The sequence below is a fragment of the Falco peregrinus genome, chromosome 3, assembly GCF_023634155.1.
Source record: "Falco peregrinus isolate bFalPer1 chromosome 3, bFalPer1.pri, whole genome shotgun sequence".
Lineage (NCBI taxonomy): Eukaryota > Metazoa > Chordata > Aves > Falconiformes > Falconidae > Falco > Falco peregrinus.
Window position 1 is genome coordinate 39,793,363 of NC_073723.1, and position 144,179 is coordinate 39,937,541.

Below are 144,179 nucleotides of genomic sequence, written 5' to 3' on the forward strand. Positions count from 1 at the left end.
TGATCAAATTGAAGAGAAACATGAACATCAGCCAGATGAAACAGTAACCAGGGCATTTCAGAGAGATGTTGGAAAAAAAGAACTCAATGGGAAAGGGAGTATAAAATAAGCATGAAAATCTGTGACAGTGGGGAGAGATAGTGGAGGAGACAGCAGCAGTCAAGACCTTGCCAGAAGTGGTCCCATAACCCCCTACCATGGGTGCTGCCAGCAGCCACGTGCAGCTCCCTCACAGCTAGTATAGGTGCACCCTGGAGATCTGCACCTTGTATGCATTCCTTAGCGGCTGCCGCCTCTGGGGTAACAGGGCTGGCACAGGGCTCTTGCACTGCAGGGTTGGGCTCAGATGAAGGGGTCTGTAGCCTCCAACATCTACAGTGGAGAGGTGTGTATCTGTGTGTTTGCGTGTGCATGTGTCCATGCACAATTAGAGCTTTCTGGGATTAGTTATAGAAGTGTTTCAAAATTTGCAGGTATTTATTAACTTTTTATAAGTGATGTGGTTTATCCATTACTGTGCCAATATTGACTGACTACATAGTTCACTGATTGCTAGGTAATTATATGTTACTAAAAAATTAATAAATCACTGCAATTCTGATTTGGTTTAAACTGTGTAGTTTTTCCCTGGAGCAGTAAGTCTTCACTTTCATCTGAAAAAAATCATAAGCAAATGAATCAAACTTCAGTTGTCTGGCAATTTCTAGACTATTATTAAGCACTCCTGCAGCCAAAAATAGGAAAAACAAAAAAGAAAGAAAGAAGAAAGTATCTCTATTCTTCCTATTATTTTCCCTGATGGAAAATTATGTGATATTTTGGCTAATTCAGGAAAAGGAGGTACCTAAAATACAACAGTACTGAATATTTATAATCTTTATAAGGTTGGTAATGTTCAATGAATCCATATGAAGTATCAACTAACTTTATAATTCTATTGTGTATTTGTATTAATGCATAATGAAAAGGCTTGCTTATCCAAGCAGCAACAACATCCCTGCAAGTAACAGCTAATAATGCACCTTGGGGCATAGACTAATGTTAAGAATACAAAATTCATTTTTAGACACTTTCAGGAAAGTAGAGATTTTAGATATATCAGTACTATTTTCTGTAAAAAGATACTAAGTAGTAAAATGTGAAAAAAAGATTAAATATCCCTCATCTAGAAGATTCTTAGCAACAAAGCCTTAAATATCAGTAGTGATTACACATGCAATGCTGTTGCAGTGAAACCTATTCATATTTTCTTTTGAGTAACGTGGTGCATAGATTTCATGTATGCTTCTAAAAATTATGAAAGACCTAATGTCAGAGGACTTAAATCCACATCATTTGGAAACTTTTTACTGAAGTGAAGACTGGTGAAAAATATTGAGAACTGTAGCTGAATATTTACAAAATATACAAGGAAAATACAAATGTAAATTGTCATCCATATACATAAGCTCATCCTGGGTTTCACTGATACAATGATAAAAATTATTTATTTACATTGGAAGACCTTTTCTTTGTGTTTGTCCACAGTAACTATACCAGCGCTTTCCTCGAAAGTCTTGGATTTCCCTGTAGTTTGACAAGGCGTCAGTCACAACACATGTAGATACAGTGGTAAATGTTATAAAAATCTTAACAAAGGTAGATAGGCAGCAATTCAAAATGTAATGTAGGTCAGATCTTTCCACTTGTTTGAACCATGATTTGGAAAAGGGAATTAAATTCCCATATCTCACTGACTTGCACTGGGATTTGGGAACCAGAAACTTCCTTAAAACCCCTAGCTTTTATTGAAAATTCTCACGGTCACTTTGAGAACCATCCTCTTGTGTGTCAGGTGCACTTTAACTGAATTTGAAGGCAGTTACTCCTCCCCTCACTGGACTCAGAGATACTCCTTTGTGAGCTGTAATGTGGGCTCTTCAATACATTTAGTTCTATGAATAATTAATGTGTCTCCTGCTCTCACCACTTGATTTCCAGTTATTTGTGTTGCATGCAATATGCTGAGCCAGTTTCATAGCTCCTAGACTCAAATGCAGGTTTCCAATCTCATTAAGTGTAATGGGATATCAAAAGAAAAAAAAAAAAAAAAAAAAAAGGAGCTGTAAACCTGTCTCATATTCCTTAAAAATACTTTAAGTCTTCAGGAAAGAAAATATTGGTGTTGCCTACAGAAGAAGTAGATGAATCTACACAGAAATTCAGTGATATTAGGCAGGGAGTTTTGTTTGGCTTTTTTGTGTCATTCATGGGGTTTGGGGTTTGGTTGGGTTTTCTTTTTAGTTCAGTTATATATGTGAAAAAACATTTCAAATACCATCTTTGTTCTGTTTTTCATTCATTTGCTAAACATAGCTTGATAGAGTTTGTGAAAGCAAACTTGTCATTCAATCTAGTCACTATACTTCATGGATGGCTGAATAAAAATGCGTTCTTCAAGAGGTAACCAAAAGTACTGCCACAGTGAATCCATATGTGCTTATATATATTGGATACAGAAGAAAAAATTAGTTAGATGTCCTTCTAAGACAAAGTAGATCAAACTCATTGGTTCCATAAGATATAAGATGAATCTGAACAGACTGGATAATTTCCAGAAGCAGTTATATCAGAGCAGATATAATAAAAAACGACTAGCTGCAAGTAAACAGACTTGAAGGTAAATACAATGGAAAACCTCCAAGCCATTCTGGAAGCAAGGAGAAAATTCCAGGAACTTTTTATTACTGAGGTACTGAATTAAAATAGTAGTTCTGAAAACTGTTAACAAATGTTGAAAGATTATATAAGTTTTCATTTACTGATTTTAGAAATATTTCTTCAGTTTCATGGAACCAGCAATCTGCAGCAAGTTCTTTTCTGTAAGTGATGTGATGAAAAGTACTAATTTAATATATTTGTTACAGTTTAACTGATGAACTTGAGCTAATTAAAAATTATTTTATGAAGAAGAGAAAATATCTGATTCTGTTCCTAAAGCAATGTAAACCTTGAGTGATTGCTCTGGTTTCACTGAGTTTCAGTTTAGATTCTAATTTTCGTTTCATTTTTCTGCACATTTTTCATTAGAGACTTCAAATTACTGCAATAACTAATTACCGTCATATTCATGTACTGGTCCTGTTACTAAACCAACAAAATTTACGTACTAAATGTAAAATTAATCAAAACAGAATTAGCAAATTAGATCAGAAAAAAAAAGTACAAGACATTTTTATTATTTGCAGCAAAAGTAATTTTTAATTCCTTAGCATGGTATTCTTATTTACTTTTTATTCTTTATTTTCATTCTTTTTGGATTCTTAAGCATCATTCAGTTTGCTTTCTCCAAAAGCCTTGATCAAGGACTGCAATCTTATCCTTTCAACTTAAAGCCTAAAAAGCTTGACCTTACTGCTGTTCACTGGTTTAAATTTCCAGGTTCATACCTCAGACATGTATGGGGAGTTTGTAGTTTTGCAGGTGGGTGGAAGTAATATGTCTGTCTCAAGAGCTGAAAAAAAGGATGGAGAAAACAGTGGGTGTACAATAACTTCTTTTCCCTACAGTGAGCTCTGACATCTTTGATTGTCTCATCTCAATCTGTTTGGGCAAGACAGGGCAAAGCAGCATTAATCCTAAGAGTGTTCTTAAAAGGTTGAACCTAAGCCCCACCCAGCCCATTGTCCCATCTCCAGCAGTGATTGACAGCAGCCGATCACCACAGTTAGTGTGTAGGGCTGTTCTCCCAGAACACTTTCACAAACTCCATTGACACGCAACACAGAAAATCTCGTCATGCTAGCTATCTAAGGGACAGGTTATAGATATACGAAGTAGCCAAACACTAGAACAATACTCATAACAGAAATATCTGGAAGTATTCAGCTGTTTGAATACAGTCCACCTTTATGTGATGTGGTGACTACATACAAAAATATAAATGGCTTCCAGACAAAAATATGAATCAACTTACATTTATTCTGAAATACAGGAAAAACATTTCATTACCTATAAGTGAATTAAAATTCAGGATGTACAATGGACATTTAACCCTACATGTAAACTTGTATACAAGTACCCTATATATTCTTTTTTTTTGAAAACTTATATGCTTCCTAGTCCACCCTCAGTTCTGTAAATATAGGTATCAATAAAAAAAATTGCTTGATACAAATTATACTTAGCTTTTTTTTTCCTTGCTTGTCAATACAGGATGGAGTCTAGGCTTATCCAAGCCCAAGAAGGTTTTAGAGAGCAAGATAAAATACTCTCCAGTTTCATTATAAAACACAGTATAATCCTAACACAGCACAATAGATGTCAACTGAACTACTCATGAGAGCAGATGGGGCAGGTTTCATTTCATATTTTGTTTAAAATCTTCTGTAAAAATAATAAGGATTTACATTTCCTTCTTAAAAAGTGAAGTTCAGACATATTCTGTGCCGTATATGGATCGAGTGTCCAGCAGTAACAGTGTTACTGGAAAAGTATCTCACCGCTTTACGCCAGAAGGGATACTGACATCTTTTATGCTGCACTGTGTTGTAATGGCGGTTAAGTTACAAGGTCTGTGCAGCAGGAGGCTGTGGGAATGACAGGAGCAGGAGGAAGCCATGGATCACCCTGTGCCAGCCATAGCCAGTCCCCAATGGCTCCAGCACTGGCTGAGTGCCCCAGAGCGCCCCAGAACTCTGAGTCGCTGGAGGAGCCCATGGGCCCCTCAGCAGATGTATTTAGGGGTGGGGTGGGGATGGAGGGTGCGTACATACACCCCTGAGGGACTGTGGCTGCAGGCCACCCATGCTGGGGCAGGAGCCTTCTTAAGGGACTGGTGGCCATGGGTGACACACACTGGGGCAGGGACATCCCTGAGGGACTGTGGCTGCCTCACCCTCCTCTCATTGTCCCACCACCTCACCAGAGGAGCTTTCATCAACTGAGTGTAACCCTTGATGAATACAAGGGCAATTAACAATGGAGAAGGGGAGAATATATGAGTTTGACTCATTGTTTGTATTCTTGTTCTCCCCAATACCCAAGTCAGTGATCAAAAGCTTGCTTTTATTGGCAATAAATTACGTACAGTTCTCTGACTCACAAATGTTTTGCCTGCAACAAGTTTTTTGCCGGTTTACAAGGCCTACCACACTCATTTCCAGTGTGCGCTCTGCTGATGTGTAATTAAAGACTTGGCTCTTTGAGACGTGCATTTACATGAAAAGGGCCCTAGAGGTGCAAGTCATTTCTGTTAATGAACAACCGAAGAAACAGAACATTTTAAGATTTCTGGTCTTTGGATGATTTTATTTCTTTTTGTGCTGGTATTTTCCTCCCTAACCTTTCTAAGAAATTAATACCAGCCTAAATGTATAACTTAAACTGAAATTACAAAGATTTAATTGGTTTTGCTCTCATCTAGAGTTATACGCATCCCTTTAGGAATACAGAGATGCTTCAAGTATTTCCACATTGAAAACACTCCTTAATTTTGGTTGTGTTGGTTTTTTTTCTAGCTAATTACTGTAATATCAATGTATACAATTTTTGATTCTGTACTAGGAGACAAAATACGTTTTAATGTTTTATGAAATCCTTCACTTCAAAAGTAAAAACAAAGGATTTCTATAATTGTTGTCTACAATGTATTAAGTTATATATACTCATTAATCAGAAAAAATGTCTACACAAAAAACAAGAGTAAATTTTGGAATGTAAATTCAGGCCAATACAAATAGGAAGAGCTTAATTATCTCCACAGTAATACATAGAGATTTTAAGAAAGTGTCATTTAATTAAATCTTTAGCTTTTGTAATGCCATTATGCATATGCTCTTGTGGGACTGCATTCTGCCACTGCTGTATGTCTGGTAGATTTTAAAACCAAGAGGGCTTTAGGACACCTTTGAATGCAGGACAGAATATCATTACAAACTGAAACCTCTTAAACTTGTATTTCAAATTCCTAAAAGTTCAAATTCCACCAAGGTTTTCAAGTATATATGTATTTCATATATGTGTAGGTGCTTTTCAGCATTAATGCTGGAAAGCTAATAATTTTTGGACTTAAAATCAAACCTTTCGTGCTTTTTTTTTTTTTTTTTTTAAGAAGCTAGTATGAAATGTCTTTAAAGCCAAAAAAATCATTATTTTAAAATTTTTACATAACATTATTAGAATTTACATATAATTTCAAATGGGATGAGTAAGGCATAAAATCAGTTTTTTAATTATTTCCATAGCTGGTGTGTTTCTACTACTTTCTCTTCCAAGTTGTGTTTTACACAGTCTGTTCCATACTCAAGCATGAAGTATATTTTGTACAAGTGAATTGACCAAATGTTTCTCATAATTTTGATTATATTCACAATAAGAAACAACTTCTACCAATATATTGAAATAATCCAGGAAGGGAGAAGGAAGGATTAAGAGATTACTAGGGGGGAAAAAACAAAACAAAACAAAAAAACCCACACAACAAAAAACCCACTTTATCCCTTTCCCCCCATTTTTAAATTCTTCAGGTGTGCATTTGAATATATTTATAAATTGTTCTAAAATTTTTCACAAGTTCAATTCCTTTTAAGTTATGAGGGTAAAGACATCTTTCTCGTGTTGTTTATCTAGCCTTACAAGGATAACACTGGAGAGTGAATCTTCCACAAAATTTACATCCTTTAGCCTCCACCATTTATAAGTTTTACATGTAGCATATCATGTCTGATCTCTGTATTTTTCAACCTCATGTACAACAGCTTAATTTTCTTACTTTGTTTTAGAGTATTTGATACATTTAAGAACTATTTTCTCAGTGTGTGCAGAAATGCTTTGGTTTTGGTGGGGTTTTTTTCCTTATTCTTTTGGGGTTTTGCTTTTTTTTTTTTTTTAATCTTCCCTAGAGCATCAGTTCTGGATTATTTTATTCACTTATCTTTAAAAATGCCTTTGTTCTTCCTGTGTATTTGTGTCTCTTTGCTTGTGACATTCCTTCTAAGTATAAGTTTCTCTTAATTGGCAGGTTTGCATTTGAGTTTCCTACGTGGAATGACCCCTTGTTCCTTGTTCTGCAGTGTCAGGAAACAGAAATGTCATTGCTGATTAGGGGCCTGAACCCTCTGCTCCTCCTTCTCATACAGTAGGCAATCTTGTTCTGTACACACTCTAGCTGCAGGGTCAGCCTTAGGGGAACTCTAAACAAGTGTCCACATGGGATACCAAAGTGGAAGGGGCACTGATAGGGGCAAGTATTCTTTGAGCTCATTTGTCTACCACAGAAAGTCACTTCTGTCCCTTTAAATGTAAAATGTCCACTGGCATTGCCCAAGTGTGTACATTTTAACCACACAGAAGCATTTTTGTGCCTCTGGCTTACTACACATGTACATCAGTGATGTTAATAACATCTCTGCCTAACAATGTGACACTGAGATGTACTTCTAATGGTTGTCTTTCCTCTGAACTGAGATACAAAAGCTTTCATTTTTGGTTCTGAAACCCTCTGTTAAACCAACTCTGACCTCATCCCAGGGCACGATTACCTAGTCTTGCTTGGGGCACCTGAAGCTGTAAAGATGGCCCTGTGTAGCTGTGGTTCTGTGGTTGAAAATCTCTCTGCTCAGTGTACAGAGTGCATCCTGTCTTACAGCTGAGTGGAAACCCCTGCTTTTTCCACTTTTGCTCCTCACCTAGGGAAGTGGAACAAGCCAGGAGAGGGAGGAAGAGAAACTACACAGAAAAGAACAGAAGGTAGTGCCTTCAAGTGGCAAGGAGCATGCATAAAACCAAAACTTCTCCCTAAGCGAAAGGATACTGCAAAACAGAGAAACTAAAAAGAGGGGTGAGGGAATAACACTTTACTTCCTACCATATTTATAGCCTGAAGGAAGTCTATGGACATTCTACAAAGATGAGGGAATGGAAATGAAACATAAAGGACTAAATATGGATCCCTTTTGCAACAACTGAGAAAACTGATGTTGCTTAGAGTATTTCAGGGTTAAAGGAATAGCTTTCCCCCCTTGTGCAGGCCACAAGAGCAGTTGTATAGTCACAAGCGTAACTTGCTATCATCTACAGCAACTCCATATGCAAAACAAAACTATTCATCTGCCACATGAGGTCATAAGCTACAGCATATGAATCTAATTTCCATTTTATCTAACTAGAATTACAAATAAAATATTTTTACACATATCAAAAAATCACAAACCCATTTTTTTTAAAATTGAATTTCAATGTGTCTGTTTTGTCAGATAGGTATATAGGTCTATTATTACACAAGGTTTTTGCTAATGTATACTTATAATTAACATATTAAATAAATAGCTATATTTTAATGAATTTATAGAGACAGATAGATAAATTGAAAGATCATTAGTTGTTCATTTTCTAAAACTACTATATATAATTTAGAGGTGCCAGTAAGCCATGTTTTGGCTTTCAGTAAGAGTAAATAAAACCTTTTACCAGTTTCATAAAACTGTCTTTGGAAGAGATATAAAATTCAGCCCTTCTTGACTGGCTTGTCATTAAAAATCCCATGATGCTTTTTCACAAAAGAAGGGCTATTTACTATAATACTCTGGCCAAAGTCCAATCACTTTGTGGCTACCAAATCCCCAGCTGGAAAAATTATTCTGCACTTTCTTCTAAACCTTACTGTGTAGAGCATCAGGTTTTATCTAACAGTATCATTTTGAGAATGTTTGTATGATCTTTATTATGGCTTTTTTTTTATCAATAAAGTGATTATTTGAAATAAAAGTTAAGATAATAGCAATATTACAAATACACAACAGCATTAAAAAATAATCAGAGATTTGAAAACAGATTATTTTGTTATTGTCATATCCTTCTTTTATGACTTTTCTTTCCCCCCTCAGCAATTTTCAGGTGTAAGCTTCTACGTAATGCAGTAATATTTTTTACCCAGTATATATCATCTTTATCTGGAAAACATGGGCAGGTAATTAATCAAGTAATCACTTCTAGAATTTTGAGTTTTTCCCTTTTATTAGGTGATTCTTTTAGATACTTCAGCTGAAAAAAAAAATATTTGCATTTAGTATGATTTGTTTAGATGAGGTGTTCTGAGAACATATGATTATTAAAAATGTTATCCTTGCTACTGCAAAGCAAAGTGTAAATTCTATCCCAGGTTAATTGTGAGGGTTGAAACAGTGGTTTCTTCTATTTTATACCGGCTGAAGGAATGTATTGTGACCCATGATATTTAGTGTTGTGTCTCCATGACATGTTGATGACACTGGTTCAGGACAAGCCTATGAGTGTTGTCTCAACCAAGACAAATCCAGAATACCCAGCCCATGATGCTTTCCATATGTTTTCATCCACACAATTAGCCCCTCACTTTCCTGAACACTAAATGTATCTAGAAATTATTTGAATACATCTCTTAAAGTTTGCCGCCTAACAATGTTACTTAATACAGTACACTTTCATCAGGGTAAATTGAAATTAAATGGGCTTAGAATAGGCTGACATTTTGGTAAGTAGCAGGCAGTGAGGAATCCTAATCAACTGAGGCCGCTCCTAAGAGTTACTGTAGGGGTTCATATTAGGCTTGACACCCTTCAATATTTATCAATTGTTTGAGAAGCAAAGATAAAGTCAGAGCTGAGAAAATTTATGGGATGACACAAAGATTGGCACAGTGGTAAATAATGAAGACAGGCAGTCATGGGAAGTGATCTGTATCACTTGATGACTGAACCAATTCAAATAATGTATGTTTTAATGCAGTCAAAGTCACATCTATGTTTTTTGCAAGAATGAGGAACTGCAATTAGACCAGACATTAGAAAAATTAAAGTTGGTTGTTCCTGTTTGGTGCATAGTGTATGTCCTGTTAAATATGGGTACATATATTTTTATGCAAGAGCAGAAAAGTTCACTTCTCTCTTTTGTCCTGACTCTTCCAACTTTCTTCTAAGAAAGGAATAGATTTTGAATCTTTTATTTACATGTGCATCTTTTATTTACATTCATGGTTCTAAGTTTTCTGTTGTTAGGGGAAGGAGAAAGGTGAATACAGTTCCAGCTAAAGACTTCACAAAGTTTGGATCCCATTTCTAGAGTATCATAAACTTCTCATAAACCATTGACAAGTAATTCAATATAAGACTCCAGTTAAATGCTATGGTAAAAAGAAGGCAGTCTGATCCTGATCTGTTCATATGTAAAGGGAAAATATTGACTAAGATCAGAGACACAATTTTCTTTTGTCTGCATTTTAAAAAGATCAAAAGATGACTGAAAACTTTGAAAGGGTACAGATAAAAATGATTCAAGGTCTGGAGGAAAAGCTCAAGCATAAGACTTAAATAATTGTTGGCTTAGATCGGGGAGGGGGGGTGGAGGGGAGAAAAAAGCAAACAAGGATACTTTATCATTGCATGGAAATGCCTTGGTGGGGAGAAAGACCAGGCTCCTAAAGGATCTGCAATCTGGTAATGAAAGGCTAAGAATGAATGTTTAGAGGCTGAACAAAGACAAATTGAAAAAAAAAAAAAAAGCATGAATAGTTGTCAGTGGGGTTGAGGGAAGTATCTTCATCTCTTGTATTTAGGTGTAGATAGGACACTTTGCTGGAAAATATATTTCAGTTATTGGATTCAGTGCAGCAATAAGGAGCTAAAAATCTGTTACTTACTCTACATATGGGATCAGACTACAGATCTTATGGTCCCTTTTTTTTGGCCCTAAATAGTACAGAAAATCTATATCAAATCCAGTTAATGGCCCTGATAATTCTGTTTTCGCTTTTTGCCATTTCAAATCTCACCAGTCTTGAGACTTCACTAGGGCAAGTAGCTAAACCTTTGCAAGAAATCCCTGACTCAGGGTATACTTGATTTTAAAATAACAGGAAACATAAAGCAATACCAGATGTGAAATTTCCAAGAGGAGTGTGAAAGGACAGTGTCAATGCAAGCATGAAACCTGAAAAAAGACATAGTCAGTTTTGGGGGGAGGAGGAGGTAAGATGTGGAAGAGGAAAGAGAGAGACCTCCAAGGATTAGTTTGGATAAATCTGAGATTAGTATCCAAACTTCTTGGTACTTCTCCAAAGTAAACTTCTAACCCTTCAGAGCTTCATCCACCCATCATAATTCTAGCTGCTCTTGAAGACTCAAGCTGCCAAGGTCATGGCTGTTAAGGGGCAGAGGAGGAGGCTATTAAAAAAAACCTCAAAGCTTTTAAATAGTAATTTATGCTAATTATGTTTGTGAAATAATTTGTCCTGCATGTCCTAACATGGAATGTCTCCATAGCCTCCATCTGTTTATCATCTAAGATGTGTTAGCAAGATGTGACTGCTCATCATGCAGCTCTCCCACAGCATGTTACAGTCACTGTAACAACATGTACAATAGAAATAAACTACTTGATCCCTCATTAGAAAATAAATTATACTGCCCTCATACATTTACTTTACTTGTAAAACATTAGAATAGAGCTCATGAAAACATTTACCCACAAGAAAATCACATAGTTAAATATGATCCAATACATACATTGCTACCTAAGGCTCCTTGGAATAATTCCTTCAGCCTGTAGATAGGTTTATAAATCCATCTCTGGCATTTTTCCAGTAGTGTTATTAAGCTCTTGGAATCTCCCCTTTCCTGTGGTTCCTTTATGTGTTTCTTGTCATTCCAGTATCTCCAAGTTCCTCAATTTTCACTCTATAAACAGATACTGGCACAATGCTGATCAACTATTACATAACAGAATTTATCATGTATTAAGTTAACATTCTTCTTGAGTTTTTTTTAACCTCTCTGCTTTAACTTAAGTTTTATTTCATAATACTATGGTAGACAACATTTCTGGCAATTTATATTTTCTTTCAGATCTCTTTTCTTCCAACATCTTAGCATATGACCTTTATAATGGCATTGTCGCCATAATTCTGGATCTCAAAATTATGACCATTTTTTATTATCAGGAATGGAACCTTAATTCAAGAATTTGTAAAGGAAAAAAAAAAAAGAACAAGTAGTCTCAAGATTATGGTGCTTCACTGCTCTATGACAACACAATTACTTCTTGAGTTATGTGAGGCAAATATACGTTCATTTGGAAGTGGCAGTGATAGTGTCCAAATAACCTTTTGCAGCAGCATATTAATTTTGTTAGAAGATGGTTATTGATATTCATACTTATGCAAAAGCTACTAATCAAACACTTTAAGTTATAAAAATTCCAAGGGAAAGTCTGGCATTTAGGATCCAAGGCCTGTCACAGTCACAGACAATTTCATATTAAGATCTTTTCTCTTCTTCCTTCCTCACTGCATTTTGAAACCATGTTCCCCTCTGTTGGGGATGGGGGGGGGGGAAACCACCCCAAACCTAAGATCTTTAATCTTTATGTAAGTAAAAATGCTGATGTAAATAAAGAGCTTAATGTAAATGAAGATCTTAATGTAAATAGTCTTAATGTAAATAATGTAAGTCACATTGCCATGAATATGAATAAAGACTGACCAAAGGTGGATCTCAAGAATTTGGTCATTGACTTCAAGATGTTATTTTCTATTTCTAGCTCTTGATATTTAAAAACAGACTCCTCAATGTATATCATTCAGTCAGTCAGCAGCCCAAAATACTGCAGAATTAAGAAGAGAGGTGTAAATGTTTTCCACTGATTTTAATGAGGTGTTAACTTTAACATGTTAACTTTGAAGCTTAATTACACCTACCTTAAATACAAATAACAGCTAACCAATTCACTGCCAGATGATTAATATATTCAGCTAAATCTGTCCAACATCTAAATTTTCTGGCAGGAATCAACTATCCATTCATTTTAATAGAAACTGCATGGAACTATGAACAACTGATGCCATAACAGATACGTGAGGCACGGTAAATGAACCTTCTGTTCTATTTCAAAAAAATCATCTAAATAGATACACATTGAAAATACAATACATTTCTACAGAATTAAGTAAAAAAGCATTCTTTCTTTTTTTATACTACCTTTAGACAGTTTCATTTTAATATATAATTTAAATTCTCTGCCTACAATTAAAAATTCCTATAAGAATTAGAATATATTTTTCAGAAAATGAAAAAACCCCAAACCACACACCTTTCTACTGAAGTTAATTTGTGCCAGCCTCCAGAGGAAAAATTAAAAATTTGACAACACAAATCTTTTTCATTTGGGTCCTATCCATAGCTTTTCAATTTCAATAAGATTTAGATAAGACCTGGGAAATCATAACTCACTTCCCAAATAATTCATTTAAATCATGCATTCAGTATTAAGTAGTAGTAGTGTTAAGGGAAATCAGTAAATTGCAAAAAGCAAAAGAATGAAAAATCCCATAACCTGAAGTAAAAATATAATATGAAAGTGACAATAATAATACAAATGTATTTTCTCACAAGTTTTAAATTACTTTTAATACTGGTTTATCGGGTAAGATTATTTTTTCATAACTTTTTTTTTCATAAATCGTTTTTCACAAGAACTTGCAAGCTTTCTGAAATTATTTCAGTACTTGCATGGAAGAATAGTAATGCTTTAACTTTTTACAGGAGTATTACATGCAGTTTGATGTTTCATCCAATTAAAACCAAAGGAGAGGTTAAATAGACAAAATATAATTTCCCAGAATAGAAAATAGTGTTTGATAGAAGTACCAGGACTAGCACAACAGAACTTTATAAGTGGGAAAGAAAGCATCAAATGTATTGATTCCTTTAGTGATTTCAGAAACTAACAGCAATAGTAGATACTGTATATATCCCATAGATATTTTTTTTTTCTTCACTTGTGGCACTTCTTAAATATTTTCTAGAAATAGCTATTGGATGCATTGCAAAACTAAAATTTTCTGAACGTCTTATTCAACTACTATTATTTGATATTCTCTAGGTAATAGTAGTCTGAGAACTTTAACTGTAGGTACTGGTCTGGAGCTTGATATCTGACTTTTGTGAGGTGTAAGGCACAGACAGAAAGATAATGGAATGATCACATACATATGTATCTGTGTATTCATGTATACCACATTGAAGATACTAATAAGATGATGCAGGTGTATCTAGGCAACCCAACATTAGAGGAAGTAAATGCTGTAAGACTGTAAAAACTAAAAAATACTGATATTTGTGAGACAAACAGGTAAGACCATATATATATTCCTTGTACAACAGCAAAGAAAAATATCTTTGATTAAAGAATTTCAGGTATTAGCAAAATATGACAGTGTCCCACAGCATTCTCCTCTAGAAACTGGCTACTCATGGCTTGGATGGGTGTACTCTACACTGGGTTAAAAGCTGGCTGAATGGTCAAGCCGAAGGAGTGGTGGTGACTGGAGTTACATCCAGCTGGCAGCTGGTCACAAGCAGTGTTCCTCAGTATTGGGGCCAGTCCTGTTTAATATATTTATATTTATATTTCTGTTTACAGTCTTTATTGATGATCTGGATGAGCAGATGGACTGCACCCTCAGCAAGTTTGCAGATGACAAGAGATTTCGAAGGAGAGCACTGATCTGCTTGGGGGTAGGAAGGCTCTGCAGAGGGATCTGGACAGGAGGGACTGAAGGGCTGAGGCCAGCTGTAGGAGGTTTGACAAGGCTCAGCGCTGGGTCCTGCACGTGGGTCATAGCAACCCCACGAAGTGCTACAGGCTTGGGGCAGAGCGGCTGGGAAGCTGCCTGGTGGAAAAAAGCCTGGGGGTGCTGGTCGACAGCCGGCTCTGAACATGAGCCAGCAGTGTGCCCAGGTGGCCAAGAAGGCCAACAGCATCCTGGCTTGTATCAGAAACAGTGTGGCCAGCAGGACCAGGGCAGTGACCATCCCCCTGCACTGGGCACTGGTGAGGCCGCCCCTCGAATGCCGTGTTCAGGTTTGGGCCCCTCACTGCAGGAGGGACACTGAGGGGCTGGAGCGTGTCCAGAGACGGGCAGCGAAGCTGGTGGAGGGGCTGGAGCACAAGGCTTATGAGGGGCGGCTGAGGGAACTGGGGGTGTTTAGCCTGGAGAAGAGGAGACTCAGGGGGATCTTGTTGCTCTCCAAAACTACGTGAAAGGAGGTTGTCAGCAGGTGGGGGTAGGTTTCTTCTCCCAGGTAACTAGTGATAGGACAAGAGGAAACGGCCACAAGTTATGTCAGGGGAGGTTTAGACTGGATGTTAGGAAAAATTTCTTCAGTGAAAGGGTACTGAAGCTGCCCAGGGAGGTAGTGGAATCGCCATCCCTGCTTAGATGCCAGATAGTGCTTAACAACAGGGTTTAGTGATGGATTTGGTAGTCCTGGCTTAACAGTTACATTTGATGATCTCAAAGGTCTTTTCCAACTTAAATGACTCTATGTTTCTACAATATTTTTCTTGATTCCTGGCCACAGAACAGTATCTCTGGTCTCCACAGTCCTTCAGATAGCCTGTAGTTAACAAAACTACTGATCAACACAAACCCCTCATGCAGCCTTTCTCAATCTTGAGCCACAGTTTGTTGACAAAAAAAAAAAAAAAAAAAAAGTGCTGTTCTGTCGCAAATGACAGATGCTCAAGTCCTCTGTGTAGCAGAATACAATATTTTATTTCAGTTAAGCCTGTTTGTTACATTGTGAGGGGAAAGCACAATACAGACCTTAAGGAAAAATCTTGAAGACAACTTACATAAAATAGGTCTTTAACTAATTTTGTTTCCTAACTGCTAGTCCAGAAGGACATAGTATCTTTTATACATCCTAAAGTCTTCTGCATAAATATCTATTCATTAATTTAATCCCAGTAGCAGTACTAAGGTCTAGTCAAAGGAAAAAAATCAAACAAACCACAAAAAAAAAATGAAGGAAGGCAACAAACATCACATACAACTCTGGGTAAATAGTAAATGCACACTAACCCTAAATGTCTCACATACATCCACTAACAAATTGGATAACATAAAAAGGAAGGATTCCAAAGAGGTACAGAACGTAAGGGTTATTGTTTCTTGGATCAAGCCAACGAGCACATTTCTTTCATGAAGACAACACAGAAGAAGTTTCATAGATCCTTACACTCAAATCAGCAATTAATTAATTTGTGTGAAGTAATGAAACCAAACATTAATATGAGAACAGAGGTAGTAAAAGGACTGATCATACATGAAGAGGAAACCTTCCTGTAGAGAAGGAGTCATTAGTGATAGTTTCTCCTGATCACATCATAAATCCTAGCCCATCAGAATTTACATTTTTGCCAGTGCTGTTGAAGTTTTCTGCTATGCATCTGCTCCATATGCCTTTGAAAGGAACAGGTATTAAACTGTCCTCCTCTTTGTAAAGCTGGATGTCTCCATACATTGTTAAGTTGTAATATTATTTGGTTTCCTATTAAATATGTTTGGTTAGGGATCACTAAAAAAAGCAAAATTTCTCTTTGCCATCAGTGGCATAAGCAGTGGCAAATCTAGAGATGAGAAGGGTACTGTAGGAGGGCAAAGGATTCACAATGTCAGTTGTGATTCTGGTTTCCACAGTCTCTTTGAAGCTACTCATAGGATTTCCACAGCTTTATGTAGCTTTTGCTACAGAAACATATGTAACCCAAAATTCTAGTTATTTCTGTTAATTGTAGATCCTGCTATGTTTTGCTAAAAGTCTTAAGAGTCACTTTACTGCACATAATTGAAACACGCTTGTTCTATGATCATCTAATCTGCATCATTCATGTAGCTGACCTTACTGAAATAATATGAGAAAGAGAGTTCTGGTTTGAGATTCTATTGCATTAATATCATATATACCTAATTAACTGAAATCAAAGCAAAAGAAAAATAATTCTGACTAATAAAAGTTTCATATAAACGGATTTATTTTTGTGCAGTTGAAAAACTAATCAAGACTGCACCCAGTATTCCTTGTAGTTATTCCTGCTGGAAAATCATCAATTTCATAAGTAAACCATGAAAAAAACCCCACACCAAGCAACCCCAATCCCCCAAAACTAACAAATCCCACTCTCTTTTCCTATGCAATAATCAAAATAACATCCAGTTTTCAATTTTCCTACTGTTCTGACAGAACTGAACCACCTTCTGAAATGACATTACCTGATCTTTACTTCAAAGCAAAAGAACTGGAAAAGAAAAATTTGGAGTGGTGGAAACTTCAAATCTTCTCCTATATTCTGCAAAATCTAAGCAATATTGTGGACTATTTTTCACATCTCATCACGTCACTTCCTTCTTATTCTTTTCATTACAATACTTTTAAAGCTGATTATATTGCTCTAGAACAGTGAAGCAAGAAACATATACACCCCATTTGCGTTTTTTTCCACAAGAAGTTTACCCATCCCTTTTCTCTCTACTCAGCCCCTCCTTATTTTTTTTCTGATCCTGAAATTCTGTTGATTTTACTTGAGAGCAAATATTTCATCATGGCTGAGTGCAAGCCTTAAATGCCAACATGAAGTTTGATCTGACATAAATTTTATATGTAAACTTGGAAGATTTACTTAGATAAACATATGAAGACATCAAAGTCTGACTTCTATGAATTAAATGAGAGTTAGTCACTTAATGTCTTTGAAAATCTGAATTTTAAGTTCTTTGTGCCTCAACTTCCCTACTCTAAAATGCTTGCTGCAGCAGTTGAGATAGGGAGGAGCTTGGTACTTCTGCACAGGGATCCAAACTTCTGACAAAGAATAGATTCTGAAGCATGGCATCTACAGTAACCTAGGCTTGTTGAAAGCTAAAAGAGACTATCTCAGGGCTTGCAAAACAATTCTGTTACAGTTCAGCGGGTCATATGATGTCATTCTTTGTCCCACTCTGAATAACAAAGAGATTATTCATACAGAGATACGGCTCTTCAGATATCAGTTCTTTATATGTAGTTGCCCATGAGTACTGGGTTCTTTCTGTCATCTTCTCTTGGCTAACTCAATACTTTGGTTTTGAAACCCATATTAAAAATCCCAATTAAGAAAAGTAGCTGGTCATTCAGATTTGACTGGCAATTCTGATTTGGACAAACATAAAACATACCTCCATACTCAAATGATTTGGAAAATTCAAGTTAAGAGAATACTATGGTCCAATAGTATTGTCTTCCTAACTTTGGTATCTGCTGCAGATTCATAGCTCTGCCTTGCCACCTTCCTTCAGACATGTAAAATGTCCCTTGTAATCTTGAGTGATAGGCTCAATTACAATGGTAAGATAACTCTATTATTAAGAACTCTAATATAATAAATCAAACTATAAATAACCTTAAAGGACTTTTCCACACAGAGCTGTACTTAACATATGCTTTATTAAGTAGAGTTTATAAATTATACATTCCCTCTCATTCTCAACATCTCGATTTCACCTTATGAGGCCCATTTCAAACAATAGTATAATGTCAACCTAATCAAAAAAGTCTCATTAAATATATAAAATTATATATTTCATAGATACAGTATTGAAATTCCCTGTAGAAGTTTAAATTTTAATTAGCTCTCAAATTTTTAGTGATTCAATAGCAAACTGCACAGCAAACCACACTATTGTTTACTGACCTTATTTATCTGTGCAATTAAAAATGTGATAACTGTCTAGTACTTTTTCTTGAAGACAGGGTTGTCCTTAAGAAAGTATGCTGTCTATTGTAAATAAAGAAGGTCTATAAAAGAAGACTTAAATTCCAGACTTTACCCTTAAGAGTTAACTCAAATGAGGCTTTATTTTCTGAATGCCTGAAATTGAATTAGCTCCTTTGGCTTTGACCCACATATCCCAGATTAGGCTTTAGTTATCTAAGTTTATATTCTGTCCCTTTATCAGAGCATTAAAACATCTCACATATCTGCTAAAGAGAAGACAAAAAGTTCTCTGTTTTTCTCTTTCCATCCCTCTTGACAGCAGAAATTGATTGGCTTATTTTTTGCCTTTGGTACTGTGCTAGGTGAGAGAAGTAGGTTTCTCTGTTTTGTTCTGAAGGTACTGCAATTTATGGTCACTTAGATTTACTCCAGATGTGGTTCCACAGTTGTGGGCAGCTGCCAAAAACCTTTAGCAGCTGTGCAAATGCTTATGACCACGCAGGGAGAAGCAGTCTCTCAGGAAATTTCAGTCAATCTCATGGATGGTGAGCAAGGCATGGAAGCTTTGAATTTAACACAATATTCATTGGAAAACAACTTAGTGCTGTGATCTCAGGCACTGTTAGTTCAAATGCCTTTTAAAAGTTTTTCTTTTGGATGAACTTTTGGATGAGTACCGTTCCATAAGATCATTTTTCATGATAGCAGAGTTTTCATTGAAACAAAAATAGACATGGTATTTATTGTGGCCAAAAATCTTAAAAATTCAGATACTGTACATATCTACTGTACATATCCAGCCCAGGCATAAATTGAAGTGCTGGTTCTCTTTTAGCCTTACTTTTACAGATGAGGACTCAGCATCTCAGTTTGTTGGCAAAATCAGAATAACGTACATTTATGTTAATAACTGGGCTTTATTTTTTTACTTTTTTTGCATAACTGTAATGGTAAACATGAAACAAATATATAACACGAGGAAGAATTTCTTATTGTTTGTGCAAATCAGACATTTCAGGCTAGTTAGCTGGGACAATGGACAGAAAAATTAAAAGTTCAAAGACCTTCACTTGTTGCTATAGAGGGGATAATATAATGTAACAGTTATTTCCTTATATAAAATAAAAAGTAATTTGAGGATCTTGCTGTGATATAATAATAACTTTGAAAAAATATTATTTATATTATAATGAAAACCAATAAACTTGAAAATCAAGACTATTTTACAAAGTTAAAGACAAGCCTAAGTATGTAATGCTCTCCTAATCATTTAGACTATGCTTGCCTGGGAAAATTAACAGGGGATTCTCTGTTGCCTGGGAGGGAATAAAAGCACCAATCTGTAGGTCAGTTTTCCCCACTCTGACTGGGATTTCTTGCCTGGATTTCTCGCTTGCATTTCTGGCAGTTACAGAGTTTTTATTTCCATGCCTCCTACTTTGGCTTAAGGGAAAGAAGGGCTATGGTCAAACAGACAATCACCTATTCCCACCAAAGAGTCTTCCTCATCAACAGTCCTTACAAGTCCTGTACAAAGACTGCAGGTCTATTTACACATTAACAACTACGGCCAGTTCATCCATATCAACCTAGATACACATGTATGACAGAAATCTTACTAATATTTCTAGAAAAAGGTCAGTCTGTTGTCAAGAAACATGAATGTTCTGGTACCCAGAATAGGTTATCTAGTTTGTGGACTAATCAAGCTAAGTCCTAAAAACTTCATTGAGCAGAAGCTCAGGATCTTTAAATTTTGTAAAGAGTGATGCAATGGAACACTGCTATACTAGTTCCAAGGTAGTCAAGTCCAGTGAATTCCAGTTAGATTTTGCTGCTTTTGGTCAGCAAAAGGTCCAAATAAGTGAACCCTTTTACTGTCAGACTAAGATCATGGACAGCTTGCTTAGATCCCTATTCACTGTGCCTCACTTTGTGGTTGCATAAGTGTTTCTGCAGCATGCACAAGTGTTTCTGCAGCATGGTTTTCAGTTCCATTGGCTAGGTGTCATACAGTCTGCAGAACTGCCTGTGCAGGAGAGGGGAGAGATTACTAAGGTGATGCATTGGATATAATTCCTTCTCTAGTGTAGCTTCATCTACATGACTCCTCAACACAATCCAACGTATTCCTAGATTCTGGCCATCATGGGAAGGCAGACATTGAGAGTGTGAAAAAAGGGACATTAGTAGCTGTATGATGATCAGTGATCTTCTTCAAAGGGAAAAGAATCACTGCAATCTTAGCCACCCCCCCCCTAACTACTCAGATACCCTAGCCTTCAGTCTGTTTCACATAGCAGCTAAAGAGGAATTGGGTTCATGATTGAGATACACGTAGAGCAGTAGGAAAGAGAGAGCTCACCAGTACACAGCCTCAAGTACCAGGCTAGACCTGCCAATGCATCTCAACCAGACAGATGGCAGCTTCTGAACAGGTGATTTAATAGACCTTTTTACCTTATCAGCCATACAAGTCTTGTGTCACAATGGCAGCAATGGTATACTTCAACAGGATCTTTCATAGATTTGATTGTCTTAGAACCAGCTACATTATTTCTGGCAGAGTACAAAACAGTGACAGTGACACTGTCAGCTCGGTGACAATGGAATAGAGCTGACCAGACAAGAGGTGGACCTGACATACTGCTTGCCCAAGATGAGCTTGTCATAACCCTCTGAACAGATTCTGTGAAGTTGGATTGAAACTGAATGCCCACAGGGTGCCCTGCTGGGTTCTTTGATCCATCCTGTCAAATGCTTTTTGCCAGGCAAGGGAGAAGCAAAAAAAAGAGAAAGACAGTCTTTACCATTGATAGAAGCACCAGAGTCACGATCAGGACTCCCCTTCCTCAGCCTACCTCCTGTCCTGCTGAGTGAGATAGGAATAGTATCGCACTGAGGTGTGAAGAGCACCTGTGGACCTTGGAGGCCTCAAGTCCTGCACTGAGGACAGCACTGAGCAGCCGTCTAGGAAATGGTCATGGTGTAAGAGTCAGGGGGTAATGGGTTCATAGCACTCCTGGCAGGAGCAGTGAATGTTCCAGCGGTGACTCTAGTGTTGTTATTGCTGATAGATTTCTCTTCCTGCCTTTCTTCAAATGGCAAAACAGAAGGAGAAGTTGGTTGGAGCTCTGGCTGCCACCATACTCAGCTGCCCTGACTAACAAGAAGTAGGTGGGAAGGTGGGACATCATCTCTTTCCTTTATTGGTCACTGTCAGAAAATAATTTCTGTGACAAAAATATATACTTAGGTGACTGGAGCAAGGAAGCTTTGAGATAAACTGAATATGAAAGCGTAATAGCTTTCAGGAATTATGCTGTGGCAGAGAAAATGTGAAGGAAGAACCTAAGTTCTTCTGTCGTGCTTTCTGGATGCTGGATTTCTGAAATATGATTTGAATGCATCCTCTCAACAGAGCCAGTCAATTTCTATGGCAAGACTGCATTAAAAACATTTGTCACAGTTATCAGGCAATTTGCATTTTTTACTCCTTTTAAACTCTTTTCAGGGTCCCACAGAGGTGAAAGACATGACCTGCTAAATCTCATGCTGGGAAGAAACTCAGGCTTCCCTCACTCACACAAGATCTTTAGGTTCTAGTCTACCATTTTCCAATCAAGAGATCAAATTTCAGTTGTTAACTTTAAGGTTGTTTTCTCTGTGAGCTGTCAGAAGATCCTGGCATCCTAATCCTGATATCTTAGCCTATCACTGGCTAAAAAAAGAGAAGCTGTTTTACTTGTAACTTAGCAGTATGCATCTTTCAACCCCTTGTCATCCCTCATGAACTTGGTTTCAGCTTCATGTCATCCACTAAAAATGCCAAACTTTTTCTAGGCTTACGTTCTTCTGACAACCATCTTTTTATCCTGGTATTCTATTTGAGAATAACAGAAACAGCTGTACTAGCTGAAGTCATAGTCTCAAACAGTAGCTTCCTCACAATTTTCCAATTTATTCCTTACAGTAACACTTTTATTACTCCCAAGTCTTTCTTTTCTTCCAGCACCCTTAACTCTCTGAAAACAGGTAGACAACATCAGAAACAGGCAAACTAAGCGGCAAGTAATATCCAAAAAGTGAAGACACATTAGTCCTTCAGAACCAAGACAGAGCGAAAGATCTTTAACTCTGAAATGTTAATGGAAAAACTGAAATATTTCCAGGACAATTTCACTGAATTTGTTGAATCAGATGTAGCATATTTACAAGGAGTATAAGTGAGCTGCAGCAATCGTAGGAAGTCTAAGACAACATTATTCTTTTATTTCTAAGGTAGCATCTATGTGATTTTAGGATTTTAAAAGATGTTTAGATTAGCTTTTTTCTTTACTTCATAAAGCTTGCCATTTAAATGGAACCCTTGTAGTAACCATGGAAGGCGGGAAAGGACAGATAGCTGTGATCCTAGCATGGTTTATATAATTCAGGACTGGGGGCATTTCAGCACTATTTTTCCCACAGACTGGATCAAAGACTGTGGGGCTGCAAAAATGTTTCCACTTTATCTCAACTACTAAAGTGTTCAAAAGGAAAAGCCATGTTTGAGGTTACTAAGACACAGTACTTCGAAGAAGCTGGGTATCTGGTTGTCTGCACTGAGCTTTGAGCTCACTTACAAGTGCAGTAGTGATAACAATTTCAAACATGGTTTGGTTGGTCAGATGACAATGTCAAAGTTTCCAAAACTCTTTTCAGGCATGATATTTGATCTGCAATGATATGTAAGAAAGACTTTTGGAAAATGTGTCTAAAACACGATATCCTATTTAAGCTAGAATTACATGTCAAGCAAGTTCGAATTTTTATTTAAATACAGCTCAAAGCTCAAGGTAGACTGAAAGAGGCAGGCTGTCCCATAGCAATACTATGGAACATTTTCTTTGGTATTTATAAATGATGAGGATGAGACAAAAAAGACCTCATTGTGTATTTTGAAATACACATTCATTTCATACAAGATAATCCATTCAGATTATATTTTTTAGTTTTTGAAAGTCAAAGAATTTGATACAGCTCTGTTTTTCTGTTCTTTTCTATCTTAGTAGAGTTTGTGTAGTTCACATGTCCAAAAATACAGAGACCTTTACTAAGCATGCCCAGAAGTCTTTTCTGCTTATTTTTGAGTTCTACTTATCTCTAAGTAGGACCCCAAATGATTTGAAGTGGCATACACAAAAGTAAAGGAGCACTCGGTCTAACATAACTAGTCTAGCCAAGGTTTTGTTAGATTTAAGAGTAGAGTGAAGTACAATGAGATTATTTTAAAAAATTAAAAATATTTACCTGCTGTAGGTCTCCCACTGTCTTCTGTTACCTGCAATGATTCAAAATAAGTTGTAACTGTAGAACTCAACATTCAGAGCTTCTCAGCAGCAGGAGATTAAGAACTGCATTTTTCAGAAATAAATATATGTATAGAAACATGTTTTATTTAGAAATTAGCAAATTGAGAGCTTTATTATAATAATGTTCCAAGAAATATTTTCTATATATCATCAGTAATATCTCAGATATGTTAGACATCTGATATCTTATATTTTATAAGGCAATGAAGTGAGGAATTTAGAAGATAGACTGTATCAGTAAGTCTGAACAATGAATACTTTTTGGTGCTATGAATAGATTTTTAGCTAGAACTATCTTTTATAATACTGCCTCTCTAAGTACTTTGGTGTTTTTACAGCAGTTGTATATTTTGACTTTGTTTTGATCATGAAATGTTATTTAGGGCTTTAAATAATCAACTGATATACAGAAGCTACAATAGGCATACTAACATGAAATTTGTATTTAGTCATTCATTATATAAAAGATTTCCAGATTAAAAGGCTAAAATCACTAGGCTATGACCTTCTAAAAACTTTTCCATTTATTCTAAAAATCATGAGGAAGGGTAATAATATGTTTTCATGTTATTATACACACCACAATTTGCCTTCTGGAAGAGATTTTTTTATTTTTGCCTAAAAAGAATATATCCAGTCATTTAGCAAGTAACTTTTACATGTCTGTCTTCCCTATGACAGTTGCCTGCAGGGTGAAGAGCTTCAACAGATGTAGGATTGAGCAAGCATTACTCAAGGGATCAAAGAAAAAAAAGAACAATCATAAAGAAGTTAATAAAAAAAATATTAATGTGCAGTTCCTCTCAGTTTATAAATGTAAATGCTATTGCTTAAAGTTTAGAATTCTAACCAAATGTGGCTTTACATTTAAAGGGTTGTATCACCTATCAACAAAAGTCATTGTGCAAGTCAACATTATCATCAAGGCTGCTGGAACTGTGGCACATCAGACCAAATGTATATACCTATCCATCCTACATCAAGTATGCAGTAGAGATACAGTCAATTAAGAGGCAGTGTTAACTGACTGGAAAAATGTTTGGCTGGCTGTGTGTCTTCGAAGCTAAAAGAGGTAGGATAACAGGCGTCTGTTCTTTACTTATTCTACAAGAGGCCCATTAAATACCAACTTCAATTCATAGCTGGTTTTCATTTTCAAAGGTCTTTGACCTATCTGTCTTGCATACTCCTTCTAGCACTCCATAAGTTTGATTCAACAAATTAAAAATATGTCAGTAACAAGAATCCTTGAGCTAGAGACTGCAGCTACTCAAAGTCAGTAATGTAAATAAACAATATTTTGAAATAATCAAATTTGAATCTGAAAGAATTCCTGGAGAAGTGGCAGGTAGTAGATATGGCAAATCTACAGTAGTGGTTATCGTAGCACTTTATGTAATCCATGAGAAAATCACTTTAAGGGGTAGGAGAAGGGAAATATAGACATTTTCACCAGGTAGGGGCCAACTGACCATGCAGCTGCCTAACCTATTAAACACAGCAAACATCTTGTCTTATTCTGACCATTCTTCTGACCAATCTTTGCTTCAGGCAGTGTTGGTGTGCAGTGTATGGAAATGGTGACAGTGACGTTTTGGAAATGACTACTGGTTTAAGTTTAGATACAAATGGGTAAAATATCCTGCTTTCTACATTTGAAAGGGAACCATAAACTGTGTAGCAGAAATACTTAGTGACTTTTTACCCTATCCTGAATAACAACTTGTAGATGAATTTACAGGGCTGGTCAGTACAGTAGAAGTGTTTTAACGCAGTAGAAGTCCAGCAGCAAAGAAAGAGTAAGGTAATGTGGATCCTTGTAAGATGGCAACACTCCAAGTTAGTATAGAGGAGATAGGTACACAGAATTTTAGTTGGAAGATTTTGTATCTTTCAAAACAGTGATGTTCAACTGCTGTTGACTTCTTCAGAAAAAGCTTTTAAATTTTAGTCAGCAAAGCTGAAATCAGATAAAATGACACTACACAGAAATAATTAGTTGATTCTATCATCAGACAAAATAAAATTACGATTTGATTCAGCCACTGCAATTGGTACATTATGGGTCATATTCAAAAGAGGCTACCTACTGTTTTGCCAAATATAAGTCAGAAAGAACAAGAACAGTAAAATTAGTAAAAATTCTTATTTGGTCATATATGTTCTAATTTGAACTTTAAAACATCAGTTGGTGGTACTAGGAACACAGTCAATACAAATAATTCCATAAAACATACAAATTATTTATATTAAAAGTCAGGTTTGTACCTTCTTTCAGGAATTACTTGTAATTACAGTATCAGTACTTAGGGGTATTATTTGCAGCTTTATGAAGCTGAACGTGATATTTAGATTAAAAAGAAACTTTTCAATTTAAGTCCTTGGAAGTAATGAACTTTATACATTCAGAGAAGGAGAAATATTTCCACAATGATCTCCAAAAGAAAACCTATAGGGAAGGAGAAATCTTCTCTTACAAGGCATACAGAGGATGATCTCAAACCATCACTTTGGGGGGGGGCGGGGGGGAAAGAAGCATTAGTTACCAACAACAGCAACCACAAATCACAAATCAAAGCAAAACAAAACAAAACAAACTCTTAAAATCACAGATAGATGATAACAGTAAAGTAAGCTACTAAATTGGTACAGCAGGAATCTATAGATAGGATTTTGTAAACATCTACACCAACTAAAAATTGAAAATTAACCTCTTTAAAAATTGACATCATGAGGATATTTGCTTATTTATTTATTGGATTTCACTCATTCTGGTCAATTAAACTGAATTTGAATTTAGGGTCATGCTGAATTTCTTGTTAGCCAAATTAAATCTTTTATTTATTTGTCATTACCATTAAACGCTTGTAAATTTTGAGAATTCAACAAATATGAGTGGCACAGGGTGGAAGTATTACCAGATGTTTTTGATGACATTTTGCAAGCGCATAAATGTCCGATGCCAAAACAAAACCAAAATTCACATCTTATGTTAACCACAAAGTGTTTTTCTGCTGACACTTCCTGTTGGACTCTAAAGCAAACCCCAGCTCTGAGTAATACCTGTGTGGTAAATTAATTGCCTAGTTACCAAGCTGGCTGAAAACATTTTAAACACATTAGTATAAGCAATACTTTTTATACTGTTCAATGAAAACATATCAAGATTAATCAAAGCATTCCTGTTCTTTTAGAAGACACAGAGCTTTTTCAAATCCCAAATATAAATTTCTTTGACACTTGACATCTCTAAAAAAAAAAAAAAAAAAAAAAGAACAAGGGGCCATCACTATCCTAAGCTGCTTAGAGATAAGGAGGTATTAAAAAAATAGAGTTCTGTGACCTGGGGTCATTAATTGATTGTTAGACCAAAAATGAATCTGTGAATAACTACTTTGATTCCCTGTATCATCACAGAAGCATCCTTCCCACATAACGAGTATACTGATAGAAAAGTTTTCATAGCTGTTTTATCACTCCTTTTACCTCAAGCACTACAGCTTTTGGGCTAACATGAGGTACAGTTCACTAATATACCCTGTATCAATGCACTGACCTTTTACTGTGACTCCCAGCTCCAGGAAGAACTCAGACTTACAATAAGAGTTTAAATTTGAGAGAGGTTATTTTCCAGATCTCTCTTGTTGCTGTTTGGAGGTCAATTGGTTGCAGTGGGGAGAGTAAAGGGTATTTCTAATCATTCTTAGAGCAATGTATTCTGTTAGAGGGCAGTGATATTAAGAAGGAATGTAGGGAAACAGATAAAATGTAATGAAAGTTGCACAGCATAAAGATTTTAAAGATTTTAACTAAACATCTACTACTTCTGGATTGTTGAAATGGCTTAACAAGCTGTGGGTTGACCTGTGAAACCCGACGTTCCAAGGGACTGAGATTGACAGTTGGGCTGGGAACGGTAACCCTGTTAACCCAATGAGGTTTTCAATTCTGAAGCACACAGCAAAGAATCAGTCCTCATTTTCCTGGGTGGAAGTAGCAAAAAAGCAAGCACCCAAATTTGAGCAGCCTTGACCATTAAGGTGACATATAAAATTGGTGCATAATGATGAATGTTACTGGAATCTATCACCACAGGAAGCGTGCAGTAGATGTATAGGATGAGACTTCTTACTGTGAACACTGGTATTGAACACCTCATGCAAAGACAACACTACGTAACAGAAAATAATATATGCATTTCCACAGGGTTTCCAGAGACCATTATGAATATTCCCTTTAAGTATTGGAAATCCATTTGAACTTTTCACCCACTGCCATGATTAATCACTTGATTTTCATTACATTTACAATGATTGTGCTCTGATGTCGTCATACTCATGATTTAAAAAAATACCCCAGACAGTTTCCCAGGAGCAGTAATCTGAAAAGTGAATTGCAAATGACTGTTGTGTTTGTAGATAGCGACACTCACTGCTACATTCAAAGTCAGTCACTCCATCACGTATGAAAGCACAGCAACGGCCTTACCAAAACTACCTATGATATAAATACTGTGTATTGTATATATACAGTACTTTACTGTGTGTAGATGCTGTGTACAGCAGACCAACTCATCTTGTATATTTAGGGAATCAAAGTGATACTCGAGTATATGCTAACTGACAGACTAAGTGAAGCCTCATCTCATATTTCAAGATAAGTGCTAAGATGATGTTCTGGGAAACCTTTGTCTTGCACAGGTGAAACAATAGTTAAATAGATGTATTTCTACCAGCAGACATGCAATTTATAGCTTAGAATCACATTATGGAGCCCCTACCTCTGTATTATTCTGGTAGGAGCACAGAAACATGACTGCTCTTCTCTACCCCTTTGGGATGAAACATTCTTTTGCCTATAGATGCTTCTCCATCCCCCAGTCTCTCCTCCTGCCTATCTTCCTTACACAGCAATAGCTATTAACCACTTCTATATACATGTTGGGAGAAAGGAAGCAGAGCAAAGGACTTCATTTCTTACCAAATAAATTGACCAAATGAAGTCAAATTAAGGCAAGAAGTAGAATGGCAAAAGATTCTTTGCATTTTCACCTTTTTTGCCTTTCTGTGGCTTGATCAGAATAGTTCAAACTAATACATGCAAGAAATTGATAGAAGGTCTAAAAAAATTCGGAAGAGGAAAAAGGAAGTATTTATCGGTTTAAATATAAGTTGCTAGTTAATCATTTAAGCTTCAAATGTTTCAACCTAAAATTTATAAACCTTATTCAAAGTGCTTTTCTCTAGAATCTGTAAATCAGATGCATCACAGAAAAAAATGTTCTTTTTCTAGAGTCAGCCATGCACTATTAAGACCATCTGCAAACATCATTTATTCTTAAGTCTGGAAGATATATGTGAAATCAAAATATAACTACTAACAAATTTAATTGCAACAGAAACTCTTCAGAAAAGAATATTTTTTTTCTTATGTTGTTTAAAATGCTCAATCTAATTGCATTGGAATACAGAAATATAGAATAAGGTATTTTCAACTTCTTTGTAAAACGTGGTGGAGAATTCAAACTTTTTATCTTCTCAAAGAATGCCTCAGTGAAGTGGGACATGTGACAAATTCTTCTGCAAAAGGACATTACTTACCTGTTCCCTTCCACTCAGAAATGTGAGGACTAAATAATCAATGTGGTGGTTTCAACCTTTGAGAACCTGCAGTGATATCCTTTGTGAAGTGGATGTTGATGTGAAGAGGTGGGAACCTTCCTCATCTGGATCAGTTCTGAACCAGACAGTCCCCCCTCACACAGCTTTGCTTTTATAAAGTCTCTGAGCAATGAGTCTATTCAGCTAACAGCCACCAAATTGTACATAGGCTAACATATCTCACAAATACATAACCCAAAATAAAACAAAAAAGATATGTTCTTGGAAGAATTAAGAACCCTGGAAATGTACCTTCAAAAATCATCAGTCACTTACATCAGATTACTTGGACTTGAACTTTTCTTTTTTATCATTAGGCAATAGACAACAGAAAATGGAACAAGGACAGCAACAGCAAAAGAAAGCAAGTAACAGCTGCATGGGCAAAAATAATAATGAGCGGTAACTAAGAACTTGCTGCTCCTTAGACCAGTAGGATGAAAATTCAGGTACTAACAGGATACATATGCACCCAATAATGGTTACACAAATAATGTGTGAAATTCTGTTGTGCTGGCTGGATCCCTCCTGTGTCATGTATAAGTACATATATTCAAAAAGTTATATGTGCATGCCCCAGTAAACCTGAACAATCTTTTCCAAACCAGCTTTCCACAGTTTCTACCTTCTGGTCCCTTCTGAACTAGAACTAGTTGAATAATTAAATTTTAATAACATTATTCTTCAATTCTGATTACTAAACCCAAATTTATAAATCTGCTAAAATTCAGCCTCACATTACAAAGGGGTATGTGCTGAACAGTAAAACTCATCACTGCAAGTCATTATAAAGGTAAGCATACCAAATAGTTATATTCCACATTTCATATTCTATCACTTTCTGCTTGGTCAAACCCATAATAAAAATAGCTTTGCTTCTTTTTTTTCTGAGACTGTTACCATGAAAAAGAACTCACAAAACACCAAGTCAGGCCCAAACATTCCTTTTAAGAATGTTTTATTTCTATTTGACAAAAATATGGCTTATACTTTTTTTGAAGCAGAGTTCAATTTACACATGACTTCATTTCGCTTCTCCTCGTCTTTGGAAGGTAATCACGGGGTCCAGATGCCAAGCTATGAAAGATCTTCTCCTTTTAGTTTCTTTCTGAATTAAATTAGATTTTGACTTGAGAAATGTGACCACATTATCTGTTTGAACATAAGGAAACTGCACAAATCCCTCATAAGACCTATGTAAAACTCCTTTTATGATTAAGAAGGGGCAATTTTCTCATGTCCATATTTCTTAGAAGGGAATCTATGTTGCCCTTTAAGGAACTTGCATTCCAGTGCATATTTTTCTGTTGCAAGTTGAATTTGTGAATCAGTAGTGAAATGCATAATCAATTGGTTATGCAGCATAACAATTAGATCAAGTTTTGTGAAGATTTCCAATGCAATAATGATACCATAGTATAGCTAAGGTGCCACAGCAAATTCTGTAAATATAGCTAGTGCTATACATTTTTAATATGCAAAAAGTGTAAGGTTTGTCAAAAAGAAAGAAAGAAAAAAAAAAAAAAGTAACCCAAAAAAGAAGCCAAGGACTTGAGTCTGAGTCTCCATTGTAACTCTATCTCTGTTCTTATGCATTTTGTCTGTAGCATATGTGAAACTTGTAGAAGGAAGACTATCTGCTCTCTAATTTGATTGAACAGGTCAAGTAGAATGGGGACTTTGAGGTGGACCAAAAATTATAGCTGTAATTTTAGCTATAACTAAGCTATAGCATAAAAAAGCATAGAATGAAAAATAATTAAAAAACTTCTATTTCATATAAATATGTAAGTAACATGCCTTTAAATATAATACTTTGGTTAGGGAAATTATAATCCTTAGAGAAGTTGATATTTTAATATCTTTTTTCTTTTTTGCTATATACTCATTTGTTCTTGCCAGTTATGTAAACTAAGCTACCTGACATAATTGAAAAACAGCCTTCCAAAGGTTGGATGTATAACTGCTTTAAAAGGGTATTTGTATTTCGTAACTCAGTTTGATGTCATTGAATACTTCACATTTTCTATCTGTAAGTCTGAGTAATTTTTATAGCAGTAAATGCAATTTATAAACACAGAAGTTGAAAAGCACTTTTAATCTCACTCACAACTTTATTGTTCAAAAGAGACATCATGTAATTGTGAATTTAAAAGTATCTCTGAGACACCAATAGGAGAAAAAATAATTCCAGTACTGTGACACCCATTCCTCAATACAGTAGTATAATAGATGAAAATTGGGGGGGGGGGGGGGGGGGGGGGGGGGCGTAAAGAGTAAGAATGAGCACAGCTTTGTTATCCATGATCCAACAAAGGTGAAACAAGCTGTGAAGGCAAGTATTATAGACTTATGAGCCAGCAGGAATACTGCCAAGAATAGTTCACGGGGCACTGAGCAGCTGGCTGAAAATCACTGCCTTTTTTAGAACCTTTGGACACATTTCTAGGCCAGGGGCTCAGAAGCAACCTTACCACTGCCCCTAGTCAGTGTTTCTTCAAAGTACAGTTCATAAACATAAATCAGCTCCTACTTTAGCTGGCAACAGCACCAGTTCAAAACCCTAGAAGTGCTGCTGCACATAATTTGCATTTACTTGTTGGTATTTAAAAATTCATTAATTGCCTGTTTCCTGTTGGGGGTTGGGGGCAGAATTTGGGGGTAGGAGAATCATATAACCGTTTTCTTCTTCCTCTCCAGTGCATTGTATAATTCAGGCAAAAATGTTGCCTGCTACTGATCAGCCAGCCACTGTTCTGCACCAAACGTCCTATGGAAGTCAGTAGCTGGAGCCTGTAACTTAGTTCAAAGCCTATGTGTTTTCTCCAACAGTGTCCAGCAGGTATGATGGAGAATGTAAGAACTCAGACGTTCATCTTGACAAAATAAAATAAAAACACTTGTAGAATTAACGTGAGAAAGCAGAGGAAGATAAAATCTCAGGATTAAGTTCTTAGCCTCCACAAAACTGTCCACAGAAAACAGTCACTTTTTAGAGAGAGGGTCCAGCAAAAAATACTGCAATTTGAGAAGTTAAATACTAAATGTATTTACAAGTTCCGCGGAAGAAACAGAACATTTTACCGCTCTCAGCCATATGAAATTAACAACTAGAGGCCTGAACCTTTGAAGATGTCCATTCACAGGGCTTCTGAAAAAGTCTCAGAGGATTCATGATCCATGAAAGAATTTTCAGGGCTGTGCCTTCAGAGTAATGGTGTAAAATAAGGTTTCACAACTTCAACATTTAATACCAAATTAAACAGCAGTTTTTCACATCAGTCTGGTAATATGTAATCTGTATTAGAGTACATTAATGTAATTTAAAATAAAATTTAATTAATTTGGGAGCATTTTTCATGTCTTCGTTCCAGTTTTCTTTCAATATATACAGGATATGAACAAGAGGAAAATGCCAAGTTGCGCCACAGGAGGTTTAGATTGGATATTAAGAAAAATTTCTTCACCAAAAAAGTTGTCAAGCATTGAAACAGGCTGCCCAGGGAGGTGGTTGAGTCACCATCTCTGGAGATATTTAAAAGATGTGTAGATGTGGAACTGAGAAACGTGGTTTAGTTGTGGACTGTTAGCGTTAATCATTCAACTCAATGATGTTAAGGGTGTTTTCCAACCTAAATGATTCTATGAGTCTATGATTCTATGGTCATCACCAATTTGTGGCTCTACAGCTTCTTTGTTGTATGAAGTGAGCAGACAATGTATCAAAGGGGAGAGGGCAGAGGGTGGTTAGAATGAACAACAAAGACCAAAGACACACTACTCTGCAATGCTACCTGGTTCCTTCTGACTTTCTTGCTAGATAGGTAGGTTTGTGTTCTAGGGAAATTCTGTAAGAAATATTTAATAAGAACTTCTATATAGTAACTTTACAACCCAGGATGACAATACTTCAATCTGATACTTTGTGTAGAGATCCATCTGTTGTACAGGCTGTCACTGAGTGCCTAGGCTTTGGTCTTTCATTAGTTATTTTCTGAAATTTTAATGCATACTATAAATCACTTTTTCTATGGGGTGATTTTCACAACAATCAACAATATTTTCAGCATATCCAAAGAAATGCTATTCGACTTTTCAGTCTAAAAGCAAGTTAATGGAAAACAAAGCAAAAATAACAAAAAAACCCCAAACCTCTTCCCACAACAAAAAGCAAATCGTGACAAAAACTTTTTTAGTATTTCCAACATAAGCTGACTTAACTTTAGAAGGGAAATTATTTTCTCACATTAGTAACTTGGAATCATATCTTTGCACATCCATTAAATAAAATACGTAGTAAAAGAAGAACTCAAATTACTGGGCTAAATTAGAATATTCAGAATTAGAACAAAGTAAAATTCTAAGTTTTATCCTTATCTTCAAGCATTCCGTGACTTTATAAACCTAGGAGATTTAAATTGCATTGAATAAGTTTTATAGGATTCTGATCACTATGGGATACAAACCAAACTGAAATAACTATAACTCATCAAAAATATATAGAAAACCCCCTATTCTTAGTCGGGTGAAATTTTCATGAACAGTAATAGAGTTAGGGGGGTTAAAAGTGGAAAAAAGAATAGTTTCTGTTGCTGTGGCAGTTTTACTTGTTGCCAATCTTTGCCTAAAAGACTTGATGAGATCTTGGAGCCTATATTACTAGGTACTATTTCTAAAGGCTCAGAGTTTAATTTACAGCAGGATGCAACAGCTGATATATCAAAATGCAAGTCAGAGACAAAATAGAAAGAAGGCAGAAACAGTTTCAAGAATGTTAGTACAGGCTAACTATGTGCTTGGGTTACATTTGTACATGTTTATGTTATACTGTAAACAGAAGTCATCTCTCTAACCAGCATCATCTGGCAATGTACTACAGTGTGAATGGAAGAAATAAGAAAAATGGAAGGTAAATTAATTAAAATTATTTTTAACCAAGCTAATAAATATAATCCATTATTATTTTATAACCACTCTTATTCCTTCTGGATTTGGTTTGTGGACTCTTCTCCTCACTCCCTAAAAAAAACCCAAAACCAAAGAACTCACCACCACCAATAATTTTGTTCATCTTTCTAAATATGAAACAGAGGAAAGATCTGACATATATAATTCTTGTACTGCATTAAATTTCCAATGGATTAGTTTATTTGAAAATACACTTGAAAATGTTGAACAGAGATATTCAATCCAATAAAATACCTTTTTACTGTGAGGAAATAACAGATGCCAGTACTAATGTAAACTTCAGGTTCTCATAAATTCACACATCTTGTAGAAAGAGGTGGGAGGAAAACAGTTCTTTGAATTTATTGGCCAACCTTACTTTTAATTTTTGTATGACCTAGAAAAAGTTATTTTAAACCTGACTCCTCTACCACAGTTACTTGATATTCATCAATAATTAAATAACAAGAAGGTACAGCCTTGTGTAAAATTCTCATTTTACAGTAAAGATAAAAGTACTCCCAGTATTCTTAGTTTTGCCCATCTTTATCAGTAAAGTAAGTAACATGATAGATCTGTTCTTTAACATAACTGGGTTTTTTTGAAACAGGCAGAAAAGTACTTCTGGTGACTTTATTGGCTTTTAAACCCATTGTGTCTTCTTGTGTAGTCATTTTACAGCTGTGTCATGCCACTTACATTTTGAACATCCTATCTTCCTCATAAATACAGCCTTTAAAGAGAAATGTTATTAGGAATGTTCTAATTTTACGTTAACTGTGATTTATACAAGAATCCAAATTAGTTATGACTCCTTCCTCTGTATTAATGTGTGCATTCCAAATATACATAGTGTGTAGATGTGTCCTCTTCTGGCAACAACCATGTCAGATGAAAAAGCTCCTACTTTACTCTCCCCTTGACTCATTGGTACCACATCTTTCTCCTGCACATTACCACAGTCCGAAGTCTGCTAGCTGAGCTAGATTCCTTCCTCACCCATTTCAGTTAAAAAAGGTGGTTCAGCTCAGAGGGTTCAAATAATGACTCTGTGCTTGCCTGTCAAATTTGGATCAAAATGGGTTAGGAAGAAATCACAAGAACATTTCAGCTGGCATAGCTGGTGAGGCAAGTAAACGTATTCTGCCAGCCCAGCTGCAGGTACGTGGATATGTGACAGCATTCTTGAGAATTTGAGAACTTTCTACAACATAAACCACAGAATAAATCACCCATATTCTCTTAGAAAATACTTCAAACCTCTCTAAAAGCACCAGACACTGGTCATACAAAAAAAGAAGTGTCAGATTCTGATCTCATTTACATTTAGGCAGGTACAAAAGCTTAAATATTTAAAATGGTACTTTACTGAATTACCATTAGTTAGATTCTGCAGTACAAAATTCTGTACATGGATGGCTTCATATATATTACAAATATGTAAACAGGAGCCAAAATGTTTCTTAGGAACTTCAAAATGGCTGAAAGGTTTTGCAATAGCTTGAAAAATCCCATTAACTCTAAGATATGAATAATCCTTCCTTATTTGAGTAGTCCCATGGAAAATAATGGAAGCGTTGCAATGGCTAATGGCTGCCTAACAGAGCTGATAAATGTATGAGAGAGCATACAGCACCTTAAGATCATATGCCATTTTGTATGATGTAATTTAATAATCCAGAATTTATAATGCATGTCTTTAAATAAGTTAATAATGACAGAGCTTGAGTTAGTGCACGTTGTGTTCAATTTTACAATAAAAAGCCTTAATCTGAAAATAAAATACATCGGGAAACTACTATGCCAGTAAATACTTGTCTTGACAAACTTCCATGAGCACAACAGAAATAGGAAAATAATCAATGAACAGGATAAATTCACTGACAGAAAAGGAATATAATCCCCAATTATGGGATTTCTAGGCCTTCATTAAATCTTTAAATCTTAACTTGCATTAGCTAAGTTGCTGTGATTATACTTGAAACTGACCTTTCAGGAAACTCCAGATGTCCGGCCATTTATTGAATGCATTTTTTCCCCCAAGACCAAAAGGATATATTTTCAGGAATAATTAAAAAGCATTTTATTTTATTTTAGGATCCTGATAGATAGATGTCCTAAGTGATAGATAGAATTACAAACAGTACCCATGACTAAAAATCACTTCAGACTCTTTTTCAGAATCATTGCATAAATAAAGCAGAATTTGGAATTATTAATGTACTAAAGCCACAGCCACTCTTCTGATTTCATGATGAAACTTGCATCCATTAGAGTCAAATACCAGGACTCCCCATTGAAGGCTATCATACTTAAGATTTCATTTTAAACCTATGTATATTAAAAATTAAAAAAATTAAAATAAAAATAAAAAGGTAGAAGAATAAGCAATGGAATAAGCATTTTCATGTAGTGGTACTGAAGGGCCCCTGAAGGCACTCCATACCATTTCTGTGGCCTCTGAGCCAAAAGCTGGGTGCAGGAAAAGCCATAATGTCATATCTGAAGGCTGTTTAAACTTTGTAGTTTGCTGTCTCTCAAAAATGCAGCAAGCTGCATTTCTGAAACACAAGGATATGAAAGGTATTTTGTAATATAGACTTTTAAACTTTGAAAATTAAGAAAAACAAAAATTGTGATCCACCACATTTTCTCCCTAAACCTTAATCTTAGTTTTTAGGGTTTTTTTGGTGCCTAACATACTAACATTTGACATAACAGCAGTTTGTTTGGACAGCTGATATCACAGAGAACAAAGGATACAGTCTGGCACCTCTTTACAGGGGCAAAATTTAGGTTTAAATTAAATATATCTGTATCAGATGTTCTCATATTGACAATTACCAATTTATGGAAAGTTGCAATCTGTGATCCCTGCCTGCAAAATTCTTCCTAAATAGAAAGTGATCTCATCTGCTATACAGAAGTGGTGAAATAGCTATTTTCAATACTTCTGTATGAAACATGCTGTTCTTTCAGGCAAGTTAAGGAGCTAGTAATGCCTTTTTGTTGTTTTTCTTTCCCCATACACTGTTCTGTACCCACTGATATCCAGTTAAGCACTCTATTGAAGTAGCTGAGAAGTGGGAGATTCTGGTTCTCCCGATCAGATCCTGTCATTCCCAGACACCATAGATTAACCACTGCATATAAAATGGACCTTGTCTCATTACTCTTATCCTCTATTCCTTCTGAATTTAGGAAGTGGTCAATCATATTGGAAAGCTACCCTTTGTTTCCAAATGTTTTGGGGTTTGGGTTTTTTTTTTTAATTAAATGTGCAAAATTTAATTAAATTTTGTAAATTTAATTTTTAATTTTTATATTTTTTAACTTTTAATTAAAATGTGTAAAATAATTTAAATTTTGCGCAAAAGATATCATCTTCGTCCTCCCCTGCATTGTTTTTCTTTTCACAAATTCCAAATAATATAATTTGCAGATTACCTACTAACCCCCCTTTCTTTGGCTGTAACTGCTAAAGAGATGACTTATTATCTCTCATATTAGTCCTGACTGGTAAGTGTAAAGGCAGGGAAAATGTCTTCTCTTGTGTGCTTCGTAATTTCTGACTGAAATGTACTACCCATTATTAAATATCACATAAAGTAAGTACAGTTAGAATTGTCAGGTCACAGCCTTAAAGCGAGCCAAAATTAGTACAATTTGACATTACCCATATGGAAGTGGTGGAAAGTCTTATCACTGAGACTTCAAGAAATCAATAGAAATAGATTCAAGCAAATCTTCTATGAAGTCATGGAGATGGGTGCATGGATGAAGAGTAAATATAATAGTGCAGTTAAATCTACAGCTCTGAAAACTCCACCTCTAAATGGATGGTCACTGGAAGTGAGGAGGCTCTACCAGGGTAAGGATAGTTCTGTACCCATCTTGTTTCTTATGACTTTCCCTAAACATGTGCTACAGACCAGTATCCACAATAACTTTGTTTGGGCTAGATTGGCAGTTCTTACCTCTTAAGAGAAACAAGGAAAAGTTTTGATGCTTGCAGAGCCAGCATGTATTTCCAATATTGATGTATTATTCACTGTGACACTAACAGACACAAAACACCATACATACTGGGAACATTACATTAGTAGTCTTTGGCTTGCCTTAAAAATCTTAATGTAAATGGAAAGGTGTATTTGAAACATGATAGCACAAACTGAGTTTAATAGTAATGCTCAATGGTTGAAATTAATTCCACAAAGAGGTCTTCTGTTTGAAGAAATTTTGTCTTGGAAATTGTCATCTTTATATTTTTAAAGCTACTGTTACTGTCAATAGTCTGACTTGGCCTTCAGACAGAGATCCTATATGTGCTTTGAAGATGTTCATTTGTAAAAGTGCATGTTTTTTACTTTTGCTAATAAGAGATCATCATGATTTCTAAAGAAAGAGAGTGGGCTATGTGAAAAAACTAATGAGTTTGTGCCCTCCCTTTTACCCCTAAACGTGAAAATTCTTCAAGTTTGAAAAGGAGAAAACAAACCGCATGTACAAATCTGTCTGGAGGTAAGAATGCCTTGGACAAGAAGGAAAGCTTTGCTTCAAACTGGCATACAAATGCTCTCTCTTACACCTTTTAGTACTTGTTTTGCAAGTGACACTTTTCTGACATGCTTAAACTGAATCCATATTACTGCAATATTTTCTTGTGGTTGGTTGACTCCTATACTGCCTTTATTCCTGATGACCTACTGTAAGCAGTCTCTGTATGAAGGAGCTGGGTGGGGGTTGAGAGTGGAGGGGAAGGAAGTCAGGGATGATGTCCCAATTCCAGATTCAGCATTATTTCTGAAAATGCAGTTGGCAAAAAGCTGTTCACAGAATAAGCTTCCAGGATAAGCGAGAAGTGTCAATACTTTCTGCAGCTGATTTTATCTTTTGGGGCCTTTGTCGTGTCCACGTAATGGGAACTGATGGTGTTGGAAAAAAATAGCTTTTATTGCTGCAAGTTGACTTGCTGCCAGAAATTCCTCAACCTCTGCACCCTGCAGTCAATCAGCCATTTGAATAGGCTGGACTTAAAATGTTAGGAAAATTCTGCCTGGAGGCACAATAAAAAACCAAACACACTGAATCAGTAGAAAGACTTTGGAATTGCTTCCCCTGCTGGAGACAGAAAAAAAAAAAAAAGAAAGCTGAAAAAGCCCACCACCCCGAAATAAATAAAGAATAACTTAAAATAAAGCTTTTAAAATATAGTAGAAGTAGAAATTAACACCTAACCAATGTATCTAGCAATTATTTGGGAGCTCTTTCCAGTACATTATTACAAGAGCATGAAGGCAAAAATAATCTTAGATGGAGGTCCTAATATTCTATCACAGCAAATGCTAGAGAGTTTACCAGAAAGTGACTGGTAACTCTGCCAATAGCTAGCAACAAATTCTGGTTGAGTAGTTTCCAACTTTTCCCAAATTTCCTTGGTAGCAGTCTGATCCCTGGATTAGATTTAGCATCTGGAGTCCCTGCACCTCTTTATTATTTTCTCTGTCTGAAGTAACCTATAAGGAGTAGTGGGTCAGTTGCCTTGAAACCTTTCTGTTGATGCCAACAAGATTAAGACTCCACCCTCAGTTTCTGCTCTTTTGACTTAACAGGTCGTCTAATTCCCAAGAAGTTAAATGTGCTCAAGCTCTCTGCTGGATTACAACCCCTCACAGTAGCCCTGTGTTTTGTGTTCAGGTAGTTACTTCATGGTCCTTCCTTTCTATCTGCTGCACAAATTACCTTCACAATTGTACTGGGTTTGGCTGGGATAGAGTTAATTTTCTTCACAGCAGCTTGTAATGGTGCTGTGTTTTGGATTTGTGAGCAAAACAATTTCACAACTGTTGTGGTTTAACCCCAGCTGGCAACTAAACCTCACACAGCCACTTGCTCACTCCCCTCCAGTGGGATAGGGAGGTAATTAGAAGAGCAAAAGTGAGAAAAGTCATGGGTTGAGATAAAGACGGCTTAATAAGTAAAGCAAAAGTCATGTACATGCAAGCAGAGTGAAACAAGGAATTCATTCAACACTTCCCATCAGCAGGCAGGGCTCCATCTCCATCTCCAGCATCATCAGCCATCCCCAGAAAAGCAGGGCTCCATCACACATAGTGGTTATTTGGAAAGACAAATGCCATCACGCTGAATGTCCACCTCCTTACTCCAGCTTTATATGCTGACCACGACATCATACAGTACCGAATATCCCTTTTTCAGCTGGTGTCAACTGTCCCAGCTGTGTCCCATCCCAACTTCTTGTGCAACCCCAGCCTCTTTGCTGGCAGGGTGGTGTGAGAGGCAGAAAAAGCCTTGAATTTGTGCAAGCACTGCTCAGTAATAGTTAAAACATCCCTGTGTTATGAACTCTGTTTTGATCAGAAATCCAAAACATAGCCCCACACTAGCTGCTATGAAGAAAATTAACTCTATCCCAGCCAAAACGAGTACAATAACATAGGAATGTTTTGGTTATTGCTGAGCAGTGCTCACACAGCATCAAGACCTTTCCTGCTTCTCACTCCACCCCACCAGAGGGGAGACTGAGGATGCACAAGAAGCTGAGAGGGGACACAGCTGGAACAGCTGACCCCAACTGACCACAGGGTATGACATCATGCTCAGCAATGAAATCTGTGTGAAGAAGGAGGAAAGGGGGACACATTCGGAGTTATAGATTTTGTGTTCCCAAGGAACAACATGTGATGAAACCCTGATTTCCTGATCTGGGAAGCAGTGAATAAATTCCTTAGTTTGCTTTGCTTGTGTGCACAGCTTTTGCTTTACCTAATAAAACTTCTTTATCTCAACCCATGAATTTTCTCACTTTTACCCTTCTGATTCTCTCCTCCATCCCTCTGGGAGGGGAGTGAGCAAGCAGCTGTGTGGTGCTTAGCTGCCTGCCAAGGAAAAACCACAACAAAAATTATACAGTTTTATTTAAATAAAAGTTTCAATTATGTCTACTGTGTATTTTATTTTTGAAGGAAAATAATGGAATTTTTACTACTCCTATATAACAATCAGGGTCTCCATACAAGTGGCAAATTTCAGCTGTCACTTGGGGTGCCAATTAAAAAGTAGTTTGTTGCATTGTATTAACAACCTGCAGATTATAACACAAAAATTTAAAGAAATCAACTGCAAAACTCATCACAAGCTACATGCAGACACATATGGCATAAAAGGAAAATACCAATAAGATTTCTGAAATCTGAAAAAGTTATATAAAATACTGTTCAAATGATATATCCATTCACAAAATCACAGAATCACAGAATGGTAGGGTTAGAAGGGACCTCTGGAGATCATCTAGTCCAAGCCTGTGCCAGTGCTCTGTCACACTCAAAGTAAAAGAAGTTTTTCCTCATATTCAGATGGAACTTTGTGTGTTGTAGCTTGTGTCTGTTGCCCCTTGTCCTGTTGCCACACTCTACTGAAAAGAGCACATCCTGTCGTCTTGATATGCCCTTAAGATATTTGCAGACATTGATGATATCCCCTCTCACCTTTCTCTCTCCAGGCTGAACAGACCCAGCTCTCTCAGCCTTTCCTCAGAAGGGAGATGCTCCAGTCCCCTCATCATCTTTATAACCCTCCCCTGCACTTTCTCCAGCAGTTCCCTGTCTGTCTTGAACTGGGGAGCCCAGACCTGGACAGAGCACTCCAGGTGTGGCCTCACCAGGCCCGAGCAGAGAGATCACGTCCCTCAGTCTGCTGGCCATGGTTCTCCCCCAGGATGCTATTGGCCTTCTTGGCCAGCATGGTACACAGCTGGCTTATGGGCAGCTTGCTGTCCAATTTGCTTCCCTCTATACCAGTGCTCTGCAGTTACTTGTAAACATAATTCGATATAGAAATACCATATAATCAAGTCTGTGGATAACCAAGATGTTTAATCAGTAATTATTTTCCTTTAGCTGAAGACAGCAAACCAGCAGCAAGATAATTACCTATTATGATAGGTACAATTTTTTGCTCCACAGAAATTGCGTTCTGCAAGACACCTTTCTCCTCTCAAATAGCAATATACAACTACATATTCAAAAGCAACATCATTATCACATGCTAAACCTAATAGTGTATTACATCCAGCAGAATACGGTATTTGTAGTAAATCTCAGCTAATAGATTTTGTCATAATTTCCCGCCATGCTTTATTTTAATTTAACCAATATATAGAAAAGTAACAGCTTTGTTCTATTTAGTTCCTCACCTATATATGACACCATATTCTTTTAAGTTTCCAGGTAATCTAAGAATCAGTCAGGTGAAGTCCCTAGTAACTGGAAAAAGGGAAACATCATATCCATTTTTAAAAAGGGTAAAAGGAGGACCCTGGGAACTACCAGCTGGCCAGCCTCACCTTTGTGCCCATTAAGATCATGGAACAGATCCTCCTGGAAGCTATGTCAAGGCATATGGGTGACAGGGAGGTGATTAGAAATAGACAAAATTGCTTTACAAGGTGCAAATTCTGCCTGACTAATCTGATGGCCTTCTACAGTGGAGTGACTATGTTGGTGGGTAAAGCAAAGGCAGCTATGCCATCTGTCTTGTTTTCTGTAGGGCCTTTGACACAGTCCCACACAACATGGCTAAACTGGAGAGATATGGGTTTGATGCATGGGCTGTTTGATGGATAAGGAATTGGCTGGATACATCCAAAGAGTTGCGGTCAATGGCTCAATGTCCAGTTGGAGATCAGTAATAAGTGGGGTCCATATTTGGCCTGTTAGTGTTCAATATCTTTATCAGCATCTACTAATGACATAGACAGTGGGATTGAGCACACCTTCAGCAAGTTTGCAGTTGACATCAATCTGAGTGATACAGTTGATACTCTTGAGGGAAGGGATGCCATCCAGAGGGATCTTGACAGGCTTGAGGAGTGGGCCCAGGTGAACATCATGATGTTCAGCAAGGCCAGGTGCAAGGTCCTAGAAGTGGATTGATGTACAGGCTCAGTGATGAATGGATTGAGAGCAGCCCTACAGAGAAGGAATTGAGGATATAGGTAGATAATCATTGGCAGATGAAAAATTAAGGAAGAGCAAGCCATGTGCACTTGCAACACAGAAAAGAAGTCATAACCTGGGCTGCATCAAAAGAAGTATGGCCAGCAGGTCAAGGAAGGTGATTCTCCCCCTCTGCTCCACAGTTGTGTGGCCTCACCTGAAGTACTGCGTCCATATCTGGCATCCCCAGCACAAGAAGAACAGGGACCTGTTACAGCAAAATGAAGGGAGGGCCAAAAAAACGAACAGAGAGCTGGAATACCTCCTATGAAGAAAGTCTAAGGGTTGGTCTTGTTCAGCCTGAAGAAGAGAAGGCTCTGGGAAGACCTTATTTTCTTCCATATTGTGGCCTTCATTTTATAAAAGGGGCTTATAAGAAAGATGGATTGAGGTTTTTATACCAGGGCCTGTAGTGACAGGACAAGGGGTAATGGTTTTAAACTCAAAGACGGTAGATTTATATTGGGTATAAGGAAGAAATTTTTCACAATGAGAGTGGTGAGACACCAAAACAGGTTTCCCAGAGATGTTGTGGATGCCCCATCCCTGGAAGGAGTCAAGGTCAAGTTGGATGGGGATTTAAGCAACCTGATCTAGTGAAAGATTTGTCTGCCTATGGCAGGGGCAGGGGTGGGGTGGGGACTAGATGATCTTTAAAGGTCCCTTCCAACCCAAACCTTTGTATGATTCTATGAATCTGTACCAGATCTCGTGTGAAGATTTATGGCATATTTTGTGCAGGGTTTTCTTGAGAGTTCTGTTTTCAACATTGCACTGAATGAAATAGAACAAACATAACAGATCCCTGGTTTTCCACATTCTCTTAAAATTATAATTTTTTATTTATACATATCTTTTGTCTTGCTAATATCCTTGATAATGTAAGTGTAATCAGTTGCTTTTAGTCGACTCCTTTAAAGCACTCAAGAAATTAATGCATCATAAATTCATGCACACATGTCCATTCACACACATATCATTCACACAGAAAGTAAGTACGAAATAAGCTTGTGTTTTCTAGCCAATCTGAGAGAAGGATAATGTGGACAGGAAAAATTTTATGGACAAGACACTGTGAAATAAAGTATAATAGGTCACAACAGGCAAAATCAGATTGTCAGGGTGCTATATCAGCTTGGACCCTCTCTTATCTGCCAGTGATTCAACCAATACTCAGGAAAAAGGGCTTCATAGCAGCACACCTGCTGTGCATGGCTAGTCCTGACAATGAAGCCCACTCTACGAACTGCAGGTCTCCACTGGCAAGTACGATTGGGACCCTCATTTCCTACCTATAAAGGCTTCTTACTGAATTAAAGATGAAGAAAATACACTGAACTCTGACTGCAAGTCTGCCTGTTATTAGGCAGCTTCCCTTAAGGACTATTGTACTTTGCTCAAACTTACAAATGACAGCTTTAAAATACAGAAAAGTGTTTAACTCTGGCACACATGACTTACTTTGAAGGATCAATACAATAGAGAATTGCTAATATGTATTCTTCCTGAGTACAGTCATTGTGTGCCGAACTGCTTAATTTATTTATGAACAACATCAACTGCTTTTGCAGATGCTTTCATTTCCATCTGCACTGGTCTTTCTCTTGCTACCTTTGTGAAAATTCACCAAAACAGAAACCTGCAAGACCATTAATCAGCACAGAATATAAACACTGATTTGCTGGGGCAAAAATTATCACGAGCATGGAATTTCATAGAAAAATCATAGCCGTTCCTTATTTTTTCCTTCTTCTTTCTCTCTCCCCCCTCCCTATTTTCCAGATACTTTCATGTGACACATGCAGATTTGGTAGCACTAAATGATTGTCTAGCAAATTATCCTGGGTACACTGCAATACATTTGAAAGTCTTGCAATCATTAATCTGCAGTATTTTCCAGTACCACTGAAATTCATCACAGTTCTCAAATCTCACCACCACCTCTTACTTGTAAAAATTTTGGATTCAGTCCTAATATATGTAAACTACCCCACTGACTGCAATAAGTATTTTCCTTGCATTTTGTATTGTCTAAAATTGGACTAGTCTATATGCATGAGTAGATTAGATACTAAAAACTCTAGAAAAAAAGCTTCTGATTAGGTAAAATAAGTTTTAATTAGTTGTCTGATATTCAGAAGTGTTGCTTTATTGAACAATTAAAAATGAAAAAACAGGTTAATTTTTTAGCTGTGTTAAAATTATTTTCAATACATATCTTGAAGAATGAATACAAGATAAAGATCATAGGCAGTGTAGCAGCTCCACAGTCCATGATCTTAAAACTCTATTTCCATTGAAAGTACTATTATTTGGAATGAACGACATATTTTATTCCTCTGTATGCAATTCTGCAATAATACTAGTGGTAGAAAGCCTAGTGGTATTTCAGAGTCTTCGTTACATGAGAGAAGAAATGAGGTGAAGTTACATCATCTTTTTCTCAGATTAATTATTAAGACAAAAGTCTATGAAAACTTCCAACAGTTGCTGTGCAAAGGAAGCACACGTGCTGAAAAGACAGACTTTGGAAAAGACAATCCCTATCTCTTCAGAGCAAGAGTTTTAAAACACAAGTATTGCCAAGTTAAGTGCCTTATTTTTATCATAAGAGTTCTGAAAAATAAGATAAGAAAAGAAAAAAAATTGTTGGATTTTAGCAGATTTCAACTACATACAATGAAAATTCATTATGCTCAGGTTTTCATTGCTGGATTTAGCCTCTAACAAAGTCCAGATACTCAAGCAACAATAAAGATACTTCTTTATTAAAAGTGACTCTGAAAGGTCCTCATAAACAAGGCACAGGTGATATATTTCAACAGTACTAGATAAAGAAATAAAATGTGTCATATTTAATTTTTTTACTGAAGTGATTTCTGGGTTTGATTGGGGGTTTTGGGTGGGTTTTGGGGGTTGGGGTTTTTTGGGGGTTGTTTGTGGGGTTTTTTGCTGCTCTCAGTTTCTATTTGCTTATAAACTAAGATAAAACAGACATCAAGTTAAATGGCACAATTTTTTTTTCCTTTAAGATTAAGAGACAGAGGTCTTTTTGTGCAGTGCCAATCCCAGTGATTTCACCAGTATGGGATATGTCCTCTCTCCCTCTTTCCTGCCTACTGATTAATAACCCATTCCTGGCCTGTGGTGGCACACATATCTGTGGTGGCATGCATACACTCCATTACTGTCTGAGATATCAAAAGTTTACATAATTTGGGACGTGGTTATTCTTAAAAGAATGTGGACTGTGGTAAAACATGCATATGAAATTGCATACATTGCAGGAATGTTTCCAGTTATGTGACAGAGGGTGTACATCTTTCAAGGGAAGGGAGAAATACATAAAAGAGTGGCAGTTCCAAGGGGAAAAAAAAAAAAAAAAAAAAAAAGGTTACATAAATGTAAAAAGCAAATACTTTCAATGAGAAAAAAAATAAACATAACTTACAGTTGACCCTGGCTAGATTTAATTTATGGGGTGAAAATGGGACACACTCAAGCTATCTTATACAACCATAACACTGAAAACCATACACACATTTAGGGACTCAATAAGAGCACTATTTACTAGACAGGTATTTTCATAACTATACTGCATGCGTATCTTATTTCAGTTTTACATTACTATAATGACAATCAAGCAATATCAGCTCTGAAAATACACACAGACTGAATCACGGTATGCAGTGTCCAGAATAGAAATAGAAGCTTGTGAAACCACCTTGAAAACACTTCTTCAAAGTAAACTTGATACAGTGGGTAGTATTTGAGATATTGTTTTTTTCACTAAGTAAACACCACAGTCTTAGTACCTAACACCTCATCAATAGTATTATATAATACTGCTATATATGCAAAATGACAGAAGAATAGTTAAACTAAAACAAAACGAAGATGAAAAAAATGCACAAAATGAAGTAATATGGAAAGAACATTGCTTATTTGTTCATATTAGAAGAAGTATGGAATTATATAAAGCAGCTCCACTACTCAGAGAGTCTCATAAATGAGAATTTAGAATTCTGTTATGGACCTGACGAACTCTTGATTTGACCTGCTTCCTGATTAAATGTTGCATCTTTTAAAATAAAAAGAGAGATCTGCTTTCCCCGTATGCCATTCTGAAATCTATTTTTTTATTAATTTAAAATGCAATTTTTAATCAAATAACAAGATGACAGGATTAAATTTCTAAAAGAAAAATTCTGCTTCTAAATTTGCTTGGAAAAAGACCTAATCTATAACATTACTACTTTAAATATTGCAGCCACATGGGACCAAATAATTATTTTGTAAGTTCCATGGTGTGCTACAAAAACCCAGATGGAATTAACTTTTACATCTTTGGAATTCATTTTGTATTATACATTTTACCACAATATGCTTTGGTAATACTAAGTAAATCTAAAAAAACCTAGTCAGTGACATTCCTTAGAGAAAATTAAACTGAGTGCCCACAGACTTGTTCAGGAAAAGCATGAAGAAACAACTTCCTTAAAAAAGAACAAACAAACAAGGAAGCCACCATTTAGTATACTAAAGGTCAGATTAATGTGTTGAACTCAAGGGAACAGCTTGAAAGGAATTAAGCAAATTTGGAATTCTTTGATCTCAGTGGGAGCTGCAAATTCTTGGTGGATAAGACCTCTAATGAAGAATGTTCCAGACAATATGTTGTGTTGTGACCATTAGCAAATACACATATTTGAACTCTCACAGATAGAACTATTTCATTATAATGTAACAAAGCATATTCTCCGTGTGGTGTTTCTCATGTATTAAACATGACAGTGTAATGATTTGTGCAGTGTTATTTCTGTAGAATTATGAGCTGCACATTCTCACTGAACCAGTCCATGTCCTCTTCTTCAAACTTTCAAAATGTGTGCCAACAGCTGTTTTGCTGAGAAACTCTCAAGGCTTTTTTCTCCCCCACCTCCCAGCCCCACCCCCACCCCCATCTTTTTCTCTACAAAACCAGACACTTCTCATTACTAGAGCAACTCTTAAAAGTTACTGTGGGCATATACTCTTCTGATTTAGTATTTCTGGGTGACTTTCAGAAGCTGTGTGATAAGAAATGTTGTTTAGTTTGTGTACTTCATGCAACTTTAAAGCAGCCTAAAAATACATGACATTTAATTGGAACTTACTTTGCCATATTGTACCATACCAGCTTGAATTCTGTCTAGATCACCTTAATTCTGCAAATCAATGTTCAAAGATGCAAAGAATGGGAACTGGACATAAAACTTTTACTTTTATCCAAAATACTTGTTTAAATTCAGTATAACATTCTATCTATATCAATTTATTTCCCAGTATTGTAAATAATAATTGTTCCTTGGTTAAAAACTCTATTTATGTCAAATTTAAATCTGAGCAAATGGCACATTGATGAAGAAAAAGCTAGAAACAGAAGCTGACAAACAAGTTTTGGCTCTTAGAGATGAAACCAGTGTTTCTGAAGGGTGAAGTATACAGCACCATAAATATAAGTTAAGATACTTAAAAAGCATGAAGATAAAAGTTATATTTTAAATACATTTACAGCAAATAAAAACAATTATGTAAATACAAAAAAATCCATATACAGTTTAATAAGCACATTGATTTTCAGAATGTTACCTGCATACTTGCTTGCTAAAATATATTGTTTGACTATCTTTCACATCATGACAAGGCAAACTTCCTAACTTCTTTGATATCAGTTTAACTCTACTCTAATTCTGTTTGAAGCTAAATGTTGATTCATGTTTTTTTCAAAGCTGACTTTTTAAAGACATCTACCCTTGAACAGCCTACTGACATATCTGGCAGAGTCACATGAATGTAGACAGAATTCTCACTGAGCAGACGTTTTTAAATGGAAAAATCAGCATAGTTAAATGTTTGCAAGATCACTAGTAAGATGCTGTCTGCATTTAATGTAAATATGTCCTCATAAAAGGAGCAGGAATTTAACAGGAGTAAACTACCCACTTGACTCACTAAGCTTGCAAGATCTGAATTTAGCAGCATTGTCAGGTTAAGGCTCCCTGCACAGTGTGATCAACTTTATTTAATCAACTATTTTTAATCATCGTGTTAGCTTATTAGAATTAATAGAGTTAGATTTTATTTTCCCCAAGGTTTGGTGAGTTGTTCATTCCATTGTGAAAACAGCTATCACCATGAAAATTGACTTTGTTCTCAATATTGGTTTTAACACATGCCTAAAGCACTGGAAAAAAAATACTTTGAACTACAATAGCAACAAACTTATTTTTTTTAAATAGTGACAAATATTTCTACAGTTTGTCTTGTTCAACTAACACTTTTGTTTGTACAATAGACTTTTTTTTCTCTTCTTAACATAAAAAACCCCAACCAAATGTTAGTGACTATACACAATAACATGATTTTGAAGTACAGTATCTGATTCTATATTTTGAAAATCAGAATCTAACTTGCCCAAGATGGAGGAGGTTGCACCTTTGCAAGAAAGACCTGAGATGTTCTAACTACTTGAGAAATCTTGATTAAAAACATCTAAAGTAACATTAATCTCTAAACCCACAGCACACAAAGACCATGCTTAAATTTTCATTAATTTATTTACCATGTTAAGTAGGTTTGGGAGAATATAATAGAAATTCAACAGCATTAGTGTTCAACAATGGTTAATTTTAACAATTTCCAGTTTGTCCCTAAAAAGCGTGTGCCATTTTTTTCCTATCATTTCGGTTTAGTTGGCTATCACATTGGTTTATTTAAGCTGAAGGCAGCACCATCTAATACATTTCCTGTTGAGGAAGGATAGATTGTTACATATGGTTAATTGTTTATCTGGAAGACTTAGAGCTGAATGGGAAACAATCCTTCATGCCCCATTCCAATTTAGAGAGTTATAGTGTCTAAATATACTAAATATATATACAGTGTACACAATTCCTGTTATTAATCAACTTGTTTTCACAATAGGATTTGTCTGAGCCATCATGATCTGAGACACCTAAGTTTAGAGCTCTGCATAGAATTAGGTAACCAAGGTCATATTACAGTCAAAAAAGGTCTAGTCAATAAGGCTTTTGGTGTATCAGCCACTTCTCAGAGTTTTACATAATCTGTGAACTTGCTGAGGGTTCACTCTGTCCCATTTTCTAGGTCATTAATGAAGATATTAAACAGTATTGGCCCCAGTATCAATCCCTGGGGTATTACTACTAGTTACTTGCCTCCAACTGAACTTCATGCCACTTATCATAACCTTCTGGACTCAGCTGTTAAGCCAGTTTTCAATCCATATCACTGTCCACATCTGTAATCTGTGATTTGTCATCTTGTCTCTAAGGATGAGACTGGCGACAGGGTCAAAGTCTTTACCAAAATTGAGGTAAAGAACACTCACTGCTTTCCTGTTGTCCACCAAGTTAATTACCTCATTGTAGAATGCTGATTAAACATGATTTCCTCTTTCTAAATCCATGCTGACTATTTCCAGTCTTCTTGTCCTTCATGTGTTTGGAAATGCTTTCAAGAATTAGTTGTTCCACCATCTTCCCTAAGACTGAGGTGATGGTGACTAGCCTGTAATTCCTTAGATCTTCCTCTTTATTTACCCTTCTGAAAAATATTCCACACACACAAACACCTAAACTTAGGTGTCTTTATCTGAGACTGAATTCCACCACAGATGTAAAAAAAATGCAGGAAAATCTAGCAAAGTACACAGGGAATTAATCTGGTTATACACCCCAAAAACAGGATAACCTCTGTATTTCATTAAATAGGATTTTATTACAAGGTATGGTTTATATTTAGTTAATATTCTTCTGGCATGAAAGCTATGAGGCAGAAATTGCTACCATACCCTACTGCCATATAACATCATATAACCTGTTCCTAAATCCATGTAAAAGATTTTTTTGGAAGTAGACAAACACAGTGAAGTCCCTAGGAACTTTCCAATTGCATGTCTTTGGATCACTCTCCTAATAAAGCTGTTAACCCGCTTACATCGGTATTGCCATCCCTAAGATGTAATGACTGCAAAAAATCATGAGAAGATTTATTCAAAATTTAAACAAAAGTAACAGACTCTAGGATCCTTCATTTGGTCTTTCAATTGACTCTTTGTATTATTGTATGTTTACATGTAAACTGCATTTTCTTAGTAAACACAGAAGCACATTTTTACTTTTTCTCCCTTTAAAAAAAAAAAAAAAGTACAAGAAAAATTACCCATTTGATCTCTTAATTCCAGCGTCTGACTTTAACAAACCACAAAATGTGACAGCATTCCCCTACAAAATGAACAGAGCAGAAGGAAAGATACACTGGCACCCTTGAGAAATTACATTTCTCCCTATTATTGGTACAGCTCAGAGATCACATCTTCATGGGATCTGAAGCACGTGATTGGTGCCCTCGGGTTTTACGGTTACTTACGTCTGCAGAGACTATTATCTGTCAAGTAACATTGCAGTTTAAGCTATTCTGTTTCAATAAAAGTTGCAGCCTTGGTCTTTAAACCAATTGTTAGCATGCTGTATATTCTGTTTGCACCATCCACGATGGCAAGCACATTGTGCTGAGTACAGAGCTTTAGTGCCCTTTTCCATAGCACAAACTGTGCAGCCATTAATGAATTACATGATCTCCTTAAATGAGCTAGGCCAAATTCCACCCTCAAATACGCAACCAAAACATTCATTGGTTGCAATCTTTGTTGATTCAATGGGAACCGAGCCCTGACTTTGTACCTGGGGTAGAATGTGACCCATTGCATCCATTAAAGGGCCTTAGTCTGTATAGCTCTTTATCAAGCTGGGTGGGGGTGGAAAAACACAGATTAAAGGATGGAGAGTGAGAGAGTGAGAAAAAAAGGGCTCTCAAAGATTTTTGATGAGCAGAGGGACTGAACAAAACAACAGCTTGAAAAAAGATGCAGAAAAATGCTAATATTTAAAAGGTTAGTAAAGCATGTCTCATTGTCAACATGCAATATAAAGATTATGCTTTTATTACTATTAAAATATATAATATTAAAATTATATTTCTTACATTTTAACTCAAGGAAAAATTGTAATGAGGTTAGGGCTATTTTTTATTCTTTGACAAAATATGTGATTTTGTCTTTATATATTAAATTTGGGTTCTATTTATTTGAAGCAAAATACTAGCATGTGCTGCAGTTATTAAACCTCATTGTAAGGATTCAAAATTAAAATTCAAAGATTAGTTTAACTGTTTCATATATAAAAACATATCTTAAACTTTACATGAGGTTTTGACAAAAAATTGGTAGCTTAAGAGATCCAGGTTTATAACAGAAGTGAGTCTGAGTTATATTCAGTAATATCTGGGATAGTTTAAAGCACTTTCTTGTAAGGAGATTGCCCTAATAAAACATTGAGAGAATAACAGCACATTTTGTGCACTTTAGTCTTCTGAAACACTTAGCACTGTAAAATCTAGAAAGCTGGTTACAGCCATGAACCCAGTCTGAAAACCCTGGAGGTGTTCAAGAGGGGCATTCAGATACCCTGCTTTAAACCTCAGATGTGCATTTTGTTTGGAAGACTGAAGTTAGATGGTTTGTATCTGTCCTGGGTCACCAGCGAGACAGGCATCTGTGGGAAAATGCTTTGAGAACTTCCTTCCCATCCCTCCTTGTTAACATGAGCTAACAAGTCATTCACTAAAGTAAGTATACAGTTTCAGTTTTACACGAGGTTTCTCACCAGCATTCCTGAGAAAATTGTGTTATATTGGTACTGTACTGTTAAAAACCACAAAGTCAAAATTTTTTCTTGGGTGGAGCCCTTAAACCGGTAAAGCTTGGATCAGTAAAATAACTTGTGTATTCATATTATGACCCAGTCAGTTATTTCAAAGCTCTGAGTTAAACTAGTCCCTGCTTACCCACTGGATGGCCAAACAGAGGGAGCACAAAACCCAGCGAACAGAGGACCCATCTGTTGCTGCAATCCAGTACTTTGGGAAATACACATCACACCAGTAGCACTGAATGTCTACAGGAGCTGTACGCCAGGTATGGATATTTTCAGTTAGAAAGGGTTGGAGATGGGATCACACTATTACAGATTTTTAAAAGGTTGCTTAAGTCATTAATGCACTCTTGATAGCCACACAGAGATGTGTGCCATCATAGGAAGAACACAGTGCTGAAAAAAAAAAAAAGTAAAAGTTGCTTCATCAAGTTATTGCAGATCATTATCCTTGAGAAACAATAACTGTCTAACTTAATAGATACTTCTGAAAAAAAATTCATATCTATTTTTATCCTTATTAATTATAACAAAATATGTATCACACACCATTATATTTAGAATTTCACCACCATTTGAATTTTAAGGAAATAAAGCATTGTTACAACCTTACAACCTATCAAAAATAAAGCAACAACAATTTAATTGTTTCCAATGATTTTGCTCAGGGGGAAAAAAGAATAATCTAAAAGCTTGTTATATAATGCATGTGGATGAAGGTTTATATTTTCTGGTTTAAACACAAACACGTAATTTCAAAGAAACATTCATGTATTAAAGTATTTTCAGTAGAATTACTGCCTTCAGTTTGTTTTCACACAAAATATGAGACTCTTTTCAAGTTAATGGATAAATTTGTTCATCTCTGTCTTTATTATAAGGCAAAGATAAATAAGTCTTTTTCACTCAATCTGCTGAGATAACTTGTGCCCATGCCGAAAGGTGATCTGTTCTAATCAACTTCGTGAAGTCTGATGGAATTACACTGAACATATTTCATACCTGACACAACTACAGAATGATACAGTTCAGGACAAACATTGGTGACCTGAATAATACATGACAGACAGATGACCGGGTGAGAAAAGTAATTTTTCACCTACACCACTTGAGTTTCTTTATTAAAGGCTGAGACATATTTGATGGAAAGAAGGCTGCTTTGCCAGCTAAAAGCTGGTGTGTTTTATTAATAGCTCAGTCTGTATTCCCTTGCCATTTTACTACTTGAAACATTATTTTGACAATAAAATACTACATGCATCTAGTTTGCATGGAAAATACCATGGAAAATACTACCAACACTACCAAAAAGGAAAATATAGATCTAAGAAATATAAAACTGTTAATTATTTATCTTTTAATTCTTAATAGCTGCACATATTTTAAATTCAGTGCAAAAATTCACATGAAGGAGAAAGGGATTCTTGGAAATAAAACAACTACATAATCACAAGACACTATAACAAATATTTGTAAATGGGTAGAAATTATCTTTCTCGTGAGATTGCAAGTAGATACAATGCATTTAAGAAGAAATGTACTTTTCATAAAAGGCAAGTAAATTTAGCCTCAACAGTAAGATATTGTTTTATGTGACTTCAATAGCATTTTGATAAAGAAGGTTAAGTGTAGGACAAACAATAATATCTTAGAAGTTGGCCCGTAAAAAGTTGGACTGCCTCAAATATTTCTGTGTCTGAAACCATACCAAGTTTTATTCTTGGCTGTATTTTTCCTCTGCAGACAGCAGCCAGGACAAATAGTTTTCTACAAATTCATAGTGTGTGACACCAGTGATTCCAAAGGGTAGACAGAGAGCACATGCTCATATTGTACTAATGATGCTTGTTCAATCAACTTAATAAGTGGGGCCTTTCCACCCATCACTGCTATCAGGAGCTCTCCACAATCTCTTTTCTATGCTCAAAGAAACTTAAAATGAAATCTCAGAAACTTCTTGTGATACTGTTTTGGTTGCTGTAACAGGAAAACATACCAGATATATTTAAACTACATTTCTTCAGTTATTGCTTTTATGGTAGCCTTTTGAAGCTAATTGAATGCACATGTGATACTGAAAATAGTCTAAAAGCTGCTACAAGTTTAAATGTAAGTACAAAACTGATCATGGACTTAGCAAGAAAATATCACTAGATAATCACAAATAATTCATGTGAAAGAATAAGAACTTGTTCCTTTGTATAAGAAAATACACAAAAAATTGATCTGAGAAAAATAAAATTATTTTGAAGTATGCAGTGTATGATATCAGACAGGTTTTGCTACTGTTAGAAGTGTTACATATTTATAAACTTTTACATATAGCTTTAAAGGTATAGTGCTTTATCAAATTTTAAATAAATTAGACCCAACTATAATCAGAAGTTGTCCTAGATCTGCAAATGGCTTTAAAATCCTCTGCTTTTCTATATATAAATATACAACACAAACACCATTTTTCACTCAGGAAGATCAACTTTTTAGGCTTTATTAAATCTTGAGTTTTCAGACAGGAGTAGAATAACCACAAAGAAATGGCTTTCTTTCACATGTATGTGGAGCTTTTGTCATATCCTAACTACAACAAAGATTCCTTCATGCGAGCAAGACTCAGTACCTCTGACGAAGCCCACAGGCTCTCCTAATTTGGATGAGCTTAGCTGAAGAAGGGGTCTTATTAAGCATAATATTCTACTTCTAGTAGGGAATGACCTGACAAAAATTGCCCAGATATACTTTCCTAGATTAAGCATTTCAACAGCTGTTTGTGGTATTTAATAAGCCAAAATGATCACAATCAATATAGTTGTGCAAAGACATCTTCAAGCTAATATTCAGAATAATACTTTAGATCATAAAGTCTTGTTGAGAGGAGATGGACTGCAATGCTGAGTGAGCTCTCCACATCATGTATAGCTACTGGGAAACCGGTGACAAAACCTTTGGTAGGGGTTTTCAGACTAATGCAGAATATAATATCTAAAAAGACCCTTTAGAGTGCAAGTGTACCCAGTGGTCTTCTGGGTGGAAACTTGAGCCTAAATCTCCTGCATCCCATCATTAGTCCTCAACATTGTCCTGAACATTGAACATGACACCACACACATGCACACACACACTTAACGTATAAATCAGAGGAGACTGTTGGAAACACTTTTTCTGTCACAGTGACATAAACAAGTTAAAACCTTAATTTCTTTCAAAACAAGATTTTATCAGTTTCTCTATGTGTCTGTATGTGTTTCAGTTTAAAAGAGTGAGGAGCAATTTTAAAAGTTTTGTAGCTTTGATAGTTCTTACCATAACAACCATGGTTTTCAGAACCGAACAGAGATTCTTCATCTTACAGAAGTTCCCAACACGAGAATATTATACTTGTGAAGACTAGACCTATTTGCTTCTCATCAAAATACAAATTTCTTCTCCATTTGAAGTCTTTTTGCTGGAATAGTACATTTAATTTATATTTTTCCATAACAACAAACCTAAGGTTCATTAGTTGAGCTTTAGAGAGTGCAATACATCTGCCAGAAGCAGTTGGCAACAGCAGTGACTAAGCTGAAATGTCTGTAAATTCCTCCAGGAATCAAAGAAATCTGGTTTCAAACCCTCATCTCCAAACATGGGTAAAAAAAAAAAAAAAAAGCAACACTTTCCTAGTGATCTTTGGAAGTCAAATTTTTTCCTCCTGTAGACACTGAATTTATATACAAAGCAGTAATATCCAACTTCTTATGAAGTAGACAAGTTGTATCATAATAATATACCCAGTACCCGGGTAGCAAATGAACATTAAAAGTCACTGGAGAGCAATTTGGGGACCAAGCAGAAAGGACCCTCAGATTAAACCAGGCCCAGGGGTGTCCTGTGGACAGTCCTGGCATAAAAGATGTGAAAGCATAGCTAACATAATAAAATATATCCTTCTACAAGTTTAATAAAATGCACCCATCTTTTTCAATATTAGTCATAAGTATTTTCAATATTAGTCATCTCCTTTAGTGGATGGGTAGTGTAGATGTCCACTGGGTACATGGATCTCTCTTTCCTTTTACTGTTTTTGCTTTGACATATTCTGGTCACTGTTTAGCAGTTGCAAAAATGCCTGAAACCAGGAAGTCACAATGAAGACACTTTATAACTTCCATTAGGCATGTTGCTATGTTATTCTAAACATAATCCTTAGTCTGTAAATAATTCTCTGTGTTACAATCATTAGCTGCAACACTGTACCTATTCTATCACATTCCCATCATATAATATCGATATTCCCATCATATTGCCATAGAGGATAGAGTCCCCAGCTGCTATATGAGGAGCACAGTCCCTACCTCCTCATCACATGATGGGATCTAGCTCAACATCTATATGGGTTTCAAAGTTTTGTTTAGCACAAATATTCATTATGTTTCTACAGATCCAATTCTTTTGACTTTGCATCAGAAACAGCAATAATGTTCTATTACTCGTATATAAAAACCTTCAGGTTATTGTAATTACAGCTATCTGGAGATGAGAGAGAAATTAAACAAATGTGCAAATAAGAACAGTTTGTGCACTTTCCTCCTGTCAATCAGCAAGTTGTAGCAGCCTGTTTCCACTTTGTTACATGTTTAAGGACTTGTCTTCACCAAGTGCTGGGGTCTTCAGAGTATTACACAAGTAGGCTGGACTGACTAACCTAGAACCGTGGTTGAATCTCATTTCTCAAGATACTTTGATGTTTGGGGTTTTTTTTGCTTGTATGGTATAGCTTAAAGCTGTTAAACAGCAGCAATGAAAAGTTTCATCATACATTTTCACTTCATGACAGAACCAAGCTTATTTACCCAGCTACTGTTTCTTTTGATTTTCCACTTTCATTTTATTCCCTTTCAGCTCTAAACTTGTTTTTGACTATTATTATGCATGGGCAAGAAATGCACTTGTGCCGTGTACCAGAACCCTAAAAAGGAAGGAACTGTGCTATAGATTCTTTAGTCATGCCTGTGGACATTTTAACCAGTAACTATTTACATATACAACCATAGGGCATTTGTCTAGCAAAAAGGGGTCCAGACTAAGCTGTGAACTACAAAATCAACTTTTAAGTCTATCTTCATCAGTTCAGTGGAGGAAAATCAAACACCTCTACTCTTCCTTTGTAAAAGATTAAAATGCTTAAAGGCCTTCAATATTGAATCAATAGATACAATCTAACATGTAAAGCAAGAAAAATAGTAAGACTAGATGCTCAAGGAGTACCAAGTACATTATGCAAACTGTTCATCAAAACGCTTGCCAAAGAAAATCACAATCTTTTCCAACAAAATTTGTAATTCTTTCTCCTAGAGTTTGAAGAATGACATTTTCTTTGCTGATACAGCCTTTGGTCTTTCTAGCTGCCCTCAATCTATACTAAGCAAGCAAATAAAATTAAAATTACAGAAAGTAAATGAATAAAGTAAATTTTCCATTTCCATTTCTCCTAGAGGGATTCAGGTTACATATATTTGATGTTTCTTCTCTTCTTAGGAATTAGCTTTCTCTTCCTGATTTCTTCCTCCCAAGAGTAATGTTCAGATTACTGCATGCCCACATTTGAGAGAGAAAATCTAACCCATAGTATAAATTTCTATAGGCAGGCAAGTTAAACTCATAGCACATGTCATGCCACACAAACTATTTTTTCTCTTTTCATACCATTTTTGGTAAAAATTATTTTAATTCTATTAATTCTGTCATTTGTGGTTTTAGTATGCATTATCTTCTGAGAAAGGATGTAGAAATAACTGCTACTCCAAAGGGCTACAGACTAAAAAAGGAAGAGGAGAAAGAGCCTTTCTTAGAACAAGTAGGTTAGGCTTTTAATCACGTGTAACTGCTGAGCTAAGGGGATAGAATTCTAAAAATTGTAAATATCACAAACCATCAGCAGAAGATAATAGAAAAAGTTCTAATTTTTTTTTTTAAGTTTTGTTTAGCTATTTAAATAGATTTGCACTTGTGTACATTGTAGGCCAAATTATGCTCTGTGATGCATTCCTGTAGGCTTCTATACAAATCAGTAAATCAAATTAACACACAAACAACATGTAGCAGAAATTGGCCCCTTGGAATCTATTACCTCTTTAACCTTCTCTCCTTTTGACAATTAACTATGTTGTCAAGAATGTAAAGACAATTTTTGCATTTAAATGTCAAAAAATTCACATAAGTACATAAAAATAACATAAATCCAGAAGTGATATTGACATCAGTGAATCAGTGGAGGAGGTTTCACAATACGCTTCAAGTCATCTCTTGGCTGCCTAACACAAATATGCCATTCAGAACACATTAAAGCTTTAGGCCATTATGATAGAAGGGTACAAGTGCATGTTGATTTCTCTGAAGACTGCTCCCTTACTAAAGCCACGTGTCTTTCTATTTTATTATTTTGTAAAAATTAGTTTTCTTTTACTGAAAACACAGCACCTGACACATTTTATGTCTTTTCCCTTATTTGGAAGGTTGCTGTCATCTGGTGTTCATCCACATGCAGTCTCTCTCTCTCACTCTCATTTCTAAGTAACTGGGTTTATAATTTTGCTTTCATCCTTATGTATATGATTTTTGTATATGTATATGATATGTATATGATATGTAGTTAGTAATTAATAAATTTAGTCCTGCTTCTATAATTGCAGTGTTAGTATCATGTAGTTCTTCACGATATTCTTTGCCTTTCCATTGGCATGGGCAGCCAACATTAAGTAACACACAAATTTCTTTAGCATGCTATTTTTTGTAGTTGTATAACAAAATATTTACTAAAATCATATAAGTCCCTGAAAAACCCAAATAACAGCTTCACTGTACCCTTCTAGCACCCTTTTCATATAGGGTTCTTTCCCCTTAAACTGACTCCTTAGTCAGTTAAAATATTTTTGCATTAATTCCCACATCTTACCTAAATTTATGACTTCCCTTGGAGCAGTATTTCAGATGTTTTGCTAAAAATAGTTGGATAAACTCCATTTCTTTCGTCTAAAGAATGTTTTGTTTTTCAAAAAACAAATTAGCTTGGCATGACTCACCTTTGAGAAATCTATGCTCCATTTTACTCCATTTTTTCATCTTGAACTATTTTTTCTTTCAAGACTTGTTTAAAATCTTCCGTGTTACTGAAGGCAAACTAGCAGGCATTTTAGTTACTTAATTCTCTTCTGCTATAGAAATACAGCTTTGGTCACTTTTCAACTTTCCATCCTTACTACAAACCATCTGCAGTATACCCTAGCCAACTGACAGTACTTTCACTAATGTTTCTGGGTTTTTTTTCTCTTTCACTACATTTTCTTAATCTTTTAACTTTTAATGCTTTTGAGAATAATGATATCTTCTCAATGTCTTTTCCATGCCACTTTCAGCTCTCCTGTAAATCTTAATCAATCCATCCTCAAGGCTTCCAGATCCTCTTTCTTCTTGCAGGAAGGTTTCAGTAGCACAGCTTTCTTTCAGGATACATGTCTTGTAATCATACATTTTACCAGTGGTTTCATCTTTACAGGCACTTTAACATATTAAAAGAAATGTTCCACAACACTTTATACTAATTTCTCTTTCAATCCCCTCAAATCAAAACCTAGTCCTTCTGGAGAGCTCACTGTAAAAGAATAACCCACACATAGCCAAAATTTAGCTTTTAACCATATTTCCATTCTTTGTCAGAGATGATACCACATCAACAACTTTCCCTTAAACCAGATCTATACAGCAGGGAAACCACATCAGATCTAATCTCTTTGCTGTAACCAGGATGGTCTTTTTCATTTCCTCTGTCTTGTCTGCCAGCAAGCACAGGAAAGACTGCATAATGGACTGAGCTACCAGTGAAGGTCTTTCAGTGTCCTTCCCCACATTTCTTACCCATAGGCCATGGAAAGTGGATTCCATCAAACAGTCTACTATTAACTGAGATTCTCATGACATTTCCTAAAAAACACTGTATGATCCCAACTAAGTTCCAGAAAAACTATCATTTTTATTTGCAGAAATAGTGGAAGATATTTGACATTTCCCATCTTCCTATCCTCTCACATTTTATGTAATAACTTCTACTTTAAACTGATAGATAGAAGGCTATGTGATTGTCCAGTGTAAGTTCAGTGTTTAAAACAACAGACACTGATTTAAACTATATATTTAAAGTGATGCATAGGTAAAGTAATGAAAACATCATGTTATGATGAAGGAAGTCTGTATCCACAGAAAAAAAATGGATATACACATAAAGTGTACACTTCAGAGACACTCTTCCAAGCAACTTGGCTGTTTGGAGACAAAAGTAAACATGGGATTTTTAATATTATGATACAAAAGAAAAGGAAGGAAATCTACATGTTTCTGCCTTTCTAAAAATTTATTCTAAAAATAATTTTTATTTCTGGTCAGATTTTTCTAAAATTATTCTTGAATTATTGTACCACTGGAGTACCTTAAGGACTATTATCTGCAAGTTACAGTGAAATTTAAATTTATTTCCCGTCCACAGGATGGACAATGGCAACATCCATTCCACACATGAGCTGGAAATGTTTCTGTTTGAGGAAATATTTGCTTAATTTTATAAGCTGTAGCTACATTGTTAATTCAGATCTGGTTCTTAAGTTTCCAGGATAAGTGGTCACCTCAGGCTAATACTCTATGCTGTAGGTCTAGTAAATGAATAAATACAACTTTCTACTATACGATACCTGCCAGCTCTCAACTTTTTCATCTGATACATAGTTTTATAGGAGTATTTCTAGTCACAGCGTAAAGTCTTGTATTTATCTCAACTTGTATTCATCACCTCCTTTCCTGCTGTCTGTTGATTTTCATGCGGTTCCTGGATATCCCATTTTAAAACCCAGCACACCCAGAAGGAATGTAGACTTTTTAGCTTAAAGGGAGAAAAGTTCTAATTAAGAGGTGTAAATCCTTCTGTTCCACATATTTTTAAAAAGGGGTTAGAGCCAACACTCACAATTTTCCAAGAAGAACAATCCCTCCAGCTACTGTGTGTACTACATAAGGGAGTAGAGCCAGTTTTAGGCACTTATGAAACTCAATGTATTTGCAGAGGGGCCAAATACAACAATCAACTGTATGAACTACAGAAACCTTCAGCAATCCAGTGGCGAAACCACTGGGTTTGAGCCATTTTTCCATTTAAATGTAATGAGAAGTAGTGAGACTTTTAGTCTTTGCACTCCGAGATTGCAGAAATTTCCTGTGTGTATTTTCATTAATTAAGAAAGATTAAAAAAATAACCCCCCCTAAAAACAACAACGACACCCCCCAAAAAAACCAAACCACCAGTAAGACAGTAGTTACTTATGACAATGGGAAGTCTTTTCATGTTAATCATCATCATCATCATCATCCTAAGTCATACATATAATTTCTACCTCTCTTTAGCTAGATTCCTATGGAAAGATGGCAATTTATCTTCTGATCTGAGGGAGATAGTAGGGCCCCACTGACTTTTCAGTTAGGCCCCAGAATTTTTGCAAGGTTTGTCACAAAGTATTTGTACACTTAACACACCTTAACTTATTGAGAGTATTGTAACTGATATCTGGAAACATACGTGGGAAAAAAACAGAAAAACAATTAAAGCCTTTCTTCCTTGATGCTTAGAATTCTTCCAAAACCTCCAAGGAATAACTTTCTTTTTTTTTTTTTCATTAAGTTTAATTTATGCTGACACGACATGTCTGTCTTTGGTTCTAGTGAAACCAAAACTGCTAATTAAAAGCTTCATCTCTTCCCCCAAATTCAGCAAAGCTGAACTGGCAGTATTATGATTTCAAAGGGAATACACACTTAATGTAACAGAAAGAATATTAGGTAGTGTGCTCCTAAAATAAATAAAAAAAAACCCACCACCAAACCAAAAACCAACAACAAACCACAAACAAACACAAAAAAAGTCTCATGAAATGACAGAAGCAACATGGGAACTGCTGGAGTGGCACAATACAAGCTTTTGGAGGTTGTCATATGTTAAGCAATCCCCGATGACCTGTATTTTTTACATTCTCTTTACAACAATGTTCCTGATACTCCAAGAACAAAGAAGTCATTCAAAAGTTCTCTCAAATCAGAGAAAGACACAGCAACCACAAATTTCATCAAAGTCAACCCCCAAGATCAATACATATCAGAACATATACCAGTTAGACTATCTAAAGTTTGATCACATCATTTGTTTAATCTTTTTTTATTGTTTGGAGTAAAGTCATGAAAGATTTAATGCAGCTACATCAGCCAGACTTACTAACTTTACAGAGCACTAGTAACCCATTTTAGCTATGAGGTTGATCAAATCTCACCATTTGCTCTACCTGAGATATATTCCATCAAAGTAAACATAGTCATATAACCAAATTCAAGATCCAGAGTGCTCTCACATATTTTTCTGTTTTGAGGCAGGAACTCCTGAAAGCATATGGCCAGACAGTCACTATTCTTAGTAATACGCCATCTCTGTGATTTCAGATAGGCTGACTCCAGTTTCTAGCCAACATAGCCTAACTGAAACAACAGAGGAAAAATCACCACAACAAACTATACCTTTTGCCCCATTTTTTACGTACTCAAGCTGATCTATGGTTTCATATGGTTTCCTCAGCCCTAGCTAAAATACCAGAGACTAAGAGTTGGAGCAGGAAGAGGAGTTGAAAAGGAACATTTGCGGTCAACTGGACAGCAGCAAACCACCCCTTCCTCCCTCTTTCTCCTCTCTTCTCTTTCCTCTACCATAATATGGTTTAAAAACATACCAACAAAAAAAATTACTTTTGCCCTCAGACTTCAAGATTTACCTCTGTCTTGCCATTTAGCACTCAGCAATGCAATGCCTGACCCTATACAGGCCTTTGCTATAGGCTTTGACCAATAAAAGATCATCTGCAATGCTTTCTATTCTAAGGATTCATGGCTGTACTAGAACATCCAGCCTTATAGCTTCCTTTTAGGTGGAGCCAAATACTGCATACCAAGTTTATTAGTAAGTGAATAATAAGTATATTGTTTGTACAAGGACTAGACTTCTAGTGATTTTCAGGTTTACTTTTATTTTCTCTGGGTAGGTAAGAAGTTTCAGCAACACTGGGACCATAGATAATGTACATCAGTAATAATTAAAGACCTACTGTTCTCCCTAGCATTTTCTCTTTAGGAAAACATAACTAATGCTACTTGTTTAAAAAATATATATATATTTTAAACTGTCTTGTATTTTGTCTGAAATCAAATGATGATTAGGGATAAGATTTCCAAAGGATCTCAATACACGATAGTTTCTTTTCAGGCATCAAGAAGAGCCTGAATGTTCTAAAGAATGCCACTTCTGATGAACAAAACAAATGAAACAACCAGATGTCTGTGAGGATTCAAGACATCCACTGAAATCTCCCAATAGGAATGAAACAGAATATTAACAAAGGAGTAAGAACCATGAAGAAGAGCTCCACATATCCATGAAAAGGATGCAGAGTCTTTTTTGTTTGGTTTGGTTTAGTTTTGTTTGTGGGTTGTTTTTTTTAATTGTTTGGGTCTCCAACAAGATAAGTAAAGAAGGGAACTGTAAAGAGATGCAGACTACAAATGGTCTTCATGGATGCAGTAGTGGCTTAGATGAACAGTAGCCAGAATTTAAAAACCATAAGGAGCATTGTAGGGATGCGGTGTGACAACTGCTGCCAGTGCTGGCCATTTTCAGTAGCCAGTTCAAGATATGATAATGACAGCTAAAGCATGACCATTTATGATCCTGATAGAGGAAAAACTAGGATGAGTTATACTCATGCCCTTGCACATAAGGGTCAGACTGGAAATGATTTGGTGTAGGTGATTGTCTCTTCCGAAAGTAGTAGGTTTCTAACTAAATCCTAATAATGCAAACATAAAGGCTGTTAATGTACTTATTAGCCATCACAAAATGCATTTCACATTGAATGGTTACAATACATTATATCAGCAGCAATCACACCTCTGTAATAACAGTAGCAGTTCATTTAAGGAAAGCAAGTATACCTCTTCTTCCAGCCCATTATGTGAACATGATGGATGATGATGGCACTAGGCTCATATGGGAGGGAAGTGGAGCTGGAAGGTGAAAGAACTGCCTTTGTAAAAAATAAATGGAGTAACACATGTATAGGTATTTCTGGGTATATTCAGGTATAAACATTTACAAAATAACCACGATGAAAAGATGCCTCCAAAACCAGTCAAAGACAGTTTTAATAAGAAACAGGAAAATAAATTCTCAAACAAAACTACACAACTTCAGAATTAAAAGACAAAAAAAAGTGAGCAATGATGCTTTTAGAAGTGAGTAGCTCCCAGCATTAGGACTGACTACTTCACCATGGTCAGTTGGCCACAGTCTTTAAGCCTGAGCTTGGGCTCACTGAGCAGTGGGTGATATTTGAACACAGATGTATTTGAGGCTGAAACCCAGACCTTGTTCCTCAAAGCTAGTCAGGAACTATGCTGCTAATTAGATAAGCAATTAACACAGCACTATCCACTGTTTCATAGCTAACCAGTGTAAAATGTGCTGCGTAGTTGCAATAACAACAAATCTGTGGTACAACCAATGGAAAAGAAGCATAAGAAACTACAGGCTTTTTGCTTTCTATTCAGAAGATGCTATAATAACGCTATGCATAAAAGATAATGTGGGAAAGAAGGAGAAAAACAGATTCTTTTTGAACAGAGTATTTTAATGTTTGTTTACAAACTGAAATACATGTTCGAATTTGATTGCCTCCCTGGAGTTTGGTGGAACTTAATGAACATAAGAGCAATTTAAAGTGTTCATAAAATAATTTTTCTTTTTCATATTATCCAGGTTACAGGCTGGATATGAATTTTTCTTACACGGGGGTGTTAGCAGGGAATAATTAAAAAATATAAAGCTATAAGAGTGTTTCTTCATAAGGACCCTGTAACAAAGGATGATCTTTCCTTAATACCAAAGAGCATCAAGGAAAAGATCCAGCTGTCACATAGGCTGGAGTGCCACAACCCTGTTGGAGAACAGAGTATCTGGTGGAAGCGAAGGTATGTCCTCCTCCATAGCTAGGTGCTCTAATTGTCAGTTAGCTAAGCCATAGAGTCAGGCTGTTCCTGACAGAACATCTAGTCTCCCAGCCTGATTTGCAATCCAGACAGAAGACAGAGTCCCCAGGAACACATCCTGCAGATGACCAGGACCTATGGTTGCAATTATTTCCAGAGATAAGGAGGACCATCAGAACACAGAGGCTTTTCTTCATCTATCACTAAAGAAGCTGAGCTCTGAAGTTGGCACCTCTGGAAAGTTCACAAGGTTCTAGAGGTTCATAGGGATCACAGACCTCTTTTCAGATGAGAGGACAGTGTATATTCTACTGACAACAAAGCGATGAGGAGCACAGTTGAAACTTTATAAGAGATGGAAGTGGGAAAATAAAAAACACTGCCAAAGATAGATGTGGACTAGCCAAGGTAGATTCTTTATGGCACTCGAGGTTACTTAACACTCCACTGTAAAGGCATCATGTGTTGGGGCTCATATCATAATTAGGAAACTGATTTACCTTCCCTCCCTCCCCTAATTATTTGTGCCTTTATCATCAGGAAAAAGCTTAGATGTTTTAAAGATGATTTCTGTTAACAAACATGATGCTGTAATAGTGTAGGTATTTCTTCATATGGCAGATTTCATTCCTTGAAATGGTTGTTCTACCTAATCCTTGCAAAATTCAGGATAAGAGTGACAAGCAATAGTACATCCTCTCATATGGCTCTGCACATATGCCACATTCTTAGCTATTGTTAGCTAAACAATTAGGATTTTTAACAGCAATGGGTACTGTACTGTACATGGGGATTGAGATTACTTGGAAAACAAAGCCAGGAGGGAGGACAACATCCTTCCTATTTTTCATATAAAAAACCACCATATATCAGTGCATATCATGTACTTGGGGATATGCACTGGCAGGCAGTAACTTTTCGAGGAAAACTCAGGGCACTGATTAAACCTAAGGCCTGAATGATTTGGCAGTGCTTCTTGAGCTGACTTAGCACTGCTGCTATGGGCTTTGTCTCAGAAGGAGACCCTATTTCACTCTCTGCCATTTGTTTTGCCAGAGAACCCATCTGTCAAACATCCACTATTGTTCATTGCAGAGTATATCTTCACCACCACAAATTTGTAAGAAGAAATGGCTCTGAAATTTGGGTAAGCTTGAATTAATTTTATTATCAGCATTACATTTCCTGGAAATATTTATCTGCAGTGATATGAATGAGCAGCTCTTTACAGTCTATTTTTCTTCAGATTATGTATTTGAAATTCATGTTGTGGAAACCCAAATCAACTGTTATAAATCTAAAGGTAAAGAAAAAAATATATTTTTTCTCTAAGAAATAATTTATATACTATTCCTATAGTACAGGATTTAACAAGCTGTAACAAGAAACTAAGAGACTGCATGCTTGTATCGGTTCTTATGCAAGAGAAAATCTGTAGACAGACATTCAGAACAAACTAATATAAAAGAAGTCCTTCCTAACTACTTCAGCAAGTTTTACCACTAAGTTTCACATTAAACTTAAACCAGAAACATACAGACATATCCCCACACAAAGGTATTATCGTCAACAATAATAATAAAAACAATATTATCTGAGGCCTAAAAATTGTTGAAGGCAAAATAGCTCAAATGATTCTTAATGCCTTTCAGGCACATCTGAATCAAATAAGGTAATTATTCTTTAAAATGCTTACACAAAGTCCGATTTGCATGCTAGTAATTGCTATGCCTTGTGGCATCTAGCAATTGACACAGCAATGATTTTAATTATTGTAATTTCATCAGTATAAATACTTCAAAGTTATGCAAATACTACCTCATAATCCACATAGACAGTTCAGAGTATTTGATTTACTACTCTTGTAAGGCTCTTTGTCTATGCAGTTTACTCTCAGATGTGACTGTGCATTGCAATTGAAGCCTTTCACTCACATCAAAGCTCTAAATCATAACAAGATGAGCTAATTTTACAAAGACTGACACTTCAAACATTAACTTGCAAATACAATTATAAGATGAAATATATAAAGGACTTTACTAGGATATCATCTGGCATGGATACCTGCAGCTAATCATATCTAATGTTTTCTATGACAGTGGTAAGCAATGATATTGCAAGGCCAAATGCCTTGGTGTGAACAATTACAAACAGCCACTCTTTCTTCTGAACAGCTCTATAAAAATACTTCATCCTGTTCTACCATTTAAAAGTTGAATATTTTAAGTACTTTTTTTTAAAAAGCATTAGTAGTCATTTAAATACTGGAGGGAAAACACTGTTCTTGTTATGGTTTCTGATATGGAAAAATAAAATCAAATGTATCACAGATTTATCTCAGTAATAATATTAATATTAACTCAGTAATGTAAAAGTACATCACAGCAAATGCATCTAAAACTCATATTTATGACAATTAAGGAAGGGAAAATAAAGAAGAAGCTGTACTATCATCTAGTTGTCTTTTGTTTACAGAAACCCCCAAACCCATGTTTTAGACTAGATGTTCAGATGCTGTAAATCACAGCTTTCAATAAATCTTAGACAATTAAACACAGCTCTCTTCCCTTAGATACCAAGTTCTGCATTAAGCTTACGAGCAAAAAGTTGTATATTGGTAACATCAAATCTAAAAAACATTGTTTACCAACAATATTTTCAAAGCTGTCACTAATACTTGTTTTACAGATGAGCTTCAGTATAGCACTAGTTAACCCCGGTTCAAGATCTACATGTGCTGAATGAGGAAAGAATCACACCTCTTGTAGTTATTCTTTTTTTTATTTAATTAGGTTTACTTTACATCCTACCCTGAACAGCAGAGGTAAACAAAATTGGAATGACATCACCTCCAAAGAAAATACTTCAGAGGTGCTCTGCATGCACAGGTAGCTTTGATGCCTGACCTGACAAGCAGTCAACATAGAGAGAATGTGGTAATGGCCAGAGGTAGTCCAGTAAAGAAGGATATAGTGTGTTTCTTTTAAGCTAGAAAAGACATTAGAAGCAGACAGAAATCTTTCTAACAGAAAACTACAAAAGCATCATGACATGTCTATAAAAACTGCCACAGAGTTCCTCTGTCTGTTACTGACTGCCTAATATTTATAATTTAATCTTGTAAAGGAGAAGATAGGAATAGGAATGAGGAGTGAGACAGGGACAATAAGAACTGTCAAAATCAAGGAACAGCCTTCATATAAGTAAACAATTTGGGAAAATAGAGATCTGAGGTAAAATATGAGGAAGGCCTATAAAACCATGAACTGTTTGGAGAAAGCAGAGGGAGCGATTAACTCCTACTAAAAGAATGAGAAAACAGCTGATGAAAGGTTTCCTAATTTCCTAGTTTTCATCAGCTGTTTTCTTATTCCTAGAAGAAATGAGATTTAAAGTAAACAAAATGAAATATTTTTTTAATGCAGTATGTCATTAAAAGGCAGAGATCACTGCCTTAGAATATTTTGAAGGCAGAGGAAATAAATGGGCTAAAAAAGTAATAATTCATAGAAAGGGGGGTTGTCCAGAACTATAAACACTCTGGATAGGATGCAAAGACTGACCCAGGGGGTCCCTAGGAGACTAACTGCTGAAACAGGAACGATATCACTCCATACTTTCTATCTGTCTTTTACTTGTTAAGTATTTGCCACTGGCCACTGTCACAGATTGGAAACTAACACAGAACTGTTCTGAGGCTTCTATGGAAGTAAGCGATTGTAATATTTTGCAAAATGGCAAGCATATAGAATCACAAACTGTAAAAATTAGCATGAACACAATGTATAGTATAAATATCTTAGAAGAACGTATAACACAGTCTGTGGAATTCAAACGTAACTTGGGTTCTCAGTTATTGCTCCAGCAGAATCAAGACGAAGTTGACATAGGGAAGAAAACAAGATGTCAACATCAAACATTTCAGCCAAGGTGTAGCCTACACAGCTAAAGGATGACTTGTAAATCCACCTCATGTAAGAAAAGGGAAGGAATCACTTGAAAGGAAACACAGAAAATCAGACAGCAGCATGAACAGCTAAATAAATTCCACAGAACAAACAATGAAACACTGAATGATAACAGTGTTGAATCACACTACCATAAGAGCAAGGTGATGGAAGTGACATACCAATGGAATGACATGTAAGAAACTGAAAATACCACAAACCAGAATTAGTTTTACATGTATTACTAGCTGCAATTACTCCAGATAGTTACCTTTCATTTTTTTTAATCTCTTCAGTTCACTGGTTCAAAAATTTCCATGTTTTGGTAAGTTTCCTTCATCTGATGAGGAAATAAGAGTGGTTTAAAAAATTAAGAATTATTGTAGTGGAAAAAAAAAAACTTCCTCTGTCTCTTCCTGGCTCTCATGTGGAAACAAAATCTTTAGTAATTTATATATAGCTCAACATTCAATATCTATTTCAGTCCAATCTAAAAAAAACACACAACATTAAATTTATCAGAATATATTTTCCACCTGCATCTTTATTTGTGCACCTAAATGGCTTATTTTTTTTTGCAGGTACTATATTCTTTCAGCAGTTTAAATCAGTGGTGGCTGTAATTATGCAGCATTTAAGTTTTTATGCCCTGGGTAAAAATATTAGTTCAAGTATTCTTACTACTGTAAGCACAAAAACATTTTATATCTTACCTAAAATCTAGTAAAAATGTAAAAAAAAAAAAATTAGGTCAGATGATTCAAAAAATTTTTCATCCTTGTAAGCAGTCCTTCAATGGCAAATACAAAATAGACTGAAAAAGGAAAAAGTGCCATGGGAAAATGTTACTGTCATTATCTCTGCTACAACAAAAGACAGAAGTAATTGTGTTTCTATAATTCCTACACTGGTACTTTTCCAGCCCTTATAAGTTTTTTGAAAATAAACCAAAACACTGTTACTGCAAGACTAGTACTAAGAAATCAATATACAAAAAATACAGTTTTCAGACAACTTAAAATAAAAGATGCAATATACATACTTGGGGTATGTTTTTGGGGAAGGGAAGATGTATGACTTGCTAAGTTATACTAAAAACCCCACAAAACCTAATAGAATCCAAGTTTAATTTTTAACCTCTTGACTTTTCTTTCTGTTAATTAACTTTGGGATTCCATCCAAAAGTATTTGCACAACATTCATTTAGTAATAAATTAAATAATCTCAACTATTGCTGAGAACAGTGCATCCTTATAGTCTAAGAAGTATGTGTTCCAGAAATACTTTCTTGTAACCATTAGAAGTGACTTGGAGCATGATTAAAAACCATGTAACACTAAATTCAAATTAAACACATTGGTAATTAGATTCACATGTGTTTAGAGCAACACAATAAACCAGTATGCACACAAATATTTATATTATGAAACCAAAGTAAACAAGTAACAGGAGAAAGAGAACAGGATGAAAATTGAAGCCTTACAGTCTTTATATTGTACCATACAGTACACTGACACTAGAACAGTTAGTGTTCAGTATTGCAAAGTATGCTGCACTGTTTTATGAAGTCTTAAAAGAATCTATCCCAAGTATTAGTAATTACAACACCATGTAATGACAAAAAACAGATCAAAAAAAACCCACAACCTGTTAAAACCCTATTTTTTTCCCCTCTACTCTACAAACCCCAATAAATGTTTCAGGTTTTACTCAAAGCCACTTTGTTTTACATCAGGACTGAATGTTTCAAGTTCTATGATTCACTTATTTAAGCAAAGAATAGTTGATGAGCCATCACCAATATATGTCAGGAGATTCATATAAAGCTAGTGATCAGTAATTTGCAGTCTATAATATCTCATGAATCAACTTGAGAAATGTCAGAATAAAAAAAACCCCAACAACCCAACAACAACAAAAAAACCTTCACTACATTATTTTCTTACTGAAGGCTCTCACTGAAAAAAACAAAACAAGACAAAAAAAATAATCCTAACAAATCCAAACAAAAAAGCCCAACCAACCCAACTAAGCAAAAAAAACCCACAAACCTTTGGACAGATCAGTCTTTATGAAGGAAGACTACCTGAAATGTTTTCATTTGAAAGTCATAATTAAATAAAGTGTTCCCTCAGATAATTTTCTCTTTATGCCCACTACCACATCACACTACAATAAAAATTTAATTTCTACAAAACCTATCATTTTTTTGCTCTCATCCATGCCCAAAAAACTTGATATGAAAGAAAATTCTAATCTGTATTACCTGCAGGAATCATATTCCTAAGGATTCTGTATCTAGACGGACATGCAACATCCATAAAAGTAAAATTAGAAAAAGATTACTGGTTGAGAGATGAGAAGACTTTCCATTTCGGTTATGAATTTGGTTTTGGTCTGGTCTCAGTGGTATGAAGTTATCACCATTGGTGTTATTTGGTGGTTCGTTTGAGAAATAAACAATGGCGTTGATCTAGTTTATGATGATAAGAGAATCTCACTATGTCCCTTTTTAACAGTTTGCTCAAATTCAAGCAGACCAACTAAGAATTACATCTAAAACCTTCAGAATAGACAAAGTAAATTTAAGAGAGTAAAAGAAGCAGCATTTTTCCCAGCAGACCCACACTGACTTTGTCTTTTAATGGAAAGAAATGAAAACTATAAAAAAATAGTTTTAAAATTTATTTGTCAATTTACAGCATTTGTGGTCAGAAACATTTCCTCACACAAACTCTCAGACTGCTTTGTTGAGTGATATAGATGCAGCAGAATTTGAAGAGCCTTGATTATATTGTACATGTATTTCATGTCATAAACATATGAAACATTTAAAATATGGTATTAAATATGTAACAACATTTCCTGGCACAAAAAGAACAAAGGTGTGAGAGAGCAGTTTTTTAAAAAGCTTTTAAATAATGCTGGTAAGAAATGTCCCAACATGATAAAAATCCTGTATTGGAATAAGTTCCCTTTCATAGTATTCTCTTTGTTGTAGATACAGGCTGTGCCTGGAAAAGGCACTGCTGGTTGCTTTAAAAAAAAAGTTTTTAACTATTTAAGCTGCTACATAACTCTTTTAAACCATCTGGTAGAAAAGATGGCTACAGCTTAAGGGTTAAACAGTATGTTTATGGTTATGAGCAATACTTAAATAACTGTAATAGTAGTAAGAGATGCTCAGAATTTAAAATAACTTGATTATTTTTAAATAATCACCATCTTATCAACTCCTTCCTGCTGCTTTCTGTAGCTTTCCCTTGACATTCCCTTGAGTAGGATAAACTACCTGACTTCCTTGTTGCAAGCTCTGAATAACAGTAAGACAGAGTGCATACTGTTGCCCCGTGTCTGTAGTACTTTAGATCATATCTGGGGGAAGAAAAAAAAAAATGGTGGAAAAAAGAGGACTACAGTTTGGAAATTGCTGAAAATAATCTACTTTATATAAAAAGCCTGTTCTCATCATCAGGCACTGTTGTCCTGGCAGATGTAAATTTGCGTTTCCTACATTAGTCCTTTAAGTGGACTAGATCCTCTGATATCTAAGGACAGAATAAAAAAGGAGCTAAATCAGTGGAGAACGAGTCAGACTTGGATCTGTCAGCAGTCAACTGAAAATCTCACAGAATAAACCCCTCAATCTCTGTTTTCACTTGAAGATGCAACCAACTGAGTCAATCAGAAATTATCTGATTTATTTCAAGTTTTGGAGTGGTTCCTGAACGGCACACTGAAGAAACTAGCTTGGTTTCCAGCACCTTTCTCCTTGCATGTCCACAACATCTATTTCTTTAGATAAATCAGAGAACACTGTGCCAAGGGCCTGCTCAATATAGTCCTAAAAGCACAGGAGGAAAAGTACATGCCTTACAATCCTCACCCAGAAAAACTCTCCCTGAATGGCCGGGAATAGCACTGAAGAGCCAAGCACATGCTATACATTTGTAAGCATGCCTAACATATTGTCTGGTAAAGACAAAATACTAGCATGAGTTTCTGATTTCCCTTTGAATTTCAGGCACTGTGGGAAAAAAAGGTAGTTTTTCCTTGTCTGGCTTAAGAAGTAAAGTTCATTCAGGCTGCAGTGACTCCTGGGAGTCATAACACTTCTTGCAGGCAGGCTCCTTCCCTCTGGGTCCACCTGGAATTGCAAGGATGCAGGTAAACAAGGTAGGGCACTGGGTTCAGTGGTGGCAAACCTCAGCAGGATACTAAACCCCATACAAAACACTTGCCTTTTTTAATCTTCTGTAAGCCTAAGTGTATGAGATCAGCTATCATAGCCTTGTAAGAAATTTCCCTGCCTACTGAGACTGCACTCTGAAACTACTGTTTCAGACAACATATTACATATTGCTCTTGAACAAATACAGGAGTTTCAATTTTTTATTTGTTTTTGTCTATAGCAGTGATCCAAATTACCCTTTATTCCAGTTCTTTTTGTATCCAAGAAAAGCCTGACTTTATTGTTTTGCATCTTATATTGTATTACCAGCTCCTCTAATTGTATCCTGAATTCACATTGGCATGGAAAATTTGCACCCCCTCACACGGAAGGAGACTGGCCCACACAAACTTTATTTATATATATGGGACAAATCTCAGAAAGGGAAAAGTTAGCTTAGAGATCAATAAAACATTTTCCCTGTGTTTACTGAGAAATGTACAGATAGCGGAAGGAATATTTTCAATAGCCATATTTATAACAATGGCAATGCAACAATGCTAAGAATTTACACAAAAAACAGCATGCCAAAAAAAATTCAGATATTTTCTACACAAACTCGGATGGAGAAACCTAATTACTACATTAGAAATCTCCCTTCCCCAACACCTTCTGTGTTAAGCAAGCAGGATTAATGAGCAGTACTTCTACCTGTTAGGTAAGGAGTGGCTAGAAGAGTCCACCTGTAGCACTTCCCTACAAGAACCCCAGAGGATGAACAGAGGATCCAGTCTGCAATGCTGAATTACTACAGGCGAGAAAGGCACACATGGCCTCTTTAGAAGGAGAGCTCTACACAGCAGACATCTGCTTCCTCTGCTCTGAACCCTGTGTCTGCTATGGTGGTGCACGCATTCATTCCCACTGGTACTCTCTTTACCCTTCGCTAAGCATGCTTGCTTAATGCAGTCTTTCAGCTAGTGGAAAATAGGTCCCTTGAAGGCTGTCATTCCCTTTCGGTAACCCCCTGGAACAAAACAAAGAGGTGATCTGACTTTCTGCTCTCCAGAGTTCACTTGGGATCAATTCTAACAACTCTCATAATGTCGAGATTAGGCAGCTTTTCCTCCTCCTTGTTAACAAGGCAATGACGAAGAGTGAGACAAGTCAATTTCCTTTTCAAATAAAACTAAGAAGCCACTCTCAAGTAAATAGAAAAGTTACAAATAAATAAACAGGGATTCTGACTGGTGAAGCCCTGCAATACTTCATACTGGAGGTTATGGCGCCCAGGCCTGGGGAAGTTGGGGATCATCTCTAGGAAGCTGAAACTGGGATTCCATAGTCTTTAAAGAGCAGATGCAAATCCCAAGAGACTCCTTTTTAAGGTTAAGCTTGAAAGCTGCCCTTTTGAAATGGACAGCTGCCAGCCCAACTGCTGACCCCGTCTTTTCTCCGGACAGGGGCCTAAGCAACCAGGGAGCTGACATCTCACCTGCCTTCCCTCACAAGTGGCAGCAGGCAGGATCTGGCACCTCCAGACCCAGGCAGCCGAAATTTCCGCTGAGCTGACTGAAAAGCAGAAAGCAGAGCTCAGGAACCAGTCTGGAAATAGCAAGGTTAAAATGACCTGTTCTGAAGCAAAGTCCTTTAAAGCATGGGCTTTCAGGAAGGCATTTGGCCAAGTCGCGTCGGACCTTCCCTCTAGTGATCAATCTCACCTGCATTTGACGTGAGGAAAACATTCTTCACCCTGTTCGCTTTGGTCAGAACACCAATGGGTTTCCTCCCAGCCAGCTGATTTATGAGGTGACTAACGTCTCTCCCAGAGCAGGGCTGCAAACCCCTGTTATCCACTCGTATGACTAGAAAACTGTCAAGGGCTGCACAGATATCGAGTGGAACTTTTCTTAATTACTGAATTGATTACAGGAAAGAAATTGAGGAGCATGGCCCCACCCCTTTGGTGGGTTTTCTCACAGAACCTGCACTGGACGAACCCTGTCCATGTTAAGCTAACAGCCAAGCTATGAAAAAAACCCACCACCAAATAACATGTTTTATGCACTTCCCAACAACATATCTCACTGTTGTTTACAGAACTGAGCAAGCAGGTGGATAAAAGCACCTGTCCTGCTTAAAATCACTTCATCTTCAAACACTCCTGATCAGGTTATCACTGCAGTCTTGCATAAAGGACAATTACACTCAAAAAATCTGCCGAGCATAAGGCCAGGTATTTTTGGAAAGAGGTACTAGTTGGTGCAGATTTTGATTCACCAATACGTTATTAAAGCAGATTTGATTTCAAAGCACTCAGAGACCTCATCTAACTAGCCCTTGCCTGCTGTGTGATAAAAAGATCACCTAAAAAACATGACCAAAAGAAGGAAAGGTGAAGGGACTGTTTCCTGCAGGTTTACCCCAGAGACGTTCTGCAGCTGGGCCTGAGATGCAGGAAAGGGGAGGATGCAGGCAGAACATGAAGTAAAAGTGGGTGAAAAAAGATTTAAGCAGCTGTGATTTCCAGACTGCAAAAAGGCTGACATTTTAGGCAAACACTTAAAATAAACAACTTTTTTCAAATTCTTGTTAAAAGCAAGCCTGTGGTCTAACCTTCGACACAGTGAAACTATTTACTATGACGTACTTTGCAACGAGGAATACAAAAGGAAGAACTGGGCCTAATGACTCATGGAATAAAAAACCTTAACTCTGAGAATAAATAGTTTGATTTAAATTAAGAGTAAAACTTGTCATTGCTTTAAGTTAATACCATCAGAGTAGGAATATAGCTGAATTGAGTCAGAAAATGTTTTTACAAGCATTTTAGCTTCACGGGTATGACCTGCCCAGTTCCCACTTCTTTGAGCAGACATTCAGGAGAAACAAGGGCAAATGCTGGATGCAGGGCTAGTTCAGCTTGGTATAGCTGTGTGAATTGCCAACCATAGCAGCTGACCATCAGCCACACAGCTCAAAGGTCAACTGGCAAGTTGTCCATATCTCCCACTATCTCAAGATTTACAGGTTGTGCTGGGCAGTGGGAGACCAGTGTTTTACAATTAGCAGAAGCAAGCAATGCCAACACTGACTTAGGGTGAATAATCGAGAAAAGGTCATTTAGCTCAGTCTTTTAAGTAAGAGGCACAAGCTGGGAACTTTGCTATGTCCCAAATAGGGTCCCACATGCTTGTGGCTGGTACCAGCACCTTATACGTAAATATAATAAACTCTAAAACCCCAGCACTGTGAGCGCTACATACCTCAGACGTGCAAGTGCAGCTGGATGAAACAGGACCCCTGTAGAGTTAGGTACACAATAGAACAATTGACATTATGATTAGGGGGCATTAATTGTTTGTGTCTTTATCTCCCCAGGAGTGTTACTGAACCCTTTTATCAGACACAACCCCAGCTCTATCCCCTATTTTTCCCCCAAGTCATGAAACAGCAGTAATGTGGCATGTGAAAAGTTTTATGTCTATTGCTTGACTAGTTCCTGGTGCTGCCACACAGAAGATAAAAACAGGTTGTTTCTCTGGCCTTCTCCTTCAAATTAAGCTCCCAACAGTTTGCCCAGCACTACATTTATCGAGATGTACTGAGGGATGTAGGGGAATAATTGACCGAGAATCACTGCATAAATGCAATTTCCTTAGGAAAACATGTTAGAAATAGATTGAAAGAACATTACAAACTGTCTTTTATTTCTACTTCATTACAGTCCAAACGTGCCATGAGGTGTACCAAAAGTTTAGAAAAGAGCAAACTGTCTTACATTCCAAAAGAAGAAAACAAAACAAACAAGCCAAACAAACAACAACAAAAGATCAAAAACCAAACCAAACAAAAAAAACACCAAAAAACCCCCACGAGGAACAATCAGTTCTGTAAGATTTGTTTAATTTAAGAGTGTAATAATTTTTTCTCCTGTGATAATTAAAATTACATATAGCATTAGGTGGAAGAGGCCAACTTCTCTTCCCTTTGCAATAAGAATAATAGGTATTCTGTAATTAACTGCTTAAGAAACCCAACAAACCAACCACAACCCTTTATTTCCAGACCACTTTTTTAATACATTCTCAAAGATTAAAATTACTAGTATTCATTATTTAACTAATATTTATGGTACACACACTCGGTCTGTAAGAATATAAATGGTCCTTCATTTAAGTAATCTCACAGTGACAACCTTCCACAGATAGGTATTGGGTTTATGACATTATTCTTAAATTCTTATTTTCCATTTTTTAAAATTACATTAACAAGCGGAAGTTTTCACTGAATATGAGTTGCATTTTCCTAGAAGATAAACACCATTAAAATGGATAGATTTCTTCATTCCTTAAAAAAATGAAAAAGACCTGTTTTAGCTCATCTCTTATTCCTCTAAATACATACCAAAAGCAATTAAAATACAATACATTATTATTCACATCAATTTTATGGAAAAAAATACATCAATTAACTCAAATGTATTTATAAATGTTTGCTCAGGAGCATTTTCCTAATGTCCAGCATTTTGCCATTTGCTGCCAGTTCTAAAAGGCCTTTTCCACAATGTTTTAATCATGAAGCTTTGCAATTAAAATTAAATTACTAATATATAAATTCCATTGGAAAGCTTTTTTGAGTTCCTATAACAATGCCTTAATTAGGCTATAAAAATAACTGTGTACTGGAAAATATATAAGAATTAAGTATCACAATTAAAAATCACAATTAAATAAATACAATTTAAAACTATAGAGAATTTGGAATATTGAAAATGTTATTACAGCTTTCAATACTTTTAAGTAAAAATTATATTATAAAATCCCATCTTTATAGCATTTTATCTACCAGTCAGAAAGAGAACTTAAGTGCCTATCATACTTACCAGCCAACATAATTTTCATGTTACGAAATCTTCTCTAGTTTTTACCAAAAGTTTATTATAGCTCAACTTTCAGATTCTAACCTTGATTAATGTTTCCTTCCCAAGTTGTAGGAAATTTTATAAGTTATTAGAAGTTTAGTCTACTTGAATACATACATACTCTCTCTAAAATTCAATATGTTAAAATCTTATAGCTATTAATTTCTCAGAGAAAATCAAGATTTCAAAAATTTTTGTGAATTTCTCTGTCTGATGAGGGAATCAGAAACAATGTTTTCTGAGCAATCACAACTAGCTAGTATTCCAAATACTGAGGAAGTCATTTTAGGTAAACACCGTTTGGGGAGTTGCATATAGTAACATATTCTGGGAAATGCACCTCTTCCCTGGTATATTATGTGCAAAAGTAAATAAACCCATTAGTTTTATTTGTAGAAAAAAAGCACTCAGGTCTAACTTCAGTATCCAAAATCAAGCACAGTAGGAAATACATACCTAAACCATTGTGGTTTGTTAGGGATTTTTAGTGTTTAACACGTCATGTCAACAAATCACTGTCTATACATGCTAGGCAGGGCTGCACAAGACAACTGTGATTAGCCATGAAATAAATAATTTAGGAATTCAATAAACTATGGGAAAACTATCAACATTTTTGAATCATCCAATTTTTCATAAGCTGCCTTTGTAATGGTCACTTTTATTTCTCACTTCTTGGTTTTTCAGGATAATTCTCAGTTGACAAATGAACTGAACTTAAAACAGAACGTAAAGGAAACAATATTTTCTTTGTGGCTAGATCTGTTTTTCTTCCTTTTCTTTAGGAGGCTGTCTCTATACATAACTGCTCATCGGCCTCTAGCTGAAGTGCCAATATCCTGTTGCTCAAGTGCCTCAGTTACAATGTGAAAGAATAACCAAAATAGAAGGATCTGGGGGAGGGAAGGGCTGGGGGGGTGGGGGGGAAATCAGACCTGTAACGAATTTTTGATTAAAACTAAGAAAGAAATAAAACAAAATCCAAAATACACAAACAGAAAATCTCAACGTACACATGGGTCCCCTACCAGAAAAATTTATGAGTATTTGTACACAAACTTGCTCATAAACCACTTTACACATCAGCCATGGCAAGTATATGTGCCAGTTAGGTGAAAAACTATATATCCCTTTTTCCAAAAAGCAGGTCGTGTGAAATGTATTTATTAAATTGTTGCATTTTTTTTTCTAGAAATGCTGTTTCAGACCCTCCAAGCAGTTCTAAAATTTATCAACATAACAGAAGGATGGCAAAAGTGCAACAAATAATTAGGTCACACTATTTAAACACTTTGGTATGTATATGAAAATTAAAGAAATGCATGCCCACATATGTGAAATCGAGATTGTTTTCGGCAGCAAATTTATGAGACATCTAAAGTTATTAGTGAGTTCTAAGGAACAGCCTTAGGCACTGATTATGCGCTATTCATTTTCCTGGTAAGTACTGCCTGAAAATGGCCATCCTCACCAAGATCAAAAGTCTACCTTGAGGAGTATCCTTACTTTGATGGTAGATAGCAGTAAATCCTTGCGTAGAGTTTAAATTAAAAAAAAAAAAAAAAAAAAGGAGGGTGGGGGGAGTAACACTAAACTGTCTTCCAGCTTCTGCAATGAGAATTTAGCCAGTGTTCTGAGCTCAGCACCCCTGGTAGACTTCTGTATTAGTTTGGCAGCCTCTCTGAACCACTTTGGTAGCCACTCTCATTCCTTTGACCTCTGCCACCCGTAGCACAGTATTAACACTGCAGTTACGCAGTACACACTCGGTCCAAACATAATGAAATATTTTTTCCTTCATATAGCAGTTTCTCTTATCAATATTTATCTACTACAAAAAGACAACTGTAGTACAGTAGAAAGGTACAATATGAGTATCCCTTTTTAGGCATTTTTAATATTTTTCCCTGGAAAATCTCTCCCAGAACTTGGAGATATTCTTCCCTACTCTCACTAAAACATGAGAGAAATGTCAAGGAAGAGTTACTTTGTCTGCTTAAGGCTTTGTTTTTTCCCTTTTTTAAATAATTTGATTAATATGAATGACAGGTACAACATCTTTTTCCTTGTGATCACATTTAATACTTGAAAACACTGAGTTGAAAAATAGAGGCCAGACACTTGCACAATAAGAAGTGATTTATTGTAACACACAGAAAATTCTGTCTTTGATAAATGTTAACACTATAAACAATTTCTATATTGCTTACAGATTTCAGTCTTTTCAATCCCTGTAGATATCTATCTTCTTTATCCCAACAATTATAACTGTAATAGTAATTTCACTTTACAAAGTTGCAAAAATATATCGGTGGCTATTGATACGGATAAATCTATAGCCAATGTTAATTTGATTTTCTAAGATAAAAATAATTAATTTTAATTTTCCATGGGTCATACAAAGGTCGGAGGGCCCTACTCATGGCAACAAGCATAGAACATATACAAGATGATACTTTTTTAATTCTAAATCTTTCTTACATTGTAAGTGCTTTTTGGCAGCTCATAATTTAAAATTCTCACAAAGAAAAAATAACAAGCACTATAAATAAAGTTTCCAAACAGCCAATTGGAATCAGCAGGCAACATCAGTTCCTATGAATTTTGCTGGTCTAGGTATCTTAGAAGTGAAAACCATAACATGAAAATGAATGCAATATTATGTTAAACAATGTAATATGTCCATTCTGATCTTTAAAAACTGAAATATTAACTGCAAGTATTTTCTAGTTGCTTCTTCTTAAGGTTATGATCATACTATTCCAGTTACAGAAATTTTCATCCCGTTGCACATTTAAAACCCCTCTCTAAATAAAACACTTAATTTTTCAGAAAGCAGTATGTATTAGTAATACAGTTGCTATGCACAACAGTGAGATGAAGACAAACATGTATAATTTTTGGTTTTAACAGTTTGCCACACAACTATAGTTAGATCCAAAATAAAATAATAATAAAAAGCAGAGTGTATAAATTCTTTCTTTACACTTTTGAAAGTGGCAAATGGTTGAAAGGAACAGTTCATAATAGAGATAAGGTAAGGAAACACAGACCTGAAATAAGCAAAGTTCCTGAAAACAGTTAAGTAAAACGAATAGCACAGTAGGGACTGAATTAAATTTTTAAACACACACAATAGAATACCTGTATAACACAAGTGATTTCCTTCTTACAGTCATAAATTCAACATACAGAAACAATGCATTGCAGAATGATGCACTTTATAGGGTTTTTTTTTCTTCCGTTCTTAAAATATAGAACTATTATGATTCTCTTGTGTGGATGATAAATCCCACTCAAAATTCTACCCACTGTGAGTTCTAGCAAAGCATAGTACTGAGAATAAGCTGTGGGAGAATGAATTATGATATACCAGTGGTTTCTGCAGTGTGTGTATTGAAGACAGCAAGGAGTGGAAGGGAAGGAAGGGCACACAAAAGGAGGAAGATAAAAGCAATACTTTAAAGGTAATTTTTAAAAAACACAATAACATTAAATGCAATATTAAGTAATATTAAATAATTAAAATAAATTAAAATCTAAACTAAAAAGAGCATACCTTATAAAATTTAAAATTAAATCAGCTGCCTATGAAAAGTACTCTGTAAATAGTGAAATTTATAGGCATGAATTCAGATGTCAGCTTTCAATACTGATATTATTGAAACTATTTCTTAAACTGTTTTCTTCAGAAGCAATAACATAATTAAATTCATCAAAGCTCCTATGTGTCTAAAGCTATAGGATTTCAAGGCATTTAACTCTGAGACCCTGAAAGACAAATATTTGGGCCTGAAAAAACCCAACAACCCAAAATAAAGAAAAGCAGAATAATGGGTGCATACTCAATATTTGAAAATATTGGAGACATTCACAATTTTAAAGAGTATTTGAGCAGGAGAGACTAAAACTCTTCTAAAAACATGAACCACTTGAAGCACTCCAGTAATTTTCAATTGCTTTGCAATGTGCAAGCAAGGAACCTTGATCACTTTCACAATGAAGCACTTAAGCTCTCTGATAATTTTACACCCTTATATGCCACATATTTCTAGAACCCCATCATTTCCTAGCTGAAGTGGTTTTAAAAGTATGTGAAGTGCTTCAATAATTTTAAATTATTCTGTGTAATGCAAGCTCAGAACCCTGATCACCTCAAAATTTAAGAGCTTATAAAAAATTGAAGTAGCCCAATATTTCTGAATGATTGGGTATTGTGATTTCACTTGTTTTATAAAGTGCTTCCATTTGGAAGGAAGTCTGGTGATAAACTGAAATATAGCTGTTGGCTAGCAAATATAGCCATGTAAAAATATAATATTAAAAAAAATGAATCAGAGAACATGCTTATGCCCCCCACAAAAATCAGAACTCAGGCAATACAATGAAAAGGAAACGGTATCCTGAATCTCCAATTGCAAGCAAAGGAGAAAAGATCTGTCTCAAAATTCAGTAACAAACTATGTGTACAGAAAGAGATAACATATTAGAATATACAGAAGATACAATAAATCAAACACTTCTTCGCTTCCAGGAGAGTTATAATTATTCATATGTCTCACAGCCTTTACAGATATATTTTATTAATATCTGTAATGAATATTATTTGATCATTTTGTCAATATGTAAGGAACTTACACACATCTTGCTTTAATCTGTGCTGTATGGGTTTTTTCAGGGTTATTTTTTTATATAATAAAAATCAGACAGGGATATTGTCACTTACACAACAGATAATAACAAAAAATATGCTTTATTTCTGCCAGCAGTTCTATGCAACAATACTTTGGTTTGCTGAGGAAAAAAATATTCTTATCTCTTGAAGGTTTGCGGATAGTTTGCTGTTCTCAAAAGGCTTGGATTTTAACTAATTATACACACAATTTGGTGGGCAAAGATGACAGCTACCAGGTTTATCCACCTATGTAATGGAAAGTGAGGCTTCTCTATAGATTACCTTATTTATGTTCATAACCTATATAAAAAAATGACCCCCTACACCAGGAATTTCAGCAATGTTTGTCATCTTAAATTTCAATTAATTCCCACACATGCTTAGAAAAATATATTTAAAAAAAATAATCTCACATTCAGCATTCATTGTCCTCTTCTATACTTTCTTTTACCTTCCCATTTCTTGCACATATACAGCAGGATTTCAAATTAGGGAGTTTACAGACTCAGTGTCTTATTTTTCATTAAGTTCCCAATTAATAATTAGTTGAGGTCTGGCAGTGGACAAGAGGTCCACTGCAGAACAGTGTCTTGGGAGAAGACCTGCAGAAAAGGAAGCAGAGAAAGCACAGAAGGTGCCAGGATTCCTGCCCTTTCCACCCAGTGCCAGGAACTATTATGATCTTTGGCAGCTATTTTGGTTAATGCTATGGTTTTGCTGTTGTATCACTTTCTGAGGAGCCTGAAATCCACTCAAAAGGATGGCCCACTTGTTGGCTAAGGTGTGTACATAACTTCCATTAGGATTAAGAGTATCAATGTTCCGCAGTGGAAAAACAGCTAATAAGGTATGTAACCCTTCAAGCACCTTTTTTTCTAAACCAAACATTTCCGCAACTAGGTCACAAATCCCTTCTCAAAGAAGCAAAGGAAGACACTGAAACCAAACAGAGGCTCACCTAAGTTACTTCAGCAAAAAGACTAATCATCAAACTGAATGAACCATCAGGACTTCAACACGACTTCTGAAGCTGAAGAAATTTATCATTTCCCATAAATAGCACACATGTCCTGTATTTTTTAGCAATAGTGGCATGCGAAGGAGAAATACAACAGTTCACATGTCTGCTAGTATGAACAAGCAGGAAATAGCATCACGTAATTCTTTTTCTAAATCAATATCTAAATGTTCTGGCCTAGCAAAAAAAATCTTCATACAATGTTCAGGTATATTTCTTCAGGTAACAAAACTGGAAAGAGAATACATCTTCTTTCTTAAAAAAAACATTGTTATTTATTGCTCTTTCTTACTATGCAGCAGCAGAAATATTTGTTTTGTCTTTAGCTCTGGCTTCTTGGAGTAAGAGAAAAAACTTTATTCCAGGAATTCTTGACATGACTCAGTAATGAGATTTTTTTTCCACTGTCTATCCCATCAGTAGTTTGCAATTTGCTCTAGAAGATTCACTTGCTAAATGTGTCCAACTTCCTTTTCTTGGCCCCAGCTTTTAAGGGTAGAACATCCTGATTACCAAGAGAGGTGTAGGAATGCATTTACTATGGGAATTAACTTTACTTTAAAATTCTAGAAGCATGTTTTCAAAACAGGCCAAAGGTATGAGTAAAGAAAGGATGTTTTGCTCTCCATGTTGCCCCTGAGGTTTTGCACATCTCTGTTTTCTCTTGCGTGTTGACTTAAAGTGAAAGCTGAGTCAATAAAGTCAGGTTGTAAAAGACCCAGTTTAATTTAACATAAGGAATAGTGATAGGAAATACAAATAATCTGAGCAGAGGAAGTCCTTTTAAATAGTGGTTTTGATCATCATGTTTTAAGGAACTTTTATTTGGAATATGTTGGATCTGACATGCCATCAGGATGACTCATTCTGCTGAAATACATCATGTTTCATTATTATTGCATAATGTGACATATTGATATAACCAGATGAATTGTCAAAACAAGATGTCAAGGATGTGAAATTCAAATGAAGTAAAGTTTGGAAAAAGTCCTCAAAAGTGACTACATGTTATTACTTTAATTACATATTTTACTCCATTTTGAAAAGCAGGTATTTCTATATTAGTACCTCTTTGGACTTGTGTTTAGAATAGCTTCCCTTAATTTAGCCACATGTTTTTGCATTCCAGATGACATTTGCATGGACACCTGACCAGAGAACACCCTTTCAAAGTAAAAATATTTTCCACAACAGGGAAATATGGTGTCATGGTTTAACCCCAGCTGGCAACCAAGCACCACACAGCCAGTTGTTGCTCCCCTCCACTCAGAGGGATGGAGAGAAGAATAGGAAAAGGAATGTAAAAGTCAAGGGTTGAGATAAGAACAATTTAATAATTTAAACAGAATAAAGAAGTAAGAACAACAATAATAACAATAACAATAATGATAACAAAATTTTGGTTTTTTGAAAGGTGGGGGGAAAAGGGTAAAGCAAAAGCTGCATGCACAAGCAAAGCAAAGCAAGGGATTCATTCACTTCTTCCCATGGGCAGGCAGGTGCTCAGCCATCCCCAGGGAAGCCGGGCTCCATCGTGTGTAATGGTTACTCGGGAAGACAAACACCATAATGCCAAATGTCCCCCTCTTCCGTTTTCTTCCCCCAGTTTATATATCAAGCATGACGTCATATGGTATGGGATATCCCTTTGGCTAGCTTGGGTCATCTGTCCTGGCTGTTTCCCCTCCCAATCTCCTGTGCCCCCCCAGCCCTCTCGCTGGCAGGGCTCAAAGAACTGAAAAGTCCTTAATTTAGTATAAACATCACCCAAATTAAAAATATCAGTGTCCTATCAACATTGTTCTCACATCGTAGCCAAAACACAGCAAGTTCTGTACTAGCTACTAAGAAGAAAATAACTCTATCCCAGCTGAAACCAGGACATATGGGAAAGGAAAACCCTTTTCCTTCCACAATTTCTCTTGCTTCTTGTTGGGGCTGGGCAAATTATAAAGCAATAATTTTTTAATCTGGGTTTTTCCAGTCCCTCAAAAATTTACTAAGGACTAACACTTCTGAGTCGTGCCGTAGGTAACCCTGCTTGAGCACAGTGTTGGACAAGATGACTGCCAGAGGTCCCCTCCAACCTCAACCATTCTGTAATTCTGTGAAAAATTCTAACTTTAGCCTTAAATCTCCATCTGTTTCTAAAACCCTTGTAAACATTTGAAAAAGCTGAGTCTAATATGAACCCCTTTGCAAACAGATGTAGCTGATATGCCACTTTCATACCCACAATAGAGTTTACGAACTTCATTCATCAGTCAAAAGAGTGGTCAGACTGATACGGAACAAACCACTATCCAGATCTGAATATCTGCGGCCTTTCATTTTGACTAGTAGTTATACAGGTTTAAGGCTGCAGTACTCCTTACAAGACTTTCTACATTCATAAGAGATGGTAGTTTCAGCAGGAATGAACGCTTCTTTCAAGACAGAAAGTAGAGAGATTCTCAAATTCTGTCACTTCCGCAAGAAAACTCTCTCCTGATGCAACCACAGATAGGTAAATTGTAATGCAAGGTGTCCAGTTTCTTGGAGTTAGAGGTTTTGAACATACTTAAGAATTCCTCCATTGGCACCCATGTACATGCTGAGATTGGTTTTCTCCCAGAGCAGTTCTCATGGCTCACTGGCACAGGACACGTTCCTGTAACTGACCTAACTGAATAGTACACTCCTTTTACTGTATAGAAAATAAAGGTTAGTACCATCTAACCTCAGCCTTTGTGTTAAAATACTAGCTAGCATTACATTAGTGTTATATTCTGAAGAAAATGTAGTAGATCTTTAAGAAGACCAAAAAAAAAAATTATCCCAATATATAATTAAGCTAAAACATTTGGAAGCATTTTGTTTTGAAAAATTTTAATATATAACGTTCTCAAAAAACCCAAAAAACCCTAAAAGAATAGAAAAAATATTTTTTTGCTGAACTATAATATAATTTCCATGCTGAAAGACAAAAATTCCCTATAATGAAATACTACTGGTTAATTCAAATCCTGCCCAAAGCATAGTGCACAGTAATAATGATGACAACATCTAGTCCAATAATACAAAATCAATAGAATGCATTGAACAGCTATCCAAAGCTAATCTAGAATGTCATTTGGTTGATTGTTAATTAAATTGACACCTGCCAAACTAAATACAAACTATTTTACATGGAAAATTAAAATCATTAACTTATATAAACAAGAAGAAAAAGAAAACTAGAGTTTATAACGGTGCTAGCATAGAAGCCTGACAATTTTTATGCTCTAGGCTTTGAGATATTTAAAGAAAATAAAAAAATGATTGTAGAAATTGTATAAATATAGCTTTTGCAAATGGTTTTTTAATTCTTATTGATTGCAACCTTGGCATTCAAAGTCTAATTATACAGAAACTCTGCTATATCTCCAGTGTATTCACTCCATTGGCTGAAATGAGCCAGTACTCCAAGTACAGCATTCCTAATTATGACCTGATCTTTGCAGTGCTTTGAACGCCATTTTGTTGATGCGCTTAAGAACTACCTGACAAAGCTCAAAACAAATCTTAATTTCCAGGTGACATTTTTCTTGTTTCATATATGATATATAATGAAAGTGTTCCACAAAGCATTCAGGCACATAATGTTCCACAAAGGCATCAGGAACATAAGAATTCCACTAGAGCTATATGTTTTGAAGTTTCTTTAAAAATAAAAAATTAAAAATAATTTAAGAGTATATGACTAGTATAAATAAATATTACAGAAACATTCCTTTTTAATTTCAAAATATACTTACTTCGGGATGACTCTCTTTCTGCAAGTTGCTTTTGAGCTATGTTTACAAATCAAGGTTTTGATGTCCGTTTCATCCACTGACTGCATTTTACAGACTGCAGTTGCCTAAATACTTATGTTACAAAAATAGTGCATAGTGCTTTTTAAGAAGATACCAACTGTGAAAGCTAAGAGCTCTTCATACCTTACATGGGCAAATTTCCTTTTGGATGAAAGGCTTAAATCTGGTTTAATTTATGGATATTCATCCTTATCTCAGTGATGAACTAAGAGGACAGGTAAAGTTGTTGCCTTCATCACTGTAGTGTGTTTTATTAAGTCATATAAATGAATAGGCTGGTACTGAATATTTTAAACATACAGAGTAGAGGTAGTTATTTCACAGGCTGCTGTTCAAATAGAGCCATGAGTTCCATGTGGCCTATGTAAAATAACTGAGTTAGATCATTATGGCTGATCCCCACTGCATGTTTACCCACACGTAACATCATTGAGATTTTTTGTTGTTTATTTTAGTTCAGATAGCAAAAGCTTTGCTAGTTTGGATCAGGATGTAGAAAGAGGAAAGTAACCAAACACAGAAATTTAGCAAAAAGAAAAATGAAATCGTAAGACACCACATACAAAAAAATATTTTCATGAGATATTTCAGAATTTCTCCCAGTATGAATGGAATTTTTTCCCATAGTTTTGACAGCTTTTCTGGAAAGAGAAAATAACCCAACTAAAGCACTCTTTGCCTTGTTAAAAGCCAATGACCTAAGGAGAAACAGCAAACTGATGGAAAAAACTGATGCAAATTTTTTTTAATTATATGTGGCAGAACCCAAATTATATTCTATGAAAACAAATTATTCTTGAGGTTGTAGTTAATAGGGCTTGAAAGAATCAGTTAATCGGTCCCCCAGCTATTTCCAAAACTGAAAGTTTGCCCTTAGATATTACTTAAACCCACTTTTGTCTGCATTGAACATTGAAGTAGTCTCATTGCTTACATGGACACCCCATCTACACCACTCCAGTTGCTATAACAACATAAACTTGAACAATTCCGCAGCAGATTTTTATAAGGACTAGCAACAAAGTTACACACTTTCACAAAAAAAAGCAACCCCAAAACCCCCAAACAAACAAAAAAAGGTACTTTCAGCTCCAAGAGTCATTCAAGCTCTAGGACATTCAATTTAATCTTCTGTACAGGTGTTTCATATTTCTTATATACCCATTTTAAATGTTCAGTGAAGTAAGCAATGTTTCCCTCAATAGAGAATTATTTAGAAAAACAGCACATTGTAAATTCTCTTTCTAGTAGTCCAAGAAACAGTTGATGCAGTAAACTTCCAGTTCTAAACTATAAATAACCTGTGGCAGATATGCCTTTAATTGCTGAATACAGAAACTAGGTCACTTTAATTGAAAAAAATTGAGCCCCAAATTTGCAAATACATTAACTACCTAAAATCCCTGACTACTCAAAGTACTGTTACTGGGTCTTTGAATGACTTTTGGCACTTGTCATAGAAAAGACAAGTGCAAGTTTAGCCTCCTCCTCTTTATATCTGGCAAAGAGGAATCTGTCAGTCTGGTAAGAGGCTGCCGAGATCCCTCACCCTTCCCTTGCTTATGTTGCTTGTCCCAGAAAGCTTGGGAAAGGCATTGCATAATCCGTAACACACTTCAGCAAAAACACACCTTTTATCCCACCACCGGCCTAGAAAGCAATCATTAAATCCTTCTGCCTTCACAGTCTTTAAACAATAATTTGAACACGTGTAGTGTCTTCCCTTGAAGTTTATTTCTAGCAAGTGTGGTCCATTTTAATTTACAGCCAATGGAAATGAAAGGAAAAAACAACATGATACCTCTCCTAGAGTACTGTTAGGCTGCACTGCTACCTACATACCAACAAAACAGCTGTTCTAAGTGGTTTCTAAGTACATGCTGACATGGAATAATTCAAAATACTTTAAAATAAAAAAATATATAATTATTTTTCAAAATTATCTTTTTTATTCAAAGAATAATGCCTCTGAAGCATACTCAGAAAAAAAGCTTTCTTAAATTTTACAGCAGTGATAACCTGCAGAATTCTTTCTGACACCATTTTTTAGTGGTTTTAACTACTCAGAAGAGATGGCAACAGCCTGGCTATTACATATAGAGACTAGGATAACTAGTGAAAGCCAAATAGTATTATTAAAAAACAAAGAGCAAGAAAAGAAACAGCTACCATTTGAAAACACTGTTAGATCTTTGAAGCCTAAATCCTTTCTCATTTCATGATAAATATGGCTGTTGTTCCAGAAGGAATAAACTCACATAAGATTTGGCCAAAATTGCTGTTATCTGAAGTCACTTGGCTATCTAGAGTTGCTTGATCATTCTGACGTGTTTAATTCTAGTGTGCTTCAACTTTCTCATTTAAATATCTCTTCCCATCAATCATTAGTGCTTTCCTTCCTGGGTCATTGAGAGCATAATACTTCATTGTGTCAGCTGAAGGTGTGCTGACCTACTTTTCCTGGTTAATTTCAAGGGTAGGATCAGATGTTCCATTGCTTTTAGTAATTGATCTAACGATAGATCTTTACTAGAGCACCCATGACATGGTCTGAGGGGCATTCCAGGCATCGCTGACTTCAAGGTCATAATTGAAATGAAAAATTCTCCAATCAATTAGGTAACTTGACTGCAAAGTCTGTTCTTGAAAATTATTCTTTCGAAAACATATTGCTTTTGTTTGATAAAATTTTGGGTTTAATGCATATCATGTGAAAGTTGCTACTACATTTTGGTGTATAGTACTATTTTTAATGTTAGAGGTATTTTAACCATGTTAATTCTACATTAACTACCTAGCGTAAGCAGAAAGACACAGTAATAAGTGACAACTCAAAACAGATTGCAAGATGTAAAAACAAAGATCATTGATGACAGCAAAAACAATAGTTTGCTGTAGAAGGTGCAAAGAAATAGTTCCAGACAGAATAACCTCTTGGGAACAGACTTCTAAACTGCTTAAGAGGAGATATGCTAGTCAGTTCATGCTTTCTTCCTCTGGCACACAACAAAATTTGATTTTTCAGGTCACACTCTGCAGTGTGGTTTCATAAAATGTTACTTCAGTGTGCACAGTCCCACAGGTAGAGGATGGAGGATATACATATCTGCCAGGGGAGCTTCTGATCTGCCAAGATTTTTTTTTTTTTTTTTTTTTTTTTGGGCAATTGTCTTATATTATTACCAAAAGGTGGAAATAACTGTCCAGTACATACCATTAACATGCACAGTAAGGCTTTTATAAATACATAAATAATGTACATGTAAAATACAAAGTGAAATGTAGTTGGATAGCTTCTGAAATGTGTAACTATTTAGTTGTTGATTTTCACTTATTTCCTAGTACTGCAGATCTTGAACATCATACAGTCACAGAAAACAGTGGAATCACACACAGTGTCTATATAAAGAATAAATAACATAATTCACGTGGATAAATATTTTTAGCTGCTCCTTTATTAGTTTGTCTGTTTTAGAAAAGTGATTGGGTTTTGACTACTAAAGTTTGCTTTTTAGAATTAATGTGTGCTTAAATGGATGTAATATTTCAGCCATGCAAGCACTGCTGGCAGAATAATAATAATAAACAACAACAATATTTTTTTAAAAATAATTGTCTAGAATATAAATAAAACTGTGTCAGCACAGGAAAATCAAAATATATGTTTACTAAAAATGTTAGTTTACTTATTGAGTGATTTCTGTTAAAGCACCTACTGAAGATTTTTTTATCAGAAGTCTATTGTAAAAACTAAAAATAAAAGTTAATATTTTCAGAAAAGTATTCATGACATTTTTCTTTGAATAATATTTAAAATTATTATCAAGAGTGTTTCCAAAAGAATGGTAAGTTTCTCTAAGTTTTGTTCGTATAGTCCGTTAATGGAAACAAAGGTGATGGCATACGTAACCAATCAAAAGAACTCAGGTTGCCTATACTTACAGTATGATAAACCCCACAATCAGTTTGCAAATAATCCTGTGGTTGAAATAGTCACATAAAATTTGGTTTAATAACTCTAAACCAAACAACACATAGCAAGTATTTCGTATAGTTCATTTGAAATATATTACATTAGAAACATGCTATTTAGGAATAAGAAATATTTCTGGTTTACATATATATTCACATGTTTTGTCATATTATTACAGGTTACTTACTCCCCAGCAGACACTAACGAACAACTTAAATGAGACCATTACCTTCCACGTTATTTAGAACTGGCAAAACAATAAGAACCACCCCACAGAAGACAGACATCCATCAGTAGTCTTAAAGCCTTTGCAAAGATTTTTGGGGGATTGACAGAGAGAACATGAAATTCTGTGCCATTGTGCTGTGGGTAAACTGCCTGAGAGAAACAGAGAAAATAAACCAGAGGGATTGCCAGGGACAGGAAAAGCTCTGGAAATGATAGCCCTGAGAAAGAATAATGGAGACTGACCAGTGGCAGTGGAAACAGGAAAAAAAACAGTAATTGTTTTTAAAGATATTGTTTCTATTTGTGTGATTCCTACTTTATCTAAAGAAAGTTTGTGTATCTAAAGAGCCAGACCTGTGAAGAATGAATGAGCCCTCCAAAGAAAGATCTATCTCCGCTGTATTATCCCCACTGGAACAAACCTTAATACTGATACCTTTGCCAATTGTCCAGGTTGTTATGCAATTTTGTAGATGAAAAGTTTTCCTGCAAAACTGTTCATGTGTATAAAGTTAACTACTTGTATACTTCAGAAATTCCAGATGGACATCAAGATTTTTTCAAAAAAATCTCCAAAAAATAGCAGCCTGTCTTTCTTCATTAGCCACAGGTGAAGCAATCAGAGTTCATTTTACGTAAAATATTAAATAATTCCCATTTATCTGAGTTCCAGAAGGTATAGAGCAGATGATACGATGGCATGCATTCTCTTTAAATCAAAGTTATTAAACACCTGATGAATTTTAGCATAAATTATGTTTTGACCATAGTAACTGTATAAAAAAATTAAAGAACCATGAAATGGTTGAGGTTGGAAGGGACCTCTGGACATCACCTATTCCAATCCCCTGAGCTCACACATTCTCAGCTAGAGCAGATTGCACAGGACCCTTTCCAGTCAGGTAGAGACTCCACAACCTCTCTGGGCAACTTGTTCCAGTGTTTGTCCACCCTGTCACTGACCACCCAATCAAATGTTGCCTTTGCATTAGTGATCAAGTATTTCAACAAAACAAAAAAGTAGAACACCAAGAAATATAAATAACATCCCCCATACATACTTTTAAATAATGCATATGTTCTTCAGATTTCTTAAATATGCTGAACAATATAACAAAAGATAAACCATTTTTACTCCATTATTGAATGCCTGAATGTTTTACTAGCTGTTAGCAAGGGAACCCTACTAGCTCTAACATATTTACATTCTGTGGAAATCTTTTTTAATAGTCAATTAGATCTTTCCTGAGAAGGTAATATACCTTCAAATACACATCATTATTAACAGTACTGGTAATACTATTAAAATCAATCTAGAAGATGTCAACAGGTTGCTTCAGTTTTTGAAGCTGAGCTGTACTTGCTTTACATCAGCAATATGACCTAATGAAGCATCCAGAAAATGGAGATCCATAATGAGTGGTGATAGAATCGGGATTCTCAGCTTGTATGAAGTCACAGTGTCTCCTTCAGTACTTCTCCTTGGCTACTGCAAAGGCAAGACAAATTTACAATGTTTTTAACATAGTCACCAGATTTTATGTCAGCAAATCAAAGCAGTACACCTCTCACATCTGTCATGCCTATGACTGAACTCAGTACCAATTTCAACCTGTTTGCCAATGATGACATCTTTGAAGTCTGTATTATTCCTACCCAATCATTAGAAGTATTACAAATTTTTGCCTCAGTCCATGCAGTTGAGGATGCAGAAGACAATTTTCCACAAAATACTGCTTGCTGAATACGTTAAGTATGTATAAAGACAATGAAAGGAAAAGAGAGCTTCCTTCTCAGCTGAATGTTTTGATGTCTTCAGCTGACAGGGAAGTTGGCCTTCCAGGAATTTCCTTGAATCTCTGCCTAGAAGCATCACTTTCATCTTATGTTTATCATGAGCCAACTGCTTTCCCTCAGACTGCATATATCTTCCAGGCACTCCCATACAGTTAAGGAACTGACACAAATCAGACTTTTAGAAATAAGAATAGGTTAAAACACATTTTTAAGTATTTAAGGAATGCATCAAACAGAAGGGAAGGGGGGGAGAAGGAAGAAGGAACATGTTCTGGTAAAGTTGGCAGAATAGAACTTTTATCCATGATGATTTTTATTAAATCAAACTATCTCTTGCTGGTTTATTGGTGGGTATATATTTTTAAAATTAGGCAGTGCCAAAGGCACTATGTTTATATTCTTTGAAGTTGATACAACCAGATATAGCAGAACTCATGTTAAAAATAAAATATTTTTGTGGGAGAAACTGCTGCTAGCTAAACAGATTTCATTCTTCACATTCTGATTCAAGCTTTCTAGTCTAACCATCAACTTATACTATTCTCACTGTTTATTTCAGTGTGTACATTCTGAGTTTTCTTTAAAAATATATGAAGACATTACTGAGGATCTGATTCAATAAAAAGTATGTCCAGACCTCCAATGCCCTGGAAGCTCAAACAGTGTTGCAAAAGCTGAAGAAATGGGACATATTTTCTATCAAATTGGGTGCTGAGAACACTTATAAGTTTTTTGTATTGATTTTTGTAACAGCCAGCAGTGAAAGACACACACAATATTAGCTTCATCCACTCAGGCCTGTGGATTTCACTTTCTGCATGCAACAGGACATGGAGTGAAAACAGACAGAAACCAATTTAAAAAGAGAGTACACCGTAACTTTTATTCAGCATAAAATCAAACATGTACCAATATGATACTATAATTAACAAATGATTAGGCAAGACTCAAACTGCACTTTGCACTTTTGAAATGCTTTCACCTAATATTAACACTATATATTGATGCTTGCAGCTTGTACAAAGAGACAATACAGCTCTGAATTACAAAAATAAGACATTACAAGAAATAAAGAATATCTTATTTATTAAAAAATAAATCACTTGAAAGCTAAAAGCTCCAATTTCTCAGCCCTTAAACATATTCTACCTAAACAGGAGTGGGTTTTTTTATGCAAGATGGACAAGGCTATAGTAGCCATTCCTTTCCCTCAGTTGCAGTGGCTTTCTGCCAGGAGCACCAACTAACTCCGTCCATGCTTTCAACTTTTCAGAAGGCAGAAGGTACACCCCCCCTTAGTAGATTAGCTTAGCTGCTTCTCCTTCGTCAGATTATGTTGCAGCTATCAGCATGCCAAGTAAACTACTGCAAAGCTACATGTAGCTCAGTCATCTTCTAAGTTGACCTGTGAGCATCAGCTGCCTGTTCCTAGCCTACTCCATCTCTCTTGCTGGTTACAAAACCACAAGTGCACCTGAAAACTGAACAAGTGATGCTTTACACACAAACAAATTTAAACATTTCAGATTTTAGTCACTCAGCTTCAAGGGTGACACCTTGGGGTATGGCTCCTGCACACTAAACTGGATGTGGCTGTAAGGTGGCTGATGTGCTCTGTTGCCTCCTAAGGAGCATTATACAACATAAAGGGATCAGAAGGACCTTGTAATAAGAAAGAAGGGTTCTGAAAAATTAGAGGACTTGATTTGAGATGAAAATTTCTCATTTTCCTTATATGCTGCTAAAAGGTACCAAGTCAAACACCAGGATTGTACAACAGATATAACTTTCTGTAATTACAAAGATGCTCTAAGATTCATGCTATGGAATGTTAGACAGCAATAAAACGTTAATAAAAGCCTCCCCACCCACACCCAATACAAACCCAAAACTACCTTAGGCAGACTGAAATCCTATTTGCTTTTTCTAAAATAGACCCCAGTAGAATGAACATGCATTTTAGTTCTCATCCAATACAAGGAATTTCTCCTTTGATATAAATGCATGAAATCCTTGCTGCATAAGAGAAAAACTGGAAAAGGACTCTAGTTTTAAGATGTACTTGTAAGGGGAACATCAAATGTGTATAAATAACCTTCATATTCAAAGTCTCTTAACACAATGAAGATGTCAATAAGATTCTAAATCTGAAATCCCCAAATCTCTTTATGGCTTCACAGCAGTTTTACAACAGCAGCCTTTAAAGACTTGGTATGAATGTTTATTAAAAAAAAAAAAAAAAAGCACAGAAAATGAGATGTAAAGAAAGCCTCCCTCAGCATTCTCCCATAGTTTAGAAATGAGCACTATGTCAGCAAAAAACATGATCATGTTTGGCAGTTGTATTTCTTTAAAATTGTTATATTGTGTTAACAGGGACCAGTTGCATTTTCTAAAATCCTGAAGACTTAAAACATAGTTTTACTCAGAGAATACCTTGATTGCAGCACAATTAGAAGCAAGTATAAGATTACATACCTCTCTAAATTTTGTAAGAGCTTTGGTTTATTTAAATAAATATAGATACTTTTTTAAAACTGGTTTCTGATCAGGATTATTTGTGCATGATGTCAAATGCCATGGCCTAGATACTAATTTTTGCCCTAGATCCAAGAAAAAAAGAAAAAAGAAGTAAACTTTTATTCTGAGGAGTGAATATTTATAGAATAACTAATGCAAACAACTGTGTTTTTTTTTTAAGACAATAGATACTTGTCAAATATTTGTTTTACCTCAGCCATATTTGCAAGTATGTGTTTTTGGAAATAGGAATCTATATCCATTTGTAACATAACTCATATATCAAAAGATATTTTCTATTTTTAAACTAAAGCTTTGTCTATAATGGTATCTTGATCTCAAAAGTAGTAATATGGATCCAAATTTTGAAATTTAATTGAATACTTGCTTTTGTAAAACTCAAGATTATGTGTCAAATGAATTTTTTTGCCTATCTGCTTGAAATCAGTAAAAGAACAGATACAGTCATGTAATGTTTATGAAATACATAACCTTTATGAAAAGATAATTCAAGAACTGTAAAAAGTTTGTTTACAACCAGGTTTTATATTACTAAATAAATAAAAATCCCACCACAGCATGGGACAGTTCAAATTAGAGTTCAAGTGTCCAAATTAGAGCTCAAGTTCTTTGGTTAACATTTATATGTCATATGATTATTACTTAAATACAGACTTCCTCATTGATGTTCATGTGGATTAAGTATTTATGGTCACTGCTTTTTACTGCTCTAACATCAACAATGTCCAGGCCTGTTACCCTTTATTACATACAGTCAGCTGATGTACTATATAGCCAGTGGACCATGACAAAAACGGACTGTACAATCAGAACAGTAAGAAAATCAAATTGATACAAATAACTATTTCTGACATCTGATTTTGATGGAGATAGAACTATACATTTAGATCATCTGTATTCAAATACCTAAAGAGGAAAATCTATTCACATTTTGTAACATTTTAAAATTTGTATTTTAATAGCTAGATCAAGATTCAGAAGACTATGAGGAAATTTGCAATGTCTATAAAATCTAGCAATCTACTACTTCGTCCTTTTGGACTTCACATTTTGTTTTTGACCAATGTAGACCTGCATGCAATCCTTCAAGGAAGATTGATGGCTGCGGGAAGCGGAGAGGTATCTATCCTCAACCGGAACAAGTCCCAAGAGACAACTACTACAACTTCTAACACTTTATTATTGGTTAATTTGGGAGCTTCTTTCACTCAGATGACATAGCTAGAAGGATGTCACTGCACAAATCAATACCTACTGCTTTGCCATTGATGTGCATGCTACCTTAAACAACAACAGCTGTGTATACGATCATCTCTGAGTTGTTCAGGATACTAATTATTGCACCACACTACTCCTTACAACAAACGGTCCAGGAAGATGTTAGCTTCCTAATGCATACTTGAAGAGCTTGCTGCACACTCTCCAGTAGCCTTTGCCATTTCATTTTCTGTCTTTACTGCTTCCAGAAATGGTTTCATTCCTATTTAAACAAAAATAATGTTTGCCTTTATGTTGAAAAAAAAAGTTTTAATTTATTAGCAGAAGTAGATGCTTGCAGTTCTTTCTTTATGACTCCACACTGGAATTAAGAACCAATGTGTTTTACATAGATTTAAATAGGTTTTTTTCTAGACTTTTAAACTAACATGATAATCCAGCACTTTTTAAAGCATTATATGGGAATGAGTTAAACATACATTTTAATTCCTCTGTTGTTGGAGACATCCAGTGAGTAGACCTGAAAGAGAATGGGATTCTCTTGACATTCAGCACAAATTTCTTATTTATTGTAAAAATAAGAGGTATATAGAAAACATTGTATGTGCATTTAAGTCTCACAAGATGCAGAAAACTACTCAGCTTTGCTTGAAAGGACATGACACTTCTGAACTCTGTTCAAGCACAACTTTCAGCTTTGTCTGCATACAGCATCAGAGATGTGCTGCTCCGCTATTCCTCCTTTGCAGAAAGCATGACATTTCCTATTCGAGGTAAGACTGCCTTGAAACATGATCACTGTTTTGAAAATAAGGTACCTATATCTTAAAGTGATCCTTAGTGCTTTACTGAAAGGTGGTGAGTGTAGCATGAGGAAGTATTGGTTGCTATGGGATATTGACATGGATTTTTCTTGCAGGTTCACTGGAGGAGTTAAAAATACAAAATATCTTAGTACTCATTATACTCTAGCCAGCTTTTACCCTCTGCCATTCCCTCTGCACAGAGCCTTCTCCTCAACATTCCCCCAGGAGCAACCACTTTAACAACCGTCACATGTCCCTCCGGGAAAGCTGGCTTTGACTGATCATGCAGGTGCAGAGTCATATACGCTGCTGCCGCAGTCCTTCAAACGTTAACATACTCTACCTCACTTTTCCATCCTGAGTATTCCGCACAGCATGGTTAGGGATTTTTTTGTTTCTTTGTGTTTTAAATTATGCTAGTGAGTAGTAATTAAGGGAGTATTCACAGAAGACAATGGGCTAGATCCATAGGAGTAAGCCCTCTACACAAATACCCCATATTAGAAACTCAGATCCCACTGAAATGTCTCACATTCCTTAAATAAACCTTCGAAAAGCGGTAAGGAGGCTGTGGAAAAGTCAGAGCCACTTTACAAAAGTATTTGGTATTAAAACAATATTTTACAGTAACCCTGACCAGAAGGTCTAAATGAGCCACGGCTGCTACAGGATGAGAAAGTCCTCACATGAATAAATATTCAAAAAATATTATAATAAAAAGAGGTCACTTTCATGGTGAATGTAGTTCAAAAGATTCCCATAGGTTTCTGGACAGGGGAGTAGATAGCCTGATATATCCATAAATTATCTGGAAATGGGGATGGATGGCATGGGGGATAAAGTTTGCTGAAGATATTATTTAGGAAAATAAAAATGTAATAGTTTCAGAATACAGAAACCTTCCAACCAAAGGACAGAATAATAGGAGGTGAAATTCAGTGTAGTTAAGTGGGTGAAGCATGTGGAAAAAAACCCATAACTTTCCATATAGTTAAGAGTTCTGATCTGATTATTACTGCTCAGGAACAAAACCTCAAGGCTTTTAACTAGGTATTTCTATAAAAAACTAATTTCAATGTTCAGAAGCAGTATTAAAAAATAAAAAATAAAAACACTAACAATGTTAGAAAATGATATGAAAGTAAGAGAATTAAAAAGCATCAATACTGCAGTGCTTCTGTGTCCTGAACAAAGTGTGTATACACATTTTAGAGTATACTAACTCTAGAATTTTCTCTAGAAATTCTAGTACTTGCCTCTGGTACATAAAAAGAGGAAACAGCCCAATTCAGAGAAGTCAAACTGAAGATGATAGTAAGTCATTTTGCTCCAGATTTAGATACATGGGTGATTGAAAACAAGTTTTGAAAGTTGGGAAGCCCTTGATTTTCAATCTAGCATAACTAGAAAATGTAATAATTAAGATCTGCTTCTAAGTTCATTACACCCTTGTCTATCCCACAGAGATAAGAGAAACTTCCCTTCACTTCATAGACCTGACATACTCTAAAACACACAAAACGAGATTCTCAGGAATTCCAACTGAGGCTGAATCCGAATCTTTCTGTACTATACTGATGCATGAATGAATTAATAATAAATAAAGTTTTACACATCCTTGAAAAGAGAAAAGAAATAGTCAGGCTACTGTGCAGTACATCAACTTTACTAAAGTAGCTGCACCTGAACTAGTTTAGAGAACATGAATTGGAAGATGAAATCCTGATGCCAATGAAGTCAAAATTTTGCCACTGACTCCACTGCAGCTAGATTTATCCAAAGCAATGAAATCCCAAAGGAAACAGAGAAATCAGGAAAAGATGTCTGTAATATGAATTACAGCCAAACATATAGTACAGGCTTTTTAGGAAAGGTTGAAGAAGCCTTTCCAAAAAAGAGCTCTGGAGTAAAAGAAAATTACAGTAATAGATCCTTGCTTCCTCCCTGCCCCATTTAGCAGCTAAATAAAGGCAGTCTTTCAGGGCTGGACTTGCAGAATGCCACAGCATTCATCTAACCCTGCTCCCTTTGGAAACAATCCATTGTCTTCCGAAGCCAAAAGCTTCTTAAAATATTCCAAAAGGAGTACTGCATCTTTTAAACATGTGTTTGGTTTTGCTTAAATCAGAAAATAAGAGGGAACCATGTCAACTAAACAAAATGTAACTGAAAACTAGTAATACTAAGCTAAACCTGAAGTTAGTAACAGCATATCTAACATTCTTTTAAAAAATAACTCATTTGGCAGAATTTTTGAATAGCAACTTTTAAGAATTCCTCCATTTCAAAACTGAAGCAATGATTCTCAACAATCTTCAGGTCGGCAGAGTTTTAAGGAAGAAAAAAGAAGTACTACAGTTTATGAAAGTACAGTGAAAACTATGCAACACAAATTGCATATTAATGACAGTGCACAGATACACGGGGGGGGGAAGAGGGTTCAGAAATTAGGATTCCCTTTTTAAAATCCCTGTATAGCTAAAGATTATTATGCAGGCATTCATATTCACAAATTTTTATAGTCGTGGGGACTTAGAGAGACATATTTAGCAGCTCTTGAGTGACTGCAATATTCAGAAGGTAGAGGCTGCTCTTGCCTGGTAGGCAGCTTGCTTTTATTTTCATTTCCTGTTCAGGAGTGAGATTACTGTTTGGGGAGAGTTAAATCTATTTCAGGCATAAGAATCATTTATCCCTGGAGGTGCTAAGCTTCGATTAATAGCTCTTGGATTCTTCTTATTCATCTTAACTCAAATTTGTGCTGCTTGGCAGTAAGGGTCCGGTTTGTTCCTTTCCTCGTTTTCAATTCTCCCTTCCCCCACCCAGTGCAGTGTATTAGAGCTTTCACTCTGCCACCTTAGTGTAGGTATATGTTTTCATGTAAAGTTAATGTTTTACACTTGATTGCTCAGTATTTCTCTCAAGTGGAGAGTCCTACTGATACTACATAACTCTTATCCGTTTTTGATGTTAATAAAAGTCTGAAACAATGTTAAATCAGAAATAGTTCCACTCAACATGTTATTTTTTAAAGCTAACTATAAATTAGATATGACATCTGTTTCAGTATTTGATGTCTCTCGATTTTAATTTTTTGTGCAATAAAATCTTGGGCCATGTTACAGATTAACCACCTGTAAAATTATAGTTTTGTATACTGAAGCCATTTGCGGCTGTAATACAAGTACAAATTTAATCCAGAACTCTTAAGCCTCATTTATTTTCCACAGTTCAAAAGCACTCAAATCAATTTGCTGAATATCTGATAAATCCTTAGGGCTAAAATCTACTCTAAGTGTGCATCTCACACAAGAGGGAGATTTTGGATCATCTTTCATTTGACAGAAACCTAAACAAGAAATCCTTAACATAACCACCAGGTTGTCTGCTGCTTCAGTCTTTTCAGATACTCACTGCCAACCTCTACCTTCCCTCACCAGCAGAAAATTAAGTCATCAACCCCAGAAGGAATGGAAGGGGACCAAAGGTCCTACATCACCATTCTTAACTAGTTTGAAACATTCTTTAATTCAATTATCACCTTACTTTGTGTTAGTCTAATGGTTTTGCATTACTAGAGATAATAAAGCCTCAAAAAGGCCAGTTGTGTTCAGCCCTGTCCAATTAAAATCAGCTTGCTAAGGTCATATGTATGTACATATAAATCTATATACACGTGTATGTACACACACACACACATCACAGCCCTATCCAGTAAATGAACATTGTGTAGAAACGGAAATACCTGTTCCTGTGTATAGTACTGAGGAAGTTCTGCCTAACCCTTTAGCACCTATGGTTTTGTTTCTTCCTAATAGAGCCTGATTCACAAGCATCTATCACTCCCACACATCATAAATACTTCACAAAATCTACGGCTGCTGATCTTCACAGCCACTGCTGCCATCTTATCACTGGTTCAGAGGTAGACCCTTAAACGGGAACAAAACTGTCTGGTAACTTTAGATAATGTACTGCAGACAGGAACAGGCAGTAGATTTGTCTTAATGTGATCTCTGGCACAGTGGAATCCTGGGCTGGCACCGAATATGCAACCTGCTTCCTTATTATAAAAAAGGATTAACATGTTTATCCTTAGCAATGCTATTGCTATACAAAATGAAGACTGTACCTGTTCCTGGAGAGGTTTCCTATCTTTTTTATGCATACATTAAAAAAAATAATGGTAACAACTTCTGAGATTGTCATTCAACTAAAGGCATGAAAGCCTTTCATGAAAGAATTGAAACTACCAGCATTGCTTTCAAAACTAGAAAGACAAATCAAACCGGTACTAGTTAAAAAATTCACAATGTTTAGGATTAGTCATTTTAGAGAAATGTAGCATGTCAGATGAAAAATTAACATGGTGAAAACATTAAAGGAAAAATATTGACAGCTGGGGAAAAAAAAAAAAAAGAAAATGTGAAGAGGTAAATGAATGCATACCCAAAGGTTGCATGTGCAATCTAGCAATACATATACAAGGAGTAAAAAGTCAATGAGGATGAGCTGAAAAGTCCAAAATGTAATCAAAAGTAAGGAAAAAGAAAATACGAGGCATAAAACATCAGCTACACAGCAGTATTGAGAAGATTAGAGAATGAAGTTAAGAGAGAGTGCAAAAAATGATAAGAAAATTAAGGGTAGAAAATGAAAAGCAGATTGCATGAGGGTTTGAGATAAATCAGAATTTTTTAAAGTACATGGAGAAGAAGAGGTCAGCAAGGAGGAAAAGAGTAGGACCTTTCAGAAATGGGAAGTGTAATTTATTCACAGAAGAGGTAGTTACTGCTATCAGTTTAAACAAATCTTCATATCAATTTTCAGAGAAGAGGATATGGAATGAATACTAGAAAACAGTCATATAGTTTGCATTTTGGGGGGTTATAAAAAGAAAATAATGAAAGAAATTTTATCTTTCAATGGGAACTGATGAAGCAATTGTACAGTGTGTTCAACTGGACTGCCTGGATTTTATTTAGAGTAGAGGTTTTTGGAACAGAGTCCATGGTTTGTACAGCACTAAGCACAATAACAATCTATTATAAATAAGTCATCAAGTTTGATCAAACTCTAGGAATAAATCAAATGCTGAGAAGTGTCAAAGTAGGGGAAAACTTTTGCTAGTATTACAAACTGTTTTTAGGAAGTAACATCTGAAAACAGGAACAGGTAAATAAATCCAAAACCTAGATAATCCGATATATTATTATAAATTAACTTGGTAAAGTAAATTTAAGTATCACTTAAGATATATGTCAGAAATAATCAGCTGTATATCTATAGGGATGAGATTAATAATACCATTATATATGTCTCAAAAAAAAATTTTAATCACTAGTTTGTGACATCAAGCCCAGAAGACACTATCAAGGACAATGAAAAAAAATATTTTAAAATATAAATTAAAAAATAATCTTTTTTAAAAAGTATTTTCATTACTGTTAACTTCCTTAATATTAAAGACTTTTCAAAAATCTGGGGAATATCTTTATTTGCTAGGAATGTCTAGAATATGTTAGAAATTTGGGCTGAATCAAAAAAGAACCCTATTTCCTTTCAGGAGACAGCATCGATAAGAGCAGTGAATGAAGAAATCATCTACTCACTAACAGTGATTAAGAGTAAACACCAAACAGCTGCTTCATTCAGCTGAGGAATTCAACTTTCCTTTTCCATATGTTTTCTGAAACAGCATGGAAAAACGATTTCTCATGACCAGAGAAGAAGAAATAACAATTATCTTGCCTGGGTACCTTTGCCAAACAATAAACCCCTTTAGAAGGGATTTAACACCAGGAAGTAGTCACAAGTAATTGTTAAGATGCTAAAACACCAATACCAAGGTTCTAACATTCTGTATTGTATTTATATTGCTTTTGTTTCTCAAAGCATCCACAGAATTGGACAAGACCTACAAGCAAGTTATTTGTTTGTTCTTTCTGATACCTAAAGCCCAGGAATAAAGAGTTAAACAAATGCGACTTTTGGTTTTTACCTAAAAAGTTTCATCATTTCTGATTTGTGACATTCATCCTAAAAATATGAACTGACACAAACTCATCACAGGGCTTGATAGTTTTTTACTTCTATATATCTAAGCATCTGAAACCAGAAAAGCCCACCTGCAATTAATGAGATTAGAATCAATCTCTTCTTCACGTCTAATTACTCCAGCTTCTACTTGATACATGTTTCCTAATTGCTCCTAGGTTCTTATATTCCAATTCCTCTGAACCGACAGGGAAATGTCCACCAAAAAGTAAACAGAAAAAAAGTCTGAAAAACTAAATAATTCTAAATTTATGGAATTAACTGGGCCTTGGAAAAATTATATTCCTCAGAAAAGCTAAGCAATCTTAATTTTGTTCCAGTGAGCTGACTCCAGCAGACTTACCCATGTATATCAAGAAATTATGACATCTTTGTGCTTTTTCTACACCAGTGGTTTTGAACTTTTGCAATTCCTTCTCTTTCAACTCTCTATTCCCCTCCACCGATCCTTTACACCTTAAGGGCCACTCTGACCTCTCTTTTCCACTGGGTCTTATTTGCTTGTCCTTAGTATTTGTAATGGTGATGCATCCTACCAAAAAAAAAAAAAAATAGCAGTGCTTTAGATCAGATTGGTTTGGATATTGTGCATAATTTTTTTCCAGCTGATCTAACCAAGGGTAGTTCCTTTTGGAAAAATAACTTGACATTTTCAGAAAAACTTTAATTGGCTCTGTTACCAAACACTCTTAAATACGAGATTTAATTACTAAATTATAACATGAAAATAGCATAACAGCAACAAGCTGCCTGAATATATGTAGCTTATGGATACAACTGACTTATTTATATATTGACTGAATATATTAGGAGAAGTCTATAACCTGAAGATTTAGGTGATATATGTTCAATGTTGTAGTGGAGTTGTATGTGCAGGTTTGACAGATGAATGAATACAGAAAGGGAAAAACTATCAACATCTACTGTTTCTGATCTTTGCCCCACTTTCTTCAATTTTCCCAGTTCTGTCACCTGCTAGCAATTTGGTCACATAGTAATAACAGGCTGTATTTTCCATCATATGGACTCTAGTCCTTTTGTTTCCTCACGTGCTATTTTTTATGCTCCTTCTACAAATAATGTGACGACACCTGTCTCTGTTCAGAAAAAATGAGTCAAGACATCAAAACTTACCCTCACTGGAATTCAGACCTCAAAATATATCTACTTTAAAATATATTTTAACATATCTATCTTAAAAATGTTAAGAGATTATTTCTTAAATTTACCCTTCACACAAGATATGATTCAACTCCACATTAACTTTGGTGATGTAATTCATTTTACCTTAACAAAGCTGTTTAGTGCCCAGGATATTCTTCCTGGCTTCCAGCTGCTACTCCATAAAGCCGAAATCTTCCGTAGGAGAAAGTATATATATGTCAGCTCCACCTAGGTGTCTAACATCCTCTGCAACAGTCTAATGGCGCAAGGCACTCTGGCTTAGACCTAGCAACAGGATTAAGTTGTGTGGGTGCCCATTCAGCTCCCTCTGCTCTAGACTTTACCAGTTATACTGAGTCCATTGACTCCTTTGACTGTAATGTATATTGAGGCACCTGGCATGAGAAGGCTTACCCTCAGACTGAATTCCAACTGCAGTCTCTTTAGGTTTGTCAGTTGGAAAGGAATGTGAAGTCTTGATCTCATCTATGAGAAAGCTTCCTAAAAAAAGTTCTTCTAGCTGTTCACTGGAAAGAAATATAATTCAGAATAAAATGTTGTGGGCATTGGTCAGCATGCTGGTGTCTAAAAAGCAGAGTTTTCAGTAGACTCAGAAACATTCTTTCTTTGCCAGGACACATTCCTCCACACTTAACAAAAATGAAAGCTTATGTTACTCTTTTATCATTATTAATACGTGGGCAGTTTGTTCATGACGTGTAAAGTAGACATTTATTTTAATTTTTTGAATGGTGGGAAAATGTCTTGCAGGATGTAATAGTAAGGCCTCCTTCACAGAAGAAACTTTAACAAGACCCAGACAGGCAACCTGCAATGGTACATCTGGGATAATAAAAAGGTAGAGGTGCTTATTCTAACACCACTATTACCTGAGTTTGTATAATGATTTAAAGACATTTTGCATCCTAAGAAACACCCAGACTTCTTTATTTAGTGTTACAAGAAGACATAAAATCTTTTTTTTGCAGTGAGGCAGTTACTTTCAATGTTAAGTATTCTTGTGATATACTTGCCCTTTTTGCTCAATTGCTTTGGTTTGCTGCTTTTCATTTATTAGATGACTGTTTCTAATGTCCCAATATTTGTTATATTTATATACGGGTACTGCATTCCATGTGCTATGACAGATTGTTTGCATTTGCATTTACAGAAGTAATTATTAAAATTCTTGGTATAAATTATATTTATTTCTGTGTATGTGCATGTTTACATGTATTGCAAAGATAATAAAAACCACCCAAATCTTTGGATAAGATTAATTGAGGAAGTTGTGAAAAACAAGTTCCTTGACATATTATATCCTTTTTCTTCAGTTTGTGTTCAGTAAAAGTGAAAAACTATGAGTACAGGAAAAAGAGACTGGCCAGCAATAACAGATATTTCTTAGAAGTCAGAAATCACAGACAAAAAGTGAGAACAGTCAAATAATGAATGAAATTTTCCAAAGAAAATTAAAACAGATAGTAAAAAGTTTTGTAGCCATATTAATAAAAAACAAAACAAAACACCAAAAAAAAGAGAGAAAAAGAAATGGGGTTGCTCTGCAAGGAGAAGGAACAGACATTAATGATCATCTGGGTAGAGTCCTCAACTAAATGAATACTTTGCTCTGTTTCCAATCTGGGTGATGATGCAGAACAGGTGGACGTAAGGAATAAGAAAAGATACAGATCAATGAATATCTCCTTCCATCTGAATAGGAAAATCTTGACATACACATGTTTAGAGAACTGGATAATCCCTATCCAAGAATCCTGAAGGAGTTAGTATGTGAAATTGCAGCTTCAGAAGCCAGGATGCTTAATAAATCTATCACATTCAGTACCTGTGACCAGAAATAGGAAATGGCATGTTTATTGTGAGGAGGAAGCAAAGGAATCTTGGAGCTATAAAATCTGGAATACAACCTGAACTGTACATACAACCAGGGAACACATAGGGAAGAAAAGAATTAGAATTATACAGGTAAAAGGTAAATGAGATTTAAAGAAGCAGTGGTGCACCTGAGATAAATTATGTCACATTGACTGAATTATTTTCTTTGATAAACCAACTCTTGGAAACTGTGGTAGATGTATTCTATCTAGAATTCAGCAAAACAGTTTATATAGCATAACACAAGAAACCACAAGTTAATAAACCAAGAGAAGACAGGATTTAGAAGAACTCTTCAGTAAGCAAAGAACTGTCTAAACTAGGTGTAACAATTTGATAGGATAGTTTTGATGCTATTAAGTGAGTTACTCCAGGATTCAGTGTTGGGAAATACCTTTGGTAATGTTTTGCTAATTTTATGCAAAACTGGGGGCATACTGACAACAAAAGGGAGAAAGGTTTCATCAATAGCAAACAGGAGGGAAAAAAAGAAGAATGGGACAGGCAGGAGGACTGTAATTGAATTTGAATGGCACCAAAGGACCTGCACTGATGTATTTACTGACTAAATACAAGAAATCAAATGATGACAAGTGAAATGAAACATTACATTTTATTAGCTAATGGCAGATCAGAATGGATATGCATATACATATTCCACGAGGCAATGTTTTGTGTTAATAGCTTAGTTCATTCTAAATGGACAAGGCCTGGTACCATTGGTGCAAGGTTCACCTTAGACTCTCCTGTCCTAAAATGAGTATCCTGTCAGTCCTCAGTAGGGTATATTAACAGAAAGCAAATTCCTAGAACAGGAATGGGAACAGAGAAGAATAGTTAGAATGATTATCAGACTAAAAATGCTTGTTTTTTTTAGTTAAACAAAATTATTGTGACAACCAAATTATAATCTATAACAGGAGGGTAAATGTTAGAGAAGGAAAAGTGAATATTGGGTAAAGAGTAAATCTGATGCATTTATACAAATAGTTTAATACTTATTGCATGTAGTAGCATAATAGATTGAGTGACAGAGAAGGTCTTAGGCACTATGTAAAACCCTTTTAAAAACTTTTTATTCTTTAATGGATGCAACTGCAAAGATATCCCAAAAAACATAATTAATGATATCAACAAATTCATGTATAACACATCAAATATTTAAACAAAAAATCATTCTTCTGGCTAAGCATTCCTATTAAAATCTTAAAACTATACAATTAATTAATGATAAAATAGCTACAAAAAGGGTCTCCCATAGTTGCTGGTTTCTGATTTGAGAAAAAAAAAAAAAAGAAAAAAAATTAAAAGGGGAAAAACCCCAACAGTTAATGAGAAGGCAGGCTTTGTTTATCAGACAAATATCAGGTTACTTCATACGCTTCCATGACACAAAATTACAGTTTCTTACATAAAAATTAATTAAATTTGATAAATTAAATGCAAGTAAAATAATTCTTTAATAATAAATGAGACATCTATTGTTAATGTGACATTGCTTTTCTTCAGTGTTATGACAAAGGCATTAGCAGAAAGAGTGGTTTTTTTCTTTACTCTTTAATTATGCTATATTTTCAAATTTAGAAGCAATCACCTCTCCAGTGACAGGAAAAAAGAGGAGACCATAAAACCTATGACAGAAAACTGTATTTGTATCGTATCTGATGCAGCAGAGTTTTGCATGTACATACCTAAGAAACGAAAGAGGTGAGACGATATAAATGAAACAGGTGCTGATCTACTGGGAAGCCAAAAGAGCTGACTGATACAGTGCATTTGACAAGTTACTTAATAGGAATACTGTTATGTTTGCAATACTACAGTGATATGTAACACTGTACTTTAGCTAAAATATGTAACACCAGGCTGTATGTCCCTGAAACAGACTCCTTGGCTATCAGCTCGTATGTTCTTCCAGCTATTACAGGCAACTAAGTCACATAATAGCAAAGTTGTTTGGCTATTTGATGTAAGTCATTCCAACATAAAGCACTTCCAGGATCTAGTTCATGAATGGTCTTGACATTTAGAGTGGAAATTTTTAGGATAAAATTGTCATAGTCTGCTAATATATTTGCCTGTATGATAGGATAAGGCTCAGAGTCTTGCTGGTGATATTGCTTAAGGATGCTTTTGCCTGAATTTTAAGTCCCTGATTGCCACAGGATTTGGCATACCAGTGGGCATGCAAGGTACTAAGCAAGCAGAAAGATTGCACCCGAGGACTGCTGTTTTATCCAAGTTACACAGATGTAGCTGAGGGTGCTCTCAAGGAGCAAACTCTAGATGATAGGAAACATACTGGCCTATCTCTGACAGAAGTTATTTAACAGAAGCCTGCACAAGATGCCAAGCAGACTCATATTTCATGATAATTTTACTTCTAAAATAGGGAATATTTTTTTTCCTCTTCAGTTCAAATTTGCACCTTTACCAGACAGTGATTCTAATATTTTTACGCTAGATTAGTTCTCAGTTGAAAATCTGCATTTATAAATTCTGCCTCCACTGACCACCTGAGACATTCAGAATAGCAACAGGAGACTAAGATTTTCTGAGTCAGACTTTGAATTTTTAATTTGGTTACTGTTAGGGCAGATAAGGAGCTACAAGGTTATATATTTGTTTCAGTTTTATTTTTAGTTTTTAATGTATGCATTTTACTTTTTTGTAAATTAAGTACAGATTTTAGTAGAATTTTGGGGAAAAAATATTAATAGAACCAATTTCTACTTAAATATTCCTGTCTGGTTCCAAAAAAAGAAAAAGAAAAAAGAAACAAAAAAAACCCACTACATTTTCCACAGTGCTTCTTTCACAGCACATTACACAAGGAACATAAGATTCAAGATCATTCATTTAAATTAATACTGAACAAAGTTTGTGCTATTAGTAATAAGAATGACTGGGAACTAGACTGATGACACCTAATATTATGTATTTTAATATCAACTTGAGGTGGGGGGTTGTGGGGTTTTGTTTCTTTGTTTTGGTTTGGTTTTCAAAATTCAGGCTATCTGTAGGACCAAAAACCCATGAAGACAGTGGATGAACATATCCATCTGGAGGAAAAGTTTATGGTCCATCTGTAGGAAAAGTTTAGGGACCAAGGGAATGTCACATAATCTTAACATATCTAACAATTTTAATTTAAAACCATCTCTGCTGGGCTAGGGTTATAGTGTGTGCCAAAGACAGTTCTTTAAAAAACTAAATTAAACTGTTGTGATAGTTTAAGAACAAAAACTGTTAAAGCATTCAGGGTACCGCATCAGAGGCAATACTGTGATTTACTGCCAGACAAAGCAGAAAAACAGGTTACAGACACAAGCATTACAGATATCAGTGTGTCACATACAGTGTCCTCTCTGAAAAACTAAATCAGAGAAATGAGAAAAGGCTCTATTAAAATACAGGGGCTGGGGTTTGCTAACATTCTAGAAAAAAAAATCTAAATTAACTGCAAAAACAACTTTTTTGGGTGTGATACAGTGCAGTTAGTAAAGCCATTAGAAAAAGCAGTGAAGGGACAGAAACAGAAACATCCACCAAAATTAAGAATAAATTAGTGCAGTCATCAATACCACTGATAAAGAAGCTGAACATGAGCCAGGCATTTCAAGGAATCCTTCAGTAAGAATAAATTCACTATCTTGTTTACCTGAAATTGCATCAATGAAAGTTCCCAAACAGAAAGCATGGAAAAAGAATTATGATGATTAGCCCAAATCCTGTTCTTTGATGAGATAATTATGACAGAGGTGGAACCTGTACCTCTCATTTTTTGCAATAACGTTCTAGAAAAACAAATTCTCATGTTAGGCATACAGCCTCCCATATCTTACTATTCAGTTTAATCTTTACAGTAGAAAAACTCCCATTGACAATGACAGCAATAAGAACAGCAAATGCTTTACTTTCTGCTAAATATTTGGAGGATTGAGCTCTTGATCAAAAACATCTAATTACTAGAGCAAAAGCACAGAGTCTGAGAGATCAATTCTGTTTACTTTTATATAGACCAAAAAAACCCAAACTAACTCTGAAATAAATCACCATTTACATAAAGTTTCTTACTAGCTGTTGGATTATAAAACAGTACCAGTCCTGAGCATTCATCCTAAAGAGATGGTTAAATGGCATTAACACTTTTGTAAAACCAAGCAGCAATTTCATAATAGCTGAAATATTACATGCTGGTTTTCAACTAGAGCAAATCATCCCCTATGTATTTTAAGTTATCATAGACTCAACTTGATGAAGTATGTAATGTGAAATTCTTAAGTTTGTAATTTGAATGATTACTTTGCCTCACTGTAAGCTGCTTAGGCTTTTCCATTTATAAAGCTGAAACATTTGGCTACACAAACATGGCATCAACATAACTTGTCATACAATCCTTTGTTTTTTAATCATCTTCTACTGATAATCTAAATGATGATTAGTCTTGTCTCAGTGATTTCTTTGCTCTTCTAATACACATTTGTATTAATCCCTACTACATATTTTGATTTATGCTTTTTTTTTTTTTTTTTTTAGAACTAGACCATACTAAAATCCTTTTTAAAACCAAAAAATGATTAGAAAATAACATTTTAAATGTACATGAAATTGTGAAAAATATTTTGGGAATGCCAGATGTTACACTTAGTGTAGAAAGGCACATTTAAAAATCAAGTGTGGCCTAATGGCATTAGCTGGAAGTACTGAAATTAAAAACTTTGAAAGCTGTAGAGGATTTATATATATATAGTAAAGATATTTTTTTTTACTGTACTATGTATACAATACATATAGTATCATCTTGTCCAGGCTTGTACATAAATTTGGCATTATTTCCTCACCGTTCTGCTACTATAAAGTTCTAGGACTTTCTGGAAATAATTCAGGGGTTTTTTCTATGATTTGACATTGTGAGGAGAGACTGGCAAGGTTTTTCAGTGGCACTGCTCAGTTGGCAGTAATAAATATCAGGAAACCTAATAAAACGAGAGGCCTCTGGGCCTCAAACAAATTTGAATACACAAGCTCACTACTGGTGAGAAGAGAGTCAAATCATATGTCAGATAGAGCCTGATGAAGGTCAGCCAGGGTGCATCAGACGTTGGCAAAGAATACTGCATGTCTCCTTTAAAGGACACTGAAAATCTAGTACTTTAAACATTATGCATATGTTGGATACCAAGCTTGCTACAGAAGAGGGTTACGTGAGTCTTATCTAGTTTGGCTAGCACAACTTTGCTGGAACAGTCATCATGCAAATTATATGAAAAAACACACTGCCTGTACAGAAAGCTGCAGAGCACTGAGTCTCTTTATGGAGTTCTTTAGGGGCAGTGTATCTGGACAAATGGCTTTAAACGAATGAGTTACACTTGGTAAACTCAAGTTACTGACAGTGATAATGCTAATGTTTAAGAGAATACAAAGCACATGCAGAGGACAGATGCGTATGCAGAAAGCAGAGATACATATTAGGAATGAATGCAATACCTACAGTTCAGCACTAGCCCCCTAGAAAATTAGTCTCTTTGGATTCTGGATTTAGCCAAGAACCAACATTTCAGCTCATCTCTAAGTGTTCAGATAACCTGATTAAGTTAAAATCCATAGCCACCTCCAGGAAATAATACTGCCAATCATCAGCACAATGGGAAAAACCCCAAACTAGCCAAAAAACAAATCAGTCTAAAGCTGGTACACTTGCAAAAGCAGAAACAAACTATTTTGCTCTCTCAGAAAGACCAAGAAAGAGAATGCGGAAAGTGGGCAATTTTACACTAGAATTCCACAGGATGATGCAAAGCCAGTGAGCTTTGAGCAAGCTTTCAAAGAACAGCACTAAAGTCAGTTCATCTGACTTCATCAGACAATGAGACATAACAATAAAATACAGGTATATCGCTGACGGCACAAACAGGAAATTAGGTAGAGGATCAGAAAAAAAATAGTTAAAAAGTGAGAGTAAGAAGTATTTTGTTTCTGAACAGCTGTCCAGAAGAACAAAGACTTATTTAGGAGAGAAGACTGCAAATAAATCAGTGGGAAAACAAGCAAAGAGATCAAATAGGGGATTTAAAAGGACTTCCTTAAAAGTTACTTTTCCTAAATATTGATCAACCTTAAGAGTATTTTGATTTTCAAATTTTTTTTAGTTTGATAATCCCTCACATTTTTTCTCCCAGAAGTAATTGTATTGAAATTTGATTCTTATACGTACAAGCACAGGCACATACAGATATAGAGGTGCTCAGTAGTGGCTCTACCAGTGGGCTGTTGTAAAGGAATGAAGGCAGTGGGTTGATTAGCATTGATAATATGCAGGTGCAGCCTTGCCTCGAAGGCAGTGGGTTGGTTGTCATGGATGATGTGCAGCTGTAGCTTGTTCCTGCTAAGTAGTTAAATAGCACTGAGGATGGTGGGAGGGGAGGAGTAGTGTGGTCTGGCCTTTGGAGGAAGGGGAAACAGTATGGATGGTAGAATCTGACTGCTAGTAAAAGCCTTGTTGCAGCCTGATAGTTTTCTTGTGCTGCAACAATTGGTGTCCTGTGTGAGGCTAACTGAGGTGGACTTCAACCACAACAACTGCTGCCCAGCATAGCTGAGACAAGCAGGAGAACCTGTGACCCATAACAGGCATTGTGAGAGGCGAGCCATTGACAACTAATTGATATGGCTGTATTGCAATATTTGTTGTCCATCTTAACTTAAATGGCAACTTTTGGTGCCCAGCATAGATGGGGACTAATTGATATGGGTGCAGAAGAAGAAAATTCTATGTTAACTAACTGTATCTATAAACATTAAAAAAAGAAGCATGAAGTATAACAGGAAGGCAAAAAGAACTTTGCTAGGGTGGTGCAAAGTAAATGATGTGCTAGTTATGCCAAAAAATGTCTCTAGTGTTCAGACATGGCAAAATGCTGGAAAAGTACTTTTTGAGGGTGCCTCAAGGGGGGATAAAAGTGCAACAACATAGCTAACAACATGGACGTTAGTCTTCAACTTACTAGAACAATTAAAAGTGGTCAGGGAGACAAATTCTATATTTACAATGCTTACAGATATTTTTTTTTAAGAGGTGTAAAGTATGATAAAACAGCAATAAGAATTCTGCTAGTGTGGTGTAAAAAGTGTGATTTGCCAGTTATGGTGAAAAAGGTTTTTCAGCACTCAGTCATGGCAAAGTGTTGAAAAGTTACTTTTTGAGGCTGCCTCAAGGGGAGACAAAATTGCCATAGCCTCATTAATGACATGGAGATTGATCATAGATTTTTCTAGAACAATCAGAAGTGGATGGAGAGACAAACCCTATATTAACAAAGTGAATAGACATATTTGAAAATAGAGGCATAAAGGGTGATTAAATGGCAATAAGAACTCTGCTGGAGTGGTGTAAAAAGAATGATTTGCCAGTTACAGTGAAAAATGTCTTCACCATTCAGATATGGCAATGTGCTGGAATGTTACTTTATGGGGCTGCCACGAGAGGGGACAAAATTGCTACCGTGTCATTGTCAACATGGAGATCAGTCTTAGATTTACTAGAATGATCAGAAGCAGACAGGGAGACAAAGGCTGCAGTTGAAATAGCCATATCCCCGGTTGCAGAGATGATGCCCTATAAGGTACCTTCAGTGCCATCAGATTCTCTGTGGTCGCCTGATTCACGCAGTCAGATTGAGGAGCAGCAGTGTGGTCTGACCTCTGGAGGAAGGAGAAACAGCATGGACAGTAGGATCTGACTGATAGTGAAAGCCTTACAACAGCCTACTAGTTTGGGCAGCAACAGGCTGTGTTCTCAGATAAGTTTAAATTAGCATACATTCCCATTTTTTTCCCTATAAAGTAGTTGATTGGTGTGAAATTTCAAAAAGAGAAATTTCATGTCCTTAACTTTCCATAAACACTTTTTTCTGGATTTCCTCAATCTTTCTTTTTTCTCTAAATAAGATGTTTTTGAATGTGTGTTCATGTTGATCTGTGTCTTCTAGTCATATGTCAGGGATAGCTTTCTTTGACAGGTGTCTCTTCCTCAAGATTTTATATTTGTGTAGAAGTATAATGGGGAGTTTTGTTCATTTTATTAAAATACAGATGTAGAGTTATTTTCCAATCATTATTAATGTTTTAAATGCATACATATTGCCCATGAATCTGATCAGTGTTTCTGGGAAAGAGGTGAATATGCCCGTGTAACTGGTAGACAAACAAGCCCACTGAGAAATGAGGTGGAGAGGAGGAATGGAACAAATGGCTGAAAGTTGGTCTGTTTCTATGAGCAACTATGTATGGAACATTCTCAATGACAGAAGAGCCAAAAGCACCTGCAAACTTTGCTCAAAGGGCCAGAGGTTTTGCAGAAGGCTCCTGTCAGGGTCTGTGTTCTTCCGGAACTTTATATTCTGAGCCCCATGCATATTTACACTTACCTACTGAGAGGTGCAATGCTCTTTATAGCATTTTTAAAACACTAATCCACTTCCAATCCTGTATTGCAATTAAGTGTGAGAAAACTGCTAAAACTTCTTACTGGGAATGGAGAGAGGCTACTTGCTGCAAAGCTGACGAAATGCCTTAAATCTTCACAAAAAGGGAAAATGCCTTAAGTCTTCACAAAGAAAGGGAAAATTCCTCAATTCCACCTCCTTACCTTTCCTTCAAACAAGCCCATTCTTCAGATACTTTTCTGTACTTCTGGTAACCTTCACCTCAAGCATTCTTTCCAAGAAATAAACCTTTTCACTCAAGTTCTTATGCAAACTTGTGGTAGAACACTACAATGCCTGTTTCACAGATCTTGCTGTTTCTTAGCAAGGGATGGACATTGTATTGTGTCTTCTCAAGCGTACTGGTCTGAGAGCCTTTGGAATTTGAGTCAAACCTGGAAATCCTGACACTTGAGATATTCTCCCAATTAATTTTATTAGCAAGATGATTAAAGTCACTTTAGAAAAGGAAGAAAAGAAATCAATGTAGTTTCCTTCCTTTTTTCACCACACTCTTAGCACTCATATTACAGCCAACTACCATAAAAGCCTAAATTTAAAATAGTCTAGAGGCACAGGCATTGCTTTCATAAAATATAGAAACGAGCACAAAAATACCCCCATAAATAGAAATCCAAAAGCCAGTCAGAAGAAAAGAATCCAAGAAGCTAACATAAATGCTTAGAACGTACATTTGAGGAATGCCTCGGCCTCAAACTTTTACTACTGATCAAACAATCATGTAAAGTCTGGTGCTCATTCTTATTAATGCACTGGCAATGCAGACAGTTCTTAAAGTGGGATTAAATAATAGTTGCACATCTCTTACATACTAAGGAAGTCCCAAATGGCCTTAGTGTAAATTGGGGTCTGTCCTAGGCTATATGACCACAGATCCTTTGATCTGAGGGTTTTGGACAGAGGAATGTACTATTCCATAGACACATGGCCAGGGGTAACTTCACAAGACTGCCAATTAGAGTGTTCTTCCCCTATGGAGTCCTCCCAGGGCGATGACCCTAATCTAACAAAACATGTAAGTATAGACTTAATTGTAATGTCAACAGAACTACTCATGTGCTTAAAGTTAACCATATGCTTAAGGGTTCCGCTGACCAAGCGTTGTATCAGCTTACTACTACTGCTTTTTAAAAGCAGTGGTCAGAATCTCCGGTTAAATCTACCCATGTACTGAGATTTTCTGGCTCGTGATCACTCAAATGAAAGCATAGGAAAACCTGTATGACTAACCAAATGCAGGTGATCTCCTGCTGTATAATCATTCCTAATCATTCCATTAAGTTCTTCATAAAACCCACCTCTTCCAGCTCAGTCACTGACACTTTGCATGCTTAGGTAACACCCAGGTCCTCTGAGAAAGTGAGAAAATTCAGTGAAATAAAACCTAGGTGCATGCTAAGGTTCCAATTCATACTATTCTGTAGAAAGAAAAATCCCAAAGACAAAAGAATATTTATGAAATTCAGATTTCTATTCTTCCTGCTACATTTCTTTGCTTTTTATTCAAACACCAGCTGTTTTTAAAGCAGAATCTGTCCTCCAGATTTAGGTGTTTTAACAGAAATTAAAGTTATTAGCAGGCATGGCTGAAAATAATAAAGATTTGTCATACATTGTAGTGGAACAATCAATACAAATGTAAGCAACTGGAGTCATAACAAAGGCCATACTATGAGGCTACTAAGAAAGATTTCAACTTGAAATACAACAGGAAGCCAAAAAATGAAACAAGAAAAAGCAGAAGATATATGCTGTCATAGAACCAGTCCTTTCAACTATCAGAAGTCCATTACATCTGCTGGACTATGTGACTTCATTGCCTATAGAAAACAAGAAAATAATCTTAGAAACCTAAAGAATTTCTAGAAACTATTCCAAGTGTGACATTTAAATATATCCCTTCACAAGACTTAGTGCCATAGCCAATTATGAGAAAAAATTGACATGCTTTCAAAACTTCCATCTTCTACCACAAACAGGAACATACATAGGACGTACCTTAGGAATATTACCAAGAAAATATTTATACAGTGATTACTAATAACCCACCAGTTTGCAAAATGTCTATCTAGTATAGCAGCATATAGAAGGGAAAAAAGAAGAAAAACATAAAACATTAGTAGTCATCCCAGTATCACATTAACAGTCTTCCTAACACAGGCACTGCTGCCTTTGATGGAAAATTTTAAGGATTTAATTCTGCATGTTAACAGCTAAAGCAGAATACAGTACAATTCTAAAAAGTCCATGCCAGTCTTATTCTGACTCCTGGAACTGAGAAGAGAAAAAAATCTTAGCACAGAACAAAGTATAATACTGAAGTGTGGAGATATTAATATACACTTTATTACTGTTACTAAATGCGTTTGTTCAACATGTTTTATTTGGTTTCTGCTTAAATTATATTGATTGTAATAAGTATCATATTGTGCAATTCTTCTCCCTGTATCATCACTAAATAATGTAAGAGCTGCCATGAAGTGGTCTAATCTTATATTATCTATTTTTTATTTTCGACAAGAAAAATAAGAACAGAAGTAATTTCCTTTCAACGTGTATATTTTATGCATTCATAGCAGGTATAATGGGGATTTTTTTAAACAAATATTATTTCATAAGGTGTATCAGTCCAAGATGCTTACAATTGAACTGTATAAAAATAGGCTGTAGCACAAAAAGAATATTCGCTTAGTCTTGGTATAAACTTTAGTAAAAGAAAACAATTTTCCATAGACAATATACCATCTGTCTCTAAACCATGTGAAAAGAAAAGCTTTTAAAATCCAGCCGCTGCTAATGTGACACGTTGAAACATTAATCACCCCCTAAGGCCAGTATAATTGTAGCTCCATGTTAATTACCTAACAATTAACAGCAGTAATTTCCAAGGGGCAATCAATGAATTAGCTTGTGATTTTCCCACAGACTTCAGTCCCATACTGCCAGCCTGAATGCATTTCAAACTCTGAACCGTGGTTCATCAATGACACTTCTGGTGTATGAAATAAAAATTCATTTGCACCCTCACTAATTAGGCTCGATTATATCCCTATGTGTATTACAAACTCTATTCACTTGCACAAAATCTCTGCCACAGGCATTTTTCTCCATTTAAAATTTCGTTTTCTATTAAATTAGGTCACCTAGCAGGAAAATGTACTAATCAAGATTTTATCACTAACGAATTAAAGGGTTTTAATAAGCAAGTTTAATTAAGTTATCCTAACAAGTGATAATGGCTATCTCCAACCTATCTGAATGTTTATGCAAGTATAGGTGTAGTATATGCAAAGTACGTATTCATAAACATGAAAAAATGTACTATGTATATGCACAAAAATAGTTACAAATTAAAATATTATCTGAGATATGCCCATGCATCTTTTTCTACATTTTATTACATTTACATACAAAATTTTATCTAAGCTAGGGTTTCTGCCTGCTAATTCCTTTAAGAATCATATGACTAGGTCACATAATCCTGTGGTAGACTCAAACATCTTGGTTGAGTAGGATGTTACCACCTCCTACTGTCCAGACATAAACTTGTTTTTGGTATGAGTCAGTGCTATTTGGTATGTTGGTATGAGTCAGTGCTGATTGTTAACCATTAACATAAATAGACCAAGCTGTCATCAGCTTAATGTGTTATTAATTAATTAACTTTTATTCTTTACAGATTAAAAAAATTAAGCACTGGGTTTACATCAAGTAGTATTATGATTTCCTTTTAACTGTGTTTATGTTTTGTGAGCATGAAGAAGGGCAAATTTTGCAGCTAATCTGTTCAAGAAGCCAGAGTGGAAGGAATGAATACATTACACTTTCCCTCATTAGACTTAATCAGAATTCCAGTAGTATCACCTTTGTTTGTAAAGGAAACAAAAATGTGAATCCAATGCACTAAATTTGCATCTTTGTTTCAAGGAAGGATAGTTCCAATATTGCAAATGTATTTTATCCTGTGATTTATATTCAGTGGGAGACAATGCACTTGGGTACAAAGGACGACCCCATTTTCTCTCACAATTACTTTCCCTCTCCCAACCCTTCAGGAATGGAGGGTTCACTCAGCCAAACAGAAACCACTCACCCTCGTGCTCCTTCAGTGGTTCGTTTAAGGGCTGCAGCTCTGAACCACTACAAATCCAACATCTGTTCAGTAAGAAATACGAAATGCCTAGGTAACACTTTCCACCTCAGCAGGCAATTTTAGGTTGTGGATAGCCATTCCTGGATTATCACCTTTTTTTGGTAGATGAGGTACAAGGTACCTCCAAGCCAGCAGAGATGCATGTGCTGAGTAACTGGTGTTCCAGGCTGACAGTCTGATGGTCCTTCAGCTGCTTTCTCTCTTTCCCTCTTCTCCCCAGACTCCATCTTTGCTCAGCTGTTCAGAGTGGGTAAAAGAAGTTCTCCTCCCATAAACCCAGTCAGCTGGTTCACTGCAATTAAAGTTTTGTTAAAAGTGAAATACCTTTAAATTAAAAGCAACTGAAACAAAATTTGAGTATACCTGCTGAGTCTTTCTGAGCAGACCAGCTCACAGTTTGCACTCATGCCTCTGCCATGTACTAGACCAGGGGTCCTCAAACTATGGCCCACAGGCCAGATACACCCCCCCAAGGTCCTCAATCCAGCCCCCGGTATTTACAGACCCCCCCGGCCCCGCCTCCGCTGGGGGTTGTGGGGGGGGAAACCAAGCTGCCGCAGATGACTGCCTGCCACTGCATCTGCGCGCCAGCCCCCTGGTTAAAAAGTTTGAGGACCCCTGGACTAGAGGGATTGTTTCCACTGAAGAAAAGGAGGATCCTTTCATGCCTGCAGTGGAGAGCCAGGCTAGGCAAAATCTCAACTCCATGGGGTTCCTATTTTTTAGGGAAAGACTCCCTTCTGGGGATCACCAGGACTACTTGATTACTCTTCTCCTTTGGGGGGGGTGTGTGAAACCCTTTGGCCTAAATCCTCGGCTGCGCTCAAGAAATCTGTGAAGAGAACCAAGATCAGAGTGTGTGCATAGAGCTCAGGTAGCAATGCCACTGTGGTAGCCAGAAGGCCACAGTAGTCTACCCATTTGGGCAGAGCTGCAGCTTTGTTCCCTGTTCTTCCTACTATCCTGTAGTAAAACAAGGACTTGGCAAGCATCTGTGTGAGAAAGATCCCTTCTGAGGCTGATCTTTCTCCAGCCTCGCAGTCACACTATGTCTACCTCCCTTTCAACAGAACGCTGCTGGGACTGCAACCCACAACCCCAGTTTTAATCTCACTGCCTGTTTTGCATGTCTAACGCTTCCTTCTGTTGTGTGTCAGTGCTTTTTATAAGACAATGTTTCAAACCACAAGTCTTGACTAAGAAGAGACCATGGAGGTTTGTCATCCTCTCAGAACCACCCCTTTAAAAAGCTCCTTGCTCTTTCAGAAGAGGTGAAACTGAGCCAGAAAAACCCCTCATAAATCAACAATACTATCTTGTACAGCAAGGCCTCACCTGAACCAGTCCTTATGGATATTTTTCTAATATTATTTTCTTAAAAAACAACAAGGATTGCACAGTCTTCCTCAGCAATCTACTTTAATCTTAGTTATTATATTAATTAGAAAGATTATCAAATTGCCTATTCTTCATAGAAACCCTTGCTGCTTAGATATTGCCTCCTTCACTGACAGATCCTTCAAACCTTCTCTTCTCTGTTTGCCCAAATAATTTCCTGAACAAATAGATGGTTTTACAGTTGAAAAAACATTTCTAATCTCTGTCTCCTTCTTCCTGGAAATATGCACTTCCATATGAAACTGAAGTTTCATATTTAAATAGTAATTTTCTTGCTGTCACATTTGTAGGTACATGTTTCCCAATTAAAAGTTCATGTATCTTAACAGTATAAAAGATAAGATACATAATAAGAACTTGCAATGCATCATTTTAAAAAATACAATATTTAAACCCATTCCTTGACTCTCTTGTGTGTGTGTGTGGCAATATTCATTTGCTGAAGGCTGAGAATACAAAAAAAAAAAAAAAAAATCTCTTCAAAGCTTCTTTTTCTTGCCACAAAATGTAAGTAAACAGATGACTAGGCTATATCTATATTTGCCTTTGGTAACAGTGTTCATGATTGAGCTCAGGTGCTGGTGGTTAAGTGATGAAGTCAATTGCATCCATATTGCAAATAAGAACAAAGTTTTCCCACTTGGTGAGAGACTTCCCCAAAGGAACACATCTCAACAGGCAGCCTGGGACCACTCAACTGTTAACCTGACTATATAGAGATTGGTCACCTTCTCTCATTGTATGATCTTCCTTTGTAGACAGGTAAGATTTTGTTCCTGATTTTGAAAAAAAATGATGTTTCAAGGAAGCACAGAAGACTTGCTTTATCATCTAGTCCAGATTTAAGCTGTACACAGTAGCTACCAAGAATAAGCTTCCCAGGGCTATGAATAAACCAGGTTTAGATGTCCCAGACTGCAGGCTTCTAATGCTTCCCTTCAGAAACTATTCTTCACTATAAAAGATTGCTTTAATATTCTTCTAATCTTGCCTTGTCTTAGTTTCATCATCCTCAATTTAAGATGTGAAAAAGCAGTTAAGGCATCATACCTCAAATTCATAGATGTAACTTCAAGCTTTTCTCCAGACATGCTGAGGCTGCAACTCTGCAGCCCCAGCTTTAAACTAGTCTCTGGTCATCCTGTCAAAGAATTCGAAGGAAGAAAGGAAGAAAGTTACAATAATGGCTTAATCTCTTCCTTGTGTGCTGTTGAGCTTAAAAATAATACACCTAACTCATGGGCAAATGTGTCTTATCTAGCACATTTAGGTGATTCCTAAAACAAATGGAGTCAAGAAATTATAAACAGGTTAGAACAGGACAAAAATTTATAAATGTGCATCGTAGCTGCAAATGGTGTGAAGAGAGAGAAGGGAATATCACTTCTCCATCACATTCCAGGGAACATTACCAGTTTGTTTCCACCACATAATACTCCTCAAACTTTGAGCTTCTTGAAAAGGAAAAACTGGGAAAGGAATTCTAAAACTAATTCCATTACCCATAATACCACAATATAAAACATTTACATTTGCACAGTTTACTCCATAGCTCCATACCAAGGCATTCACTGCTGCAAAAACTGAGACTTCAATGGTAAGGGCAGTGGCAGACCCATCAGATAGAATGTTCTAATACCTCTCCTCCAGGTTTACAGGAATTATGGGTGGATACTCTCTTCAGTGGGAAACAGCAGAAACAGATGAAACCATATTCAGCTTCCATACTCAGTATGGGAAAAGCAGGGGCTGTGGGGAAAGAAAATCCTCCTCTTTTGGAAGGCATTTACTGGAAAAACTGGAGCAGGAGTGGAGGACCAGTGGAAGATCCAGGAGTGGAACTCAAATTCAGCAAGCGCTCAAATTGAAAGAATGATGCTTAGGAAGGAAGACCTCTTAATTAACAGAAGGTGGAAAACTGTTTATGCCTGCTAAGCATACACACCCAGTTGCACTGTGACCAATAGACTCAACATTTCCCAGTCTGGGAAGCACACTCCAAGGCAGAAAGGGGGAGAATGGGCAGAGAAAGAAGCCAAATAACAGCAAACATAATACTGTTTATGGTGTCTGAAAGTGTAGTTGGGAGGGAAAGAGATGCAAATGGTACTGTGTAGGAGAAAAGCAATGGACAACAAAGCTGAGAAACACCATTCAGCATTTTTTTCTGCATAACTTTTAATTAATTTATATTGATAACAAAGGAAAGCATATTAAGAAAGTGCCTGATCCCAATAAAAATAGTAATAATAATGATAAGGAGGATGATAATAATAATAATAGTAATAATAAAGGCATTTCAAGGATAAAGAAACAACAATGGAAAGTGCCTAAGGAGCTAGAAAGTGAATGATTTCAGTAAGTTAAAAACATCCAAACATCTGGAGTTTTAACCAAAACCAAAATTCAACCCATTTCCTCCTTCTTAGAGAAAAGAAGAAATGGTCAGGAACTGACAAACAGAGCTATTGACTTTCACTTAATTATTTCTGGAAAACATGTGATATTTTCTTGACTATTTCCAAGTTTGATTCAAGACGATAATTTACTATTTCTGCCTTTAACCACATTTTTATTAGTCACAACCATGAAACAAAATCATTACTTTCATGTATTTGCCCCAGTAGAAACATTGACTAAACGATAAGGAAAACTTGGAGGGAGCAAAGAAAATAAAAACAAAATTCCTTTATGAATTTCACACACCACTGAATTCCCTAAACTCAAAGCATAATTTCTCTCTCTCGCTCACTCTCTTCCCCTTCTCCCCTCCCCACCCCCCCCCCCCCCCCCACCCCCCCCGGTCCCTTTTTTAAAGCAGTGAAAGAACAAAAAATGCCTTTTAAAATGAAAAGGTTTCTTCTTTCTGCTATCCTTAGAAACATTTTTCAGGTCATCAAAGAATATTTAGCAATCAAAGATTTCTCAATGAAAAAGTCAATTATTTGTAAAGGAACACTTGATTCCTCTCAGTTTGCACACCTAGGTGAAAGAAGAAACCAAGGAAATTCAGAACTTAGACAATAAAAAACACGTGTTGACTTCAACAGGTATGTATCTTGTGTATTTACTATATGTGAATAGTGTACACTGTATACAGAAGAAAACAAATGTCAGAAAATATTTTTTTCTTATTTCCCTCGTCACCATTTGCAATCATATTTTATGTCAATGCCTACAAAAATTATCACTGTTTCTATTGTTATTTATATTAGGTTTTGTGTAGATCTGTATTCATCTAGTTTGGTGACATCATCCAATAAGTGTAATGTAATTATTACAGCAGTTTATTTAAGATTATTTAAATTAATTATTTCTCTCCTCAGTTTACATTTGTAGGAATTTGCTTGCGCTATTTTTACTCTTTCTGTGAAATTAAGGCAGCCACTTTGTTGGGACTTAAGTTTGAAATGAGGACATTTATTATCAGCATATCCCATGTTTGCTACCATTTCTTTTAGCACAATCCTCTTATCAGAGGGTCTTATTAACTTAATCTTTACTAACTTCTTTACCTTTCAAATGTAAGTGTTATTTTCACTCTATGTCTACTGAAAACCAGCCCTTGAGAGCCTCATGTTAATATCTCAAGAACATCAGTAGAAACATTTTCCAACTAATCACAATTCCAGCAGTGGTACATAACCTTACATCATCCATGCAAATTAATTTAGCTCTTGCCATTGACAACACACTAAGAGATGGAGGCATGGGTAAGCAAAACTATCTTCCACAAAATCAACATTGTTTCTGCCAAACTTTTTGTCACCTTTTGGTTCAATTTCAAGTGGCCTTTGAACAGTTGTGTTTCTGCACTTCTGGACAGGCTTCAAGGCAAAAATAAAATTTTAATAAAGGTAAGTGTTTTCTAGGGTGCACATGTGCATTCTTGAGCATGGGTTCACGTGTCAAAAACTTCTATTAGTCTCAGTGTAAAGGTGTGCAGGCCATGATTCTCCTACACTGCAGCATTTTTGGAGCTTTAATATTTTTTTCCCTTGTCTGTCTTGGGTCATAAGCCAGATTATCCAAGTGTTTCATATGGAAAGTTCTGCAGAATACCATAAAAGAGCTTGTAATGAGGATGTTCCCAGGACTGTGGGAGACCTATACACTAGACTATGTTCTGGGGTTTGTTTGATACCCCAGAAACTGTCCCACTGTACTTGCATGGAGACACAAACACGAAGAACCAGTACCCATTTCTTGTATTGCAGAAAAAAAAAATGTGATTCATTACATCAGCCTGAAATTTTAGGTCTTTTCCCTGCATGTGGAAGACTGACATTCTAGTCTTCACTTTGTATCAAGTAAAGGAAGGACTGACACATTTTAGGGTGCACCTTCTGCCACCCAGCCATTCTTGGTTCTTCCACCTTCCTGAAACCAACGGGGGGGCGATTTTGGTACGTGTTTATATTTATATATATATAAAGACACATATGAATATGTAAAACATATACACGCATGTGTTCCAGTTCAGAACTGGATCATTCCATTAAAAAACAAATGCAACTAAAAGTTCTGGTAAACAAAAAAAAAATAAAAATTCTGTGATAAAAGTTAGCTGGAAACACCACCACTCACAACTCCGGCAAAATTATTGACCTACAGGAGGGTGGCAGGTAGTGAGTACCTGTGATGGAGGAAAGAAAACCCAACATTTAATAGGAAGAAAAGGCAGTTCAAAGGGAAAATCAGGAGAAGGCTCAAACCCACAGTAGGTTTAATAAAATCTCAGCATTGTCAAATGGCCAGAAGGAGCTCTGGCAAGGTAAGTTAAAACTCCTTCTTGGGTTATTGAAGCCATTCTGCACCAAATAAAGTGTCATCTCTCAAGCAGTGACTGATCTTTATCCCTTCAAATTCCTCCTTAAAACCTACCTTTTGCCTCTCTCCCTACAAATCACCACCATCTGGGAGCGGTTATCCTGGTGGCCACCTGTAAGTATTTAGGCCACTGTGAATAACTTGTGTGTGCACCTGTAGTTACTGTTATTGCATCTTTCTCCTCTTCATATTCATTGCTTCAGGTTCAGTGAAGCCCCAGGCCATGTGTGTGGGAGCTAGATGTCTCTGTGTAATTTTCTGCCTGTGCAGTACAATAAAGTACCAACACTTTTGTAGAGTTATAGGTGTTACCAGGATATACTTGCAATATGCAACGTGTGTCCAGCTTGGCAGGCATCAAATAGCCTGGCACATCTGCTGTGAAAACAAAGAGAAAAGATATAGGCCTGTATATGCAGGCATGCATGCTCATTCCTGGTAAACTGGAGATGTGCTGCAAAGAGTCACTGTTATCACTTGAACTTTTGCTGGGTTTGGATGGGTAGTTACAGAGCTCCAGCGTTCCCCCCAGTGCATTACTCCTTCAGCAGAGAAAAAAGATTTTGTTTGTTCATTTGTTTGAAGCTCCGCACTTCTCTGTCCTCCTTCTTATTCCAGATCTTTCTTACTATTAAATCCACTACACCATTCCACACCTTTATGTTTAGAGACACGTTTGCACACCTGATACTCATTTTCATAAACTATTCCATTGCTTCACTGCTAACATGAGCTGCACATTCTCATTCATAGAGATGGTGCAAATTCATCATTTAGGGATGGTGTAAACACCTGCTACAAGTTCCTGAAGTCCACTCTGATGGAGACTTTTGGCTCACAGTCTCTCAGCAGTGTTTCCCCACACTTTTTAAGATCACCTTTGTTGTTACAAATCCAATCTTTCTTTTTAAATTTGCCTTCCCACCACCTCCTCTATCACTGTGCATTTCTGTTACATGCACATCACAAACCGCTGGCTACTACATTAAATGTAGATGATAGCTTGCCTGTAAATTAGATTTGTGTGTGTAAAACTCATGCTTGTTTACACACTGGAATGATGCCAAATACCAGCTCAGATGAAACAAAATATTTATGAATTGGATAAACTGGAAACTTACAACTTTATAGGGTGTTCAGAGTGGATCCAGGTATAATTTCCCTTGCCCTGCCCCGCTTTTAATGAAAAATTTTCTCGTTACGGATTATTAGAAATATTGCATTTGTAAAAGACGAAACATTTTAATTTATACTCAGTAATATTAAAGCAAAGCTTTAAAACAATCCTTTATGAAACAAGTTATCTTAACTATTGTAATTCACATCAATTTAATTACATCGATTTTTAAAAGTAATTTAAATATTGCTTTAAGAGAAGTTCGGTTTTTGCTACCATAATAAAATAACTTGTTTTATACAAGATACAGAAGAATATAATTTGATCATTTCTTCTGTTAGCCTTTGTTACATAGATTTTTACATAATCATTACTCATAATGTTCTGACAGATAATGCTATTACTAGCGTTACCATCTTTGCTATTATTATAAAAAATCTTCTGGCTTTGTGAAAATTTTAATTTATTAAAATGTAATAAAAGCACATCTAACATGAACCATAATTTATGAAAATTTTAGATGTGCTGCTTGACATTCATGTCATCAGGCTTCAAAAGTTTCACATCTGAAATGTGAAATTACACAGATTTATAAAGATCCTTTTTCAGCATGTTAACCAGCACTATCTTCTGTAAAATGTATATGTTTGGCTTTAAAGAGACAGGCGCATGTAATTTTAATGTCAGCACCAGCATCACCAAAAAGTGCCCTGGCAATCAGTGGAAAGGTTTAATAGGTTTCCTGTCTTGTTCTTAATTTGCTGAAATTACAAAATCAATACTTTCAGTTGTAGCTGCAGCTACCCGTTTTACTGCTTTAAGATAAAGTCTACAATAAAGTAACCTTCACTTTCAATTTGTAGCACAGAACATCAGGGTGTTCTTGGCCACTACTAGTCTTTCTTTTCTTAGTCAGTATGAGACATTCTAGATGTGTGATGCTGCCCTTCAAAGGGGAAAGAAACATTTTGTATTAAGCATAGCTCTCATCAATGACTTGCTTTGTTTATTTTTAACATCTTATTCTACTCTCTCCTGAAGTCATCTCTGCACAGGTTGTTCATTATTTCCCTGTTTCTCTGTGTTGTGCTTTGAACTATGCTACACAACCTAGTGATTCTTGTTGAAATGGCCTAATCTTTGCTTTACCTCCATCAGTCTCCCTTTATTACAAAGGAGCATATTTTTCTGCTGCAGTTGAAAAAAGAAATTCTCCATAGTTAGTCACATTTTTAACACTGAGCATAACTGTGGATATAAAAAGACTCTGACAGGACTAAAGAGAGGACAACCAGACAAACTCATCCAGTAGGAAGGTCAAGCTGTTGTACAGAGCAAGAAGGAAAAGACAATAAACGAATACCCTTCCATGGGCTGCTCTGCTACGCCTCCTGGCTCTTTATGTACAGACGTGAGAAAAGCATGTCCTTACACGGGCACGCAATCATCTAGTCTTCCAATGCAAGTCCAACATTTCCAATGAGCCTTCTACACTAAAAAATTAAAGTCATAAGATAAAGCTTTGACCCTCTTGTCCCTATTTCCTAACCAATTAAAATGTTTTCAGCTGTGGGGATCTTTTTTGTTTCTGTTTTTGTATGATAATCCTCTTCTTGTGGCATATAAACCCTCTTCAGCACTTAGCTGAGCAATACTCTGGAGCTGTTAGCACTGGAGAAGGGCCTTGGCTTGCATGGTCCCCTTCTAGTGAAGCAATAAAAAGAACGTTAGGCTGCTGCTCACAAAAGATTGCAGCGTAAGATCTCTCAGTGCCTTCCACTGATGCAAAATGTATTCACACCAAGGAAAAAGAGCTCTCAACACCTGCTGCCCCAAATGTTTATGAATACGCACACACATGCGCACACACACACGTGCATGTAATACTTCTTCCTTCTCAGCCATAGCAATTTCAAGTTGGAAATTTTAGTCATAAGCAGCACATAATGGAGTTAGAATTCTGTAAACAGAGAACACAGTTGATCAGAAATAGAATACGGTTAATCACACCAGGAAAACAGAGCCTCCAAATGCCACAGCTCCTTTGCTTCGTGCAAAAAAAAATTTTTTAACTAGCTGCTCAAGGTAAAAGCATGTTATTTATCTTGTGATGTATTCTATAAAGAAAAATTCAGACTAGATCTAGAAAAAATATTCCACAAAAGGAAACAAAAGCATTTGACTCTAAACAAGTCAAGGGAAATGCCAAATGATTCAATGAAGATCACTTGTGTCACTTATGTTTGTTTTGATTGGTCCTCCAATGTTTACAGCACTCAACTCAGCAGGCTCAGAACCCCAAATCTATATTTAATTTGAAACATTGCACCATTGCTCAAATCTTTCAGCAGCCTCACTACAGTATAAAGAACAAGGGCAGAGGGACCTGTTTACACGAAGCACCTTTTACCTGCTCCAAGGGATCACAGAATAGTTTTAAATATACCAGAACAGCAACAACAAAACAAAACAAAACAAAAAAAATGGTTTTAAATGTAACTGTGAAAGAAAACATTTACCACTACTTGTAGGATTTTTGCCTACATTATCTGTCAGTTTTCAGATATCCTCAGTAAGAGATCATATTGCAAGACAAGACAAAACAGTCTAACAGCAGCTTTAAACTCTGTAAAATAAGATGAATCTCAGCAGCTTTAATTTTTATCGGAACCAATACAGTGATCAGTAAAAGAAATGTAATAATGACAGCCATTGCTACAACACTGAAAGCTTTGTACAAATTCACATCAGTTTAGAGAGTTAAATAAAATAAAGTACATTTATCTACACAGACACACGGATTGGAGGGCCCAATCTCATGAGATACAGAAATCAAAGTTTTACAAAAAAAGAAAACGACTGAACAGGAAAAAAACAAGCCATTTAAGCTTACACAGGTACTCTTAAAACATGTCTGGCTTGTCAAAGGGAATGTGCCCTCAGCTTCCATTAACTTTGGTCAGGGTGGAATCCGCTTACTATTTTGCAAAAGCTGCCCTGATGCAAATGGAGAGTTACTAATGTGATATGCACAGCATCAAACAACCGCAAACCTTCCTGCTGTAACCATGATGGTAGCATGCATCAGTGCAACATTATCGCAGTGGGTTTCAATCCTTGTCAGGCTGCTGGTGTGAAAGTTTCTCTAACTAAATTTAAGGGTCTCTCCAGGGAAAGGAAGTTGAGGAAAACAGCTTAGAAAACCAGACATGGTTTATCTTATGTTTACCATCCAAATTTTCCCAACATACTATGAGATTTACAGGGAGACCTTTTCCTCCTTTGAAGATCTAGGAGCTTTTGTACATTCACCCTACCTAATCATAGGCCTGTTGGCAGCAGTGTGGACCCCTCAGTGGTGGCCAGCCCAGAACTGATTCCCCTGTCCCTAGCTGGGCCCTCCCAAAAGCAAAGCTTGATCAAAGTCCATCAGAAATTTTGTCTGCTAATAATACTCACTGTGAAGCATGTTCCCTCCACAGTGCCTCAGCCAACCTTTACAGGACTGTGACCTGGAGGGTGCTGGTGTGGAGTGCCCAGTTCTGGCCCTGGACCAGCACCTACATGCTGTGTCATGGGCACATGCAGTTAACGAACCAGCCCAGCTCTTCTCTAAGCTAGGAGCAGAATAAGGCCAAATTTGCCTTATTCTTATAATTTCCCTATTATTACATGAAGTTGCTGTTCTCAGTTAGTAAGAGAAAGCAGTGTTTTGGGAGGGGGTATCCAGAGGCTTCGGTGCTAGGCAGTCACCAGCTTTCAGGAACATGCAGAGGGGGAAGGAGAGCCTACTGAAATTAGCTTCAGCCCTGGAAAAAGGAGACAATCTCATACTACAGGAACATGCAGAAGGGGGAAGGAGAGCCTACTGAAATTAGCTTCAGCCCTGGAAAAAGGAGACAATCTCATACTACTTTTCTTACTCTTACCAGAAACATTTGTCCGGCGTCTGTGTTTCTTTCAACCCTGTTGTGCTTCTCAGCAGACAGGGTAATTTGACCCAGAGGATTTTGGCTATCTAAGCTATGCTTAATCATTTGGCCCCATTACATCACTACAAAACAGTTCAAAATAGAGGGCTCCTTTTAATAGATTTCTTGGTTCAGCTCACAAAAATTATTCAAACTTCATTTTTAGCTGAGCTTATTAAAGCAGGACTGTGTTTAAGTTATAGTAATTGTCAATAAAGTCTTTTATAGCAGATTTAACTCAGCATATTTTAGATCTTGCCAATTTGAGACAGTTCCCATAAAAAGGAGAACAGCAATGTTACAGAGTGATAACTCAAAAATGGAAAAAAGGAATTATTTAGCATAAAAGGAATTATTTAGCATAGTAAAAGGAGGTATAACTAGGAGTAATGGGAGGAAATTAATAAAGGGAATATATCAGTAGGGGGAAAAGAAAAACCTGACTGTGAGTTAACCAATAGAAAAACCTCCCCAGAGAGCAGAGTGGCCCACTGCTAGGCAATTTTAAAATAACTGGCCAAAACATTACCAAATAAACATACAGACTGGAAACAATTCTGCACTGGTACAGACAGAAACCTAGGTTACCGTTCTGTCCTCTATTTCTAAATTTTATGAAAGCGAGCAAGTAAATTGAGCTTTCTGATTGACAAATCTTGTGAAATTCAGAATCGTGGCTGCTGAGATGTAATTGCACAGCTTTTATCTTTGGCAGTATCAGGGTGGGGGAGAAAAAAGAAAGGAATGAAAAGTGTTGATTTTGGTTTTTTTTTTAAATTGACATTCATTTTGTGGTCTGGGTGATTAGTTATATTTGATTTATCTAGTAAAAATTTGTTCCTTCACTGTCATTAAGACAAAAAAAATTATTTACACTAAAAATGTTGTGTAACAACAACTTACACTGTTAATTTTTAATAAAACATTTTAAACTGTAAAACAAAACAGAAAAGCCAAAATGCTCTTATATATAGACCTCACAGTTATAACAAAATACAATTATTTCTGAAAATTCAGAATCAAAACTAACATCCTTCTGAAATTTCTGTTTTTCAGGGCACTACATAAACCATTAAGTTTATACAACAGAAGTTAATTGAGGCAACACTAATGTATTTGTGGGTTTTAATAGTTCTTCTTTTTTTAAACATGCTGAAAAACACACAGTCACTTTTCAAGCTAATAGCAAGTTTGCAGACATGAAGCAAGCTATACCATACCGGTTAGACAGCAATACCTGTTCAACAAAAAGGATCAGACTGTTCTGCTGGTTTTGGTCTTTTTGGATAGCAAAAAAAACTTTTGAGCTATTCAGTGACTGCATCGATACAGCAAGTAACTTAATTAATAGTCCATAGAAAAACTTAATCAAATGAAAATACAAAGTAAAAATTCTCTTAATAGTTTCTGTATATAAATAAATAAATAAAATAATCAAATTACTTGGTTTTAGTATCATTACATGTGAAAGCATTGCAACAATTTTTTCAAACATTGCTATAACATTTAAATAGTTTATAGCTCATTCAGGATTTAAAAGATGATACCCTGTTTTTGCTTTAAATATTGTCCTATCTTAACTCACAAATTTACAACAACTTCCCATAAATCCTTACAGCTAACTATTTTTAACTGCATCTGCTGACACATAGTTGATTTCAGTCTGATCTACAGTGAAAACAGGGATAAGAACAGCAATTCTGACAGACTTGGACCAAACCGACGTTAACCTGCACAGCTGTAATTTCATAGGATTAAACATGTTTTAGTTTACTTTTGATGCTGTTTTGGCTTGGCATAAGCACATTAGAAGTTTGGTGGGGTTTTTATATGTTTTTTCTTATTCCTATTATGCAAGTTCAAATGCTTATACTAAAACTTGTGCTCATCATATATTTGCAGTGATACGCCCTCAGTTTTTAGCAATCAAAAGCTGTATTTCTATATGCAGCAGAGCATTTTAAATACAAATGACTACAGAACTCTACAAACCAGAAATCCTTATACTCTGTTACACAAATATTGATGTTATCATTTAGCAGGTTTGAATAGCATACTTTACCATGTAAAAGTGTGTTTTATAGTGTGATTAATATTGTTAAAATATTAATATATTGATTTATATAGGGGGTTAAGATTATGGGGGTTTATTAAAATAAAGGTACAGTCCATATCAATTCTCTTTAAACATGTAAAATTAGGAAATGGATTTTTAGATCCTCCTGGGTATTATTTCACTTAGTATAGAACTTCAAGTACCCTAAGCTTTACATGTAAATATACAGCTAAAATAAAGAAGTTACAAAGGCAAAAAAAAAAAAAAAAAAAAAAAGAGCAATCCAACTTTAAATACAATCATGTAGTTTGAAATCATTGTATTTTTTGTTAGGTATGAAGTAGAATGGTTTCCTAGCTGGGTCCTCCTTAGCAATGTTGCCAACTTTCAGGCTATAAACTGAAGTAACAAAACAAATGGTCATACTGTAACTAGAAGCTTATGACTGTGTCATAAAAATATTCAAGTCATTACCATTTTTACATGTAAAATCTCTATTCAAATAAGTTTAAACATTTCAGAACAAAATAACTCAAAAAAAAAAAAAAAAGATAAATATTGAGGTTTATGCACTCATCAGAAATTATTACGAGCAATGTTGTTTTTCCATAATGCTGTGACTCACCATTTGGTCTAAGTGATACCAACAGATTCACTCACGTAAAAAATGTGTTGAGTGAAGCAGGGAGTTAAAGGTACACTTGAAACATAGTACCTCTTCTGTCTCTAGCTGCCATGATGCACTAACAAGGATAGCGTGTTTGTGCACATTCCTATAAATTTCTGTATTCATTCACCACTTCTACCTATAGTAACCAGTTTGTCTGGAGATAAAGTATATTCTTACATGGATTGTGTTATAACAGTCACCACAATGCCAAATTCAATAAGACATACAAACATTCAAAGAAAGAATTTACCCCCTGAAGAACCTGTTCCCTTAAAAATAAGTATTATCAGTGCATGTACCCCATTATGACAGGCTTTACATCCAATACTTTATCACCTCACACATATCCACCAAAACAAACAGTGCAACATGACTCTGTAAGCTGATTATTTTGTATATTTCATTTCTTTCTACTGTGTAAAATGTCACATCTTCAAAAATTGAGGTAACATAACAAACAGCATAAAAATAAGCAAGGAAATTTTAGATAATATTACATACATTTAATTTTAAAATCTGTCTATCTGGAGAGAGGTAAAATGGCATTTTAAAAATAACCCATAAAATACAATTTAACTGTAATGACTAACTGCAGAAAGAAAGCATTCTATAAAGCATCTTCCCTTCAGAATTTAAGAAAAAGCCAGTAATGTAATATTTCTCTAACTTTCTCTCTTTCTGTTTATTTTCTTAATTTGGTTCTGTTTACTTCCCTTTGATTTTTGCTTTCCTGCATAGTCTCTCTTTTAGCACATGTAGTTAATAAAAATCAGGTTTATAAGCCATGTATTCTAATTCTTTTCATTTCTGAAAAATTAGGTACTTGGGAAAATTCATACTATCATAAGTAACGTCCTTCTGTAAATGGTGACAAAACCAAAAAGCCGTTTCAGTAAGGTACAGTTTCAGTACCTTGCCTCTACCCAAGAAGGTAGATAAGAGGGTCTTTTACAAGACAGTGTTGTCACTCCTTGCCACATCAACTATTTAGAATAGAGAAACAGCAAGGCTAGAAGCGTTAGGACTTTATCTCTTTTCTCCTTCTGGAGATGTACTACTTATTAGAATTGTTTGATAATAAAGACTAAGTTTTAGCTAAAAAAATAAAAAGGCATTACAAATGTTTGCACTCAGCTACAGTAGCTCTGTGCTGTGCAAAACAAGAATACACTCCAAATCTTATTCATTTAGCTATGACTATTCAGTACCTTATCTGCAGTTACAAAACAACACGATTTTCCCATTTGATTATGTTTTGTTTTAATCAAATGTAAGTAGAGTCTATATTGTCAATGCAGAATTTTGCAACTGAGCTTTTACTTTTGCCATACTACTGTAAGATTCAGAAGGCAAACCGCAGACTCATTCTAACAAAGCAATATAATAAGGATGGAGGGGAGAAGCAATTTGGAGTCTATAGGAAGGTTACCATAAAATTTACATTTTCCATAAAATATAAGTAGCCACCATTTTGCTGTAATCCCAGAGCAGCAACGAAATGGTGGTACAGAAGAAAACTATCAGACACATTTCATCATTGCTTCTATCCATCACTATCTTCTTTCGCTAGCATGATTATCATTTACCTTTCTCCTTCTTGCAAGCAACATACTAATTTTAGATTAAAAATCAGTAGATATAGTAGTCAGTTAAGGTGTAATTATTAAACTAAGACTACATACTACAGCAAGTCTTCCCCCCTGCCTCCCCCCGCTCGCCCCCCCCCCCCCCTTCAAACTGCAAAAAAAGTACAGCATAGTGTTTCTATCACACACTGATGAACACATCTCTTGGAAGTGCTACTGTATGAAAGCTGTGTCCTAGAGGTAGAACACATGGTATGGAATATGGCTGCTGCATTGGTCAGTATGGTATTTTAATTATTATATGATTAAATGTACATAAGTCACACTCAAAGGACCACAATGGCTTAAAGCAATTATTTTTGATTGTAATGTGCAATGTTGCATTTTGTGAAGCATTTTATGTTTAAGTAAATATGCATATTGGCAAACTCAGTTTATAAATTTATATTAAAGCATCAATTTTGCTAAGCAATGCCATCCTTTTTTCATTAATGCATGCTTTTCAGAAAGTGTAGAAAGGAGTGCCTACTTGGACATAAAGAGGGAAACAGTATTCATAGATTAGTGCAGGTATATTCTGCCATACCGTGCTGTACATACTAAAAGAATTCATAAAGTTTATTCCGTAATCTCGACAGAAGCACTATGTGCTATAAGCTTTATTAACTGGGTCCTAAATTTATAAATTTGTAATAAACCAGAAAAGCAATTTCTGTAATATATTTTCTAATACTATGCTTGGTGTTTATTACTATAAATACGTAATGAAGTTAAAATGGATAACATTTTCAAATACAGTGTGTCATAAGAAAATGTTATTTTTCAGATATGAGCAGAATATTTTAGATTCCAATATCATGTTTTAACTAATAAATCACATAGCACAAAAATGTAGGTCTTTTAAGAGATAATGGATATTGAATTTAAAGTTTTTTAGGAAAACTTTTCTAAAACATCTTTAACGAAGTAAAATTTGTTTGTACAAATCTGCAATTATATACAAGTAAAACAAATGTCCTGTTCCTAAGTACTCCCATCCTTTTCCAATTCAAAGAGTATTTAGGTAACACTGCCACCTATTGCTTAAATATTATAGTTACTAAAATCTGTTGCAGTTTTTTGTCAGTCGTCTTTGCTGTTTTGACTACTACATCTTCGTTATTTCTAATAACCGAATAAGACTTTTGTATTCAAGAATGCTTAAAACATAAGTGTCTGCCTTCAGTACTATGGATATCATTTATCAGGAATTAATGGAAACTTAACAAAGGAACACTTAAATATCTATGAAAGTAAATTTCTAGAAAATGCTAAAAAAAAATCATTTGAAATATAATTTTTTTCCAGAAGAGGAACAAAAGAAAATTCTTCAGGCTGTAATATGACAAATATTGCAAAATCCAGGTTACTGGTTAGATGAAAAGTGTCTAATGTCATCCAAAATAACATGATTCTTACTAACATTTTTGGAAATGGCTAGGCAAAAACTCAAATTATAAACATACATCTGCAGGTCTTTTAGGGACACAGATATAAAAGCATGGAAATAAATCAGTATAAGAGCAGACCTAATTCTTTTCAATAAATAATTCGGTTTTCAGGACAACCACCAAAAGATAACTAATTCCACAACTAAACAAGAATCATACCATCAGAATAACCTTTGCCAGCCTGGGGGGGTGGTGGCAGGGGAGGGGGAGAAAAAGAACATTATTTCCACTTCTTTAAAAGAAAAAGTGAGGAAAAGATATTCAACCATACTAAGTAAGGTAAGTCATATGAAACGATCAGGAAGATAACTGTTTTAACATAAAATAACACCAGTTATATAAACTTATATAATCTAAGTACTGTCTAGGTTCATTTACAGTAATATAGAAAGATTACTTAGTTTGGAAGAAAATTTATTTTTGAAAGGCCTCTTTTAATCCTCAGCGTATTACCCAGTCTGCATCTGTAAAATAAGTTCACTTCTTCCAGGAAAGTAGCTGTATATTGTATAAAATCCTTTATATTCTCTTGCATCATTAAAAGAAAAACTACAAGTCCATTCTTCTTGTGCCTAAAATGTTCAGTCACTATGCAGAATGTTGTCATTCACCCTATATTAGAATATCTCATTATGAGTCCAGCTGTGTTTCTAAGATTTGTGAAATGATGAGGTATATACATGCATTCAAGAAAAGGAAAAATAGAAAACATTTTAAAAAATTAAAGTTATGAATTGTTTTGTTGATTTTGGGTTGTTGTGGGTTTTTTAAACTAAATGCAGTATTTTGATTCTCAAAGTATTTAAAATGTCCATGGTACAGGAAGGAGTTTTGGGGTTTTTTTATCGTAACATAAGGAACCTATATGAAGGTTAAATTTCTTATCTAATAATATTTTCTTCTGTAATAATAACTACATCCTTTCTAAAACAGAACTCAGAAACAACTTGTAAACAAGAATTGTTCTTGCAGTTAGGGACTCCCAATCTTTTTTCCCCACTTATACAGTTTTACCCTATGACATTTTTAACCATTTCCATGCTACTAGAAGGTTACCTCTCAAAACAGTCAGCTATCACAGCCAAGAAGTGTACAGAGCTAATGTCAGAAAGCGAACGATTGAATTCAAATAGCTACACACCTGATTTTGTCTTTTCTGGTTAATTTCTTATTTCTACACTCTCAACTCCAATAGTAATACAAGATTCTTGCACTTCTGTAAAGCTGAAAGAAACCTGAACTTTGTTTTCTTTCTTTTTAGTCTTTCAAACAGAATGAATATTCAATGACTAGAAATGGTATGTATTAAAGGAAAAAGTTAGATATTTTTCAGATTTCATTAAATGTTAATGTACCTAAAACAATTTGGCACCAGAGTATTCAATCTTAAATTCACTCAACTTAGTACAGTAGAATGAATTATTAATGACCTAATTGGTAAACATTGATTTGTAATGTAATTACTTGTTTAATGCACCATTTTATGTAAATATCATAGCAAGACTCAAGTCTAGTACTTTTAATAAATTTTCTTTAATGAAATACACCACTTGTTGTATATACTTACATAAGAAAATACCACCTCATTTTCTCCTTTAACAAACTTTCTTTTGGAAACTATAATATGTTTCCTAAACAAATGTTTTCTGACACCAAAAGTTTGCAGATGCATTTTCCCCACTTCTTTTACTGCCTAAATTCTGGCGTACCTAGACACAAAGGTTATATAACAAAAAATATATTAACTGAAAAGAATATTCAAAATGGGTAAAGAAACAAACAAACCAACAAAACAAAGAATATATTAAATCAAGTGTATGAAACCTAGAACTGGTAGGGAATACAATGCAATGTCTAAAATCTGAAAGATACAGAAGCCACTCATGAATAATTTGTTAATTTTACCTCCAAAAATAAAATTCACATTTCCATTAAATCAATAGTTTCTGCAGATAGTCTAAAAATCAGTATCATTTTAGCCTTCCTATATAGGGAGATGCATACTGAAGTGCTTGTGAAAACGCTAGTATGCCTTGCCTGTTAGCATTTGTGTGCTAAAATAGTTCAGACAAAGGTGCAACTTAATGCAAGGAATAAATACACCATAGGTGAAAAACTATGCTCCTTAGTTATCTGCTATAATCAACTACACACCTCATGTTACAATGTATGTTAAAATGCAAAGATGGTTATACTTCAACAGCTAACATCATCATTACTTTTATATCTTGGCTTTACTAGATCATTGCTTTAAATGAGCATCACAAAACCAATGGAGCTTTAGTCTCTATATTACATTTTCTTCATAATCATTTTCAATTTATTTTTTTCTTGCATGTCATCATTTTAATGTAAATCTTTCTTTTTCTTTTCAATAAAATGAAATGATTAAGTAATCCTGCTTTTTGCATGATTAAATATGATGGATAAGCTTGGGTGGATAAAAATCAAGGCTCCTAACAGAATCTGTGCACCTTGCATGTCAGAATCCTTCCAGCTTGTTCAGTGCTAATGACAGGAAAAATTAGCATGTCTGTGAGTTGCCTTAAAAGAATAACAAGCTACCTTTAAGGACCTAACCATATATCTAAACTAAATTTTAAACAGTTGTTTTCCATAATTTTCTGTAATAAGCTCTGATTAATCATTTTAAAACAGATTAATAGAAAAATCTTTGTTTAGACCAATACCAAATGTTCATTAAATCTATCAGTGCCTACTACTGTGCTGTTTAATTATCACCTTTGTATCATCAGATATAAAACATTTAGAAAATAAAATACAAGGAATACAAGGACTGCTAAATATAGTACAAATCTGATGAAAAACAAATGCATATTTTTATTAGCAGATATGACTCGGTTTTAAAGAAAGGAAAATACCTCCGTACTACTGATTTTTCCAGTATCTCTTTCAAGAGCCCTATGCAATATGTGTTCATCCTTTTCTGACTGAGACAAGAAAACTAGAAAGGGGATATTACAATACAGCACATACATACTGCCATCGCCTCTAGACATATGACCCAAAATGATGCTAAGAAGTCTCTCTCTGACCTCCTGCTAACCAGCCTCTTGTGATTAATTCAGCGTGTCCTTGAAAGTATCTGCTAGAGATCCTTGTTTTTTTTAATTTAAGAGTTTCTGAAGCCCACCTATAGTTTCACTGATGGATTTTTATTTATTTACCTTTTTTTTTTTTTTTTAATCAGTGGAAAAGCATTAATCTATGAGCAGAGGTCTGCAACAACAGAAAAGCACCACCTGCCTAAGCATTCACCAAATAGGACCATAAATACCACAACATTTCCTGACCTAAGTTTCATAGACATCTGTATCATGGTAACACTGCATTTCCCTTCTTTGACAGATGAAATTACTATTCTTTGATTTTTTTCCCCCCTTTCTCTCTCTTTTTTCTGATTATGTTCTGGATGGCAAAATTTGGGCCACAAAATGCTAATTTCTAACCTAACACCATGACAGCAATCACAGCCATCACAAGGATGGAATAAAGAGAGCAATCTAACATCCAGGGATATGAATTTCTGATCAGTGGCTGGCAGACTGCCGTGAAAGCTTACAGTAATCCCATTGGACAGCTAGGGTTGATGAAGCCTGGGAACAGGCAGCCACAATGTAGGTAGTTCACAATTGCAAGCATTTGTCCATAATTTAAAGCTATATGAGAAGTGGAGAGTATTCATCTGAACAACAAGCTGTAATTTAACTAGAGTAACATTTACACAGTTTTTAACCCGTTAAGTCCACCTCTTCCTACACTGACATTCCCTCTGTTTAATGCCCATTGTAAACAAAAATCCTGCACATTAAATGAATATTTATTTTTAGCATTTGCAGAGCTTAGAATAATTTGGAAAGATTAACCCTTATAGAATATTTGGTGGAAAATAAAGTGTTTATTCTAAAATCTAAAGTCCTGACCATTAAAACCTTACTGAAGTGAGTTGTTTCCCTGAAGTCAAGGGGTCCAATCCTGCCACCCTGGCTCACACTGAGTAAAATCTAATTTATAGACTGATCACACAATTAAGGTCCTTTTCAAAGTGATAATGCCGCAATCATCCGGTGACGTTCCCACCAGACAAAAACTAGCCCCTGCTGAAGTTGAGAGGCTCTGCAAATGGCAGATACTAATGCAGGCTTTGAGCTCTGCTGGACAAAGTGGTTTCTCTATCGAGTTTTGAAACTGTAGCCTGAATTGTAAAATGTTGCCTTGTGCTCAAAAGCCTCAAAATGCATCTTTCCACATGACCCAAGCGCATTCCTCCTCCCTCTCCGAAATTCAGCTGTCATTAATTGTCATTCTTCTGTTTTGTCACAAAGCCTTTGCTGTGCGTAGGCTGCTGCCAGGATTTACAAGGCCCAGACACAATGCCGAAGCTGCTCCAGGTGGAGACATGCCTACCCAGACACGGGAGCACAGTGACAGCTAATGACACATAAAAGTGGGCAGGTGAAACTGCCACCGCTGTACACAGAGTGCAACGCAACCATGAGCTGAGACTATCATCGAAATGACAGAAATACGCGAGACACACACTTGCAAATGTTTTCTGATTTCCTGCAGAAGCTGCAGAGGAAAAAAGAGATTCACAGCTGCAATGCCCCCAGCAGCCATGGACGGAGGGGAGCTGGACCTTCCTGTGGGCATGGAGGGTCATACCAGTGACTGAAATGGGGCACATTTTCAGAAACATTTCACATTTATAAATTACTGTTAATATGCACAGAAACAGTAAAAGCCTAAAATGTGCTAAGAAAAATGCCGAGTGCAACTGAAAATGTTAACACACAAAGAGCAACGAGCCCAGGATCTGTTGCTGAAGCTCACAGAAAAAGTTATAAAATAAATAATATTTTAATAAATAATAAAATAAAAAAAATTAAATGGAAAAAAAAAGTGTTTTGTTTGTGTGTTAAAGAGAAAGGCGGCTTCAAGTTTAGTGTAATACAGTGACGGGCCAGTTCTGTGGGCCATGCAACACTCTCAAAAAGAGGAAAACATCATTACAGTGATGTGGGTATTGTGGAGCAACTGCTGTGGTTTTAGACACAGAACTCACTTTTTAAGAGTTTCATCTGTTTTGGAGATTCTACTGATTTGTGAGCTAGTTCTAAAAGGGAAAAGGGGAGGAGAAGTGGGGAAATTACTACTGTAACCACCTGCAAATATTTATGGCCAAAATACAATAACTGCAGAGTGAGCTGGGTTTTTTTCTTTCCTTTGTTCTTTCTTTTGTTCTTCCCTCAGACCTTTCTCCTGCTCTCTTCCTCCTTCCTCCTTTCCTACTAGTTTCCTCTTCATAGCCCCTTTGGTGTGTTTTCCTTCCAAATTAATTTTTCACTCCCACTTGTAAATATTGAATCTCCCTCCATCTGTTCCTTTTTTTTGCAGTTTTTATATACATTCCATCCTTTCTTACTCCATTTTTTTTAAGCTTTCCTCAGCCGCCTTTATGACCTTTTTCTTCCCCCACTCTTTCATGATTGTCTCCATTTCATGTATCTGAGACAGACTTTCACCAGTTTTCTTCCCTTTCAGCACAATTCAATGAAATGTATGTACAGTAGCTTTCTGACCTGAAGCTGGTTTCTCTTAGTTCGTTAACAGGAGCACTTAACTGTAATGCAAGTATATTACTCATGATAGTACAGGGTGGGAGGAAGCAGATGGACACTCATGGCTGAGAGCAGAAGGTTCAGTTCACACCTTACTATATGT